This window comes from Trachurus trachurus, assembly GCF_905171665.1.
Source record: "Trachurus trachurus genome assembly, chromosome: 17".
NCBI lineage: Eukaryota > Metazoa > Chordata > Actinopteri > Carangiformes > Carangidae > Trachurus > Trachurus trachurus.
Window position 1 is genome coordinate 18,020,621 of NC_139900.1, and position 144,179 is coordinate 18,164,799.

General features: G+C 42.8%; 2 protein-coding genes across 2 annotated transcripts; both read left to right on the forward strand.

Moving 5' to 3' along the window:
• Positions 1-9,188: 9,188 nt before the first annotated feature.
• Positions 9,189-112,323, forward strand: LOC311000982 (disks large-associated protein 1-like; the record flags this gene model as incomplete). Its single annotated transcript, XM_083991915.1, has 14 exons — positions 9,189-10,619; positions 28,651-28,865; positions 35,884-36,079; positions 43,747-44,029; positions 84,564-84,688; positions 86,780-86,905; positions 87,044-87,202; positions 87,381-87,463; positions 90,087-90,132; positions 92,379-92,630; positions 98,840-98,972; positions 103,580-103,671; positions 105,020-105,172; positions 112,099-112,323. 14 exons carry the CDS (start codon positions 9,189-9,191, stop codon positions 112,321-112,323), a joined length of 3,519 nt encoding a protein of 1,172 aa, XP_083848041.1.
• A 22,829-nt stretch (positions 112,324-135,152) lies between these two features.
• On the forward strand, positions 135,153-136,185 carry ptf1a (pancreas associated transcription factor 1a; the record flags this gene model as incomplete). Its single annotated transcript, XM_083991387.1, has 2 exons — positions 135,153-135,780; positions 135,983-136,185. The coding sequence occupies 2 exons, from the start codon at positions 135,153-135,155 to the stop codon at positions 136,183-136,185; spliced, it is 831 nt and encodes a 276-aa protein (XP_083847513.1).
• Between the last annotated feature and the right edge of the window lie 7,994 nt (positions 136,186-144,179).

Here is a 144,179-nt window from a genome sequence, read left to right on the forward strand (position 1 = left end):
CTTGAAATTCTCAGGTAATATCCATCATAGAGAATAATGGGATGTAGGTTGATTTATATGAGAACGTATTGGGATCACTGAGTCTACATTCAGTCAGGAAAGTGAACTGATAACAATTGGGTTTTGATGACACCAAGATCTTTTTTCTTTTTTTTTTTCCTCATGACATGATCCCTCACCAGCTTCCCACCCGCCAACGCTGACAATTGTGCTGAGAATGTAACTGGAAACACTGTGATCAGTGCTGTTGATTGACGTCTATGTTTAGCTTTTTTTTATGTAAAGCCATTTCACATGAACTAGAATCTGTTCATCACTGGAGGATCTATCCAACCCTTACAATTATAAAAGTGAGAAATGTGCTAACATACCATTCACTACTGCTGAAATGACACAGATAGGTGGTAAAGATTTTTTTTTTTTTTACATAACGTGTGAAGTCACAGCCACCTTGGTGAAGAATATTACATAAACAATAAAAGTAGGACGTCGTGGATTCAGGCAGCCACGGGCTCAACGTGCATTTCTTTAAGGTTCATGAGTTGATTCTGATATCTTGATATCAACATAATTCCTTCACATTTGGCATCAACATTCTCTTTGACGAAAGGATGAACTGATTAGCTGTTGGTGGTCCAAGGTCAAAGATCAATGTCACAGTAACTTCACCAAACATAGTCATAAACTTTATTACTTCATTAGACACTTAGACACACTATACAATGGAAACAGGTGTGTCAAATTAAAATGTAGACAGTGTAAGTGTAAGGCAACACTGTCAACAACAGTGATATGTAAACAAAAGAAGATAAAGTTCAAGTGTCAACCTGGACTCAAAGGAAATTGATCAGATTTTCAAGGTTAAAGCTCAAGGTCAGTGTGGCTAGTTTAAGGCTAGGGGTGCCTGAAATGAGTGTGAGTGGTGGTAGTGCTTCTAGTTTGTAGTGTTAAATCAATATTAGATTTAGTTTGCCCTGCCCTTTAGTTTCATGTCAGCATCCTCTCAACATAAGGGATGCTTGCACCACTGACACCCGTGCACACAGCAGGGCTGTGAGCTGTGTGGAGGTGTTGTGTTCTGATTAAATAGAGCAGAGGAGGACGACAGACAGACAGACAGACAGACAGACAGACAGATCATGTGGCATAGTTCAGTTTCATGTGGAAGGGAAGTCAGACAGGGAAGTTAGTGTCATGACTTTTTCTTGCTTAAACCACATGAACTTCACATGTGATTTTTCACATGTGAACCAATTTTCCACATGTGGTAATATGTTTGACACATGCGTTCTGGGTAACACGTGATCACATGTTGCATGTGGAAAATGGGTTCACATGGGAATTCACATGTGATTCACAAAACCACAGGTTTCCTACAAATAACATGATTCCCATGTGCAAAACTTTTCACATGTGAAAAATCCGGTGAATTACATGTGAAGTTCATGTGGTTTTTCCATGTTTAATTTTCAAATTGCTAGAATTAAAAAATTTTAAAGGTATTTTTTCGCCTTTATTTGATAGAAAACAGGGAGAGAGACTAGGGAATGACATGCGGAAAAGGACTGTTTGTGTGCAGGAGCCGAACCGGCGATCAGCCCCTCAGGCATATGCCAACTCTAACCACGCGACAACCCAGCAAATTTTTATTTTGATATCCCAAATATTCAAGTGAAATTTCTCATGCAGCATTTTAATTTTCAAAAATGAATTAAGGTTACAAATCTTCAGATTCCTTCTTTTAGACCTAAAATGTTAGGAAAATACAGCCCCAAGTTGAATTTGCCCGGAATTGTCCTTTAACTGTGTGTACAATAAACATGTATAGAAAAAGGATATGTATCGGTGGACAGAAATCAACATAGCTTTCTTTAGATAATTAATCTTGTTTACATTATTGTTTTGATACAGCCTCCCCTATATGCTTCCATACTCACCACTGACATGTGCGAAATGTGAACACTCATATTCCAACATGTCATGTGCACATTCTATTAATGCATGCGTGTGTATGTGACCAGTGCCATTGAAACACGCATGACTCATGATGTATTTGATGTAATCGGATGAATATATCTCCTGACAGAAATAAGAAAAAAAATGCGGCAGATATGAGCTTCAGTTATTTGGGTTCTTGTACAGTAATGTCTGACTTTCACTAACACATTATGTGGAGTGAATCACTTCCTCCCTTGATTCAGTCCCGTTTTATTTTTAGACACAGTTTTGTGAGTAGGCTACAGTGTCTTTTCAGTTTCCTGCACATAATCACCCATAAAGCAGACACACTAGTGTTCAGTCACAAGTAACACACATGGTTCATTAACACTAACTCTTCTGGTGAAGTGGACACTGGTCTGGACGGTCCACATCTCTGTGTTAATGCTGTTTATAGTATAGAGTTTCATCAGTGCCTCTGTAGCATCCCATCCCCAGATGTAAAAAAAAAACATTAATATCACCTCATATCACACATTATTTTACATTCGCTGGGCTGAATCTGTTCCCATTCATGAAAAACCTGTTTTAAATATGTTTTTTCTTCAATAACAATCCACTATAAAGCTAATAATAATCTACAGTAAGTAGATATTAAAACATTCACATTTGCCCTGTTCTCAGTCATTAAACACAACATCTGGATAAAAAAACCGCAGTTTAGCAAGCTGTCATACTGAATTTTGACTCACAACTTTATTGCACAACTGGTTAAACACACTGCTGTGTGATACAAACAAAATCAACGGCACACACCAACCCTTTGTCTCTATCAACCAGGTGCTGAATGAACAAAATATATTATGTACTTTCAAATATGAATATGAAACCCTCATATAAAGCTCCTTTTCTTTCCATTTCACATTATAGCACGGTTGTATTGTCACTGCAGTCTATGTTTTCTGATCACACACTGGTGTTAATGGACTACATGAACTGTATTGAACTAGTGGCCGGTACCTGGACTGGATTAGTTGTATGTGGACTTGAATTTCCAACATTTAAACAAGAAAGGCTTCAGTGGACACCACATCTCCTCTAACATAAACAGACACACATCAGCATCTATATAATCAGACAGAGAAACATATCTACTGTGCAATATATGATAAACAGGATAAACACTCAGTTATTAATGCTAACATCAACCAGAGTCACCACCCCAGGACTGTTTCTTGGAGCAGTGCTTGTTGCTTTCATACAAGCCCAGACCAGCAGCACTACAGTAAGTGGGATTGTCACACTGAACCAAACAGGTGAGGTGTGAAAGCACCTGAAGAGATCAGGCAACATGGGTGATGTAACGTCACCTCAATGTCAGAATAACGAACACTGATTCACAGCAAATCTGTAAAACTCTGGATGTTCCTGTGAGATTTTTTTTTTGAGTTTCATGCAAAACAGAGGGAATAGAGCAGGTTTTAACTGGAGAATGCACATTGCATTGAACTAATTCATTAAAATATTGTGTTATGTTTATTCATGAATCACTTAAACATTGTCTAAGCTAGACTGTATTATAGCCTACTCTGATATACAAGCTGTCACTGTTAAAACACACTGATGGACTATTGGTCATTTATTAAACTGTTTTGGCTCGGGGTCCGGCAGAGGACAGAGACTGCTTTGTTGTGGATCACAGTCAAGTAAAGTAACAGAGGTCCTGATGGCTCAGAGTCTATTTCTCTGTGGACTGAGGCGTTGATACTTTCACAGTATTAATATAGCACCTAGAGCTGCTTTATAATCATACTACACATGGGATTCTACCTTTATGGAGCTTTATGACTTTTTTTTATTAATCTGTACTTGTCATTTAGATGAAGATCAGGTCACATTTTATGACCAACTTATGCAGTAAAAGCAGATCATTGGGAGGGCTGACTCTCTTTCTCTCTCCTGCCATGACGCAGACAGGTTTGGTCTGTAGGAAGAAGGAACAGGCTGGGAAACAAGTGCAGCCGAATTCTTTAGTGCTCACTGACGCTTTTATTTCATAGTTTTACGTATAATTTTGCATGTTTTTGTGTAAATTTGATGTTCACATTACATCATTTTAGGCAGTTCATCTATTCATCTTCTCATTAACAGAACAATTTAATAGGTTTTCTATTTTTTCAGTTCAATCAGTTGTACTGTAGAGTTTCATTAGATACACAAATAACAGTGTTAGGAAAGTTCAGTAATTATCATTTATTAAAAAGTCCAAAATGGTCGTGAGTGTTGTATGAACACTACGGCTGTCCCGATTACCATATTCAGAGAATCGATTATTCACGGACATAAAATCGATCATAATCAATTATCATCATCATCATCATCATCATCATCATCATCATCATCATGTGTCTGTGTATTATTAATGTTTAGGTTTATACTATAATAGAGGAATAAAATGTCAGAAAAAGACGATAAATTCACGTAAATTCATGCAAAACCGCTGATATGCGTTCCTTCAGGGGCAGTTCTTCAGCAAGTAGTCTCTGCATTTGTCTCGAAAACAACTCTGTCTTGTAGCGTTCTTGGTGAATGTGCAGGTCCCAACTTGTCCACCAGAGCGTTTTAGAGTTGTTGGATTGTGTATTTGATGAGTTTCATGAGGGAAACCAAGAAATCCCATTAGCCTCCGTAGCGTAGCTCTGAGCAGCTCGCGGCTCTGCTCCACCGTTCTAAAAATAGCTTGCACTGACAATTAAAGGTAACGAGCGTAGCTCTGAGCAGCTCGCGGCTCTGCTCCACCATTCTAAAAATAGCTTGCACTGACAATTAAAGGTAACGAACCTACTGCTATGACTATAGGGGATTATGGAAATGGGCCAATTTGCCAAAATGTTGAACTATCCTGTTAAAATTTGGCACAACCTCTCACCTGTACTCAAATGTGTAGGGAGTGGTGACCTCAGTGAACACAGGTTTGACCTTGTGAACACAACATCTCTCACATATTTGGTACAAACATTCATGCTCAAGGACAAACGGATGGTCATGGTCATGGCTCACAGAGATATAAATAAATCACAGATTCCAGAAGTCACAGATTTGAGAAGGAAATTCATCTCCAAAGTTACAGCAAAAACCAAGAGGCAGACTGGAACACATCACGCAGCAAATAAATCTATCATTGAGTGATCAATTACATCATCAGCACCGGAAAACCCGCTACTGTCCGTTTGTGAGCCCGTAACTCGTGGACATCCAGTGGAAAATGGACAAACAGCACTACAGTACAAGGCTGTACAAAGTGCTTAAATTGGTCACTAGAGTGTTTTGACAGTCATCACTGCTGCATCGGTGCATGTTTCCAGTTAAACATTATACTGTAATGGTGTGACTACCTTCATTTTTGCTGTTAATGCGGTATTTTGCGGTGAGAGGTCGACCACAAACATTATCCCCGCAGAGGCTAATACGTAGCGTTTAATTAAATCACTGTCATTCAGTGTTTGGAGAATATATCTCTGATCTCTCTATCTTTCTGTCATTTCCTTCTCTGCTTAAGTCCTCCTCCCTCCTCAGTTTGTCACCTTAGGAGCTCTCTTATGATGCTTCATGAATAACTTTTATCTTTACAAGGTCCTAGTCTTAACTTTAAGGGGAAAGTCTAAGATTTTTTTTAGAATTACGTCACTAAGAGCTACTTTTAGTGTTAGGATTCTTTGTGAATACAGGCCTTGATACTTTAAGATGTACTCAAGTAATATTCTGAAAGGTCACTTTCTGATAAGATGCTTTCAAGTACTTTGTTTTTACAAACAAGGAACCAGAACCCACAGATTGTGCGTGAGCTCTGTAAGATTCACTCTGATGGAGCTGCAGAAGGAGAGAGGGGCCTCCACTGTGTGTGTGTGTGTGTGTGTGTGTGTGTGTGTGTGTGTGTGTGTGTGTGTGTGTGTGTGTGTGTGTGTGTGTGTGTGTGTGTGTGTGTGTGTGTGTGTATGCGTGTGGCTTCCCCAGCACACTGAGAGTCACTGTAGCTTGTTAGCAGCGCTTCTACCAGTGGAGCTGTCAGGTTGTGTTAAGCAGTTGTGTCATGGGCCAAGTAGGACAGAGGAAACTCTCTCTCTCTCTCTCTCTTACAAACACACACACCTATTCCACTTCACCACCACAAACGCAGGAGTGCAGGGACAAACACACAGGCCTGCGTGCAGCACACACACCACCGCTGTGGCCCTGCATAGCTGTTCATCTGTAATAAAAGTGCCTTGTGAGCAGTCTGATCCCTGGAGCCTTATTCCATAGTCTCCTGTGATGTGAACAGTGTTATATAAAGTCTGAGAGGAGGGGGTGGGGGGGTCGTCTCACAGTACTGTTACCTGCACTAACAGGAGCAGGCTGACTGATGACCACTGAGTGGAGCTGAAGGAGACAGGAAGACTTCTAATCCCCCTCCTCTGGTGTCAGCAGTTGTGTTGACTGTCACCGGGCTGAAACACAGCGGGTTTGGACCGACCTGCCTCCGGAAGCCACTTCTGGTTTTCGCGTTCTAAATTTGTTTTCTAGCGATTTTAGAGATTCAATATTGCCTCGAGCAACAGCTTCGTTGCCATGCAAGCCGCTCCGAGCCTTGTACTGTATTTGTGTGTGTGTGTGTCGTGGGTCACGGTGGCTGAAAGGAGGGATGCACAAACACATGGGCAGATCAAACAGACAGACTGGCATGTGTTTCCTGTTCCGCCTGCAGTCGGCTCAGCTCGACCTGCGGGTCAGAGTCCACCTCCATTCAGCTCTGTGTGCACTGTTGGCCAATAGAAATGCTGATGCTCTGTGGTGTGTTGCAAACATTATTGTGCCGCACTGTGATGGCTTTGCTGAGTATAGACTGGGTAGCCTATATCTTTTGCTTTCTTCGTAGCTGGGGCTAGATATAATGACTTCACCAATGTCTGACCTATATGGTTGGGTGATCTAACTAAAGATTATGTGAAGGTCTATTGGGTAGAAATCCAAATGCTGAATCAGTCTCCACACAGGCTGAGTTGAACTTGTGATCATATGAGTTGTTAGCTGTGCATGTGGTTACCTGGATACAAAGCTTGTCACTTCAAACTCAAATCTTTCCATCCTGTTTTAATTATGTTTGTTCTGATGTTGCTTTGTTTTCTCCACCATAAAAAGAAGTAAAAGATGGAAGTAGCCTCTGTGACGTCACCTACAGGTTTCTGAAGGTGTAGTTTTGAAGCTCAGAGTGAGCTGCTTCATTATTGTCATCTTGCCTGTGACTGATTCCGCCCTTAGCTCCCAGTTAATCCAAATTTAAGCAGAAGTAAGCGATCCGTTCGTTTTGGCTAGTTAGCAGTCCCCGCCCTCGTCCCTACGTCACCACATTCACGCGCATCCCTTGGCTGCACACACAGAGAGGACCACGCCTTTATGCCGTTCTCTCTCCTCATTGGATAAAGGTTGTAGGATACAAGGAAAGTTTTCTCCTCGGCTTACAGCAGAGCAGAGTGACTGACAGACCCGTGTTTCAGACCAAACATGTAAGTGATTGCTGTCGGAAGATATAACTATTTAAGACTTATTTTAACACAAATATTCCGCTTACTTCTGCTTTAAGCAAAGAGGTGGGGTGTGTGGAGCTGAGCCCATGTACTCACAGAAAAGTTTTCATTTACATGTGTTTGGGTCTATCATTAACACCTATACAACGTTTTTGGTCCTTAAAAATGGATATAGGAATGAAAACAGAGTTTTTGGTTGCCCAGGGAGCCGGAACCGGGGAGTGAGCTGGTGCTGGCCAAGACACCAGCAGGCTCTGGGTTCCAGGTAGCATGTTGCTGCTGGAGAAGCCGGTCTGTGGAGCTGATAATTCTTTTTAATTCGGTTAATTCTTATCACATGACATGCATGTGCTTGCTGCATGTGTGCCGCTATAGTGTCGCTTTGGGTTATGAGCGCGCTTCACATGTGCCTACATTGAGAGTAATGGATTTGTGCTCCCAAAAGGTGCTACTCCCTGAAGGGGTCACCCATGCCACTCTTACAACAGAAGGTATGACTGGTAGTCATGGATATAATAAACAAAGATCAGACTGGAAGTATGCCACTTGTATGCTATATGATTGGTCAATGCATTTTATAAAAGTTACAATTATATTGCTGCCTGCTGGTATGGAATGCAATGCATGAGTTTTTATAGCATTTTGGCATTTACAGGCGGAAAGAGATTTTTTAGAAATGTGCTCGTCGTGTGGATGTGATTTTTTTCGGAAATGGCGGAAGAGAAACTCAATATCAAAAGTACCCAGTAAAGGCCTGAGACTTCGGTGCATGTCAATTTGTGGCAAGCATACACTCACCCAGCTGTGACTCAAAGAGGCCACACCCTCAATTATACATTTCTTGAGGCCTTAACAAAATGTGAGCAGAGGGAGTAAATTAACTGTAGAGACCAAACTGTTTCTGTACCAGGCTGTAAACATGTTTATTTCTGTTGTAAAGTTGGACATTTTAACATGAGAGTCTATGGAAAGTGACTCACTGTTGGAGACTCATTCTAGTGGTCGGTAGAGGAACTGCAATTTTTGATTCTTCATGTTCTTTATTTTCCACCCTCAGAGGTTACAATACTATCTTCTGTTTAAAATTCTGTTGTCTTGATTCCATGCTCTGATTACGTTAACACAATAAATTTGTAATTGGCTTTTCTCAACTTCTGTATCGATGCACACTGCTCCAACTCTAACAGACCATCAGACAGCAGTGTGTTAACCATCATACTGTAATACTGTGAGTCTACTGAAAGGAATAACTTGCAGCTGTGATGTCACTTATCCTTCGGCGGGGGATTTTAGAGAGACATCTTCAGAGAGTGATGTTTGGTTGCTTTTCACTGCGAGTACAAAGACGCACAGATGTCTGGTCCCATCAACGCAGCGCCGTGGGGACATGCGCTCTGAGCTCTCGACATCTCCAGCGCTAACATCATGTAATTAAACCCAGTGGGCCGTGTCCCGACGCATTGGAGTTTCCGTCAGTCTCGCGGTTTGACCTGTTTATGTTGGACTTTGTTGCCTTCCTGCATTAACACTTCTCCCCTGTTGCTCCTCTCTCTCCCTGTCTTCCAGAGTCTGCAGCTCTCCTCTCAGGGACAGTCTTCGGCAGCCCTCCGCTGACCACAGGCCCGCCCGCCCGGCATCTCTCATCCATATCATTCCTCTTTCCATCCACCCATCCTTCTCCCTGTCATGAAGGGCCTGTCCAGTAGTCGGAGTCACCATCACGTGGTCTCCTATGAGCCATCGTACGATCCACTGGGTCACCACGTTGACCGCAAGCCATATTTGATCAGTCAGATGGACATGCCTGTGCCCATCCCCATGCCGCATCCAACTGAGCTGTCCTACTACAACGCTCAGCGCACCCCATACCCCTCTGACAGCAACAGCATCGTCCCCTACGGAACCTTCCCTCGGAGGTGCCACTCCACCTCCTCGTCCCACCATCCTGAGGTAAAGGATGAGTGTATGGCCATGGTACCATATGTAGGAGGAGGAGGAGGAGGAGGAGCTGGAGGAGGCTATGGAGGTAAAACGCCCACCCGGGTCCCGGCAAACTTCGGGGACCCGTTTGAGCGTCAGCCGTCCTTTTCCCGAGACGGCTATCACACACTGCAGTACAAACGAGGAGTGCTGGCCCACAGTGGGGGGATGGTGGTGGGGGCCGCCAACAACAACAACAATGACAGCCCGGGGAGAATCCGCCACCTGGTCCACTCGGTCCAGAAACTCTTCACCAAGTCGCACTCACTGGAGGGCCCGCACCACACGCAGTCCTCCAAGGGCGCCAATAACGGGAGCGTTAATGGTGGCGGTGGTGGCGGAGGAGGTGGTGGTGGTGGTTCCAGGGCCAGCCCGGAGGGTGAGACCCCGCCGGTGGGAGGGCGCCACCGGAAGCGCAGCAAGAGCCGCGAGCGCTGTCGATCAGCGGAGCCCAAGCATCGAAGCCACCACCACCACCACCACCAGCTCCACGGCTCAGCGTCTGCTCCGGGCTCCGGCTACTGGAGCTCCGATGACAACCTGGAACGGGAGCTGTGTCTCTACCACCCTCACCACCACCAACCTCCACCCTCGCCCTCGCCCTCCATGTCCCCCTCGCCCATCGCCATGACGATGGGCCGGTACCTTGGCAACAACCCCCCCGACAAGTTCCCTCAGACTCCCCTCCCTAGCATCTCCTCCTCGCAGTCGCAGCAGTACTTCATGATGGACCCTTACGGCACGCTCAACGAGCACGCACACACCCACGCGCACCATGGCCACACGCACCACCACCACCCAGCACTCAAAGTGTCCCGGAGCAACAACGACGTCAAGTACGCGTCGTCCGCGTCGTCGGCGTGTGTGCCGGTTAGTGGTAGCAGCAATAACGGCGGTGGCGGTATCGGTGGAGGAAGCGGCCCCTTGCTGCCGCTGGGCCTTGTGGACGGGCCCCTTGTGAAGAAAGGGGCGTGGTCATCCAGCCTAACGGTGAGCAGGGCCCGAGAGGTCTACACCAACAACAGCAGCCACAACCAGCCACGAGCCGGCGCAGGATCCGGTAACCTAAACCTAGATAGAGCTCTAGTCAAATCTAAGGGCAGTCAGCAGCAGGAGCGCTCATGCCATTTCTTACAGGTAAATAATCCCTCACCGACTCCCATCCAAAACCAGTCGATTCACCCCCTCCCCCCACCTTTGTTGACCCCCTTTTCTCCACGACTTACTTTGCTCACCAATGTTTCCTCTAACTCAGCGGTTTCCAGTCCTGAGACGCTTCAGGTTTTCAGTCCAACCAAACACGTCCCTGAATAGACTCAGACATCGGCTGGACCGAGCCGACCAGTTTTTAGGAGTGAGTAATGAGCTCCAAGACAGGTACAGCACTCAGTAGTTCAGCAGGAATGACGTGGTAGTTTAAGGGTACCCCAATGCCAACAAGTCTTAATGCCCTTGAACTTTTCCACATTTTGTCACATTACCACAAACTTATTTTCAGTCAGACAACTCACAATTAAAATGCTTATTGCAGTTTCATTATGCATTTGGGTTTGGTGTCAAGGCTTCGACCTCATCACTCCCTGAGAATAGGATTTCATTAAAGTATAGAACGAATCACCTTCTTGTTTACAACTACTTCCGGGTAGAAAACCAGCATGAGAACAATAGTGACGGATGAGAGTTTCGCTATATATATCTAATTTTTCATGTCACTATATCGCCGTTTAGACTAATCTGATGTTTGTAAAGTTTATAAAACCAATGATTGGACAAACACTACTATTTATGTGTGCACATTTTTGTAATTAGTCATGGTTATCATAAAATTAGCAGGGCTAACGGTTACCTGTTGAACTTTAATAACTCGGTGACTCAATAAACGGTCCATGAAAAAATATTTTCTCCAGCGGATATCTATATCTATATCATATAGTTACAACATGACTGAGCTAACTGGAGTAGTTTCATGTCGTGTCCGACAACGAGAGGGTTTTAACAGCTGACGTCCTGATGTTAGCTTTGCTACTGCCGTTAGCTTAGCTACCGCCGTTAGCTGTTCCTGTCAGCTGAGCCACTGATGCTTTCTGTTCCCCCAAACTGGCGGGTGCAGAGCATCGCAGTCTCCGCCCACCCTCCAGAGGTGCATTGCTAATGAGCTGCTGGTGTTGTGCAGAAGGAGAGCCCTGGGAAATGGCCCAGGTTTTGTGATTTTGGCTAAAAACGTCATAATCACAATTTAAAGACCACAGAGAGTGTTTTAAAATAACCAAAAAGGGTCGCAGGAGGGGGACTTCAAATAGACCGCCAAATTGTTAGGGTGTGTATGATTGTGTTAGATATGTCATGTGAGTGATGCAGCGCAGCTCAAGTTGGCTGCCTGAACTAGCTCACAGGTTTCGCTTCATTTTATTGGGATTTTATGTAACGGACCAACACAAAGTAGCGCATTATTGTGAAGTGGAACGAAAATTATACATGGTGTTGAAGACTTTTTACAAAAAAAGTGTGGCGTGCATAGCCTATATGTATTCACCCCCCCTGAATCAATAATTCAATACAAGTCTTTTGGGGTGTGTCTCTACCAGCTTTGCACATCTACACACTGCAGTTGAGTCAGATTGGATGGAGAGCGTCTTTGAACAGCAGTTTTCAAGTCTGGCCACAGATTCTCAATAGGATTTAGGTCTGGACTTTGATTGGGCCGCTCTAACACATGGATATGCTTTGATGTAAACCAGTCCATTGTAGCTCTGGCTGTGTTTAGGATGGCTGTCCTGCTGGAAGGTGAACTTCCATCCCAGTCTTTTTCTGCCTCTAGCAGCTTTTCCTCCAGGATTGTCCTGTATTTAGCTCCATCCATCTTCTATCAACTCTGAGCAGCTTCCCTGTCCCTGCTGAAGAAAAGCCTCCCCACAGCCTGATGCTGCCACCACCATGTTTCACACTGGGGATAGTGTATTCAGGTGCAAGTAGGCCAAAAAGTTCAATATGGTCTTTGATTGGTAAAAAATCTTAAACATCATGTATCATTTTCCTTCCACTTCACGATTATGCGCAACTTTGTATTGGTCTATCACATCAAATCTCAATAAAATATGTTTAAATTTGTTGTTCTAACATGACAAAATGTGGAAAAGTACAAGTGGTATGAATACTTTTGCAAGGTGTCATGAAGTAATGACTGCTAACTGCAGTCCAACAGAAACACTCACTTCACCCTGAACCAGGCAGTGATCAGAAACGCAGCCTCTGAGGTTCTTTCAGTGGATAAATGTATTGACGTGTCCTGAAGACTATGGAGTTATTTTTGTCTCATAAATATCTGTAAACGCACAGAAGGTGATCTACAAATGTTCCTTGGTTTGCACACGTGTTTTGCTTTTTTTTTTCACCAATCACACACACACGCATCTCTTTCCGCAATGACGTATTTCTGAGACAATCCTGCCGAGATCCACAAACTCACAGCTGGTGATTCACAAAGGGCCGCTCTCCTCACCAGGAGGGGCAGTGTTGGCAAGTAGCTGAATGAAAACTAACGAAGAAGACTGCTACTGGCTTATAGAGTGCCGAAGCGGAAGCAGGAAGTAACAGCCCCATGGGACCTCAATTCGAAAAAAGGCTCCATAGAAATGAACGAGACTGCAAGATTTATTTCGTGATCCGTTTGAATTGTGCCATGACAAAAAAATATGTCCTCTACCTGTTTAAAACATCACGTTTCATGCCGAGAAATCAGCAGTTTATCGTAAAACGGCAACAGAAGAATGTATTTTGTGTGACGACGCTCTACGGACTACAGATTTGCGTCCCACAAAAAATACGTCACCAACTGACACGGGAAAGGGCGGCATTTGGTGTGTGACGTCACCTACGCGACTTGTAGTCTTTCTGGTTACGGATTCTTCCGAATTTTATTTTACAATAGTTTTACAACAAACTGCTGATTTCTCGGGATGAAACGTGATGTTTTAAACAGGTAGAGGACATATTTTTTTCTCATGGCACAATTCAAACGGATCACGAAATAAATCTTGCAGTCTCGTTCATTTCTATGGAGCCTTTTTTCGAATTGAGGACCCATGGGGCCGTTACTTCCTGCTTCCGCTTCGGCACTCTATCTCGAGAAATTATTTTAATTCCCACTGTTAATGCGTCACTTTATTAAGTTTTAATGTTTTTTCATGCGATAAAGTAACTGTTTAGATCCCCAATATGCGGTTAGTTTATCCAAATGACGCCTGTTTGGAAGTTTGCTCCGCCGTTCGCGGAGCAGTGAAGCTCCATCTGTGGAGCAGCTAAGCTAACTAGGCTACCACCGGACGAGCGGTCTATCACAGAGGCTACAGCCGGGCTGCTGTGGTGGTCGGCCGGCTAACCTCCGCTGTCATCCAGGTCTCCCCCGGCTCGTTTTTTCCCCCGGAATGACGAAGCTGGTTAGCCAGCCCACCGCAGCAGCCCGGCTTCTGTTTAGATCTGATTAGATGTTTAGATGTTAGACTGTTTAGATCCCCAATATGTGGTTATTTTTATCCAAATGACGCCGGAGCAGTGAGGCTCCACCTGTGGAGCAGCTAACTAGGCTACCACCGGACGAGCGGTCTATCACAGAGGCTACAGCCGGGCTGCTGTGGTGGTCGGCCGGCTAAGCCGCGGTCTCCTCCCAGGGGAAAAAACGACCTGCATTGTTAATGTCAACTGACTGACCGTTTCATTGTAAAACATTTATTTATTGATGTAGCGGTGGTGATTGTACATAGCCCATTATAGACTAAATAGTTTTGTTTGTTGATATAGCCTACTACACCACTGAATGAGACAACATTTATCTCCTAAAAATAATTCATCCAGCCGGCGGTAAACCTCTAAAAAACTGCCGGTAGATTGATGGGCTCCTTTTCTCCCCTGGGAGGACGACGCAGATTAGCCGACCGACCACCTCAGCAGCCCGGCTGTTGCTTCTGTGATGATCCGCTCATCCAGAGGCAGCAACCGGGTTGAGGCTTGGTTTCTCCCCTGGAATGACGCCGTGGCTAAAGCCAGGGACACACCGAGCCGACCGTCGGGCGTCTGGCCTCGTCGGACGGCGTCGGCAGCTCGTCTGTTTGGTGTGTTCCTCTCCGTCGGGGAGCCTCGGGTCTTGTCGGATCTCATCGGGGCCGATTGAACATGCTCAGTCGGGACTCGTCGGCCGTCGGGAGAGTAGACTCGTCGGGTACTCTGATTGGCTGTGTGCTAGCTATGGCGATTCTGATTGGCGGGCCTAAGCGAATCAGCGCGGTGTGTGGGAGGGACGGAAGTGACCACAGTAAACAAACGGTGTCCTAGCCTGTGCTACAGTAAAAATGGTATACAAAATAAAAAGAGGAGTAAAGCAATATATTAAGCGGCAATATATATATATTTAAACATCAAAGATGTTCAATCAAACCCGCATAGTTTGAAACAACGTTCAAAACACACACAGCTCACAACTAAGCATATAAAGCCCGCTAGCTTAATGCTAACGTGTAATGTAAAACACCATAGATGGGCTAACAGAAATTAGCATCGGCTATCGCCAATTCGCGGCAACCGAGCCACAGCAGTAAGCTGCTAAAAACTGTTTTAAATCGGCTTTAGCGCTGTTAAAACGTGGCTGGTTAATTTGTTTTGGGGAGATAAATGTTGGTCTCATTGATGACATTAAAGCAGATATCAGTGGAATGTTTTTGTTAATATAAGTCCTAAATAGTCCTATTTTCCGTCAGCAATCACTTACATGAAGTATTTCAGCCTAAACACGAGTCTCTCCGTCACTCTGCTCTGCTGTAACCCGAGGAGAAAATTTTCCTTGTGGGATACAAGTGTTATCCAATGAGGAGAGAGAACGGCATGAAGGGCTGTGTGTGCAGCCAAGGGATGCGCGTGAATGTGGTGACGTAGCACGAGGACCAATTGATGCCTGACAAGGGCGGGGGCTGCTAACTCATGGTGCGTTCAAAGAAACTCGTACTTTGTGTTTTTCCTTCCTGTGAAGTCATACCAGTTCGATCTGGTACGAGTTCACGGGTCGGAAGTTACGAGTGGCCGTTATAGGGAACTTTCACAGACAACAGGATGGTAAAAACACGAGCTACGGGTTACCTGGAACGCTACCAAGTCGTAGTTGTGACTTGAAGCTGTAACTTACGGTTTCAAAAGCCTGCCTTGAACGCAGCATTAGCCGAAACGGCCGTGAAGCTGATATCTGCTTTAACTGTGGCAGTGGCATTAGTTTGTTTGAATGAACAGTGAGCAGGGCTGCCCCTGGTCTGTATTGGTCTGTATTTCTATGGGGGAGTCCTCGCCACTCAATCGCTCTGGTCGGCAGTCGGGGCAGTGTGTTTCACTTTTTCCTTTCTCCCGACGAGAGGCGACAGACTCGTCGGCCAAAGCCGTCGGCGTCGAGACGCGTCGGGAAGCGTCGTGGCGGTGTGTCAGGGGCTTTAGCCGACCGACCACCACAGCAGCCCCGGCTGCTTCCTCTGTAATGATCCGCTCATCCAGAGGCAGCAACCGGTTTACTGAAGTGCTCGTTTTCTCCCCCGAGAAGACGCCGTGGCTTCGCCAGCCGACCACCACAGCAGCTCGGCTGTAGCCTCTGTGATAGACCGCTCGTCCGGTGGTAGCCTAGTAGCTGCTCCACAGGTGGAGCCTCACTGCTCCGGCGTCATTTGGATAAAAATAACCACATATTGGGGATCTAAACAGTCTAACATCTAAACATCCAATCAGATCTAAACAGCAGCCGGGCTGCTGCGGTGGGCTGGCTAACCAGCTTCGTCATTCCGGGGGAAAAAACGAGCCGGGGGAGACCTGGATGACAGCGGAGGTTAGCCGACCACCACAGCAGCCCGGCTGTAGCCTCTGTGATAGACCGCTCGTCCGGTGGTAGCCTAGTTAGCTTAGCTGCTCCACAGATGGAGCTTCACTGCTCCGCGAACGGCGGAGCAAACTTCCAAACAGACGTCATTTGGATAAACTAACCACATATTGGGGATCTAAACAGTTACTTTATCGCATGAAAAAACATTAAAACTTAATAAAGTGACGCATTAACAGTGGGAATTAAAATAATTTCTCGAGATAAGCTAGTAGCAGTCTTCTTCGTTAGTTTTCATTCAGCTACTCGCCAACACTGCCCCTCCTGGTGAGGAGAGCGGCCCTTTGTGAATCACCAGCTGTGAGTTTGTGGATCTGTGTGGATCTCGGCAGGATTGTCTCAGAAATACGTCATTGCGGAAAGAGATGCGTGTGTGTGATTGGTGATCCACAAATGCAGAGTCACACTTCACAAACAGAATTTTCGGTTTTACAAATGGCTTTTTTGTTTTTACAAATGGAAAATTATACATTTACAAATACACAATATATTTACAAATACACATTTATTTGTAAAAACCAAAATACAAGTTACAAATTAGAAATTTGTATTTGTGGATAGCAAAACATGTGTGCAAACCAAGGAACATTTGTAGATCACCCCTTGTGGATAGCAAAACACGTGTGCAAACCAAGGAACATTTGTAGATCACCTTCTGTGCGTTTACAGATATTTATGAGACAAAAATAACTCCATATGAAGACAGGGAGTCAGCAGGATGAGCTAACGGCTTCTCTGCTTTTAAGAGGTCTTAAATTATAACGATGTTCAGGGGCTCTTCTGTGCCACTCAAATTCCACAGTACTGGAACAGTTTAGGCAATCAGGCATTCTGGGAAAAACTCAGCAGCACCTCCTAGTCTTGAGATCACACCCATCTGGTCATGTTAAGATCCACGAGCAGACAGGGCTTACCTCACGTCTGAGCAGGGACGTCCCTGACTTTATCAACTGGGGTCCCTTTCTACCTCAGTCAGTCTGTGTGTTGGTTCATTGTTTAGTTGGAATGAAAACTGCAGATTAACCATGACTGGACATCACTGTCTAAGGCTGGGGACACACTGAATTATCATATACACACAATATGAACGGTACACACAGTCAGCTCACACACAGCTTTCAGATCATATTTATATAAATACCGGTACATAATGATATAATCTACTGTACAGGGTCAGTGGTCACTATTAAATGTATTTAATTCCTTGAGTTTTTTTTGGCGGCTTTTATGTCTTCAATTGATAGGATAGACAGAGAGAGAGCTATACGATGCCCCTTAATTTCCTTTAAAGGGATAGTTCAACATTTTGGCAAACTGGCCCATTGCCATAATCCCTATAGTTTTAGGAGTAGGTTTGTTATCTTTAATTGTTGGTGCAAGCTATTTTTAGAATGGCAGAGCAGAGTCGCAAGCTGCTCAGAGCTGCACTATGGAGGCTAATGGGATTTCTTGGTTTTCCTAATCAAATTCATCAAATACACAATCCAACAACTCCAAAACACTCTGGTGGACAAGATGTGACCTGCACATTCACCACGCTATGAGATAATAATCGAGACAGAGTTGTTTTAGAGGTAAATGCAGAGACTGCTTGCTGAAAAACTGTCCCTGACAGGAATATGCGTCAGCGGTTTTGCATGAATTTACCTCGAAAACAACTCTGTCTCATAACGTTCTGTTATTATCTCATAGCGTGGTGAATGTGCAGGTCACAACTTGTCCACCAGAGCGTTTGGAGTTGTTGGATTGTGTATTTGATGAGTTTGATGAAGAAAACCAAGAAATCCCATGGCCCTCCGTAGCGTAGCTCTGAGCAGCTTGCGGCTCTGCTCCGCCGTTCTAAAAACAGCTTACACTGACAATTAAAGGTAACGAACCTCCTCCCTCTGACTGGCACCAGGTCAGTAAGCATGTGAAGCTGATTCTCATTCACATCAGTAGAGTTATCAGTCAGATGTAGCTAGTGTTATTAGTGGTTGATCAATTTTGCTTCATTGATTAGCCAGCTCATATTTAGAGCCATATTTATTTATCATATTTGTATATTACCTGTCAGCATGCACCACCGCTTCCACAATAAATTCACACTGCTGCTGTTTCACACATGTAAATAGAATCATTGGACCAATGAGTCGGCCCATTGGTCCAGATCAGCCTGGTCCCACTCCACAGCTCCGTCATCACAGCAGGGACAGGTGCACATACAGTGCGTCCACAGCCTTGGAGAGGAACATTGCTCCCTATCACCACCAGTCTATTTACTCTGATCTCCGGAGAACCCACACACCCCCCACCCCCCCACTGCCACCTCCTCCCTCTCCTCCACCACTCCCCCACCCCTACTCACCCACTCCCCCCCCTCCTCTTGCCTTTTCTTCACTCACCACCCCTCCAAACTCACCCCCACGCTTCCTATCAACCCGACCCCACCCCCCCACCACCTCCACCTCCTTTTACCTCCTCTTGGTTTGGAGAGCCTCCCTCTTCCTTCTCCTCTTCCTCCTCTGTCCTCCTTTTGAGTTGAAGAGAGAAGTAAGTGCAGAGCCAGTAGCAGCCTTACTCTCTGAATGCTAGGTGATGACATGAACTCATGAAGAACAACATCCTCTCCTGTTTGTAGACTTCATTTTTAATTTAGTAGTGCTTCCCTTTTCCTGCCTCTCTGCCAGCTCTTGTGCCTCTCCTCAGTCTTTGTGTGTCTCTTGGCTCGTTGTTGTTGTGCCGTGCCGTACCGTGCCGTGTTGTGTTGTGTTGTGTTGTGCTGCCGTTTGAAGTGCTGCTGAAGTGTTGGGGAGGTGTTTAACGACAGAGTACACAGGAAGCAGGGGAGGCTGCGAGTCTGTGGCAGTTAACCAGTGTAATTCAACACAATTAAGATTAGAGGGGGATTTGGGTCCAGATCGTGGATGTGAAATCAGTTGTTTTTGTTTATTCAAGGATGTTCAAAGTTAACCATGTTGTTATCATAGTAGCTAACCATGGCAACAAAGATTCTTGAATATTGCGAAAGCATTTAATTTAACTCAAATTAACACATTTCCTAAACCTAACCAAGCCACAATGGTTATTATGTTATTCATTATGTGGCTCCATTAGTAACCGTGGCAACCTAGAGGGTTAAAAATCCCCCTGTGTGGTTGCTCAGATTGGAGCATTGGTTACACTTCTTCTCATTCTTCTTGTTGCCGGCAGGATTACAAAGAACGTACTGCACTGGGAACAGGACGTCCCATAACTACTGTCATGTTATGGGTGAGCAGCTAGCAGTTAGCACAATGTTAAAGGGATAGTTCAACATTTTGGCAAATTCACCTTCTGTAATAATCCCTATAGTTTTAGGAGTAGGTTCATTCCCTTTAATTGTCGGTGCAAGCTGTTTTTAGATCGGCGGGGCAGAGACGCAAGCTGCTCATCTAACGCAACCGAGGCGAATGATACTTTCACCTTTCCCTCATCAAACTCATCAAATACACAATCCCACAACTCCAAAACACTCTGGTGGACAAGTTGTGACCTGCACATTCACCACACTATGAAATGATAATGTATAGTTATGTAACATAACGATACATGAAGCAAATACTCTTGCGTTTTTGAAATCACTCCGCTCAGCAGCCATGTCTGGAATGTAGTTCCAGTTACGCATTTGCCTCGTAAACCACACCGTTTTGTAATGTTATATTTTTATTTCATTGTGCGGTGAATGTGCAGGTCACAACTTGTCCACCAGAGCGTTTTGGAGTTGTTGAATTGTGTATTTTATGAGTTTGGTGAGGGAAAGGCGAAAGTACCGTTCACCTCTGTTGCATTAGCTGAGCAGCTTGCGTCTCTGCCCCTCAGATCTAAAAACAGCTTGCACTGACAATTAAAGGTAATTAACTTCCTCTAAAACTAAAGAGATTATGGTAATAGGCGAATTTGCCAAAATGTAGAACTATCCCTTTAAGGTTCCACTTAGTAAATATTGAGTAAGTGAGGCTTTGAAATGAGGGAGCAGCACGAGTGTGAGATATCCATTGTGAGATTTATTGATTAGATAATAAAAGAGTCATTCATGTGTCTATTCATGTTTTTAGAGTCAGTTTAACCTGAGCCATCATCACATCACACTCATACAAGGTCAGTAGTGTACAACTGTTAGCTATCTTTAGTGTTGGATCAGTACTGTGTATCAGCTGATGTACTGGCTCAGATTTAGATGTGTGTAGGCTCGTGTGGCCTTAGTTTCCGGGAGTTGCCGTCCCAGTTTGCTGTTGAACTCTGGTCTGCAGGATTTGTCCTCAGTCTGGTTTTCAGTGCTACAAGCTACATGTCAGAGCTGATTATCAACAGAACACACTCAGGCTCTGATTGTGGTCACTTCTGATCATCTCTTAGGAGTCAACTGATGTAGCTCATCTTGTCTTGTTAGAGTTAAATGACCTCCCCAGCACCACTACTGTTGTTGATGTGTTACTTGTACTGTGCTGTGTGGGTAACCTTGTGATTCAGTGTGTGTGTGTGTGTTTAGGGATCCCGTTACACAGTACACATGTATGACACACATCAGAGTTACCGACACAATTGATATTTCTATCATAGACAGATGATTTATCCACTATGTCCCTGTTCACCTGTCACCTTGGTATATTCAGGACAGTGTGGGGTGAGTTAGTATAAGTCCAATACACCTTCAACACACTCAGCGCAGATGTTCCACAGTGAATAACATCTGGAAGCTCTGAGGACGTATACAACCTCAGAAAGTCAGAAAAAAATCAAATTAATTCAGTAAAGATGATTAAAAACAGAATCACTTGAGAGTTGATGACACCTTTATGTCGACCTGCACTAGAGCAAAAATGTTCATCGGGTCCCAAAGGGAACATCAGTGTCTCCTGAGGGTTATTTAAAAAACAGCAGAATCCCCCAGAGAATGTTGTGAAATGTGGATTACAATATATTGTGTCCTCTGAATGACAAAAAAAGTTTTTTAAGCCAATTAATGGTCTTTCAGAGAAAAGCGGTGGTTTCCATGGTAACTTAATAGGCTACATGAGAGGCACAAACAGGATCATGGGCAGTGTGGTGTGTTTCAGGAGTAGACCTGTGTGCAGGAGACACAGATCATTTAGACTGTGTCTGTGTGGCTCCTCTCATCAGCTGTCACACACACAGGAATTCACTCAGTCTGCAAATGAAGTCCTAAAGCTGACAGGGGATCAGCTTTCTATGGGGATAGCCTTATAGTTATAAGACTGAGAGCTAGAACTATACTTTTCTCAAATATTCATATTGTGTCATTAAAGGATAATTACTGGTTTTTACAATCTGGACCTTATTTCTAGCATAAAATACGATCATTTACTCACCCAGATAACTTTGGTGTCATTACAAGTCGTTCTGACGAGGGCAGCGGAATGCAGCCTCTAAATAACACATTATCTGCCGTGAAACTTGTTCATTTCACCAATATTTTGTTATGATAGGCTAGTGCTATTCCCCTCTGAGTCCAGAGTTAGCTGTTATCAACATCCGTGGTCTGTAGGTTGACCTACTGACCTCTGACCTGGATGATGTCATCTCCGACCGCGGTGCGGCTTGTTGCTACCGCTAATGCTACGGTTCGTTTCTGCGTGTTTCCGACTTGTCAGAATAAAATGAGCAGCTGGATGAAGTTCAGCTTCCACAGGCTTCCTCTCCTCAACCTGGACTCACTAAAACTCTGGCTAGTTGAGCTAAAAATGGACCCAAATGCCGAAGTGGAATGATTATTATCAGAATGAGACGACATCATCCAGGTCAGAGGTCAGTAGGTCAACCTACAGACCCCGGATGTTGATAACAGCTAACCCCGGACTCAGAGGGGAATAGCAGTAGCGTATCATAACAAAATATTGGTGAAATGAACGAGTTTTGCGGCGGATAATGTGTTATTTAGAGGCTGCATTCCGCTGCCCTGTAGACTCACATTATATGGATATACGCGGCTCTCGGCTGGATCTAATTTTGTCGGAACGACTTGTAATGACACCAAAGTTATCTGGGTGAGTAAATGATCGTATTTTATGCTAGAAATCCAGATTGTAAAAAACAGTTATTATCCTTTAAGGACAGTGTCACGATGGGACGTTGATCTGTTGAAACACGGTCTGTAACTGCTGCCTCCAGTGGATGTCTCCGTCAAAACAGTAATAAAAGATGCCTTCGGGTAACACTGTGAAACGTTCAGGAGTCCTCCTCTCCATTACAAACACACCGGGAGATTAAAACCAGCAGAAAACACTAAAATAAAACAGTTTGACTTGAAACATCAGTGAGTCACTGATGCTCTTCAGTGGACACAGCTGGACGTCTCCAACAGCTGGAGCTGAGCTCTCTAACATCTACTCAGCTTGTTTCTCTGAGAACTTCACATCCAGACTCATCTGCTCCAAATACAGAGATGAAAAAGTGTGTAAGGCTTAAAACTAGATCAAAGTCAATGTTGAGCTTCTGTGAGACAAACACACTGACGCATGATTATGGAGGTTATGATTTGAGCTGATGGAAGCATTTGGGAAACTCATATAGACAGACACATATAGAACACAGGTCTGATTGTTTTAAATGGTAGATTGATATGTTTATTTCTGTCATTCAACAAAGAGTACAATGCACATATATCTTATAAATGTGATCGAAAAGGTGTAAGCTGAAGCTATGAGCTCACGACGCCTACCCTTCTCACCTATTTTACAATTAGCCGACTTATGATTTCCTCCTCCATTGTGATTTTGCAAAGGCAACAATACCAATCGAATACACAACTCCAGTCAACAATTTGCCCAAGCAACAATCAAACAACATTACCTAATTCCCAGAAACCAAAAACAGTTTGCTTATATTTATCAATTATCTTATTTGATTTGATTTTATCTTATAGACTTTAAAATCTTTGGAATGTCTCATATAATTTCAATTCCTCCTCAAGATTGTTCCATAAATTCACCACATACATCTATTATACATTTACAAATTCTGATAAGGTTTGTGCTATAACTTTCAGTCAGTTTTCATTAGGATGTATGGTCGAGGTAGGTGATGAGACATTTCAATAAATAACAAAAATATAAGAGATGCCTGTGTTTGACTCTCCAGCTAATGAATTACTTAAAGGGATAGTTCAACATTTTAGCAAATTGGGCCATTGTCGTAATCCCTGCAGTCTGAGGAGTAGGTTTGTTACCTTTAATTGTCGGTGCAAGCTATTTTTAGAACGGCGGAGCAGAGCCGTGAGCTGCTCAGAGCTACGCTACGGAGGCTAATGGGATTTCTTGGTTTCCCTCATCAAATACACAATCCAACAACTCCAAAACACTCTGGTGGACAAGTTGTGACCTGCACATTCACCACGCTATGAGCTAATAACGGAACGTTACGAGACAGAGTTGTTTTCGAAGTAAATTTATGCAAAACTGCTAATGCGTGTTCCCGTAAGGTGCAGTTTATTCGGCAAGCAATCTCTGCATTTGCCTCAAAACTCGTAACGTTCCGTTATTATCTGGTGAATGTGCAGGTCACAACTTCGTTTTGGAGTTGTTGGATTGTGTATTTGATGAGTTTGATGAGGGAAACCAAGAAATCCCATCAGCCTCCGTAGCGTAGCTCTGAGCAGCTCGCGGCTCTGCTCCGCCGTTCTAAAAACAGCTTGCACCGACAATTAAAGGTAACGAACCTACTGCTAAAATTTTAGGGATTATGGCAATGGGCCAATTTGCCAACAATGTTCAACTATCCCTTTAAGATTAAAGTTCAATTAAAATGATGCAAAAATCATCCAAAAACTCCAGACAGGTGGGTGTAAATATGTTCTTTCACATGAGCGAGTGTATGATCACCCAAACCCAGGCTGGAGTGAGAGAAGCAGGATGAGAGTGTGACTTATATCAGATCACAGTGTTGTGAACAGTGTGAACATCCAGAGGCAAACGTCTCTTACCCTGTCACATTTCAGCGGCAGTATGTTCATACACCAACAAGTCGTCACACCACATGACTAAAAAGGTCAGAGAGACTGCTCATTGGTTTCTGTTTGACCTCACAGAGAGAGAGAGAGAGAGAGAGATTCATCCCAAACAGAATGTGTGAGCTGATCTGTGATCTGCCATCAGAGCCACTCTTCTTGTTCCACTGTGCTTTTATTATTTAACAATGTTATTACTGAGCATCGTTTCATCTGTTGCCATAGTGATGGTTGTGTCGAGGTGATAACAGGGTTAGACTTTAACATTTGCTTATGGTTCGACTTATTTAAGGTTAAGTTGCACGGTTGTTTGAACTGCTCATAAGACTTTTTAGAAAAAGGAAAAAAAAAAGTTTCTCTGAAGCTCAAAGACCAAGATTTAAAAGCATAAAAAAGTAGGAGGAGAGAGCGAGCATTCATTTTAAACTTCAGAGTGTTCTGTGAAGAGCAGCTTCACGTGGTCGCATCAGGAGGAGAACGACAGCGAAGCCCCCACTCCCCCATCCCTCCCGGTGCCCTCGGCTCTATCTGTTCAATCTGCAAAATGATTATCTCCAGCATCTCGGCAGCACAGACGCAGTACCTGTTATCTCTCACGCTGCCGCCCGAAGCGATCAAACAACCAAGTGTTGCCACGGAAACAATGTACAGGCTGTAATATGAAGCACACACATACACCGTGGGTGCTGTGTGCAGACCTGCTGTATGGATGTCACATGCAGAGTGGCTCATTTCTTAAACATGGTTGTTGTGTATATAATATATAGTTAAAAATGCCTGGTGTCTCCAGAGCTTAGCCTCGGCCCTGACGACAGCCTCAGCAGCTCCACTTGCTCCTCAGATACATCACAGAGTGCCGAGCTGCAGTGGAAGTGAGGCCTGTGCGTGGGTGAGAGCCGCTGCTGATGCTGCTGCAGCTGGTCCTTTCCCCGCATTCGCTTTTTATAGCCAAACTGCTCATTTGTGTCTCCTTGACGTCACACACACACACACACACACACACACACACACACACACACACACACACACACACACACACACACACACACACACACACACACACACACACACACACACATACAGAGAGAAGGAGCGAGACATTTATCCCAGCAGAGCTGTTCCCTCAGTGATTCACATGTAATTAGTCAGAGTAGTGGTGCAGCTCTCCTGCTGTCTGTCTCTGTTATTGTCTGTCAGAGTCTCTCTCTGGCCTCCAGTCTGAAGCTGGAGCTGGGAAACACTCACAGGTTTGACCGGGGTGGCTCCGGCTGGGTGAGCATGCTCATGAGGTGTGGCTAATTAAGATAACGAGCTGGAGATGACCTGTATATCATGCACAGCCTCCTCACACTTCATACGCCTCGTTGTGGAGAGTAAGGGTTCAGGTGAGAAGCCGAGGTGTCTGTGGACTCAGGAGGAGACAGGCAGGGTTTATGGAGATGTCATTTACTGACACAAAGTGAATTGAGTGATTAGCCCATCGTCTCTCTGCCAGTTGGCTCATCACACACAGCTGACAGTGATAGCATTGATAATGCAGATCCTCCAGAGTTCTGATTTTGTCCTTGAAAAAGTTATAACTATCAAAATCAGTTGATCTCAAAGGGGGAATATAATGGAAATAGGCTATCACTTTCTGAAGGCTATTTATATTTAAGTGTTTGTCTTGCTTTCCGGCTGTAAAATGTGAGAATTGACAATACTTTTCAGGCTTCCTAGTTTGAAATCCATGTGGTTTTACAAGCTGTTGTCAGTTGTCATCCAATGATGTCATTAGTTTTCGAATTTGCATATTACCACCCCTACCTGTACCGGTAGAGGGGGCGGGGTGGGGTGAGCAGTGGCTCATTTGCATTTAAAGGGACAGACACTGAAACCAGATGTGATGTTTGATCCTTGGGGTATTTTGACCAAAGCATGTCACAGACATGTCTTTAAGACACCTGGGAACTATTTTAATTTGTGGAAAAGGGGCAGAATATGTCTTCATATACAGGTATTTCCATGTGTAGTGTGATTATAAAGCAGCTCTAGGTTCTTTAATACTGTGAAACTATCAAAGCGTCAGTCCACAGAGAAATGACCACAGCCTGTATTCAGACACTGGGCCTTAAAACCAGCTGTCAGGACTTCCTGTGACTTTGTGAGGTCACAACAAAGAGCAGCTCAGCGTGAGCCTCAGAGCCTCCTCTCTTCTGATTGGTTGACACTGACCTGTTGTTAATAGAGCTCCAGAGAGAAGCCTGAAAGAGGAGATGTAAAAACTACACTACAATAGTTTTATGGTTCTTAAAACCACAAATATACCTTCTTATGGACCAACCCTTTAAATAAAACACAGAAGAATAGGAAAATATGGTTCATGTTATGTATTAGGAAAGATGCAGGACTTATATTAGACATTTCAGGAGCATTTATATAAAATATGTTTTTTTGTGAAGTATATTTTTGGGAGGATTTTTTTTACCTTTAAATTGATAGGATAGTTGAGAGAGACAGGAAATGGGAGGCAGAGAGAGGGGGATTGACATGCAACAAAGGGCCACCAGATTCGGGTTTCGAACCAGGGCCGGCTGAAGTGGGGACTGTATATAGCCTCTGCTACTGCTGATGTCAGACAGAGAGAAAACATGATAATTATCAGGATTTATTCATGTTTTATTTACAGAGTCCTGTCACTTTCTTTATCCGATCTATGTTGTAGTGTATCAAACAGTAATGTTTCCATACCAAGGGGCAGCATTACTTCATGAAACATTTTGACATTATGACCTCAGGCTGTTCATCAGTTACTGTCCAGCCTGCAACTTGACTGACTGCTGAAATGTTCCAAACACAGATGAGTCCTCTCTGACACTGATAGGATGAAGCTGAGAGTCAGAGGCTGTGAAGGGGAATCTGCTTGAGTGACCTCTGGGTTTATACCAGGGGTTCAAATCTGAAAAACAGTTAAAGGGATAGTTCAACATTTTGGCAAATTGACCTATTGCCATAATCCCTATAGTCATAGCAGTAGGTTTGTTACCTTTATTTGTCGGTGCAAGCTATTTTTACAATGGCCGAGCCGAGCAGCGAGCTGCTCAGAGCTATGCTACGGATGCTAATGGGATTTCTTGGTTTCCCTCATCAAACTCATCAAATACACAATCCAACAACTCCAAAACACTCTGGTGGACAAGTTGTGACCTGCACTTTCACCACACTACAGACAGAGTTGTTTTAGAGGTAAATTCATGCAAAACCGCAGATGCGCGTTCCTGTCAGGGACAGTTTTTCAGAAAGCAGTCTCTGCATTTGCCTCGAAAAAAAACTCTGTCAGTTATTATCTCATAGCGTGGTGAATGTGCAGGTCACAACTTGTCCACCAGAGCGTTTTGGAGTTGTTGGATTGTGTATTTGATGAGTTTGATGAGGGAAACCAAGAAATCCCATTAGCCTCCGTAGCGTAGCTCTGAGCAGCTCGCGGCTCTGCTCCGCCGTTCTAAAAATAGCTTGCACCGACAATTAAAGGTAATGAACCTACTGCTATGACTATAGGGATTATGGCAATGGGCCAATTTGCCAAAATGTTAAACTGTCCCTTTAACAGCTAACTAGTCTCACACCGACTACATTTCAATTAGAACTAGTTCTCCTGTTTGAAGTCGTCTGAGCAGCACAGACTCAAGTCCATTCACTCCCACTGTACTGAAGAAGAGACAGAAGCTGTTTTAATTTTTAATAGTTTTCATTCGGGTGAAGTCACTTCTGAAAACTGTGAAATCACAAGGCTGCGTTCTCTTCATGTGACTTTGCTCATGGATTGTTCCTTGTGCAGTTACTGTCAGTAGGACGTCTTGTATGACAAAGCGTAGTAAACACACAAACGCACGCATCCACCGGTCTGGCAGTGTGCTGATGAACCGAGCTGACTCCAGGAGAGCAGATGTGTGAATTAGCCAGAGAGAAATCTCAGACCCGCACACATCCTGCTTCATGCTAATTAGCCGACACTGTCCCTCAGCAGTGTGAGTGGAAAGTGTGTGTGTGTGTGTGTGTGTGTGTGTGTGTGTAAAGAAAAAGTGTGATGATGAAGACACAAACCAGCCATCATTTTTAGTCCAGTCTGTGTTTGTAGATGCTTTACTGTAGATGTTGTGTTGTGGTCCTGCATGTCGGCTCTGTGTTACTCTATGTACCACCAGGACAGTGTAGGTAGCCAGTTTGGTGGCTGGGACTCGGACAGCAGCGGTGCGGGTCCCCCTGACGCCGCGTCTCTGTCCTCTCTGCCCCATCGCCAGGTCCCTCAGGATGAGTGGAGCGGCTTCTCTCCTCTGGGGAAGGAGGACGACATCCCCTGCCGGAGGATGAGGAGCGGCAGCTACGTCAAAGCCATGGCCGAGGACGACAGCGGGGACTCGGACGGGAGTCCCAAACCCTCCCCCAAGATGCAGGCGCGCCGGGCCAGCTACCTGAAAGCCACGCAGCCATCTCTGACGGAGATGACCACTCTACAGTAAGAGCTCACTCACTGTCAATGAAGTGTCTTATTGTTCTTTTAGCAGCATGTTTGTGTTATGGACAGATTGTAGACCAACCTGAGGTCCTACTGCAGCTGATGTGATGTCACAGCCTCCAACAGATGTTACTCTCAGTCTCCCAGAACACTTCCATTGACAATTTGCCATTGTTCCCTAAACAGTGTTGAAAAAGTTCACTTTCTATGAACTAGTTCAAAGTTCAGTTCACAAATTTTAAAATGAACTAGTTCAGTTCATAGTTCATAATTCAAAATTTTGAACTAAGTTCACGGTTCCAAAACTGAACTAGTTCATAGTTCTCAGCCCATATAGAACCACAGGCAGCTACTATTTTAACAGTTTTAACCAGTATTAGTTCCTACTACTTTATTTTCCCCAAAAAGTAGCGATGAAAGTAGTAAAAGTATTATGTCCGTGAAGGTTCTCAATCATCCAGGTCAGAGGCTTCTTCAGTTCAGAACTGAAGAAGCCTCTTGGATGAGGGGTGAAACGCCTTCAAACAAGAGAAGAAGTCCAGTTGCTTTTTTTTTTACTACAACTCCATAAGAAAAAGTAACTATTGCGTTAGTATTTTATAGAATTCTCAAATATGTCAAATTACTTGGACTTCCCTCTCCAACCCCTGTTTATCTTTTACTAACCATCTGGGTCAGTATTCCTCCACACAGACAGGCTCTGTGACGTGCTGTATCACTCCGCCTCTTCCATGCGCTGCTGATCCAAACAGCTGATAGGTGTTGCCAGATTGGGTGGTTTTTCTGCTACATATTAACGCCTGTCTACGGTGTGTTTTAGCTGGGTTTTTGCCCGGAAGGCTCTATGGAAATCTGGAACACTCCTGAACGAAGTCATACTTTGAGAGAGCGCAGTCTTCCCCATGATAGTGGAGCTACTGAACCAGAATAAGGGTGTATTCAGACATGGCTAGTTTGGAGCAGCCCCAAAGATCAGTTTGTTTGGGCAGATGTAAACGATAAAAGAAGATAAAAGAAGCGGGCCGAGATCGCTTAGAAGAGGTGGTTTCGACTCGCTTTCATTTGAGCCCTGGAGCGATTCGTTAGCAGTGAGAATGTAATCAACTCAGCAACCGACACAACTGACTCAAAAAAACAAACAACCTGGCCAACCATGCTGCTGATGTTGCATGGTCGTTGTTTTTCCAGGGAAACCTCCTCCTCCTTCCGGATGAGATTTCTGACCAATGAGAGAACAGCTGGTTTGCGCATGGCATTTCTTTACAACTTTGTGGACCATTTGGCACTGTTACCATGTGAACACAAAGGCCCTAAAATCAAAATGCAACAATTGTATCGTTTTAGCCCGCAAGCCGCAAGTCTGAATACACCTTTAGAGACCATTTAAACGTTTGCAGGTGGTTAGAATTCATTAGCCGATTAGAGTGTGACACCATTAGGTTACAATAGTGAACTTACTATATTAAATTTTTTTGATTTACTGAATCTTTGTTTTCAATTTGTTTTCACACTACATTTACCATGAGCCTCCACGCGCACGGTGAAATTCTTTTGCCAAGAATGTTTTCATTTATCAAGAACAGTCGGAGGTTCGAAGACGATCAGATACCGTCGTAGTTCTGACCATAAACGATGCCAACTAGCGTTCCGGCGGCATTATTCCCACGACTCGCCGGGCAGCGTCCGGGAAACCGAAACTAGGAAATGCTGGGCGAGTTGACCACTAAATAATAATATCAAAATAAAATGATACATAGACCCATTAACAAGTGTGGGTAATGTAGATTCATCCACATCAAGTAAACTCTTTGGGGTCTCTGTAAATTATAATGATTATGTCTTAGTCATTACAATTAATCAAGTAAACTATGGGGTCTCTTTAAATTGTAATGATTATGGCTTAGTCATTACAATTAAAAGAAATAAAGATATTAAATATTTCAGTCTGTGTGTAATGAATCAATATAATATTTGGGTTTCACTACAGTACTTGAATTGAATTACTGAAATAAATTAACATGATATTCTCATTTATTGAGATGCTCTTGTACAGTCATGGCCAAAAATATTGGCACCGCTGCACTTATTTTCAGATAATACCCCATTTCTCTCTGCAAAACATTGCAACCACAATGTGTTAGTTTTCAGAAGTGTATTTCTTTGGTTTGCAATGGAACAACACAAACAACTGAGTAAAAAAGTAAAATTTGACATTTTACACACACAACTTCGAAAAGAAACTGGAGAAAATTATTGCAACTTTTCAAAACTGAAAGAAATCATTGGATTTCAAGCATGTGATGCTCCTTTAATTTGTATTTTAACTCACCTGTGACAATTAACATGTGCTGCCAGTATAGGAATCACACAAATTTTCTCCAGTTCATTTTGGAACTCTGTGTGTAGAATGTCAGATTTTACTTTTCTGCTTTTTTATGTTGTTCCATTGCAAACCAAAGAAAACACTTCTGAATACCAAAGCATTTCAGTTTTCAGGAATAAAAAGAGCATTATCTGGGAAAAAAAAGAAGTGCAGGGGCGCCAATATTTTTGGCCATGACTGTATGTCCCTTAAACACCCCACATTAAGACTATCAGTAATAGACGCTACAATGTACAGATGTTCTCTGAATAGCTCACACGCAGGCAACATAAGACATGAGGATCTAGGTACAGCACACATCAGGAGGTTTGGGAGCAGCAGAACTCTGTATAGTGTCATTATTAAAGCTTTAAGGGGGTTTATACTTATTATTGCACAATGTGCCAATATACAGGCCCTGTTTCCCTTGAGAGCAGACACACTCCACACAGGTTTACCTCTGCGTGTATAGTGTATCTGCAGGTCACATCAAAAATGTTGCGTTACATCTTACACAGTTGTCTTCTTCCAGCTTTCTCTCTTTATCTCCCTGTAGATGAACGTCCCTGAGAAACACACAGCTAATATTCTGAATATCTGTATCATTTAAAATGATGTGAAGAAGAACAAATGTTTGATGGCAGAAGTGATTGTGCATCATCAGAGCTTCTTCTGTGTTGACGTGATTTCCTCCGGGACAGACGTTGGGTTCAGATTGTTACTGAGGAATTCTTCAAACTGACTCTTTAACTGACAAGCTTGATAACCTAATATTACACCCGGTGTAATAACGGCGTCACCCGCGTCTTGGATTTCATCGTGAACGACGTCGTGAACTCTTGTAGTGGCTGCTTGGAGAGCGTGCCACTGACAGAGATGTAATCTTCAGTCTGATCTACAGCAGGAAGCCAGAAATATCACCTTGGTCTAATTAAGCTTTCACAGCTCTCTAAATAGTGAGAGTAATTACAGTGAGTAGTCGAGGGACTCGGGCTGCAGCTCGCTTTCTTTTTTTTTCTGTTGTCTGCTCTTACTGTGTCAAGTCAAGCACACATGTATGGGGCTACCTCCAACACACACACACACACACACACACACACACACACACACACACACACACACACACACACACACACACACACACACACACACACACACACACACACACACACACACACACACACACACACACACACACACACAGCAGAGCTGAAGAGATTTGGTGGCAGCTGCTTCTTATGTAACTGGGCAGTTGGAATAGTTGTATTCAGGTCATATTGGTCTCCAGTTAAGTCAGACCATGTCCTATAAATCAGCCTCACCTGTCATCTGGGTGGTTTGACACTGACGCTGACAGGAGTTGAGTTCAGACACTGGCTCATAACTTCTACATGTGGGAATCACCAGAGGCCCTGCAATACGATATTAGCTGCGTTTCCACTGTGGGAGTTCCTGCTCTTGTTGTTGTATTGTTGGCAGTATAGACACATACAGTACTAGGTTTTAAAAATGTTATTTTGATCGTCGCGTTATCATGGAGTTCTCTGTCTACCATATGTCTTCTACTACTACTTATTCTCTTTTTTCGGTAGATGCTTTATTCTCTTTTTTCAGTAGACCAAACAAGAGAACACAGTTTGACCAATCAGCTGTCGGAAGACTGAGGTCAGTTAATTAAATGAGTCCAGTCTGGTGCGCTGCTGCTTAGTTGGAACGAAAACCTGCAGCCACACGGATTTTTGTGGAATAGTTTGGACATGCCTGCCTTAGTCTGTTCAGATCAATACTTGGTGTCTGTATATCGATACAATATTGTCATGCAAAATGTCGTGATACAATGCTGTATCCATTTTTCCCCTCATCCCGAATAACTTCTGACCAAAGTTAGAATCAGCTCAAAAAAGGGAGACTCAGTCCTGAAAGTAGGAAGAGCTGAATAACATCCATTTACACATTTAATGTGTGAATGAATGAGTCAATGAGAGGGGAAAAGTCAGTGACGTAAGAGTCTTTAGTGGTTCAACCAATCGTGATGGGTGATGGTCCTGAAGGTAGGAAGAGGAGAATGAATTGGAAGACTGGGGGTGGAGGAAGTGGAGGAGGTCACAGTGATTCACCTCCGTATGAAGAGATGGAAGCTGACAGCAGGAGAGAGGAGAGCACGTTTGAATGCATGACAGGGAACCACTTGATTGGCTGCTTGAGACTGTGGAGAGATCTGATTGGTTTCAAAACACTTGAAGTCAGCTGATTACGAGGAGTGGGTGAGAGAGGGAGAAAATGAGACTGTGAATGGAAGAAGAAAAGAGAGCCCTCCAGGTTGGACCTCCATATTCACTTGTTATTTAATCACAGTTTATGTTCATACGAGTCAAAATCTTCAGGTTTAGACTTTGTCTGCTCACAAGAAATACAAAAGGCTGGTCCACCTGTGTTGAGGAGGCAAATAAAGTGTCTTCAATACTGATTGGTCAGCACCTTGGAGAAAGTTCATTTTGGATCTTGACATATCGACCTGTGGTCAGAGTAGAACAGACACACAAATGCCACCTAATTAAATGATGTATCCTAAATAAGAGAGGCTAAGTCGTGTGAGTCAGTGACAAGTTAAACATGTAGAGACAAAAGGAGGAGAAAAGTGGAGGAGAAAATAGAAGGACATAAAAGGAGGACAGGAAGGGGAGGGGACACCTATCGTGTGTGTCACTGAGACCTGGTGGACACTTTGACATACAGATTCTCTTCCCTTATAAAGTTCTTCGACCCCCAGAATGTTGTAATGTCTTTGCTGTTAAATACTTGACCAGCTGAAGTTGGAATGTTCTTGAAATGTTGAACAGGAAGTTCTAAACCTGGTGTTTACCATGCAGTCGGTGTTATTAAACGCACACAAGCTGTGATTAAATCCACACAATCAATAATCACATCCCACATGTATGTGATTGTGCTTTAGCAGGGTATTTAACCAAATGACAGGTCTTATATTAGTCACATGTAGCACAGACTCTGCTGGACTGAAGGGCATTATGATAATGTGACAAAGCCCCTCCCATTGTCTTGGAATCTTAGCAGGAGACCCATGTGTCCCTCTGTCCTCTCCCTCCCAGCCTTTTACTTTTACTTTTACTTTTACACATTCAACACCTCCGCATACACCCCTCATCCAGGCACTGTGTTCATGACTTGACTATCTGATTTCCACATCTCATCATTCATTTGTTTACTATATGGCCCATTTCAGAATTGCAGGTACTTTTCAAGTTTAGACAGACAACAAAAAATAAGAAAGATTTTTTTCCATTAAACCTTTTTCATTCTAGAGAATACTTTAAATTTAACATTGCCATCATTTGCTAAGCTTACACCTGTACCATTTAAAATATTTAATCTGAAAATCAGCGTACTAAGAGTAAAATCTATCAACTCTATTACAGACAAATTGGGTTAAGTATTTATAGTACTCAAATGCAATTTAACTTTAAAACCATGTCTTGTCAGGGTTTTTTATGTGGTTTTATAACAGAGATAACAGACTTGACCAGATCATAGACAGATAAAAAAAAAAAAATTAAATGTTGAAATCACATGAATTACAGAAAATAAATACTATCAATACTAACTATTGATAGAATTTGCACAAAAAACTACTAATTATACTTGATTATTTCATGTTAATTCAAGTTGAATGTGTGAATCATGACCTGAAGACAGTCAATAATTGGTGGGGTGGGAATCATTTAATGAATACGTTTATTTGCGTATAAATTGTGTCTAAATTACACACCTAACATTAGTATTGGTGAACATTCACTATAATTAGCAATAAAATTTAAAACATATCCAAACATATTTTAGGGGAAATTTCTGGGAGACGCGAAATGTATGAAATGACCCATATGCTCTATATAATACATTGTTTTTTTCTCACATTCACTGACGCAGTTTGTTAGAAGAGATAAGATCTGAGGGATCCAGTAAGTGCAACCGAATCCTGTAAGTTTGGATTTGGGTGGGCGGGGCTTGGGGCGTGGCTGAGAGTGATGACTGCTTTATTGTGACATCACAAAGTCACAGGAAGTCCTGACGGCTGGTTTTAAGGCTCAGTTTCTGAATACAGGCTGTGTGCATTTCTCTGTGGACTGAGGCTTTGATACTTCCACAGTGTTAACCTAGAGCTATTATAATCACACTACACATGGACATCTACCTTTTGGAGCTTTAATACAAACATCTACCTTTATACTGTATGGAGCTTTAAATCAACTTCATTCTACTGTTATATTTGTTATATTTCATCAGCCTTTACAAGGTCAAATGTCATTGTTTCTTAAAAATGTTTTGGGAATTAGATTTGAATTTCATGAATGTGAATATAAACTATGTTATATAACATTTGTGCAGATTAAATGCTCCACAGCCACACTGAGGGAACCATCTGCTGCCACCGTGCTCCAGCTACAGACCGAGATGCATCTGCAAGACTGTAGATGTGGCTGATTGTGTGACACAGATTTTGTCACAGCAGAGACTCTTTGTGCACGTTCAGCAGTATTTCCATGTGTAACATGGACAGTCACAGCTCTGACTGACACAGTACTATGAACTGCAGAGATGACCGTGCGTATGACTCTCTCTGTTTCCCCCTCCCTCCGGCAGGATTTCGACAGAGCACTCCCCCAAACTGCAGATCAGGAGCCACAGTTACCTTCGTGCGGTGAGTGAGGTTTCAATCAATAGAAGCCTGGATACCCTGGACCCCAAAACCCTCCTCGACCCCAAATCGCTGCTGTCCTCACCCCAATACCGATCACGCAATGAAAGCTACATGAGGGCCATGAGCACCATCAGTCAGGTTGGTTGCCAACACCGCTGCCTTTGTATGCACAGTCTGCTCCACCCTGTCACAGACACACACACACACAGGCCTGGATGGACATGATGGGGTTTTAAGTCATTTTCATGTGAAATGGAGTTTTGAGCTTCTGGTCCACACCGTACTGAAAAAGCTATATTATTTTAATGCTGTTAGATTTATTTATTTGTATTTGGTCTGATCTGGTTCATGTGGAAGATAAACTGCGCTGAGGCCGGTGGACCAGTTGTATTTTTCTCTTTCACTGTCTGTAAGGGTCAGAGTCATTGTTTCTGACAAAATCACCAAACACATCACCGAAGACACAAACTGAGCTGCGTTTTCAGCTGTATTTACTACAAAATGATCACTCACAGAGAAAAGAAAGATACAGACTATCTCTCTCATTCAGTCTCTCACACAGCTCACAGCCTCTGTCTGAATGCACTATCGTTTAGTCTTAGTCAGACTTTTACCTTGTTTCCACTGTGGGAGTGGGGGATAGGAACTTTATAAGAACCGTCCTCCCACTTGTCTCCACTGCAGACCAGGACCTGTCGGACTCTTGAGTCTTGAACAGTTTTAATCAGGCCATATAGATGCTTTCTAATAACACTGGGTTATAAAAATGCTATTTGATCATTGTGTAATCGCGCGATCACATAGTTCTCTGTCCACTTATACGTCTTTTACTACTACTACGATCATATGTTTATTACTGAGTTATTACAGTATCTCTTTTTTCTAGCCGCATAGACACTTTTTCAATAACGCTGGCTTTTAAAAATGCTGCGTATTCTGGGGCTTTCTCTTAGCGTCACATCCCGCGTTGGGTATGACCAATCAGCACAGAGTAAACCTCAAGCCCCACCCGGGAGTTTTTCATGGGTGTTCTGAGTACCTATCCCAAGGTAGGGACTCATTTAGCTATGTTATATAATTATAACTATATTATTTATAATATATTATTTAGAGCTGTCAAACAATACATTTTTCTAATCGCGATCAATCGGAATTTTTCCATAGTTAACGCGCGATTATTATCTATATTAAAAATATAATATATTGGGGGCTGCTCGTTAAAAACAGCCGTGATACATGCTTTTAAGTCGGAGTCTTCAAACCAGAAACGTTTGTAACAACACCGGAAAAAGTCGCTAGATTTGTCGCTAGTCGCTTTTGACAAAAAAAAGTCGCCAAGAGGGGTTGGAAAGTCGCCAGATTTAGCGAGAAAGTCAGCAACACTGCTCAGAACTCTGGTACATGGATCTATATCCGCTCTCATTCTTCTTCTTCGTCTCGGGAGCTTAGTGGTGGTTGGCAACCAACTTGAAGGTGCCTTACCGCCACCTGCTGGACTGGAGGTCCCACACTCCAGTCCAGTAGAGGAAAAAGTGGGCCGCGATTTAAACGCATTATTTTTTTTATTAATCACATCACGATTAACACGTCAACTATGACAGCCCTAATATTATTATCATATTATTTAGTTGCAGGACATGTAAAATTACCCCGAAGTTCCTGCAGTGAAAAACTCCTAAAGAGGTGAGGCTCAGTGTACTGGAAGTGCTCCTCCTCTTCCCTGCAGTTCTTCAGCAGAGGAAAACCAGCGTGGCACAGCAGACTGCTTGAAACAAGAGGTGTAGCTTTAAGCCGCCACAATCCAGTCATGAACCAGGTTTACACCCAGTCTGTCTGAAAACACACATGTTTCTAAATCTCATCTCTACAGACAGAGCAAAGTTGTCAAGACGTAGCAGCCTGTTATTCCTCAGTCATTAGTGTGCAGCAGTGTGGCACTTCTTACTAAATGTGCATCAGAGTGTCGTGGCGCACTGAGGCAGCGCCAGTGTGTGTTACACTTGACATAAAATGAAACCTGACAACCACTGAAAAATAGTGACAGTGTAAAAATAACCGTCACTAAACAAAGACAGACAAAAAAACATCTGAGGCTTGATCGGTAAACATCATAATACAAAGAAAATCACATTTAAATGAGAGTATTAGATTGACTTTCAGCGCGGAACAAGTTTTTCAGTTCCATTGTTCAGTTTTTCCGCTTCTGGTTTTGTTTTCACTGTTTTGTAATGTTTCTTCATGTGGTGTTAGTGTAGACCACAGTTTAGAGACACCTGTACACCACAGCCTACCACACTGATCTGACACACAGTACAGCCCAGGTCTGAAAAACAGTACTCTGCTCTTTGTTTCGAAAATGGTTTCAAATCCTCTCTGACCCCAGGTCTGTGCACAGAGCAGATCACAGCCATGTCTCCATCCATCACACCACAGGTATTTCCTTCAGGGGCAAGTCTCAGTCCCACTACAGGGACTGTAGCGTGTGTGTGTGTGTGTGTGTGTGTGTGTGTGTGTGTGTTTGTGTAGTTTATTTAGACCCACACACACATACACTGTCCTGCTGCTCTAAATATACACTACATCAACAAAAGCACTAAATGTAGATTAATCCACCGCTGAAAATAGTCGCTAACAAGGCAATTTTGTCTGTAACCAGTTAGAATAACAGATTTCTACCGAAGCTGTAATTAACCCGGAATACTGAAGCTGTAATTAAGCAGTGGGGTTAAGCCACTGGTTAATTAAGGCTTCAGTATCTCACTTTTCCCTGGCTCCGCTCCGGCTCCTGTAGTCCCCTGCTGCAGCCATGACAAAAATATATGTTTCATTAATTCTGTGTGTGTGTTAGGGGTGTACATCCAGTGTACGATTTGGATTTGGATTTGGATTCGGATTCAGGCTTTTAAAAAAAACCTTTGGATTCGTATTTGTATTCGGGAAGAAACCAGAAGTGGGCGCACTGACTTCAGCCGAGCTAGTGCTACGCCGAGCTAGCCGGCTAACTTCCGCTTTAGCTCTCGGCTAACTAGAACGGGAATAAAATAATTTAATGGTGCGGCTCTTCTAGACTTTCCAAACGTAATCAGACTGAATGGATCAAATTCTGGTAGTGAAACGAGTCGTTTCGCGAGGGTTGTGACACTCACAAAAAAATTATCCACCGTTTTATAGCCGCTTCTTTTCCCATTATTGTCTATGAGAAAAATGCTAAGTTGTTGAACGGTGACCCTGGAAGTAGGTTATCGGTGAGCACTTCCTGTCTACTGTAATGCAATGCATGCAGGGAGTTGCTGTTTCTTAGTAATCCTAACATGTACTAGACACAAATGAAAACGGGTTATTCCCGTCGCGGCAGCTGGCAGTGCTGCTGCAAACTTCGGACAGCAAAACTATTCGGGATCAAAGTATGATTTGTGTACTTCCGAATACGTATTTGTGTTTGGGTACACCCCTAGAGTGTGTGTGTGTGTGTGTGTGTGTGTGTGTGTGTGTGTGTGTGTGTGTGTGTGTGTGTGTGTGTGTGTGTGTGTGTGTGTTTGTTTGTGTTCGGAGGTGATCTAATCAGATAAAACCTGTGTTGGCACCACTTTGATTAGTTCCCTGAAAAGCCTCACTGCATCCCCCCGCCACTCCTCCCCCCCGACCTTCATCATCATCACCATCATTACACTGACTGAACCTTTACTAACTGTCTGATTCTCCTTTGCATGTGCAACTAACGTCACTACACACACGAGCACACGCACTTGCAACTTGTCAGTGTTTTTTTTTTTTTTTCTGGAGTTATTCACACATTGTTTTCAGTTTATCCTTCCTCTTGTGTTAGGGTCGCCACTGACTCGTTTTTAGGTTTTACATGCATAAAAGTACCACATATTTGTTTATTGTATGAAGACTTTTTGACTTTGTCAGGAACCTATATAATAATAATATTTAAACAAAATAAAACAAAAATAATTCACAAAATTCTAGAATTATCTGGTTAAAATTATAACATTTGTGGTGTTAGGGTTGGTTTTGACTCGGTTATAACGATAAGAACAATAATGAGAGTTAAAACTGAAATCAGTGCAAAGTGCAAAACCAACCTTTTCATGGATAAGGAAGCCTACCAACGTAACCAAGAGATGAGAAACAAATGGGATGATAAATAATTGTTTTTATTGTGTTTCACAGCTGATTTAAGACTCGAGTCAAAACTGACCCTATAAGAGATGGTAGCAGAAAGCTGACAAGAGGAAGGTTACATTGAAGACAAGGGGTATAGTGACAAAAAAGGCCCAGGGGCCCAAACCAAAAGTATTGAAACCAACATTTTCATGGATAAGGAAGCCTAACAATGTAACCAAGAGAAGAAAAACTAATTGGATGAAAAAAAAATGTATGTAGCAGAAAGCTAACACAAGACAGATTAGAACAAAGCTGCTGGAAACGAGGAGAGTAGAGGGATGAAAAGCGACGCTGCGTTGTTACACAGAGATGTCAACATCTGATTTACATGAAGTCTGAAGAAGAGAAGAGACTCGACACCACTGTCACATCACAGTGTTGTTGTTGTTGCACAGAGCTGAAAAACTACAGCAAACACACTCTTAACACCTCCTTGTTTTCAGACTCACTTTGGCACTCAATTGTGTTTGTGTGTTGAAACCTGTCCAGACCGACTCGCACAGACGCACACGCACCTCTGTAGGATTGTAAACACGCCCTAAGTGCGAGTTCAGTTTTGATTTTAGTTATGTAAAAAATACAGTTTTACCCTCGTGCATCGTGTTGTTTCGCAGCAGCTGCATGAATGATACATGTGGCTCTGTGAGGGGAGGGGCTGTGTGTGGCACGGCAGCTGCAAAGTCATGAATCATTCAAACCTCCTGACGCCGCCGCCGGGTTGGTCCGAGACCCGAAACCGCACACATCCACAAGAACCGGTGTGCTACAGTAGCTGTAAATCAATCGTAATGTCATCATCAAGTACTGACCTGAGATCAGCTGCTGGACATCAGCCAGAGCAGCTACACAAATACATGAATGGCCGAAAAATTTAAAAAAAAAAGTAGATTCTTCCAGATTGTGCATCATGTTCACATCAACCTGCTCACACCAGCTGCTACAATCTGCTTTACACACAAATACCCAAATGTGTTAATTAGACTTGTCTTTTCATTTCTTTTTTTAATTAATTAATAATTAATTAGATTTTCTAATCACTAATTGAACTCACAGGAGAAACCCTCCAAGTGTTAGGTATTTTTTAAGATATGATGACTCTCTATATAACAGAAATTTTTTTCTCAGAAGTCTCAGCTCCACTCATGCCCCTCCCCTTGTCCATTTTTGAATTAGCTGGGAGAGAGGGGCGGAGTCAGACGCTGGTCGGCTCGCCCAGCATTTCCGCCACCACTAATAATAACAAAATAACGATAGAGACAAAACTATATATTTATCGAAAATGGGCCCATTAACAATTGTGGGTAGCGTAGATTCATCCACATTAATATGAGACTTTTTTATTGTCGCGGAATTTTTTTTTCTGCCGATGGAGAAACTCCTCGTTGTCCCTTTAAAACAAATTATCTTCAGAAACCTGTGGGCAGTGTTGGGCAGTAACGCCAGTAAGAGATTTGATTTCTTTTTTAGTGACGGTGTAATGTAACGCGTTATAATTTCAAAAATAGTAAATAGATTACAGTTACAAGTCCAGGTAACTTTATGTTACCATTGCCAGTCCGCTGCTCTCACCCACACCTAGGCACCCTTCCTTGGATACACAGTGTCGGCCCGCTCTGCTGTCCTACTAGAGGTTGTTCTTTTTTTTCTTTTTGTTGTTGTTGTTGTCACAGTTGTTCATGGCTCTGCCACTAACAGCAAGGCCTCTTCTCCACTGACAGCAGCAGGCTCCACCCCCCGGCTGGGAGCAGAACTAATTGATAAGTGATATTCAAAGGCTCTAAACATATTTAAAGGGGACATATTATGGAAATATCACTTTTTGAAGGCTCTTTAACATACAACAACATAGCCTTACGGCCCCCAAAATGCCCCGCAAAAATCTGTAATTTTCAGGCTTCCTAGGTTGAAATCCATGTGGTTTTACGAGCTGTTCTCTCAGTTGTCTTCTAATGATGTAACTAGCTTTCAAATTTGCATAACCTCACCCCTACCTGGTACCAGTGCAAGGGGCGGGGCAAGCAGTGGTTCATTTGCATTTAAAGGGACAGACACTGAAACCAGCCGTTCTGAACAGGGCTGTTTAGAGAGGATGAGAAGAGCTGTGATGTTTGATCCTTGGGGGATTTTGACCACAGCATGTCACAGACATGTCTTTAAGACACCTGGAAACTATTTGTGGAAAAGGGCAGAATATGTCTCCTTTAAAGCAATACTTACCTTTCTGGAACTTTTGCACATTTCTTTGTCTAAGTTAAAATGCTATTAATAATCTGATGATAGATTAAAATATAAGAGAAACCCAACAGGGTTAAAAACTCATTTTTTTCATTCTCATATAATTCTGAGAAAAGTCTGACCAATAATATTATTCGGTCCGATTAATAAGATTTGACGAGCGACCGAACCTACTTAATATGTAATCACTTTGTGCACCCCTCTCCTCTCTCCCCCCTCCCGACCAGGAAGAACGCTTATTGACAGAGCAGTAGCAGGACACAGAGAGCAGAGGAGACTAGAGTCACAACACACTAGAAAGAAGGTTTTTGGAAATAAATAGTTTTTTAAAAGACCAATAACTGCAGCCGCAGCTGGTCGCGGAGTTTCATGTCTGATATTGTAACGTGATCAGCCCCGAGTGATACGTAAACACAGGAAGTCACATCATGTGTATAAAAGATCCAGTGCTAACGGCTAGGGGGCTAGGCTACTGTTAGCTCCCTTAGCTCTGTGAGTTCTCAGCGGTCCGGACCCGGTTGAACTCCGGACCGGCGCGGCTCGACTCGGCTCGGTCTGGATTTATTTTGGCCCTGAACCAGCGCATCAGGTGGCGCTGGTCCGGCCGCCAGCCCGGCTCGTTGAGAACTGTAATCTGTAACAATCACTTCCCCTGCGTCTCCAGTAGCAGTAGGCTAACAACAGTTTATTATAAAACTCATCAGTCATCATCACTGAGTCCGTTTATACGGTTTAAAACTCCGGTGTTGTGTTTGTTTGTGTTGTTCCCGTTTCACTCGCGTTCCTGTTCTGTTTACCGTTGCCATGCCAACGCATGCAGCAGGGAGGGAGGGGGCTCGTGGAGGTGCAGGAGGAGGGAGAGGTGGGTGGGACTTGTGAGGGAGGTGGAGCTGTTGATTTTCAAATGTTTGTGCTCTGCTGAGTGAAATGCCAGATCGGTAAGTATTGCTTTAAGCTCAAAGTTCAGACTGAGACAGACTCCAGATGGGTTGAGCTTGAGCTTTGAACTCAAAAATTCCCTGTTTCTCTAATATTTACAAAGTATAACTCCACATCTAAAACTCATTTTATTCCCTGCAACTCAGCTGAAGCTTTTAATGTTGCTGCTTCACTTGTTTCTGTTTTGTCATGTCTGGGCGGCCATATTGGATGTTGTTTTCTAGGACTGACTGACAGACACTGAAGCTTTCTGCAGCACATGTGACGCTGGTGCTGCAGCTGTGGATCAATGTTAACTGTCGTCGACAGTATTTTCATATTGTTGACTCTGACCTTTCAATGTGCTGTTATGTAATGACTTCAGATCCCTCACTTAACTGTGTTTAAGTCACAGATGTTGACACTCTCCACTGTTGGTCTCCTCTTCTTTCTTCCTCCTCTCCCTCCTCCTCCTCCTCCAGTTGAGTGAGGTGGAGGTGAATGGACAGATTGAGCAGGTGTGTGAGCAGGTCTACAGCGAGATGCAGGCCCAGGCCATGGAGGCTGCCATGGACAGCATGGACACCATGGACACCCTGCCGATGCCGGGGTGCTTCCGGATGCGGAGCCACAGCTACGTGAGGGCCATCGACCAGGGCTGCGCCTCAGAGGAGGAGGGAGAAGGAGGGAGGCCGCTGCTCCTGCTGCCGTCCTCCCCACCTCGCACGTCCGCCACCACCGTCAGGACCATCCAGAGCAGCACAGGTAGGAGCGCACTGCTTCATTTGTAACACCAGGAGGGGGCTGTTCCAGCAGGGTCAGAGTGAGAGAACACACACACACACACACACACACACTACACAAAAAAAACGGCGTCCATGGTGACACTCGGATCCCTGAACCAACTATACAAGCACTGATACTATCAATCACCCCTGCCCTCCCCCTTTTCCCCCCTTCCGTCCAATGCGAGGCTGTGAGCTGCCTGTGTGACTTATGTCACGTGATCAAAACAACTACACGATTCTGATGATGACGTCAAAGGTGAAAGTTCAAGCAAAAGTTAGAGCCTAGGTCAGGACTCGGGGCAGTTAAAAAAATTGTTTATTAACGTAACGTTTTGGTTAATGGTTCAAAATGGTTAAACAATCCAGTTTCCGTAGTGTGTTGTTACTGGTAACGTTATGCTCTCTCTTTTTTTCTCACGCGTGTGTCTACGTGCGGTGCGCCCGCACGCGAGAGAGGCGGCAGGTTGAGAGGCTGACTGGCAGAGTGTTTTGTTTAGTTTTTTGAAATATTGATTGTACATTGTAGGCAACAAAGGGCTAAATTATCAAACAAATACAATAATTATCGTACAACTGGCAACCCTGGCTGTTTGTAATTATGTAGAATTCTTCAAGGTGTAGCTTTACAGGTGTGATAAAAGACACAACACTGACTCAGATTCAGATTCTTTTACTATTCCCAGAAGGGCAATTAATTCCTACAGTCAACACATTTGTAATAAATAGAATAAAAGGAAATAAAAAAAACAACAATAGGTACAGCAGATGACATCCACAGTCAATCATCTTACAGCATCAATCCAACAACAGTGAAGGACGGGATGCAAAGAACCAAGATCAGTCTGGGGTCCACTCAAGCTGAGTGAGACAGATGATGAGTTACTCAGGAAGGAAACAGCTCAGAAACCATCCATCCAGCCGGCCTCCACCTGACGTCTACTTACTAAATATGACTATGGCCACTGGAAGATCGGACCAGAAAAAGCTGCTGAACACATGAACTGTGGGCTCGTGATTTTTGCATGAGGATAGTCTCTTAATATCAGTCATGTTTCAGGAAAATTGAAGCTAGCAGTTAGCGCCTTTCACAGAATAAACCACAACCAACTCAAACTTGGTCAGAAAATGCTTCAGACCTTAATGATGCTTTCTTGTGAAAATATTGTTGCCTATCTGTGGTGGCAGTTTATACTTTATATACAGTAGGGATGGACCAATGTGTTTTTTTGGTTCTTAGGTTCCCTGTAACATCTGACCAGGCACAACAGATACAAATTAGCCTTATTGGCTAACTCTGGCTCTCTTGCAGTTTTTTTTTTTTTAAATTATGTTTCAACATAATTTAGATAGTCAATATCACTATAAGGTGTCTTTGAGACTTCCCCATTTCCAAAAAAAAAAAGCTGAGATTTTCCATGTAACTTCATATTAATTGTATTAAGTAGATGTTATGCTATTAGAAATGCATGATGGTCAAGCTCCCACACTTTTTAGAAATAAACTGAAAGCAAACAAAGTATATGCAAACAGTGAAATATGTCCACCCTGTCATGGACACATTCAAAGTAGAATAAATACATTGTAATTACATAGTGATTATAAAATGTACATTTTTAGAAAGCTTTTTAGTCCCTTTCTCAACACTATATTTTAGTTAATGGGAAAAGTATTTGGATATTAATGAAATTATGGCAAACTCTTTGTTTCTCTATAAAATCTGCGAGAATTGCACTTTCTTTTCTAAATAAAATCTAACAACAAAGATATCTGGTCAAACTTTCAAACAATTCTATTTGGCCCTCTTTTGTTTATAAAAGAATCACACAAAAGGTTTCAATAACTTGTGAAAATAATTTGTTTATTTTAATAAAACATGAAAATGACGGGGTGGACAATGACAGGGTGGACATGGGCATGACAGGGTGGACACTCATAAATGCAATAAATCTAAAAGAAATTATGTAAAAAAAAAAAATGTCAGAGGTCTTTTTCCCATATAGGGGGAAACCAGTTGAACAATTGAATCTTCTTATATTTCTGAGTTTTAGTTTTCTCTTTTGCGAGCTGTTTTTTCAGTTTCCTCTTCGAAACTCCTTCGAATGCTTTCCCCTTGACGCTTTTGCCAGAAACACAATTTGTAATAATATCACCAAAAAAGTCCATATTGTCCACTCTTACTATGTACAGTACAGCATGTACTGTTATAACATGTATAGTAGTGTGTAACATTATCAGCATAAGGCCAAAATTATGCACATGTCCTTCCTGTCATGAACCATCCACCCTGTCATGGGAGGTTTACAGTACTGTACTGTACTGTACTGACAGGGTGGACCATGACAGGGTGGACATTTTAAGCTAATTTTAGCATTAAATGAGCACATGGTGGACCTTCAGTTAGTAACATGATTCAGTTAGCAAGCTGACTGTGTACTTTTTAACAAATATGTTTCAAATTTTTGAAAGGTATTTATATTAATTGATATTTCACTATGACAGAGTGGACATGTTAAGCTTGACAACATCCAACTACACACATAATACGAGAACAATTACGAAATATATGTGTAAATACTTACTTTGCAACTAGCCACTGTGTCAGGCTCCATTGAAGAAAGACAAAATGGTGGTAGTATGTCACTGAAAACATCGTAGGGTTTCTTAAAGGGGCAGTTACCCCAAAATGACAGGGTGGACAGTGATTTCAGGGACACACACAAAATGTTCAATATAATTATGAAAATAGAATATACATGATCAAACTTACTGTTTTTCTCAAATAGGCTGTTGTGGACAATAAAACCATGTAAAAAAAGTTTTAATTTAGTATAATTTAAGCACTTATTACACACACTGTAGTTAGCAGAGCACTGTGTGGGACATGCCAAAATCACGTACATCCAATGCAAGAAAATGGTATAAAATAAAGGGAACATATTTTAAGTGAATTATGATTATACCAATATGTGAGTAAATGTTTGGCCATTTATAATAGGACCTCAGAGTTTCATTATTCTGCTACATTTTCATGACTGAGTGATTCTGATGAGGACACCAAAGGCACTCCATAGTGATATGAATCGAACGCAACTGGACTTGGTATTTGTCTTAGAAGACGTTTCACCTCTCATCCAAGAGGCTTCTTTCTTTCTTTCTTTCTTTCTTTCTTTCTTTCTTTCTTTCTTTCTTTCTTTCTTTCTTTCTTTCTTTCTTTCTTCCACCCATAGAAATATATTCATCTCTCACCCTTTAGCTTTAGCCTTTTTCAACATTTCCTCAGCAGTTTCTTCAGCTAACTCAGCATTGTTTCAACAATTTCTTCAGCTCATTCAGCAATAGCGTTCAGCTGCTTTCAGCATTCACACGCATTTCCTGCTGGAAATGCTTCTTTTTCTAGTTGTTGACAATCGTCCATGCCAATAATCGGTTGACCCCTAATGTACAGGAACACAAAATGTAAAGTGGACGCCAAAACTGCTCAACAGTATGAGCATTTTGAGTTTTGATTATCCGTCTTATCTCATATTGCAGTTTTTATCTTCCATGTTGCCTGCATGCTTGTGTGTTTTGCTGCATCATCATTGGCTGACGGTGCTGTGTTCATGCGGGAGCAGGACTCAAATCTGTGATGTTATAATGAGTCAAAAGAATCAGCTCAACACAGCTGACAATTATCTGGCCTCCATTTCCAGCTGACTTCATTCTGTCTGATGGGTTACATGCTGCCATTCCGACATGCTGCCACTCCGACATATCGCCATTCCGACATTTTACTATTCAGACATGTCACCATTCAGACATACCACCATTCCGACATGCAAACGTCCTGCCATTCCGACAGTTTCGTCCCGCCATTCTGACAAGGCTTTAATTACCATAAGGAAATGTGCCTTACTCCGAGCGGCGGTTAGGTGTATGTGTGTATGTTTTTTTTTTTTTTTTTCATGTTTTAAGACATGTGTACAGATGTGATACAGTCAGTGGAAGCTTAATAAATAAACAAACACAAAGTCTCGCCATGTACAATCACACACTCCGATGTCAGTTTGTAACAATTTCCCTTACAATAAGGATATAAGGGGAACTGACACAACTGCTGCAGGCGGATCTAGGCTCGGCTACTGGTGCGTCCAGGGAAGCAATAATCAAAGTCGCTACTTAGAGTCTCTGTATTTCACTGAACTCAAAACACGCCCATCACAGGCGGCATATAATAAACAATTACACACAGATCAACAGAACCCGAAAGCCCTCCCCCCTCCCGCTGTCCATTAAGTCAGAGTGGGAATGAGTGTGTGTGTGGGTGCGCGAGCGCACTGTCAGTCAGTACGTTTACATGACACTTGAAAAAACCGAATTATTGCCTTAATCCGACTATAACTGGACAACTGAAGTGCATGTAAACACCTTAGTCCGACTGAAATCGGAGTTGAGAACTCCGATTAAGACACCTAGATAATGCGATTGGAATTCGATTTTCTCCGTCATGTAAACACCTTAGTCGGAGTATAACTGGACAATGCATGTGCGCATGCTCCACAACAGTAGAGACGGCACCAAGTGGAGCAGAGAAGCCGCCCGAACCCCGCAAAGAAAAAAAAACCCAACGTCAGCGCAGATTCAATGCATTTCACACAGCGCCACCAGCCAGATTGTTTTATTAGAGAGAGAGAGAGAGAGAGAGAGAGAGAGAGAGAGAGAGAGAGAGAGAGAGAGAGAGAGAGAGAGAGAGAGAGAGAGAGAGAGAGAGAGAGAGAGAGAGAGAGAGAGAGAGAGAGAGAGAGAGAGAGAGAGAGAGATGAAAAAAGGAAGCCCGTATCCTATTCTCAGCGCGCATCCAGCCCAGACTGACGCGTCTGGTCGGGAACTGCAGTTGAGAATTTATTAATAAGCTTAAAGTTGTTTATATTCAGTTTTTTACGAGGTGACAGAAAAGTCAACAGGACGGTGGGCGTATTAACCCGCTGAAACAACAGGTGACGGTGCATGAGGGGGCGGACCCCGTCAGTTATTCGATTTTCTCAGTTGCATGTATATTGAGACAAGACAGAAGTCCGACTTGACGCCAAAATCGAATTTTGAGCATAGCTCGATTAAGCTCTGTATGTAAACGTACTGACTGTCCGTGCCGGCGTGTATGTGTGTGTGCGGGGGTACGCATGCCTCTGTGCGTCTGCAGATCAAATTGTCTATAATTAAACTTGGAGCCAGACCCGGCCAGGCTACAGGAGAGATACAAAATATGCAGGGGTCCAGGACCCCCATGAGAACCACTGATTCTGTTGAACGTACTGTAACCACTGTGATACAATAAAAAACAACATCACTGATCTGATTCACCGGCGTAGCGTTCCCTCTCTCCATTAACTCTCTAGCTCTCTCGACCACAGCTGCAAACTAAGTAGCACAGCGCCAATAATAATAATAATAATAATAATAATAATAATAATAATGCATTTTATAATCGAGATGGGATGTGACAAGGGCGTTGACCAGAGTCAAAGTGCTGTTAGAGGAGAGAGATGGGCAGGCAGGGAGGCGGTGATCATTATTAACCTACACATTTAATGACCTTATGTCGGAATGGCGGGACGTTTCCAAAAAAGGAAAGTACCGCCATTCCGACAATGGAAACAAAAATTGTCGGAGTGGTGGGACGTTTTCAATTAATGGAAGTGCCGCCATTACGACAATTAGACGTCAATGTCGGAGTGGCGGTATGTCGGAATGACCCGCGGATACCTGTCTGATGAGAGTGAGCCGCATTCACTTCACCTGTGTAACTTCAAACATGGCAGCTCTAATGTTTCTGCTGCAAAGTGTTTTCGTCTCACTGTCTGTGTGCATGCATCCCGCTCCTTCTCCTCTGAGTTGTTTCACAGGTTTTTAAGAACAAGAGACGAGACTGAGTCTGACGCTGCAGTCACATGCTGGAAGAGGGCAAACTGTTTACTTCATACTAAATATGCGTGTGTTTGTGTGTGTGTGCAGTGGAAAATGACAACCAGGGTCCTCTTTAAAAAAATAAAAGTAGGTCACTGGTTTAACAGGGATCAGTTGAAAACTCATTTAGTTATTGTCTTATTTTTTAATCTGGATTCTGCAGCTCTGTAGATTACATGAGGACAGAAATGTTCCTGCACAGATCCATGTGGAGTGAAAGTGTGTGTTATCATTTTACAGACTGGCAGTTGTTCCAGATGAATAAGATTCAGAATAAAACTGTTTGCATTGCCAAGAGCAGTAAAGGTCAGTTTACAGCACGAGGAACTTGTCTTGGTGTCAGGTGCAAACATAAAGGTACCAAAAATAGTTAAAGGATAATTACCATTTTTTACAATCTGGACCTTATTTCTATCATAAAATACGATCATTTCCTCACCCAGATAACTTTGGTGTCATTACAAGTCGTTCAGACGAAATTAGCTCCAGCCGAGAGCCGCGTATATCCGTATAATGCGAGTACACTGGGCAGCGGAATGCAGCCTCTAAATAATACATTATCTGCTGCGAAACTCGTTCATTTCACCAATATTTTGTTATGATATGCTAGCTGTTATCAACATCCGGGGTCTGTAGGTTGACCTACTAACCTCTGACCTGGATGATGTCATCTCCGACCGCTGCCCGGCTCATTCTGATAATAATGATTCCACTTCAGCATTCGGGTCCATTTTTAGCGCAACTATCCGGAGCTTTAGTGAGTCCAGGTTGAGGAGAGGAAGCCTGTGGAAGCTGAACTTCGTCCAGCTGCTCATTTTGTTCTGACAAGTCAGAAACACGCAGAAACGAACCGTAGCATTAGCGGTAGCAACAAGCCGCACCGCGGTCGGAGATGACATCATCCAGGTCAGAGGTCAGTAGGTCAACCTACAGACCCCGGATGTTGATAACATGCCACCACGGGCTCAAAGGGGAATAGCACTAGCATATCATAACAAAATATTGGTAAAATGAACGAGTTTCGCAGCAGATAATGTGTTATTTAGAGGCTGCATTGCGCTGCCCCGTGTACTCGCATTATACAGATACGCGGCTCTCGGCCGGATCTAATTTCGTCGCAACTACTTGTAATGACACCAAAGTTATCTGGGTGAGTAAATGATCGTATTTTATGATAGAAATAAGGTCAAGATTGTAAAAAACGGTAATTATCCTTTAAAAGGGAGGGATAAAAATATAATTAAAAATTTAAATAAAATAAAATAGAATGAATTAAAATATTCTAGTGCATATTTCTTTGCATATAGTATGTGCATATCTCATGCACATACTATATGCAAAGAAATATGCATATACTATAAATACACAAATACTATATAAAAGAATAGAATAAAGATATATACAAAACACTACTAAATATTGTGCAAATTGTTGTAGTAGTGCAGAGTGACTACGTGAAAACTATGCAAAAATGTATAGATTATAGAGTGGAGCAGTTTCACACGTAGCTGTTGGGAGCAGGAATCATCTCAGAGTTTGACTGTGCAGTGGAACAATGGAGCAGATATCTCACACAGATAATCCGCCTTCATGTGTGTTGCTCAGAGAGCAGGCCACAGCGGGGCCCTCGGGGGACTGTGAGTGAGGACCGGCTTCATTTCAAAGTGCTCAGCCGGAGATGACCCACATTCACTGCTCCTCTGGGACTTCTTATAGAGTTAAACTAAAGAGGATATACACACACATGCAGATATGCAGAAGCGCCTACGTATACGTTATCCACTCATACAGTAGATGGTCAGCTCCTCTTCCGCATGACTGCCGACTGTGCTGGTGAACGCTGCTGTCGTGTCCACTGGACTGAATCATCACCTCAGGACGTCAACGGCTTCATTTGGCATTTTTAATTGTTGACTCATCTACAGTAGCTACAGTGTGTTACATCAAACACAATCTTATCTAAACTCACAGGGCAATGAGATGAGAGGAAGATGACGTTTGAATAAACAAGATTTTTTTTATGAGTTAGCGAGTTTAAAGACATCCTGAAGCAGCTTAGAGCGCTGTGCAGTTCCGCATGATTACATGTTTACGGTAAAAATAGGAAGCGAGGGAGGGACATGCAGTGGATATTGATTGCCGTCTACGGTAGCAAATCACATTAAATGTACGTTAAAGGGGACATATTATGGAAATTATCACTTTTTGAAGGCTTTTCAACACATAATTAGGTGTTTTCTTGTTTTTCAGCCACCAAAATGTGAGAATTGACAAAAAAATCTGTAATTTTCAGACTCCCCAGGTTGAAATCCATGTGGTTTTACAAAGTATTTCCTCAGTTGTCTTCCAATGATGTCATTAGTTCTCGAATTTGCGTAATACCACCTCTACCTACCAGTAGAAGGGGCGGGGCAAGGCAAGGCAATTTAATTTGTATAGCCCGTTTTTACAAACAGTTTGTCTCAAAGGGCTTTACATGGCATCGTAACAACATCCTCTGTCCTTAGACCCTCACATCGACTGAGGAAAAACTCCATGGAAAACCCTTTTAACAGGGAAAAATCGGAGAAACCTCAGGGTGAGCAACAGAGGAGGGATCCCTCACCCAGGACGGACAGACGTGCAATAGATGTTGTTACATACAGTTTACAGTTTATGTCACAGAATGTGCGAAATATGGAAATGTTAGCAGGAGCAAGCTGTGATTAATTTGCATTTAAAGGGACAGGCACTGAAACCAGCCGTTCTGAACAGGGCTGTTTTGAGAGGATGAAAAGAGCTGTGATGTTTGATCCTTGGGGGATTTTGACCACAGCATGTCACAGACACCTGGGAACTATTTTAATTTGTGGAAAAGGGACATGATATGTCTCCTTTAACCACCACCACCTGAGGGATTGTCTGTTGCTGTGTAAGGCCTTCTCCCCCTCACCTTCACACACACCTCTGTACCTCAGAGGTAAAAGGAGGAGAATAAGAGAACAGTTTTGGACTGAGACTATGCAGACTGTTTGAGTCTAGAGCTGTAGGTAGCAGTTATTTTTTAGCAGGAGAGATGCTCCACAGAGTTAGCACAACGAGCTCATTACAGCTAGCAGGGTGACTAGGTGACAGGATTTACGCAGGATGTATCCAGACAACTTGAATCTCTGGATTTTCTGATCTCCTATATAAAAACAGTGCAGGATGGGTCATCTGAAAAAATGTGGATGTAAAAATACTCCAATAATAACTTTGTGGCATGAATCTGGCAAATCTCAACAGAGAAACAAGCATTTATATGAGAAAAGAGTGGTAAAGTTGGAAAAATACATTTCATTTCATTTTATTTCTTGGGGGCTTTAAAGGGAGTTTATCACAGTGGCTTTAAGAAACTCAGGTAAAGAGACTAATTCATCTCACTTACTGTGAAAATGTGGATTAAAAGCAACAGATCATCCGTAACACATGTACTGAACTATCAAGTGTAGAGTGGTTGTACTATTTATGTCTCAGAAAGATGAAGAAGATTCTGGTGGTCCAAGGTCGCTGTGACCTCACCGAACACATTTTTGACCCATTAGTCCAATTAGTTTTTTTCTTTATGTGATTACTTTCACACCAATTCCAGACTGGCTCACTGCCGTGGTGGAGCCAGAACATGGCTAATGGGTAGGCCTGGAAAAATCAGGATGGGCCTGATTATTTATGGCACTAGAACCGCCATCAACAATCGACAATATGGCACTTTATATCCAACACAATCATGATCTACGAAAAAAAGCACAAGGCTTACTTCAGGCAGTCACACGCAGGAGACAAGGTGATGCGTAAAAAGCCTTTAATAAATCAGGGCATGGATACAAAAGAATGCCAACCGGTTTCGACCGACACGGTCTTCTTCAGTGTGGATCAATCGCCCTGATCCACGCCCTGAAGAAGACCGTGTTGGTCTGTATTTTTTTTCTTTTCTTTTCTTTTTTCATGAATCTCAGTGGTGGGCAGTCAATTTGGGTCGGCCTGTGCCCATCCAGGCCCACCCATAGCTCCGCCCCTGGCTCACTGTATCAAAACACCACCCACAAGCCAAATATGAGCTGAAAATCTCACAATGAAACACTATCAGTACCTGACAATAATGTTTTTTTTTGCAAACTCATACACACACCTGTTGAATCTTTCAAAGCTGCAATAACACATTGATGTCAGGGACTGTCTTTGTGAAACCAGCTCCAGGTGAAAGTGACACCAGGTGTTTTTAATGTAACGATTAGACTCGTGTGCTGGCAGAGTGCCTTCCATCAGAACTAAATGAGCACACCTGGTCTCATCATGTGATTTAAAGACGGGTTTCCTGCTCAAGTTGTCGGCTGAAGCCTCTGATAGGAAGAGAGCAGGGTGACAGCTGTGGTTAATGAGAGAGGACGAAGACAGATCAGCTGCAGAGAAGAAAGGGCCATAGAAGGTATTATAGAGAAAGGGAGAGAGACAGTGGCTGAGACTGAGTCAGAAGTTTCAATAGTAAAATCAACTTGAATGAGGTCAATGTGCATTAAGGAGCAGAGCAGGCTGATGAGCTGTGTAAGCCCAGATAATCACCGCCTCTCTCTGCTTCCTCACACATCCAACTTTCCCATCAGCCCTCTGTGCTCTCAGGGCACTCTTAAAATCAGCCTCTAGAACTTTATTAATATTCACATAAAGTGAAGGAGAGAAGCTGTCATGAGATCTGATGTAGTGAGCCTTTGGAGACTGGCATCGCCCCTATAGCAGAAGATATTACATCATATCATGTCTGAGATTTCTACTTGTTGCCATCAAAACATGTCTCCACAATATAATTCTGCAATATTACATCTTGCACCATGAATTAGCTAAATGTTAATATTGCAAATAGCTAAAGAGCCAGCTAATACAACAATTAGGTAGGTAAAACCTGCACTAGTCAAATTTAACATGATCTGAGCTAGCACATACTGTAGTTACACCACCCTCCGCAGTCTTTAATGTTGGACTTAATCTCTTATTCTGGAACTCCTCCAGTTTTTTCCTTGTAAGGGTTACAGCATTTGCAGCACTAGTGATGTTACTTGAGCAGTACCATTTTTGACATATTTTCACATATTTCCAATGTAAAGCCTCACCTCTTGTCTGAGAAACTGTACGTAAGACCTCCAAGAGAAATTATGAAATGTTGAGGCATTGACTGTTTGTATTTGTGAAGAATCCACCAGGGAAAACCAATATTTTATCATATTTTTCCAAATAGAATACAAGTATAACATGTCTATAGATGTTCCAGGTTCATTGAAATATACTTATTAAGCACATACCGGTATGCTGATATACATTCTGGCCTCTAGAGGCTGCTCTGATAGAGAGGAGCATCAAGAAATTAACCTTTCCAGTGCTTCACAAAGCACCATCACTGCTCTGCTGCACCATTCTCCCTCCTCTTTTTCTGCTATTCAAGCCTGGCAGAGAGTTCACAGCTGTTATCGGCTTATTAGCTGAACAATTACAATTCAAGCCATGCTAGGATGGTACCACTCAAGGAGGGGCAGGATGCATAAGGATAGATACAAGGTGCTGCTGGCAGACAATTTAGGCTGCAACCAGGTAGCTGTTACTGTTATATAATGCAGCTTTGTTGGAATATTTGTTATATGATCAGTCCACTAATGGGCCAGAAATGATAATGGTCCACAAGGAATTCTCCTGACCTTCCTGATTACCTCTCCACTACCGATACAAAAGCAGAAGCTCTGCTGTGGTTCCACCACTACTAATTGGTTTTCCAGGTTGTCAGTCTGTATCTAGAACTTCCACAACATCTTGGCTCAGTCATTCTCGACCACCTTTGGACGTGTCCCATTTTGACCTTGGGACTTCCAGCTGTTTGTATACACTATGCCAGAAACCTGGTTGTATCCTCTGCCTAACATCTTACACCCTGCTTGACTATCTCAAGGGTGTCTTTGCACAGTCTGCAACTGGGGTCGGCAGGTGTCTACCACACCAGGCAGGAGCACCTATTCCTGTTTTTCCATGATCAGTATCTGTGCTGTCCTTCAGTCCAGTCCAGTCTTCTCCATCCACTGGTATTGGTAGGATCAGCCACTCCTTCATGTGCCAGTAAGGGTTTGCTTAGAGTTTTTTTTTTTGTGTGTGTATTTATTTTTATTGCTTTTTTAACTCATTGGCTGCCAGCCATTTTCAGAGCAGAGAGCCCCATACTGCCAGCCGTTTTAGAGCATTTTGAACGATCTTATAAGACCCACAGAATATTGTGTTCTATGACTATATAAACACCGAAACTACCAAGAGAAAGAGTAGACTCTCTTTGTTCAATAGGAAAAAAAAGTTTGTTTCTACCTTTTTCCGTTCTTTTGTAAACAGCAGTAGAACGTAGGCTGGTTTCGCCAAAAACAGCAGTTTTTGACCAAAACACTGAGAAAACAAGCTTTTTGTGGAAAGAAACATGTCAAGCAGAACAGTGACTTTGACGTTGATATTTTTTGCTTTAGTGACACCTCACACATCTGAACAGTGTTCTCCTTCTATAAAACAACAAAAACAACACTGAGAAAGGACTTTTGATGGCAAAATAATAATTTATTTACAAATATCAGTAAAAATGCATTAACTTTTTTGTACGTTTGTAGCTGTCACATGACCTCTGCCCCATGGTCGACCACTGCTCGATCCACCACCTGTAAATTATAGAAATATATAGAATTACCATAAAAATACATCTCTTAGATGTAGTCAAGTGTGATGTGGAGTTTTTTTTTTTTTTAACCTTTCCGATCAAAGCGATCCGCCCTTCTCTAAGCAGTAAAAGTTAGCTCGCTAGCAAGTTAGTTTATTTTATTATTTTTACCATTGATGTATTATATTATTACCTTCATGTCTTTCTGGAGCGTGGGGACGAGTCTCTGCTGCTCCTGGTTGATCCGGACGGAATCGCTCGGGTCACGTCCACCGAGCCGTCAGTTGAGCTGGGCTCTGGTCTGTGGTGACGCACCGTCAGCTGCTGCTCTCACCGGCCGCTCGGCCCGGCTTGATCGCCGGTGTCCAGCGTCGGTGTCCTTTTCAATGATCTCCGTCATTTTCTCACGATCGCGACCCTCTTCCTCTCCGAACTACCGCGACACACACGGTACATAATGTGCCGACGTGCGGAACACATAGGCTCCGTGCATAAGTTTCTTTAGCATATCTCTTGTCATCTCGCTTCTTCTTCTCATAATCAATGCTGATCTCTCATCCAAAGAGGGCACTGCTGCCCCCTACAGGGCCTACAGGGCACCTACACGTCTTTACACTAGTTTACAAGCCTGATATTGATGGACAAGCTCCGCCAGACCGTCCTCCAGCCCTTCCCGTTGAAAAACGCAATTGACGTCTATCGACGTCAATGGCAGTGAACGGTTGTAATTAGATTGACGTCTATAGACGTCAATGGCAGCCAATGAGTTAACAGAAAAATATATACAAATTAACATGAGATGGTGGTGCTAAACAGAACAGTACAGATTTTTTTTTGACAGAGTTTCTTCTTACATGAGACAAACAGGACATATAGCATGTATGGCACAACGGCAGAATAGCACTAATTCAGTTATTAGACATTAAATCGAGAAAAGGTTGCCAGACTTTAAAAAATATTTCCTCTTTGGCAGATATAATGTACCTGATTTTCTCCAAGTGTAATACATTTCCCAGTTCTCTCAACCACATTTCAAATGTAGGAGCACTTTCAGATTTCCAAGACTGTAAAATTAGTTTTCTGGCTAACAATGTTGAAAGGGAAATAGCCTTAGCTTCACAACTACTTTTCACATTATCTGGATTGGCCACCCCAAATAACACGGTGAATGGGTCTGGGTTACATGGATGTTTAAAGGCCTTAGTGAAGAACTCAAACAAGCTGCCCCAAAGTGATTGTAACTTATGACATGACAAAAATAAGTGGGATAGTGTCCCTTCTTCACTTCGACACTTAATACATTGGGATGACACATCTGGAAATATTTTCTGCAATCTGGAGGGAGAATAGTGTAGTCTATGTACTACCTTGAATTGTATCAAATTATGTCTTGCATTGATTGAGCTACCATGAATATTCTTGATACAATTCTCCCATATCTCGTCTGGAATTTCCCTATCCAATTCTCTCCCCCAGGCCTCTTTAAATGAGTTTGACAATGTGTTATTCACGTTCTGTATTATTCCATAAAGTTTAGATATTGCACCTCTTGTATATGGTTTAATTTGAAGAAAAAAAAAACAGTCTAATGCTACGTGCTGAGGTTTACGTTCGTATTGTGGAACATGAGTTCTCACAAAATGTCTCAACTGTAGGTAACGGAAAAAATGGGAAGCTGGGAGCTGGAATGCCTGTTGTAACTGTTGAAAAGAAGCCAAATGGCTCTCAATATAAACATTTCTCAGTGTGATAATACCTTTCTCTCTCCAATTTGAGAAAACTACATCATCCAGTGCAGGTTTAAATGCATGGTTACAGCAAATAGGAGAATCCAAATAAACTTTGGGTGTTTTCAAAGTTGTTATTACCTGCTTCCATATCTTTAAAGAATTATAAATTATCGGGTTATCATTATACAAGTACTTATTAATCTTTACTGGGCTATTAATGAGTGCTGGTAAAGAGGTGCGCTGACAGGAGAGATGTTCAATTCGTAGCCAAGCAGGCAACTCCTCCAGATCATTGCCTGGTTAACACCTCAACCAAAACGAGAAGATATTCAAATGTGCAGCCAAATAATAGGATTTAAATTGAGGCAGACCAAAACCTCCCTCAGACCGACTTTTAATAAGATGTTTTTTCGAGATCCTAGGTATTTTGCCGGACCAAATAAAAGATGATATAATTGAATCCAGCTTTCTGAAGTGATATTGAGGGATACATACTGGGATAGATTGAAAAATATAGAGGAACCTTGGTAAGACCACCATTTTGATGGCGTTAATACGCCCTACCATTGAAATAGGTAAAGTGTTCCAGAATTGTATATTCCTCTCCAACTGATCAATTTTCTCATCCCAGTTATGTCGTAGTAGCTGACTCAGTTTCCTTGTGACCAGGGGCGGAGTGGAGCACCAAAATCTACCGGGAAAATTCTGACCGCACCGGCCCACCATCGGTCCAACCCCCCCCCCACTCACACTCACACTCACACACTCACACACCATTTACATACATATTTCTGTACCGCTCACCGCTCAAACAGAGCTATGAGACATTCCATATGGCAAAATATTTGAGTGCCAGAAAAAAAAAAAAAAAAATTTAATGTGGGTGAAACAACTTAATTGGGGGTATAGGCTAGACACCATTTCCCATATTCTGGTGCATTTTAACACATGTTTACTTTTATCTAGCTAAAATAAAAAAGAAAGAAAGAAATTACAGAAATACTGAATGTGAAAGAGCTGCAATTAGTGCCTCCCAAGCAGATTTAGCCTACTTAACACTGCTGACCATAACATTACATCCAGTCATGTTTACTCCTTTATTTCCCCCTCTCAACTACTCTACTCTGCAAATTGATTTTACTGACAGCGCGCTGCAAACGCCACGGTTTCGGGTCTTGTCCTACTCACCAACATGCTTCGGTGTCCATGGAGAAGACAGAGCAGCTGCTGCTGTGATGTGAGAGGTTCCGGCTCGTAACGGTACCGCGGTCCGCGTACCGCCGCCCCCTGGCCCACTTACAGTAAAGCACGGACTGTGTTGTCTTGTTAAATTAATATACTTATAGATTACGTAACACACGGGCAGGACTGATAAGGTTTGCTGGTTGGCTTCCGTGAGTCGTTCTGTTTTTAGCCGTAGCCGCTAGTTTAATGATAACTTTCACAGTGATAGGCATTTCCCATTTCCCATGAGGCTTTGCACCATTCTACATTAGTTTAAGAACAAACAAACAAATTAAATTGCTGGTTATTTTATGTTTGTGGTCATGAAAGTTCTATAACATCTGAACAGAAATAATTAGATAAAGATAGGAGGCTAAACAAAAATCATTTAGTAGGCTGGATTGATGAGAGTCTGATTCACTACCGCAACCATGAGTGAGATGTAGAGAGACATGAAGGGGTACAAATAATGGTTGGCCTTTGTTAATGGTTAAAGAGGTAGAGCTTGGAGATCATCATGGGGGCATGCGCGATAAATGTTACTTTTAACTCGTGAGCACCACACGGCCACGCAGGGCAGCTTGCGGGCCGGCTCACTTGAGCTTATTGGCCGCCGGCCGACCGGGAAATCTCCCGGTCCTCCCGATGGCCACTCCGCCCCTGCTTGTGACTATAATACCCAGACTTTTGAACTTATCTGATACAATTCTAAACGGAGTCGTCCTAAGGAATGACATATCTACTAAATTTGACAATGGCATTAGTTCGCTTTTCCCCCAATTTATCTTATATCCTGAGAATGAGCCGAATTTATTAATTAACTGCAGCAGGGGAGATATAGAAGCTTTGGGATCAGAAATAAATAATATAACGTCGTCAGCGTAGGCCGAGATCTTATGTTGAGTTCCTAGATGTGTTATAGGGTGGATTTCAGGGCTAGAGCGAATATAGGAGGCTAAAGGTTCCAGGGTAAGGGCAAAGATGAATGGAGACAGAGGATCCCCTTGGCGTGTCCCTCTGTGTAGACGGAAAGGCACAGATTGATTTAGGTTTGTGACTACAGAGGCCATAGGTTCCTTGTATAATATCTTGATCCAATTAATGAAAGAATTGCCAAATCCAAATTTTACCAATACAGACAGCATGTATGGCCATTCTACCTGGTCAAAAGCCTTTTCGGCATCTAGGGATATTATAACCGCATCTTCTGTGTCACGAAGAGGACTATATAATATATTGAAAAGTCTCCTCATATTAAAGTATATATGTCGATTAGGGATAAACCCTGTCTGATCTGGGTGAATGATACTGGAAATATGACTGTTGAGACGGTTAGCTAGAATTTTGCTCAAAAATTTAGTTTCCAATGGGAGAAGAGACACGGGTCTATATGAGGAGACGTTCGTGGGATCCCGGTCCTTTTTCAGCAGTAGAGAAATATTACCCTGATATAATGTGTTAGTTAAGGAGCCCGCTTCTCTAGCGCGATTAAACATACGCAGGATTAAAGGTGCCAGCAGTGAACTGTATGCCTTATAAAATTCTGCCCCAAACCCGTCTGGCCCGGGAGCCTTATTATTTGGGAACTGGACTATTGCTGCCTTAATTTCATCAAGAGTGATCTCGGCATCTAAATCTGCTACAGCATCATGATCAAGTTTGGGTAGATCACACTTTTCCAGGAACTCATTCATCTCATCCTTACTAGTATTATTTTTTGAGCTGTATAGATTACGATAAAAATCTTCAAAACATTTATTTATTTCCTGCTGATCTGTAACAGTCTGACCACTTGTGTTCTTTATTTGGAGTATAGCCTGTGATGCCTGAGAATGTCTCAGTTGCCTAGCCAGCAACCTATGTGGCTTTTCGCCTAACTCAAATAATCTCTGTCTTGAGCTAGTCATTTGAGAGCATACACGTTTAGAAAGTATGGTGTTGTACTCACACTTCAACTTGGTGATCTCACCCAAGGTGTCTGTCGTTGGAGAAGACTGGTAAGACTGCTCTAGCCGGTGTATTTCAGACTCCATGTCTTTCAAAGCTGCATCCTGCTTTTTACTCTTCCATGATGTGTATGAAATAATATGTCCTCTCATGACTGCCTTTAAACTATCCCATAAGACTGAATCATCAACATCACCATTATCATTTGATTCAAGAAAAAATTTGATGTGGTCCTCCATACGTTTATGGAAGACTTCATCTTTCAAAAGGGCAGCATCAAAGCGCCAATTTTTGCAGCCTCTGTTCAAATCTGCCACTTTCAGGGTTAAGGAAACAGGGCTATGATCTGAAATTGATATGGGGTGATAAGTGACATCAACAACCGCAGGGATAAGTTTAGAATCGAGGAAAAAGTAATCAATGCGGGAATAAGATTTATGCACTGGAGAGAAGTAAGAAAACTCTCTGCTAGTAGGAAACAGCAACCTCCATATATCCACAATGTTTAGGTTTTTGAGGACTGTATTTAAACACTTTCCTGATTTTGATTGTTGCAAAGATTTTGAATTTTTTTTTATCTAATTTTACATCGAGAACACAATTCATATCCCCCCCCGACAATGACATTTGTTTGGTCTATATTTGGGATATAGTTGAATACTTCTCTAAAGAACTCTGGACAGTCAAAGTTTGGACCATAAATATTCACAAAAGTCACTGGAATGGAACACAGGCAGCCAGACACTACTAGAAATCGACCATTGGGGTCTGCTATTGTCTTATTCTGAATGAAAGGTATGTTCTTCCTAAACAAAATCGCCACACCTCTGGCCTTAGCTCCAAAGTTAGCCTGATACATCTGGCCCAGCCAGTTTGCACGTAACACCATCTGGACCGAGCGTTTGGCATGAGTCTCTTGTAATAGAATAACGTCAGGGTTTAATGATTTAAGATGAGTAAGAACCTTAGCCCTCTTAACTGGATTACCTAGGCCTTTTACATTCCAGCTTAATATCTTTACTGTGCCATTGTGTGACCTGCTACTGATATTATGTGCCATTCATCACCTCATCAACATGCTTTCTCTCTGTCAACATCCCAACATAACATGTGTACATTATACCACCAACATAAAACATGAAGAGTTTGAACGCCCTGAACAACTTACCCCCCCACCCCTTTAAACTTGACAGGCTTCCCCAACTGAAACCCGATTCAAACTTCCCTGATGTCCTTTGGTGCGTAGGCATCGCTCCTTTCCCTCCCAGGCTCCGCTCGAAAAACTATTGAAAGTACATGTTCATCCCTTATCTGGAGGAAAAAAAAAAAAAAAAAGGCAAAGAGCAGCGTATTTTACGGGCCGATGCAATTATAGTCCAAGCTGGATAAATACAGAATATTTACCCGTGACCATTGATTTAAGAGGAGGAGGCGGATAACTTATCACGGAGAAACTGTTCTGCTTCATTCGGGTTGTTGAAGATCCTGGTAACACCATCCAGTGTCACACGAAATCTGGCCGGGTGAAGAAAGCGGAGGCCGGCCGCCTTGCACGTCTTGCGGACTTCATCAAACACTCTGCGCTGGCCAAGAACCTCCGCCGTCAGATCCGTTAAGATGAAGAGCTTCGTCCCATTGTATTGTAGCGGAGATTTCTGAGCGGCAAGTTTGAGGATGAGCTCCCGGGTCTGGTAGTAGTGGAGTCTGACTATGAACGGCCGTGGGCGAGCTCCCTCCGCCGGCTTCGGACCCAGGGAGCGGTGTGCCCGGTCCACGACCACCGCAGGATTTGAAAAGTGTTCAGCCCCGAGCAGAGCTGGAATAAGCTTGGTGATTAACTCCACAGGTTTCCCCTTCTCTGCTCCTTCAGGAATGCCAATGATTCTGACGTTCTGGCGTCTCGACCGGGATTCAAGGTCCGCTAGTTTCTTACGTTGTTCATTCACACTCTCTTGCAGGTTTTTGCACAAAGTCTCCAGTGTAGTTAGCTTGCCGTCATGTTCATTCACGGCCTCCTCCATGTCACATACCTTCCCTGTCACAGTAGCCAGAGTAGTTTGCAAAGCGCCCATGGTGTCTGAGATGGCCGTGAATTTCATGAGGTCGGCTGTGGATGGATTCGATTCCGAGCACGAGGAAGCTACATCCAAGCTAGCCTCATTTAGCTCGGTGGCTAATTTTTCGCCCGTCTCGCCCGTTTCACCGAGTTCCTCGGTCGTTTTGTAATTTTTCTCCCCTCCTTTGTTGTTCCTTGTCTTCATCATCCTTTTATGCTGAACTTTGGCAAGTTTTAAAGAGTTATCGTAGCGGGAAATTTATATTTAAATAAAAGTCGAGCAGAGCCTCCTCGGAACACAGCTACTCCATATAGCTCGCTGGCCACGCCCCCTGCTTAAGAGTTAATGGGGAGTCACTGTGTGTTCACTAATGCATGCACTGTTTGAGCTGTGATAAATTTTTACTGGTGTACGATGATGGCTTCAGACTGAGGTAGTTAAACCACTGACATTGACCTGGCCTTGATGCTGGTGCTCAGTGGAGCTGGTGGCACTCTGCCAGGCTGGAGATAGATCGGATCTGAGCAGAGAGGCCTGGAAGTAGAGCTACCACAGATGTCACTGTACAAGGTCACAGCCCACACTGAGAGACTCGTACAAGTCAGAAAGAGAAAAAGTTTAACTGCATCATGTAATATTAATGAAATCAGTTTCTCACAAAGATTAGACTGGTCTTGTATGTGAAACAATTCACTCCTCCACGTGTGGGAGTCAGGCTGAAGTTCTCACAGCTCTCATGAGGAGAGAGGATGTGTGTTATTTCTGATAGAGCTCAATTTGCTCTTTTAGCCCACTTATCTCTGCTAGCTCTGTTAGCCCAATTAGATTAACTCGGTAGCTCGTTTAGCACAGTTCCTTCTCTTAGCTGAGTTTCCTCATTTAGCTCACTTAGCTAAGCAATAGCTGTTAGCTCTTGCTCTGTTAGATTTGTTAGAGTGCAATTAGCTCTGGCTACTCATTTAGCACAGTTCCTTCTCTTAACTCAGTTTTCCCATTTAGCTAAAAATTAGCTGAATAATCTCTGTTAGCTCTATCAGTGCTTAGTTAGCTTAGTTAACTTTTTGTCTGTGTTTTTTTTTTTTTTTTTTTTTTTAAATAGGCCTAGGCCTACCTGACAGCCAATAGGGGAGACCAGGGACAGTACAACTTTTTGCATTTTTCTCAATAAATCAGAAACCCTATAATTGTACTAAAAACCTGTGTCAAAAAGTATGAAAGTGGTTTTAACTAATTAACTAAAGTGACTGCAATGTAGTTGTAACACCTGTTGCCCCTTAGAAAAGCCACTCGTGATCTTTTCGTAGTAGCTAGGCTAATGTGAGTGTACTCTTATTTTGGAAATCAAAATATGGTCACCCTATTTTAACGTTGGCGTCTATGTTCCCAATAAGGGTTGCATGACTTCAGATTTTTAAGAGTCGACTCTAATGTTATGAAAGTCGAGTCGACGTCGACTAGTCGCTGATGACGTCATTCATATTTTTCCCATCATAACTAAAATCACAGGAGGAGGTAATGCTTTGCAACAATCTGTAGCCTATTCACTGACTGACAGCTCATGCACAGAAATGAGTCCACAGAACAGCAGCTTTATAAACAACAAGCTGTAAATCAGTTTGTTTTTTTTGTAACATACACTCCTAAGTGCAAAAGATAATACTGTAGCTACTGTCTGTTAAACAATTAGGGAGGAAAACGACTACAGGCCTCGTCACCATCACAGTCCTCCTCAGTCACAGTTTCACTCAGTTTTTGTTTTTCCTGGTTGGTTGTTGCTGTTGTGCGCGACGTAAAGCTGTCGATATGAGTGGAGTTTTTTTTTTTTTAATTGCCGGCAGCCCGGACACACTGCCCGTGGAAGCGCAGCGCCTCACAGGCGCTTGGCAGGTCTCGCAGGCAGCAGCTTCTCCTACTCTCTCCGCGCCAGTCAAACATCGACCCGTCTGTACTCAGCTTTCCACACACACAGGTCTGTCTCTAGCGCTGTATGGATGTGTGTTCTGTGTGCAGACGCAACAAATATTTATAGACGGACAAGCAAACTTATGCTGCCTTTGATTGCACTTGGAACTCGGAAAGATCCGGGTTGGAAATTCCAACTTCAGAGGTAAATGCGTTTCATTGCAACCTCGGAAAACATGGCCGGCCACAGTAAGCTGATGTCTTTCGAGCATCCAAAAGTACTGCTGGGGAAGAACATTAGCTGCTTGGGGGAGAGAGGGAAAGAGAAATGCCACTTCTGCAACATATAGTCTTGAACGCAGCAGCGAGGGGAATCCTGCATGCGTCATAGTGACGCACGATCTCGTTCTATCCAGCTTGACGGCGCTCGTATTGTTTTCATTCAGCTCACTCAGCTGTTGTTTCAAGCCGCTACTCTTGTACTGTCACATGATCAGCGACTAGTCGACATTAAGCTCAAAACGTCATTGTGGAGCAGTGCAACCCCTAGTTCCCAACCAAAAACCCAACCAATGGGACAATTCCACTTCTCACTCAATAGGCAAAAATTTGCAAATTCACAACTCCACTTCCAGGTAGGCTATGGGACCAAAAATTGCTGTTCCCCAGGTCCTTTTGGGGAAAAGCGTTCCCTGGTCACATACAAAGCGGGAAACATAGGGATGACCCCATTTTAACTCAGTTAAATCTTAGCTTCATGACCTCAGTTAGCTCTGTTCTCTGTTAGGCCTACCTGTTTGACTGGTTTGACCTTTGTGTATAATGTTGTTGCTCACTGTCACATTGAAGCCCAAGTGGACTGACTCTGGTGACCTCCTGGATATCATGTAAGTGGGATGTGTGAACATCTCCAGTCATTTCAGCACTCACCTGTGGACAGGTAACAAGCAGCCAGATGAGATGAGGCAGGACCAGAACTGCTGATAGAAAGCAGTTCTGATGGCTGACATGTAACATAACTCGGCTAGTCTGGGAACACCTTAGGATTCCCACAGAGGGATATAATAGGTGGAGAGAAAGGTCAGTGTGTTGTGAAGTGCTCAGTCTGCAGCCACCAGCTCTCCAAACATAATCGTACAGCAGAAAATAGACTGAAGAGTCTCTGTCTGATGTCGAAGCTTTGTTGTGTCATTGTGTGTGAGGAAGTTGCTGCAGGGATAAAACACCAACAATAAACCCACACACAAACCATACCTGATAGAGGGAGCTTAGACTAACTAGTTTTAGAGGCTGCGGATTCTTTTCTATTGGAGTCACATTGGGCCCTTCCACTTCCAGCAACACCGACTCTGTCAAAGCACAGATATCATGTGATTTTGTGTGCTCCACTGATTTGACTTCTCGGGCCCAAAGAAGATCCACTTATACCAACAGGTTTGTTCTGAAGTTTCACGTGTGAGTGATTTAAGGGAATTTGTGACTCAGACCTGTTGTATAACTCACACACTGGTCAATTCACCTGATGTTACAGTTATTATAAAGGTAGATTTGACTCTACATAGCATAAATGTGACCCGTTCCATCAAATTGAGTCGGAAGTCGCAACTTTCTATTTTTAGATAATCAGCTGATAACATGGAAAACCCATAGAAAATATATATATATTTTTTTACCCTAATTTCAAAGCAATGACATTCAAAAACAATCTCCCAAAGTTTCACAGTCCAGATAATTGAGAAAAGGCACGTAAATTATGATTAAAGTTGACTTGCAGCTTAAACCCTCTGAAAATGAGTGTTGCTTCGGTGCAAAACATGAAATATCTCCTGAACCGTTCATGATAGAGACGAGCTGTTAACTGCATCTGAATCGCGGGATTCTCCACTTTCCGACGGTCATTGAATGTTGCCTCTATGACGAGAAGGGACGGGTACAGAAACAGATGCTAAACCGAGTAGCATCGACGCTAACAGAGCGTAGCATCGATGCTAACAGAGCGTAGCATCGGTGCTAAACCAAACGTAGCATCAATGCTAAACCGAATGTACACGCTTGCACATTGTAGCTGCCATCAAAGTCAGTTATACTATTTAAGTTCATTTAAATAATTAATAAATAATTGGTAGTTAAAAATATGAATAATATGTGAATAATTTAAGTTTAAATAAGGGAATATATTTGTGTTAATTTACATGGATGTAATTATGTCTAAAGAGAACTGTTTATTGTAGCGGAACCAATGTTCGCCGGTGTCAGTGCTCTCACGTCGTTTTGTGTTGACGCACTTTTACTTTCACCATGCTTGAGGTGAGCAGCGGTCAATAAGTCCGGTATGAAAGAAGCAGATGAAAGAAGAAGAATAAAGTGTCCTTAACTCCGTTTAGTTAAGAAGGCCAATGAGGTATGTTTATGTATTATCATTGTTTTTATTGTGCTTCGTAACTTGCTCTGTGTTACGTGAATTTAATTGTTTGTTTATGTTTATTTTATTTAGTTCTTACGACATTCGTCGACCTGTGAACTTTTCTTGACAATTCCTCGACTGAAGAGAATAAATGCCTGTGAGAGGAACACCTTGTGTCATGATTGACTGAACGGGAGTTACACACATGTTTTACAAAATGTCAACAAAACATGACAACTTCTGAACTGTTTATGATAGAAACGAGCTGTAAAAAGCATCTGAATTGTGAGATTCTCTGCTTTCCGAGGGTCATTGAATGCTGCCTCTATGACAACAAGGGACCCTATAGGGTGCGTGTAATCACGTGGTACAGGAACAGATGCCAGAGTCACTGGCAAAAACTTTAACTGCTATTTTCTCAGGTTTTAGAACGGAATAAGAGAGTAGGAGATCGTAATTCAAATGGCCACATCTCGAAAACCATCAAATGTATGACTCTGACTAGGGTATCATTTTAAAGCTTATTTTCTAATCTTTCCATTGATACCAAAATCTCAACTTTGAAATTTGGGTCACTGTGACTCATTTTGATGGATCGGGTCACAAATGTGTAAATGTAAAATATAAAACACATTCCCCAAAATGGATCTGAACATACCTGTGAATGCTTTCAATTATATTCCTAATAAAAAGCATTCCAATATGTTGTTGTGAATCATTTCCTTGAAACCAAAAAGCACTCATGAATCTACACTAAGTGTCATTGCATTTTTTACACACATATCTTCACATACCGTCCTATAAAAATCCGCTTGGCTTTTATTTAGAAATGACCATTTATTCTGTCAATAGAAAATGGACCAAAGGATTTCTTTTGCCTGGTGTATTTTTTTTTTTTTTGCCTGGTGTATGAACGGTTGTGAATGGCCTGTCTGACATGCTCAGGCTTTAAAACACACTATAATAAAAGAGAGAAAGAACATACACCACTCACTCTTTGCCTGACTGAGTTGAGGTGAGGGAGGTGAAATTGTAGACTCGATGAAAGAAGCTTCTATGCAAGCTATTGTAAGCTTTTGTCTAAATGTTGAACACACTGACTGATACTGGTGTTCTGTATTAAAGCTGGTTTTCTCAGCCTTTCCTGCATTTGTTACCTGACCATGGCTGTAAGGAAAATGTCGCCTTCATAAATTAAAATAGTTTGGGATAGATTTAAGTGTGCAGACATGGAACATGGAATATTAGACTCCAAGTAAAAACATCCATTATGGCAAGTTTTATCCTGACAGACTATTTCTGTTGACTCTGATTGCCTTGATTATCTAAGTTTGATCACCTCTGCTAAAGTCTCTCTCTTCTTCAGTTTGTCTGTCTCAGTCCCAGGGAAATTCTTGCCTCAACTTTGAACTGTGGACTTTTCTATATTAAAGCACATTCATTGCACGTTCCTGCCTGGTTTGTTGCCTGCATTTGGGTCTGACCATCCTAATATGTCAAATTCTTTTAAATCTGCTTTTTGTCCCCAACTTAGAATTTTCATAGTCAAATCTGATTCGTCCGATTTTGCCACAGTCGACCAATCATTGAATCAAGTTGTTTTTCCCTCATTGATTCATGATCTCATCTGCATCTTTTTCCACTGGAGAGAAAAGAGCTAAAACACCCAGTTGACATAAATCACCATGCATCACTGTCTGGGGATGATGCAGCGTTGAGTGTATGAGTTTGTGCTGTGAATTAACGAGTGCGTACGTCCCATCGTTGTGTGTGCATCATATGTGCATCAGTGCTTGTAGCTGGTTCAAGAGTAGCATGTCATAGCTCCATGGACAGCACTGTTTTTTGTGTATGTGTGTGTGCGACAGAAAGAGAGAAAGGAGTCACTCAGTTTAATCTTGTAAATGAAACTTTTGGCTCAAATTCACTTGAAGGGAAACTACATGAAGTGAGAAGGGAGGGAGAGAGAGAGGTGAGATTGGCGGTTAAAGCAGACTTCTCCAAATCGAATCAACAGGGTCGCTCTCTCCTCGTTAACAGTTTTGAGTAAACTGAAGTGGAGCAACAGCCCAACATGGTCGTTTTAGTTGATAATGCCACCGATGAAGTCTTAAACTCAAGCGATTGACATTAAGTTAGACCAGTGACAGATTAACCTTCCTCTTGTATTAGGGTCACCACTGATCCAATTTTAGGTTTCTAATGCATAAAAGTACCACATAAATTTGTTTGTTGCATCAAGGCTTTTTGACTTTGTCGGGAACCTCTATTTAAATTTTGTTTTTAAATTCTAAAATGCTCTGGGTAAAATTATGACATTTGTGGTGTTAAAACTGAAATCATAAATGCAAAACCAACCTTTTCATAGATAAGAAAGAGAAACAAGTGGGAGGATAAATAATTGTTTTTAAGAATCAGGTCACCAACCCTAACACAAGAGATGGTAGCAGAAAGCTAACAAGAGGAAGGTTAAACAGAAGTCAAGGGGTATAGTGACAAAAAAGGTGCAGGGGCCCATACTAAAAATATTAAAACTAGCATTTTCATGGATAAGGAAGCCTAACAATGTGACCAAGAGAAGAAAAACTAATTGGATAAAAAAAAAAGTTTTTAGTGTATTTTACATCTGATTTAACTCATTGATCTCATTTTTCCTTCCCATGTGTTGAGTGTCAAAAACGTAAATTTATGTTTTTTGCTTTTTTTAAAATTATGAAAATAGACACTTTAACACACGTTTATGTGTAAATTTGGGGACTCTACGACGAGCAGAACTGAAATAGATGACGATCAAAAACTCATGACAGCTCATGATCTGGAAGTTTTTTATCATAACTCAGCTTTTGCAAACGGAGTTCTGCATGTGGATGCAGCGCAGCTGCTCTGCTCTCACCCACGAGGCTGCAGCAGCTCGGAGCAGAAACAGGAAGCTCTCAGCCGACAGTCCCGCCCGGTCTTCATCTGGAGCAACACCGTGTCCTCCCCAAGGTCCTCCCGCGGTAAAATGTGATGGTCTCTGGGCCATAGCAGGCCGCCGGCACCGACCCGTACCACAGAAGAACCGTGACCACCGGTGGGGCCGGTGTTCCCGACCTGCTTTGGCCGAGAGACCATCACATTCCGCAGCGAGAGGCTGGGACACTGCACGGCGCGTCTGTGTTCTTGTTGTTTAGTGCAGTAACAGCAGCTCCTATGTCAGTCGACTTCCTGGAGCAAGAGGCTAAGGATCCTGTGTGATCAGAGGCCCCAGTGAACCTTCATCTTTCTGCTGCGGCATCAGAAAGTGAGTGATAAGCTGCCCTGACCCTGTCCGGAAGCAGCGCGGTTATTCTGCTGAAACACTGGAATCAGGACGAGCCGGCGAGCTGCAGGGAGGGGAGACATGTTTCTGGTGGAGGGAGAGTGACTGAACAGAGACGGGGAGGAGGAAGAATTTAAATGAACAGGGTATAAACCTCCCTCAGTGAGGATTATCCTCATATTCCATGTTTAGCCCTGAGGTTGCCTCAGAGCCAGAGCTCAAAGTTTCCTCAGTATTAGAGGAAGAGAGATGGAGGAGGCTGTAGACAGATGTGGGCAATGACAACTCTGATTTATGTGTAGGGTTTCCAGAGATTACAGCCACCGGCACCGCACTCCTGGAAAACACTTTGGGCCGGATTTACTAAAGGTTTGCGTGTATTAAAACGTGTGCAAACGTGATTGCACGCGCAAACACATGTGGAACCTGATCTACTAACCGGACGCACCGAGGATTGCGTCTCTCACACGGGCAGAATAGCACGTGCGATCCATTTTGCGTGTTTGCCTTGATGCATATGTAAATATGGGCGTTTCAGCCAGAACGTGCAGAATACTGGGAGGAGTAGATGCAAATAGATTTATTTAGCGCGTGCAATGTGATTTACCAAACCAGGAAGAGATTGCGGTGGCTGTTTTTGCGTCTTTATTCACCACGTCTGAAAACCATGTACTAACTGATACAACTTTGCCAAAACGTATGCGTTTATTGATTTGATACCTGTCAGAGCCCCGTGATCTTACATCTCTGCATTTCCTCACGTCTGGGTAATTCTGTAACAGTTTTTCAGCCGTGTTAAAAGTCATTTACGCGCCGTTACGCACGGGGCACGTCTGTCCTGCAGTGCGCTCCTCTCACCTGGCTGCTCAGCTCCGTCTCTCAGTCCTGGTCCCGGACTGAGAGACGTCACCGCTGCCTTCACCCGTCTTTGATCCCTCTGGTCAGTGGTCAGAGCGTTTAGATCCGTGTGTCCCACCTGAGCTCTCTATTAATCCACTGGATCATGGGCGGCACACACACACACATATTACAGGTGTGTGATTGTCGCTGCAGCTGCTGCCTGGAGTTGGGCCCTGTAGCGATTTGTGTTTATTTATCTAAACAGAGCGCGAGAGAGATGAACACACATGCTGTCTTTGTCTGCATCGGATCAAATGTCATTCTGTCCCTTCGTCCGTCCAGCTCTCTGTCCACTCTCGATGGCGGAAACGATTACCATGCGCAAAACCCTCATTTACATATTGCGGTTTGCACGTGTTTTCATTTAGCGGGTTACTCTTAGTAGATCACCTGTTTTGCGTGCACTAACCAAACTTGCAATATTATAGCGGGCGCAAACAATATAGCGCCCGCTATCTGGGATCTTAGTAAATCCAGCCCTTTATATGCAGCTGATTTACAACGGCAGATTGATACTAAAGGAACGTGATGACGACTGGATTATGTTTCTACTAATAAAAATAATAATAAAAAAAGGTGGTGCTGATAGTTTCAATATGATGTTCTAACACAGAGGTCTTCAACAGGGGGTTCGTGACCCCTAGGCATTTACAGAGGTGCTGCAGGGGGGGCATGAAACCTTTGGTTGATTATACAACTTTGTTTTTTTTGTTTCCACATTTATGCTTAGAATAAAAATGTCAATTTGAATAGCTTGTATGCATGATTATCTTATCGAAGACATTGTTGATATTGGCAGTTAACAAAGTCTGTTTATAAATGGCAGTGGCACGACCATGAATATATGAACTTGTGTATTAATTGAATAGCTGAGTGTTGAATCCAGGGTATGTTTATACATAGGCCTAGTTTAATATCATATACAATTTTATAAATATTTAAAGGGACATTGTGTAACTTCTCCTGTTATCTACTCACGAAAATCGATTATTTAGTTCAAAAGTATGTTTTTCATTAAAGCAGAAGTGAGTGGTCCGGTCGTTTTCGCTAATGCTGCGTTCCAGGCAGGCTTTTGAAATCGTAAATTACAGCTTCAAGTCACAACTTACGACTTTGTAGCGTTTCAGGCAACCCACTCGTGTTTTTCCGACCTGTTTTACCGGTGAAAGTGCACTATAACGGCCACTCGTAACTTCCGACCGGTGAACTCGTACCAGATTGAACTGGTACCACTTCACGGTCGGAAAAATACGAATTTCCTTGAACGCACCATAACAGTCACTCGTCCCTACGTCGCCACATTCACGGCGTTCCTTGGCTGCACACACAGCCCTGCATGCCGTTCTCTCTCCTCATTGGATAAAAACTGTAGGATACGATAAATGTTTTCTCTTCGGCTCAGAGCAGAGCAGAGGGACTGAGAGACCCGTGTTTCAGTCCAAACACTCTATGTAAGTGATTGCTGTCGGAAGATATAACTATTTAAGACTTATATTAACACAAATATATCACTCACTTCTGCTTTAATCAGTAGTCAGCCCCATCAACAAACTGAAGTGTTCCTTTCAGCTCTGAATCTGCTGTTCATATCATTCATATCTACATGGAGCGGGTAAGCTCGGCGCTGGCTGCCATGTCGTGTCGCCATGTTTTTAGGTTCAGTGGCAGCGTGACGGTAGGAAACCACGGAAACTCAGCGGAGACGCCGGAGCTGTCGGCTCAGGTCGAGGTGGAGGAATGGAGCGTTACACTGATGCTGCATTCACAACAAACCAGATGTCATTTTAGTCACAGAAGTCGAGAGAAAGCCGGTAAAACGTGGGTCAGGTAAACAATACGACATCGCCATGACAACATATTGTCACATGTATTGTTTTGCCTCATGCTGTGCTGACAGACCACTTGTTTACATAAAGGCTTGTTTATGCCGTTACGTGCAGCGGCTGTCGTCCGTCTGCCGTCTGCCCAATTTCACGTAAATGCAGCATGAAAAATACAACTGAGGTGCTTGCGATATACAACCGCAACACTAGATGGGAGTAATTCCTACACAATGCACCTTTAAAATAGGTGGTCCCTGCTTTATCTTTCCATCAGTTTGGGGGTCCTTGGCCTGAAAAACGTTGAAGACCTGTGTTCTAACATGTTTATTGTTGCAGTAGAGACTCCACTCATGGTGCTCCATCTTTATTAAATTGGTTCATGTTTGTGATGGTTCAGCTCCTGGGTCAGGTTCAGGATCCTGGTCTGGTTCCATACAGAAGGAGCTCACAATTTGTTTACTAAAGTCTCTTACCCCGTTCACACCTGGCATTAACGTGAGTTTTCAGTGATGGGAAAACATACGTGAATGTTTTCAATCAGATAGTGCTTGACCACATGAAAGTACAGGTGTAAACGCACCCAAGACACATTGAGGACGGATTGTGATCCGATCAGCCAGACCCCCTCCGAAGAGGATAATGGAACGTTACCAGACAGAGTTGGTCTAGAGGTAAATGCAGAGACTGCTTGCCGAAAAACTGCCCCCGACGGGGACGTGTATCAGCAGTTTTGCATGAATTTACCTCAAAAACAACTCTGTCTCATAACGTTCCGTTATTATCTCATAGCGTGGTGAATGTGCAGGTCACAACTTGTCCACCAGAGCGTTGTGGAGTTGTTGGATTGTGTATCTGATGTCTTTGATGAGGGAAACCAAGAAATCCCATTAGCCTCCACAGCGTAGCTCTGTGCAGCTCACGGCTCTGCTCCGCCGTTCTAAAAACAGCTTGCACCGACAATTAAAGGTAATGGACCTACTCCTAATGGGCTCTTTGCACAGCTCCACTACTTCCTGAACTTAATGCTGCTCCTTTGTTTCCTGTCTTACATTATTGGACAAACTGATTAATCCAGGTGTGTCTGAGTAGTCACAATGGTCAGACACACCTGGGTTAATCAGTTTGTCCAATAATGTAAGATAAGGAAATAAAGGGGCAGCATTAAATCCAGGAAGTAGTGGAGCTGTGCAAAGAGCCCATAGGGATTATGGCAATGGGCCAATTTGCCAAAATGTTGAACTATCCCTTTAAAAAGTGAAACGTCAATGTCACGATGATTATAATCACAGGTCTCATACTGTAGCTCTATCAGACTATTAGGAAAAGTTACAAACCTGAACCAAAGAGCTGAACCACACATGGTCTGGATGTGAACCTGGTCTGAGGTGTCACAGTTCTGATGTTCTACACCTGCAACCATAACCCACTTTGCAACATCAGTACAACACCGGTAAAGAGATTATATAACAAAAGTCTAGGAGGCGGGGCTGACTACATGGTCTGATGTCACCATCAGCGCATCTCTGCCACATGATTAATTTCTGTCCATGAAATTGTCTCTTCCACATCTAAATGTGCGCCTTCAAACACGCTACTCTGTCCGCTCAGTGGGTTCGTCTTCAGGTTGATGTGATCTGCATCAGAATACATTGTTAAACTGCCACATGTGTTTATATTAAAGGAGCAGGCTGAGGGGGCAGCTACTGTCGGAACAGTTCCTCCATTCTCTGTGAAAACTCTGAGGAACGACTGCGACAAAGCACAACCAATCACCAGAGTTAATAACAGCATGACCCTCGGAGAACAGGACTGATGATGCTGAATGCTGTTATTGTAGCTGTATAAGATTACAGCTCTGAAAGCACCTGAGACCACTTTATTGTTGTTGATGTTTTACTGGTTGAAGATCTGAAGAAAAGTTCAGTCCTGGACTATCTGCAACTTCTTAAATTATGTTCTGTTTTAGTGAATAGAGTGAATAGAATAGAGATCAGTTGAAATCATCCCATTGTCACTTTCTTTTTTGAAGAAGAATGATCAAGCATCTTTAATCAGATCTGTTTCTGAGGACAAGAAGCTTTGAGTGACTCAGCTTCTTCAGTTATTGCTGTTTTACACCCTGAGGTGACACTTGGTGATTCTGTTTCTGTCTGTTTATGGAAAAGTTCAGCTCTTTCAGACAATTGCTTATTTGTGTCTATCCAAGAGTCAGATGGTTGGATAGAGATGATGTTTGTGTGTTCAGCACGGAGCTGGAGCGTTGACGTTGTTAGCGACCCCATTCTGACATCACAAATTTCTGCCGACCCCGTGATCAAGATGCGCCAGCTCAGATATTTTTATATGCTGCATTTTATTTGAAAGTATAGAATACAGTTGTTTAAAGCAGATATCAGTGGAATGTTTTTGTTAATATAAGTCCTAAATAGTCCTATTTTCCGTCAGCAATCACTTACATGAAGTATTTCAGCCTAAACACGAGTCTCTCCGTCACTCTGCTCTGCTGTAACCCGAGGAGAAAATTTTCCTTGTGGGATACAAGTGTTATCCAATGAGGAGAGAGAACGGCATGAAGGGCTGTGTGTGCAGCCAAGGGATGCGCGTGAATGTGGTGACGTAGCACGAGGACCAATTGATGCCTGACAAGGGCGGGGGCTGCTAACTCATGGTGCGTTCAAAGAAACTCGTACTTTGTGTTTTTCCTTCCTGTGAAGTCATACCAGTTCGATCTGGTACGAGTTCACGGGTCGGAAGTTACGAGTGGCCGTTATAGGGAACTTTCACAGACAACAGGATGGTAAAAACACGAGCTACGGGTTACCTGGAACGCTACCAAGTCGTAGTTGTGACTTGAAGCTGTAACTTACGGTTTCAAAAGCCTGCCTTGAACGCAGCATTAGCCGAAACGGCCGTGAAGCTGATATCTGCTTTAAGATTAGGTGTGGTGTTTTAAATAATAATTTAAAAAAGAATAGTAGCCTAATTGGTTAAAAACTTTTTAGCAATTACTAGACATTTCAGGCGACCCCATTTGAATTCCAGGCGACCCCACGTGGGGTCCCGACCCCAAGGTTGAAAAACGCTGGCTCACACATACACTTGGGCTGTGAAACATTAGAGAGACTGACACATGTTTGAATGGTTGTGCTAATGCAGTGATCCTCACTATTTTTTTCACAAGAGCCACATTGGCAGTGCAAAATCAAGGGGAGAGCCACTTTTGCGACAACATACTAAGTCACCTTTGCAAATGTGCATTTCTACATATAAATTGGACATCCCACAAAAAAAGAAATAACACAGCCAATACATTATCATTTAAAGGTGTACAGAAATGGCCGTTTGTCCTGTTTGTCGCGCCGAGTTGTCACGAGCTGCAACACGAGTTTACCCGAGTGAGGAAAACGAATTTGATTGGTCGTTATCGAGCGGGCGGGATATTCAAAGTTTGGGGTGAGCCCAAGCTCCGTGTGTGTGTGCGTGTCTCAGACGTTTGAATGACGGATGACGGATCCAATATCAGTGGCTGGTGAATCGTGTACAGGCTGACGTATAATCCGTGCGCCTGCATTATCCAATGCGAAAAAAAAAATACACACTTTCATCCCGGATTTACTCAAAAATAGAATTTTGCACAAAGTTTGGCCTACAACGTCTGAAAGATGAGTTATCACATTAATTTTATGACCCAAAGTGGGCTCAAATTCAATTTTCTTTTCTGTACACCTTTAAGACCATATTTACCTTAATACTGGGATGAGCGGAAGCTGGGCATGCATGTCCTTGACTTTCTTAATGTGTATTTGTAGTTTGTTGTTGCAATCACAGTGAGGGTTTGTTAGGGTTCATGCCATGCAGAACAAATAAAAATGTGTCTGTCCACTTGTCTTGAAATTTTCTGTGCTCATCTTGTATGCTTCCTATATTACACCTGCTGTTTGCCTGCTCGTCCCCTCTCTGGTGTCTTCGTGCTGATTTTTGTTTTGCTGCTTCCTCAGACTCATTTTCCTCACCCACTCCACTATTCGTTACAACACTGTGTGTCTGTCCGTCTGGTTTTTGAGCTGGTTTCTGTTCCTTTTCTTGTTAAAAACGGCCCATGACGCTGGAGGAGCTAGCGGAGCTAACGTAGCCTAGCTGCCTGCAAGCTTGAGCTGCAGTCAAGTGTTGTAAACAATGCCACATGGCTTGCGGGCTGTGTTGCTAGGTTTGACAGTGCCCCCTTTAGGGATTACCATTAAGGCTTAAAATACTTCCTTTCACCTTCATTATTTGGGTGAAGGCAGGGAGAAGTATAATTCGGATGTTTGCGTTTTTGTAGTCCAGTGTTGTATGTTTATGTAGCACATTTGAAAAAATGTATTGGCTGTGTTACCACATAGGAAGCTACCATGTGAGCCACCAATGGGCTCTTTGCACAACTCCAATACTTCCTGAACTTAGTGCTGCTCCTTCATTTCCTGTCTTACATTATTGGACAACCTGATTAATCCAGGTGTGTCTGACCATTGTGACTACTCAGACACACCTGGATTAATCAGGTTGTCCAATAATGTAAGACAGGAAACAAAGGAGCAGCATTAAGTCCAGGAAGTAGTGGAGCTGTGCAAAGAGCCCATTATAGCTTGACGAGCCGCATGTGGCTCGCGAGCCGTGCAATGAGTAACACTGTGCTAATGCAACCACACTGTCTTTGATACACTTTTTCGTGTTATCTATTGGTCCTCTGTCTTTTTGGACTTTTTCTTGTTGTATTGTTTTGGGGACTACGGATGTAATTTAGCACATGTGCTAAATCCGGTGTATTTACTGTGGGTACTCTAGCACTCACTGTCTATTAATATGCATTGTCCCGACCAAATAAACAAATAAGGTTTCAAGTTTATTTAGCCTCGCCTCCCTCATCACCAGAAGTTGATGGGATTGGTTCCGTTTGTGATGTATGAAACAGTTTGGATCTGTTCCATGAGGTTGTCATGGTGTCGACTGATCATTGATATGACGACATCTTTTATTATATAAAAGCGTCATGTAGAAGTTAGATTTTCGGAGGAGGGATCTTAAATCTCTACACAGTGAAATGACAGTATGTGTCCAACAGTGTGTCCCTTTGTCCTTCAGCACTAGTTTCTGGCTCTAACTATTGGTTTGTGTTTGTCGCTATAAATGCACAATGATACCAAACTTGACATACTTCATGAAGCTGCACATGGTGTGTACTGTACACACAGATGTTTGCAGGGGTTCCTCAGCCTCACTGGGACCTGCCTGGTTTTACATAAAGTTAGTAAAAAGAAAAGTTCCATTGTAACCCCCACTGAAACCAAAAATAGATTTTTTTTTTCACATGGATCACACAGTCTGGCACTGAATCAGACTTCTCCCTCCACACACACAACATCCTGGCTAGCCTTTGACAACAGCTTTCCTTTTTTACCCACAAGGAAATAGACGTGAGCAAGCGAGCGAGTTCCTGCTGCAGTGAGTCCACATGTCCCACGATGCATCGGGAACAAAGCTACCAGAGACACAGACAGACATGGCTCATCGTCTCTGTCATCTGCATCCACTGTACCAGTCAGTCGCTGAGGACGGAGACACGTCAGTGGATGTTACTGAATATTTTCTTTAATAGACAAAGTAACCGCATTGAAACAGGATGATTTAAAGTTCCACTTCCTGTCTAGAGTTTTTATAATTTCTGTTTTCTTTTAATGGTGGCAGTTTAACACATGTCAAACCAAACAGTGTTAGGCCGAACTACTGTATAATCCAGGGGACGACACTGCTTCACAGTTTACGACAGCCTCCAACCTCTCAGAAGCCACAGCTCTTTTAAAGGTTTATGAGGCAAGAAATGCACATGCGTTTTAAGTTTTTTACTGCTAATGGGCGATGAAGCGTTCAAAACCAAAAAGAATGAGACCACTCGCGTATCTCTCTGTTGCCTTGAACAGGCTGTGTGCTGCAAAATGCGCTGCAATTCTGGGTCCGAATTTCCCGCGCAGTCCGCGGATGTGACGTCAAATGACGCTGCATGCGCGTCCTCGACAGCTTCGGCTTTCCACCGCTTGCGACTAGCGGTCGGCGGATGTCTTGCAGCCTGAACAGTTATGTGAGCAGCGAGTAGAGAAATAACGTCACTTTCTTACATTTTAATATTTTTTCATGCGAGAAAGTGACAGTTTAGATTCCCTATCTGTTGTCAGTTTATCCAAATAACGTCTGTAAGTAGGTTTTCTCCGATATTTTTCGGAGTGCAGAGCCACACACGCAGCAGCAGCGGCTCGTCACAGAGGCTGCAGCCGGGGAGCTGAGCTCATCGGCCGGGCAGCAGCTGTCCTCCTCCCAGGGAAGAAAACCAGCCGAGTAACTTCCCCACAGGTTTTAGCATAGACTGTAAAAAGAGTTTTTTAGAGGTTTTCTGCCGGCTGGTTGAATTGTTTTTAGGTGATAAATGCTGGTATTGATGAAATCTAACAGTGGCACTGTGGCAATAGTTCATTTGAATGAAAAGTGAAGCTTCAGGTGTGTGTGAGCAGCGCAGCCTTACGCCAGGAATACACTGTGAACGGCCGCGAAGCGATACGTAAGCGGGGCGGAGTTTTTTAACTGCTACACCGGGCACGGACGCGACGCGACACGGCTTCACTGTTTGTTGTTGCTGGCAGCTGTCAGCTTCACCTTGTCAAGCCTGCAGTAAATGAGTGCACTGTATGCATCTCAACACATTTTCACATCCCCCCTGTTAAAATGGATTGACAGTACCTTTTTCACAGGTAATTTGCTGACTATGTAGGGTTTGCAAGTGCAGACTATATTAAATGGTATCAATTAACTGTTTAACTACACGATCATGGATCCACAATGTAAAAAAAACAAACCCCATAATGTTGCACTGCTACTGGCTTTGCCTCTGGTACATGAGACATTTATTTAAATCACTTTTAAACGTAATATATTCGTTTTATACACAGTTCTCTGTAGTTTTCTACCTGTTGGAGGGCCGCGTAGTACGCGACGAGGAAATAAAATAGACTCTGCGCGAAAAAGAAGAGAAACGCCGCGCGACGGCCGCTGGAGTGCGCGTCGCTCACATGGCCGGTGGAGGAGCTTCCATTGACTGAATGGGCGCGAGCTGCTGCGGCTGTCGCGCGACGTACGTTTCGCGCCGCGGCCGTTCCCAGTGTATTTCAGCCGTTAGGGCTCTGTACGTACAAAAATCACCATATTTAGGCTACTTCAATAAATAAATAAATAGTTTTACAATGAGCCGATTGATTCATCCGCGGTCAGTTTATCCAAACTGTAAGGAAATTCTCCGACGTGTCCGGAGGAGTGCAGAGCCAGTAGAGCAGCCGAGCGGCACCAGCGGCTCACAGAGGCGGCTGCGGCCGGTGTGCTGACCTGATGCCTGGGCGGGCAACCTCCGGGTGTCGCGGTAAATTGAGCACTGTACAATGAGCGCGGCATGGCGCATTTACTGTTTATTAACAGCCAAGCGCAACGTGTGTGTGTGTGTGTGTGTGTGTGTGTCGCGAGAGAGACAGCAGGTAGAGGGGCTGACTGGCAGAGATGAGAGAGTGAAAGCTGTTCTTTTTTTCTGTGAGAGACTGCTGCGGCGGACCCAAACGAAACTGTGGCGGCTGATTAATGTAAAACACTGGTATAGTAACGTTATGCCGTTTCCAATTCAGCCACAGTGTCACTGTCACAGCATCAGCTGCACTGCTGTGGAGAGTTGATGCGCGCTCCCGCACCAGCTTGGCTGATGGCTGCAGTAACCCTGACGGCCGCTACGGCCGTTGTATCGCTAATGAGTTTTATTCCTTGATCTTGCCTCAAGCTCCTTTAAATGCAGGAGTGTTTATTGTGCTTCATCAGGCTGAGATTATGTAACATTATGAAATAATAGAATATGGCTTTTCCTGCAACGTCAATGTCCACAACATTTGGTGTAATAGAGTAAGAATAGTCTACACTCTGAGAGGCGTCAAGGAGTTTTCTTAATTCTAGGCCTCCCTCACACATATTATACAATGTCTTACTGTGAAGCATCTATTGTGACTGATGGTGACCATCTGGAGACTATTTTATCGCCTGTTGCCATGGCAATCAAAGCCTTATAGATAAGGATGTAGAGAAGAAGTATAGAGAAATATGCCCCAGTCCAGTTTCAGAGAGAGATGATGTTCAACAACTTTAGCCTGTTAGCATGCTAACAGCAACAACTCCAAAACGTTCTGTTGGATTGTGTATTTGATGAGTTTGATGAGGGAAACCAAGAAATCCCACTAGCCTCCGTAGCGTAGCTCTGAGCAGCTTGCGGCTCTGCTCCGCTGTTCTAAAAATAGCTTGCGCCGACAATTAAAGGTAACAAACCTACTGCTATAGGGATTATGGTAATGGGCCGATTTACCAAAATGTTGAACTATCCCTTTAATGTGTTATTTTAGAGCCCTGGTTGTTTAGGTTGTAAACTGAAAGGTTTACAGAAAGTCATAGAATCAGGAGGTTATTATGGTTCATCCTGAGGGAAGATGAGCGCGTGCAAACAACAAATCCATCCAGAGAGATCTGAGCCCGGATCAGAAAGGATGACTCACCATCATCTTGTCACTGAAGCAACATCTCTGACGTGTCTGACAGTCTTCAGAGTGCTTCTGTAGAGAGCTTGCTTCTTCCTGGTGATCTCTGGAGGTCAAGGTGCTCCAACATGTGGTCTCCTCTGCAGTGACTGTGTGTGAGACGGAACTGTGTTACTTTGTCACTACAGTACGTGTCTGTGTGTAGCTCCTGTAGCTGCCCTCCTCCCTGCAGAGCATTCGCAGCTAGCTGCATATCTACATAACAAGCTGGTGTACTGTAGCTCTCCCTCAGGCTTCATCTTATTTATGAACACATGAGCATGAATAAATGTCATTTCACGTCTATATTTAGATTTTTTCATAGCCACCAGCTAAGTGCGTAGCATGGCTGCAGATTGTCAAACAATGCGGTTATGGATAAGGGGAAAATGGCTGTTCCACCACAGCATGGGATGAATGAAAGAAAGGGGTGGATGTTCCGTAGGTGGTGTGCATGCTCGGTGACAGCTCCACCGGTGACGCGGCTTTCAAAGCAATGGTAATCCAACAAGGCTTTCACTCATCCACTCTACACAGGGGATTACAGTTGAATTGAAGCAGGGTAATTATCATGAATTTAACTTTCCCTCCTCTCTAATCTCCTCCACTCTGATGTGAAAACTGAGAGCCAATTAAAGGAAATTGAATTCATACAGCTTCAGGAATCAAATTAAAACCTGGAGCTGGCAGGAGGGAAGGGCACATCCTTTGACTTATTATTATTGTCTTATTGGTTGAACGCTGTTGAAGAGTTGATCAGTTTAGGCCTTGTCCATACAGAAACTGAGCTTTCCCTAAACATGTTAGTTCGCAAAAGGTTCTCCATACACAGTGTTGTTTCAAGACATGTCTGCTGGCACACAAAACCACTGAAAACCATTCTAAACACTGTAGTACATATACCAGGCCTGTATGTGGCGCTGTAACATAGAGTGACGTCTAGCATTGTTGCTCAGGTTACAGGCTAGCAGTGTTTGAAAACAAATTAGTTCAGTTCATAGTTCATCATTCAACAGGGCCGTTTACAGGAACCTTAAGGGGCCGAACAGAGTCCCTGTCTGGGGGTAGGTACTCAGATCGGCCTTGAAAAAGTCCCGGTGGGGCTTGAGATTTACTCTGTGCTGATTGGTCAGACTCAAAGCAGGATGTGACGCTAAGAGAAAGCCCTGAAATAAGCGGCATTTTTAAAACCCAACGTTATTAAAAACGCCAGATGGCCGGAAAAAAGCGAGAGCAAGTCAGTAAAAGAGGAGAGTAGCAGTAGGCCTAGTAAAAAAGAAAGAAAAAGTGGAAGCATGCCTTTTGTTTTTGTTTTTTTGATGACACTATGGTGTTTGGTGTTGCCAGATTCTGTGGTTTTTCAGCTACATGTCAAGCCCTGGGTTTCGCCTGGAAGGCTCTATGGAAATCTGGCACACTCTTGAATGAAGTCATACTGTCAGAGAGCGCCGTTCACAAACGGCAGAATGAATGCGTTCACAATAACGTTCATCAAGCGGAAATACAGTATGTTCAGTTCACGTTTGCCCAAAATATGAACAAGTTCATGAGCGATCGTTCATTGATCGTTCCACAAAAGATGTGTTGTAGGCTGGGAAACTGTGTCTTTGGAATGTTAATTTGACCAGGAATTCTTCTACTTTGTTCTTTGTACACAATACAATACACAATTCAATACAATTCACAAAACTACAATACATTCTACTCACACTTCTCCTCCCTTATTCTGCTACTCACACATAATACTCAGAATCCAAATAAACAGGCATTTGTTCAAGAAAACACCCACTGGACACCTACGTCATTCACATGTAGGATCCATCAGGCAATCGAATCGAATCAAATGTGTGACTTCTTTCCCTTATAACTCAAACACTATAACATGGAGAGTGACTGTGACTCTTGTTCCTACAGTATGACACTATAACACACCTTTTTTCTTTTTTCTCTGATTCTTTGTAGTTTCATCTTGCATCACCACTTACAAGAAAACCCCTCCGCCGGTGCCGCCCCGGACCTCCACCTGCTCCACGGCCTCCAAGCCCTACATCTCCATCACAGCCCAGAGCAGCACAGAGTCTGCACAGGTACTGATGCTGTTGTCTGTTGGCCTTTTAGTGTGGTAATAGAACATCACAGCCTCTATCCAGTGGGGTCCAGGGGGAGCCCTGTGGTACCAACCCCTGTAGTTCACGCCTTGATGTTACACTCTCAAGAAATTATAGTCAATGTGTGCGAACCAACCAGTTTTCGGTGTATAGCATCAGTTTTTACACATTCAGCAGCCTCATTGGCTACAGCTGAAATGAACATAGATAAAGAAGATAGCAGCCAAGAAATAAGATAAGATAAGATAAATGAATTGGATTTACGTGTAGACACATTACTGTTGTTATCGGTTTAGATGTCCAAACTGAATGAAAATGCTGCATATATACTGTACACCTAAGTCAGAATAAACTGGCACAAAGAGGGGTAGAATATTTCTTCTCCCAAACTGATCAAAAGTCAAATTATATCATGTAAAGGTGTGTTCACACCGGACCCTTTATTTTTGTCGCTGACGCTCGTATTGCTCAGAAAAAAACGCTCCGTCGCTCAGCTGCATTCGCTCGTCAATTTGGCACAGAGCCACAGACTCGCATTTTCGCTTTGATGACGTCATGCCCACTGCCATGTGTCTCTGTTTACACCAGCACCACCGGGATTACGGCAGCCAATCAGCGCTGAGCGCCGAGCGACAGAGCGAAAAAACGCTCCGTCGCTGTTGCTCCGAGCCCCAGCGTTTTTTCGCCTGGGCGATTAAACGCTCAATCGCTCGTTTGCATTCACTTAACATGTAAACTCGTCGCTCGTTCTAAAAACAAAAGGTCCGGTGTGAACGCAGCTTAACTGCTGAAACAGAATGTTGTCTGGCTGTGTTTTTTCTGCTCATGCTCCGGCTCAACATACAACTACTGTGCTACTTAGTCGATAGATCTCCATCTTTGGTCGGTCACATGAAGTTTTGATCAATCTGCCCTTGAGCTCTCAACGGGCCTGAACATTAAAACCTGACCCAGCCTGACATGCAGGTGTTGAAGCTCGGACTCAACACAGGCCGACTCATTAGCATTAAAGGAGACATATTATGCCACAAATTAAAATAGTTCCCAGGTGTCTTAAAGACATGTCTGTAGCTGCGTTTCCATCAGCGTATTGAGATGCGCATCTAGATGTATCGCATCAGAAAATTATGATGAAAATGCCATAATTCGCAGGGTCATAGTTCCTCCTCGGTAAAAACGAAGCTTATCAACCAGCGCATCCAGTATTTCTCATTAATAGGCGGCCCCGGTTCGAATCCCGCGTCGAGTGGCCCTGTCCTGCGTGTCATTCCCCCCTCTCTGCCTCCCATTTCCTGTCTGTCTCTCAACTCTATCTCCTGTCCATTAAAGGCGAAAAAGCCCCCAAAAGATATACTTAAAAACGGCAATCAATATCCGCTGCATGTCCCTCCCTCGCTTCCTATTTTTACCATAAACACGTAATCATGTGTAACTGCACAAAAAATCTTGTTTATTGAAACGTCATCTTCCTCTCATCTCATTGCCCTGTGTGTTAGATAAGATCGTGTTTGATGTTGTTGAGTCAACAATTAAAAATGCCAAATGAAGCCGTTGACGTCCTGAGGTGATAAGGAGCCTTTTGTCAATTCTCACATTTTGGGGGCCGGGAGGCAAGACAAACATATGTTAAAGAGCCTTCAAAAAGTGATATTTCCATAATATGTTCCCTTTAATTCTCGGCCCGAACCCAGCCCCAAAAAATGAGACAAGTCATTTCATTTTGGCCCAAACCAGTGCGCCTGGTTGGACTGATCGGGCCGGCCTGGCTTTTTGAGAACTCTCTGCGCATGTCACATGGCTGTGAAACGTCCATTCTGAATAAATGCAGACTCACATGTAAACACCAGATCAGAATAGATCATGTCACATGTTCACAGTTGATATTAAATCTTCATTTGGAATGATTTGAATCAGAATGAAAAAAAGTCTGTATGTAAACCTGGCTACTGTTTCAAACCAGTATCATATGACACCTGTATCAGTCATGCCTGCTACATTTCCCTTTGTTTTCATCCTGAATTGATTTCATATGTAACAGCTCATTGTTCCATGTTTTCTGAAACCAACCAGGATGCCTACATGGAGGAGGAGGGACCCAGGGGTGATATGACTATCCAATCAGGGCTCAGTAACTCCACAGAAAGCATTGACAGCATGAAGGCTTTGACGGCGGCTATAGAGGCTGCCAATGCACAGGTCAGTGCGTTTTATTGTTTAATAATGCAGCGTTTGTACTGGAAACAAGTTGGAACTTTCATTATTTATTGTTTATAACTTTCAAAAATCGTGTACTCACACTGTGCTTCACGTCTTGCTCTCTTTGCTCCTGTGCAGGTCCACGGACCAGCCAGTCAGCATGTCAGTAACAGCACCATGACAGTCAGCACCCCCGCCCCCTCAATCCTGAGCAGGGGGCCGGTTCTAGAAGACCACCGGGATGAATACAGAAAAGAAGCACTCAGGAAGGGCAAATGTCTCTCCATAGGCATCCAGGTATTTATGATGATGAGCAGGTGTGGAGGAGTAGACAGAAGTCTGGCTTTGTCTAACGCAGGATGGAGAACCACTACATCTTTGTTTCTGCATAGTCAAAAAATACTAATAAAACACAAAACCTGGCATTTTCATGAATTTATTATTAGTCTTGATTATTAGAGTCTGTCCCCTGCAGGTGGACGGACCGGAGGAGGTTCCAGATCCAGAGGACCCATCCAAGTTCACATCTGTGGGGGTGCAAGTGGAGGACGAAAGAGGGTGAGGAACAAGTCTGAATAATCCTTTTGACTTCTGTTGTGTATCTGATCATTTGCAGTAAATGTGAACAAGGCTGGACAGTCTATTTCCAAGGAAATTGTTATATTTTTACGGGGACATATTATGGAAATATCACTTTCTGAAGGCTCATTTTTTGGAGGGGCTTGGTTCGGGCTGAGAATTAAAGGTGACATTATACATATTATGGCTCTTTAACAGTGTTTGTCTTGAACTTACGATCCCCAAAATGTGAGAATTGACAAAGATTTTCAGGCTCCCTTTTAAAATCTATGTGGTTTTATGAGCTGTTCTCTCAGTTGTCTAGCAATTATGTAATTAGTTTTCAAATTTGCATAACCCCACCCCTACCTGGTACCAGTAGAAGGGGCGGGGCAAGCAGTGGTTCATTTGCATTTAACGGGACGGGCACTTCAACCAGCTGTTCTCAAAAGAGCTGTTTTGAGTGGATGTAAAGAGCTGTGATGTTTGATTCTTGGGGTATTTTGACAGAAGCATGTCACAGACATGTCCTTAAGACACCTAGGAACTATTTTAATTTGTGGAAAAGGGACATGATATGTCTCCTTTAAGTCTGTAATAATCGTCCCGTGTCCATATGAACATTGTGGTCATCATTTAAGTGAAGGGGCAGTCACAGGAGGGGCTAACTTCTCTATTTCTATGAAATGACGACAGTAGTCGGTACTAAATACGTAGCTGCTGAGATGTTGTATTATTACACCTTTTATTACAAACAACAGACCATCACCATCATCTGTGCCATCATGTGATCAGCTGCAGTGAGAACTTACAAAACAGAACCGTTAAAGGCAGTTTGCTAGAAATCACATACACTGTGTTTTTCACGTACTGATATATTCAGTCACTGAAGTTACATATGGCGTGTTTTCCTTCAGACACTGCTTTGAGCAGTTTTGGAGATCTAGCTGAGTCATTTCCGACTGTCGTGTAATTATTTCTCTCTCTGGTCTCAAACAAACACCCACACACTCATCTGCCAAGGTTGTTCTCTGCTATAAATTCTAATAAATGCTGCTGAGTGTTGCAGGCAAAGTGAGGCAGCCCAGACGTCCCTCTCCTCGTCCTCCACCTCCAAACAGCCGATAACATTCCCAAGGCTCGGTGGGGGTGTATGAGATTCACTGACTCCCTAGTGTGCTCTAGGTTTAACTGCAGGGTCTCTCATTTGGGCAACAGTGTGAAGCACATTGGACCTGTTTGCTGAGATTCACAGCCTGAAGACACCAAGTCAACACTCTCCTCTATATGAATCCTTGAATGAGCCCCACATCCACTGAAAACATGTTTGACTATCAGCTTAGAAGTTACGCAACACACGATCAGGTATAACATGTGGTCCACGGACAGGTGAAGTGAATAACACTTCATCATGGCATCTGTTAGTGGGTGGGATATATTAGGCAGCAGGTGAACATGTTGTCCTCAAAATTGATGTGTTTGAAGCAGGAAAAATGGACATGTGTGTCAGGTTTAGCAGATGACTGGACTCAAAATGCAGGGTCAGGTAGATGAATGAAAGATCTTGACTTTAAAGAGCAATTACGTTGTAATTGTAATTGTAATAAGTCCAGTTGCTTTTGTTTTGCTAACCCTCGTCCCGGCCATGTGCATTTGTTTACAAGGACGCAGGCGAGAAAGCTATCAATAGAGTGGTACATAATGTTATATATCACATTTCTGCAGTCTTATCTGCCATAAACAAGAGACTCTGGGTTACAGGGCGCGTTTGTGTGGCGGTGCCGCAGAGACGAGAGCTGGGACACCGGGTCGGAGGCTCTGATCTTGCAAAGTTGGTTTTCGGCCAAGAGACACTAGGTAGAAGGCAGAGAGCCTCCATTCTCTAGAGTGTTTTGGAGTTGTTGGATTGTGTATTTGATGAGTTTGATGAGAGAAACCAAGAAATCCCATTAGCCTCCGTAGCATAGCTCTGAGCTTGGCTCTGCTCTGCCGTTCTAAAAATAGCTTACACCGACAATTGTAACGAACCTACTGCTATGACTATAGGGATTATAGCAATTGCCAATTTGCCAAAATGTTAAACTATCCCTTTAATGTCCCTGACAGGGTTTATAGTCGTATTCGGCAACTTGTTAGCAACCGCCTTTTTCACAACATGTAAAAGCTTCAAAATTCACAAGTAGGGTATTTACTGACGTGTTTTATGTCGTAGAACAAAATCTGAAACTCACTTAAGTTTTTGTTAACCACAGACCTAATTTGGGGTATTTTACTAAAATCCCATTCAAAAAATGTATTGACCTTTAGACAAGGGAACCGGAAGTGCTAAAAGCACTAACAGAGTTCCGGGTTTACTGGCAGAAGTTGTGCCCAACAGAAAATTCATCATGGATGAATAATTGAGGGTCTGTAAACTGCTCCAGCTCCGGTCCCTAATGTGAAAGCTGTTTATCAGAAGCTGTTGTTCCTAACAATGCAGGGCCCAGAGTTACAGGTACACACAAAGCTCTCATTGATATCAGTGGTTACCATGGTCACTGGGAAGTATCATCAGCAGTAATCAGAATGTGATCATAATTGTTTGGTATTTTAGTACTTACAGTGTGTTTTCCCTGGTGGTCAGGTATCGGCGGTTCCAGCGCTCCAACAGTGTGACAGCAGCTGTACAGGTAAGTCTCTACTACTGCTCTGTTGTTAGAGACTTGTTTACTGTAGGTTTGGTTACTTTCTGTCCACTGCTCTGTCTCCATATTGTTTTTTATATGTTTTCAGATTCAGATTCAGGATATACATTTTAAAAAATAAATACAAATTCCCATACAGCTATACAACTCATCATACTGTATGTGGTCTACAGCAGTGAACATACAGGAGATAAGAAACTGACTATTCTTCCTGCCATTTCTGCTTAAGAGTCTAAGAGCTGAAGGAATAAAGGAGTTTGAGCAGTGGTTTGTTTTCCTCACGGGTACGCAACAGCGCCGCCCTGAGGGCTTTGAAAGAACTGAAAGAAAGAGAACGTGGTTAGGTTGGATTATAATGCTTTTCATCTCTGGATAACACAATTCTCCCAGAGTGACTTTAGATCTTTTTACTGAACTCCTATAATCTTTGAGCAGATTTTGATGAGGCTCTTAAGCCTGTTTTTATCCGTCACCGACAACCCACTGAACCAGTTAAAAAGGACTTTGGATGAAACAATAGTAAAAAGTTATATAAAATATATATATTTTTTAAACAGTCAAATAGTTCATAGAAAAATTTAACTGGCAGTCACACATTTCACAACATTATCTTAATCTTTGAGTTAAATATGTTTCAGTATCATCAGAATGTCATCACAGTGTGGGTGTAGTGTTTGTTTCATTCGTTCAGTTCAGGTCTGATATCATGTAATGGAAACATGCATCTACATACAATATCATGTGAGATGTGTCCATGAGGACTTTGCTCCTTAAAGCAGAAGTAAGTGATATATTTGTGTTAATATAAGTCTTAAATAGTTATATCTTCCGACAGCAATCACTTACATAGAGTGTTTGGTCTGAAACACGGGTCTGTCAGTCACTCTGCTCTGCTCTGAGCCGAGGAGAAAACATTTATCGTATCCTACAGTTTTTATCCAATGAGGAGAGAGAACGGCATGCAGGGCTGTGTGTGCAGCCAAGGGACGCGGTGAATGTGGTGACGTAGCGACGAGGACTGTTATGGTGCGTTCAAGGAAACTCGTATTTTTCCGACCGTGAAGTCGTACCAGTTCGATCTGGTACGAGTTCACCGGTCGGAAGTTACGAGTGGCCGTTATAGTGACTTTCACCGGTAAAACAGGTCGGAAAAACACGAGTGGGTTGCCTGGAACGCTACAAAGTCGTAAGTTGTGACTTGAAGCTGTAATTTACGATTTCAAAAGCCTGCCTGGAACGCAGCATTAGCGAAAACGACCGGACCACTTACTTCTGCTTTAAGATGTCGTATATCTAAATATATCCCTTCATTCATAACATTTGGAGAGCTGTGCAGCCTCCACAGAGGTCTGATCACTGCACAGTGAGAATAACCTTCAGTCTAACATAACGTTTCATAAACGCTGCATCCTTATTGTTGAGGTTAACCACAGGATGAGTCTTTTTGTATCAAGCCAAAGTTTTAGCTTTCTCTGAAGATAGAAGTGTCAAGTCACAGTCATGGTGAAGACAAGAAGTCAAGACAAGAAGTTAGTCAGAGATGGAGGTTTAGAATAAATGTGAACTTAAACTAGACCAGGGTCTTAAACCTGAACCAGCTGTGAGCATCTGAATAGAACTTTAAACCAATTTAAGAAACAGGAAGGAGAAGGCTGATGTTGTAGCTGGGTTTTTTTCCCCCTTTTTTGGGTTGTTTGTTTTCACTTCTCTCTCTCTCTTTTCTCTTTCTCTCCCATCTTGCATGTATATTTCTTTGCTTATACGCTTTCTCTTTTTCGTGTTCCAATTGTTCCAGTTCATCCCCATTATTTCCAACACATACGTATCCACACTCATACACACGCACAGACCAACACATACACATACATACTTACACCACAACATCAATTCATATATACTGTATATACAGCACTGTTTGTACCAGTATACTGTAGTATTTGTCTTCTCTAACCCTTTAATAGCTTGTTTTTGTCTTCATATGTTTCCCTTTTTTTTCCACTTGTCTTGTATTTGCATCATTTAATGAAAATAAGTCTCAGATTTAACAAGATTTCCTTATCATGTGATACTGTGTGAAGGGGTCATCTGGTTATCTGGTCTGTTATAGAGTGTATTGAAGAAGGTACAGTCAGGTGAAGGTCCAAACATTCCCCTCAACAGAGAAGGAAAAAGTCACAAAGTCTTTTCACTTGCATCATTGTCATTGGGAATTATTCATGATCCCCGTCCAGGCAGATCTGGACTTGCCCGACTTGATGGACACCCCCCTGGACTCTCCAGACACGGACTTGGAGGTCCTGTCGTCCGGTGCCCTGTCTCGTCAATACTCCCGCGATGCCGCCACCTCCACTGTCAGCATCCAGGGCTCAGGGAACCACTACCACGCCTGTGCCTCCGACGACTATGAGGATGTGGGCTTCGATCCGTCCATTCTCCCCCCTCCCGACCCCTGGATAGACAGCGTGTCGGACGACCCCCTCGATGTCAACTTCAATAGCTCCACTATACTGGAGGTAGGTGGGAGACTTGGTCCATGAAGGCTGAAGGCGGCTACAAAGCCACAGAGACTATTTATCTGGTGCCCTGATGAAGACTATTTATCTATTTCTGTTTCTGCTGAAATAAGCAACATTACAACATTCACCTCATCAGCTGATATCAGGTAGTGATATATTAGTCTGGTTTCCATACGGTCCAGCTTTAAAGCTACAAAAAGCTGCCGTTCCTCTACTGACCACTACAGTGAGTCAGTCTCCAAAGACTCTCATGTTAAACTGTCCAACTTTGAAATAAAGAAAAAAATCCGCACACCATAGGAGCTCCCTTCAGAGGATTTAATAGCGTGATGTTTCGAGCAACAATGCTCTTTTTCAAACTGCTGTGTAGCTGGTACAGACAGGGAACTGCTTAAATACAAAGTGACCCCGCCCAGGAGAGCAATCAACCAAATTGGAGTCAACCATTTTGAAAAGAAGGGGGGTGTGACTTCCACAAAATATCCATATAGAAAAAAATTAATACAAGCAAAAATACATTTTCCATGAGGTAAGTACATGGTGGAGAAAAACATTTTTTGTAGACAAAAGCATCATAGATCTATAGAGTACAAACAATCATCATTCTGTAGAGAATAAATAAACAGGCAGAGTTGTTGTATTATGTAGTAGGGACACAGCAACCTAACTACAATAAAGAGGCGCCACTGTCTATAAATTCAAGAATCAAATGACCACATAAGGTGGATATACCGGTATATAGAAGTATACAGTGGCGCCGCCAGGATTCAATTTCAATGTACGCACACAAGAAACGGCAAATAGGCTACAATAATTTTTTTTCCGGGCGACCCCCCTCATGGGAGGAGGTCGCACACCATGCAGGCTCTACAAACACTGGTGTGCTTATCATGCCACGTAGCAATGGGACTTGTGGCTCATTAATATACTGCACAACTGAAAATATTGATGTGACCCCGCAGTAATGTTGTTGTTATGATGTGTGATTTCTGACTGACTGTGAATGTGTACGGGCAGGTAGGGTATGGTTGGATGAGAAACTGAGGGGCCGGAGTGAGTGTGAGGAAGACCTGTGTGTGTGTGTGTGAGTGAGGAGGAGCAGAGGAAGAAGTGAGAGCTGTCAGATAAGTTTGTGTTATGTTGTTGTAGTTACGTCGGTTCGGACGCTACAATATCAATAACAACGCTTGCTTAACATGGACATCGGACGCGAAATAGCCGCGGAACGGAGCCAGTTTCCTTTCGGTGCCGTTAACAGATTGTGCCAGATGCGCCAGAGCGCGAACCTCTGTGCCTGGAAAAGGCTCAACTGTCTTTTTGACATTTCTATACTGGACCGGGCGTAATCATCACATAGCCGTAGTGTAAATAGGCGCCAGAAATCAAAAAGAGACAGATGACATGACGTAAACGACAATCACTGGCTTTTACGTTAGGCTTCCAGTGATTGGTTTAACAATCAATGAACTCAGCACGTTTAGCCTGTTACAAACAACAAGCGTCTTTATCACACCCCCTCAAAATAAACAAAATTGCTTCTTCTTTTTTTCACCTATGAAAAAAATTGTACGCACAGTGCGTACAGGATTCCGGCTGGCAGCGCCACTGCATACACATAGATACCAGTAGTAAAAAAAGTGAGGTATACCAATATTACAAATACATTTACACGTATACTGGTAGTAAAAGAACATCCCACGACAATGATCATAGAAAATAGAAAGAACAGGATACATATATATATTTTTACCTACAGTCAATAAGAGAGAAGGAACATTACAGGCAGGGTCTAATATCAAAATCTTCGTTGAGCCCCCTAGGAGATAAAGTGTCCAGAGTATGAATCCAATACAGTTCTTGTTTAAGCAACAGAGTGTTGATATCCCCCCCTCTGCGCGGTTTTTTAATTGTCTCAATCCCTACAAGTGGATATGTTGTGTTTAGCCTCTGCAAAATGAACAGCAACTGGGTTTGTGGCAACGTGATTTCTAATGTTGCTCCGATGTTCAGATATTCGTGTCTTCAGAGGTCGGGTGGTTTTTCCTATAAACTGTCCAACTTTAGAATCATAGTCAGAAAGCTTTATTTATCCCCAAAAGACAATTCAGTCCCTACAGTCACCAACTTCACATGCACAAACACACATAGATTCTCTATTAGAGGAGCACAATAAGTGACATAAGGGATTAGGGTCACAGCCACGAGAAAGAAAATTAAAATACATAAAAAATAACTAGAGTAAAACCTAATTAAAAGGAATAAAAACAGCTTGGTAAGTAAGTTTGCATTTTACAGCCTGGTACAAAAACAGTTTTAGTTTCTAGTTTTCAGTTTTCTTCCTTTTACGTTCTGTTAATAATTACATTTATGTGTAATTGGTTTCTGTTTTTGGCTCCCCCTCTTAAAGGGGAACTATGTAAATCTGGTCTCTTTTCCACTGTTTTATTAACCCTCCTCCCGGCAATGTGCATTTGTTTTTAATGAAACTGGTTAGAAAGCTATCCATGGAGCAGTGGATAGAGTTATATATGATATACCATGTTACCATGTGTATATTTGTGTAGTCTTATCTGTCATAAACAAGAGATTGCGGGTTACGGGGCGCGTTTGTGTTGCAGTGCTGCAGAGAAGTGAGCTGGGACACCGGAGCAGAGGCTCTGATCTTGGTTTGGTTTTTAGCCAAGAGACATTACTGTCGGTGGAAGGCAGAGAGCCTCCATTCTCACTCGTAACAGTAATTTAACATTTATTTAACCCTCACAATTACTCCAAAGCTGTTTAATTAATGTAGAAATGTAGCAAAACTAAGCTAAAAATCTTGCAAAAGTCCTCATTAACCTATTTTTGGATTAGCTGGAAGTTAGGGGCGGAGTCAGGCGGCAAAAATACGCTGATTAATTGTCCCTCATTGACAACAGTGTACTGCCTGTGTCTTGGTGCAGTGTGATGCGCTGGTGTTTCTCAGTGGGGGGGAGCAGAGACCTTTCAACTGCAGATATTATACTTAAAGGTAAATTGTGTAGGAATTACTCCCATCTAGCGTTATATATTGCAAGCAACTCAATCATATTTTTCATGCTGCATTCACGTGAAATTGGGCAGACGGCAGACGGACGACAGCCGCAGCACGTAACGGCATAAACAAGCTGAACGTAAAAACATGGCGACACGACATGGCAGCCAGCACCGAGCTTACCCGCTCCATGTAGATATGAATGATATGAACGGCAAATTCAGAGCTTACCGGAACACTTCAGTTTGTTGATGGGGGTGATTACTGATTAATGAAAAATATACTTTTGAACCAAATAATCGATTTTCGTGAATAGATAACAGGAGAAGTTACACAATGTCCCTTTAATGGCCATTTGTAGCTCATACAACCCCACTTCAAAGAAGCTGAACTATTCCTTTAAGCTTCAAAACTGCTCTTCAGAAACCTGTGAGTGATGGCACAGGGGTTACGCCCACATTATATTTATACAGTCTGTGTGAACCTCATGAAAGTTCATAGAGTACATGTGTCTGGAAGAATCTATATTCTACAAACAAGACACTTAAGATTCAGATTCAGATTCAGAATCTTAAGTGTCTTGTTTGTAGAATATAGATTCTAAGCTGACAGGTGTCAATGTGGCCTCTGCTGCTCTATTATCATCATACAATAAAGGCTGGCACAATGAAACGCATCTGAAGCACTTACTCTCCACTTCTCCTTTAACCAATCTTCTTCACTCATTGAAAATGTGTAGTACTTTGTACCCGCATCAAGGTCTCCTACTGCATTGAAGCTTCAGCAACGTCTCTCTCTCTCTCACTTAGATATAAATGCAGATATGAAGCCGACAAACGTGTCACATGTTGCTTGTTTCAGTCTGATCGTGAGGAGCGTTTTGAACATCAGTATAATTGGTGTAAGGCTGTCTGCTCCGCTCCGTTTGCGGGGAAGTGTCATCAACAGGAAAGAGAAGAGCCTGAAGTCTGCAGACAACAACAGAAACAGACTGTCAGCTGTGTCGGCAGCCCAAACAATTAGTCAACATTAATACAGCTGTTGTGTGATCAGAGGAGAGCTGCACTGTGACAGAAACAAAGAGGGACTGAAGAACATGTCTGTCAGGAAGAGTGGTCTGTGACTCATGAGGGGAATAAATCAATGTGCATGTGACGTTGATTTAAGAGAGAAGGTCACAGATGTTAACTAGTGTGAGGAAGGTTTTTCACCTTGATCCAGATACTCAGCACAACAAACCCCTCCACAACTGGCAGAATACGACACTGCAAAATATGCGGGTAAAATTATTTCTTATAATAATAATCATCATAATGATACATTTTATTTGTAAGCACTTTTCTAGATGGTCAAAGACACTTTACATACGAAGATACAAACCATAAATTTACTTTTATTTTTCTTCTCATTCAAAATTTCAGAAAATGTTTCAAAAGATTTCCTCCGCTCCCACATCCTTCCTCAATTCTTGGTTCTTATCTCTCTCCCGTATTTCTAGAATCATCGTTGTTACTAATTTTTGTTGTTGTTGTTGTTATTATTGCTGTCACAACTGTTATTTTTTTTAATACTGTCATTATTATGACCAAGATTATTATTACTATTCACCAATTTCCTTTTTCATCACTATTATGATTACCATAATATATTATAACTGAGTTACACACGCGCACACACACGTGCACCTTATTTCACATTTTATGTATACATCAATGTAAACCACCAATGTATTTTCACTGTGTTGTATGTCAAATTTTTCACAATAAAGAAAAAAAAGAAAAATCTAAATCAAAAACAAAATTAATGGAACTCTAAAACAGCATTAAAACAGTAATGGACACACATAATTATACATTAAAAGCTGACTTAAAAAGATGGGTTTCGTCCTGGAAAGACATTACTATCCAATCGGAGTACCGGCTCTCCCCGCCACAGAAACAAACACTTTTTCCTTGTTGTGATGATTTCTTTACAAAAATAAACGGTGGAGCAGTGCAGTGGTAATGTCCAAAATATCTCTTTTTTTTGTTTTTTTAAAGTATTTTGGGGGGCTTTTAATGCCTTTAATTGATAGCACAGTCGAGACAGAGACAGGAAATGGGGAGGCAGAGAGGGGGAATGACATACAGGAAAGGGCCGTCCGATGCGGGATTTGAACCGGGGCCGCCTGCAGTGAGGACTATAGCCTCAACGTGGGGTGGCAGCTCTACCAAGTGAGCTAAACGCCACCCCATGTCCAAAATACAGTATCTCTGACCGTTTATTTTTGTAAAGAAATAATCACAACAAGGAAAAAGTGTTTGTTTCTGTTTCTTTGCTCCCTCCAACACTGGGTGACCATCAGGAAAACGATTTAGGGGTCAAAAATGACCGGAATTATCCTTTAATGGGCATCTGTAGCTCATACAACCCCAATTCAAAAAAGCTCAACTATCCCTTTAAGGTGAAAGAAGAAGAAGGTGGTACTGCTGATGTCAAAGGTTGCAGATGTGTGTTTGTTACATATTCTTCTACGTTTATGACTTTTCCTTTGTTTACATTATCAATCAAGTTTATTTCTAAAGCACATTTAAAGGGATAGTTCACCCAAAATTGAAATTTCACTCATTATCTACTCCCCCTTGGCTGGGAGAAGTTTCAGAGTTATCTGTGGCTTCTCTGAGTTACAGGGGGTCTCGGCGTAGCAGTGCATGTCCATATGACGGTTGCAAATGGATACCAACTGTCTTTGTAACAAAAAGACACACCAAAAAACATCCAAATACCTCCATGCTGCTCGTATGTAATCCGTCTTGTATTGAAGCCCCAAAATAGACTTATTTAATTTTTTTCGGGACAATTTCGCATTTCAGGGCTTCAATACAAGACGGACATTACATACAAGCAGCATGGAGGTTTTGGTGTTTCTTTTTGTTACGAAGACAGTTGGTATCCATTTACAACCGTTATATGGACATGCACTGCTACGCCGAGACCCCCTGTAACTCAGAGAAGCCACGGATAACTCTGAAACTTCTCCCAGCCCTTAGTCGACATGAGGGTGAGTAGATAATGAGTGCAATTTGAATTTTGGGTGAACTATCCCTTTAAAAAAAAAAAAGTGAATGTACGATCCACCTGTGCAGGTTGAGCGTCCTTACCTGTGTGTGTGTTTGAATGGCAGGTGGTGCAGCGCTCGGTGTGTCAGAGAGACGGACGCTGGTTCCTGAAGCTGCTGCAGGCCGAGACCGACCGCATGGAGGGCTGGTGTCGGCAGATGGAGCTGGACCAGCGGGAGAACGACCTGCCCGAAGACAGTACGTGTCCGTGTGTGTGTGTCCTCGTCCTGTCTTCATCACTACACACAAGTCAAGTGTCTGTGTTACTGTGGGAGAAAGTCACTGTTTCAGTGCTGCTGGTAATTTGATGGCGGTACAGTGGAAGGAAACAAGCAGCTCATGCCAGGTGTGCTGGAGTGGAAAACTAGCACACCCTCCTCTCATGCACAGCTAAATTTCTATTCATCATATGAGGGAAATCTAAAACATTGAAGTTAAATAATGACAGAACATAGACCAACCTCTCCTAAATACTATGTAATATTGTAGTGTTTATTACATGTATATTATTACAACAACATAGGCTATACAGTGGCAAGAAAAAGTATGTGAACCCTTTGGAATTTCTTACTTTTCTGCATTAATTGGTCACAAGTATAAACAAATACACACACAAACAATTATAATATTTCATGTCTTTATTGAAGATATCCATTAAACATTCATAGTGCAGGTGGAAAAAGTAAGTGAACCCTTGGATTTAATAAGTGGTTGAAGCTCCTTTGGCAGCAATGACCTCAACCAAACGTTTCCTGTAGCTGCAGATCAGAACTGCACAACACTCAGGATGAATTCTGGACCATTGGTCCTCACAGAACTGCTTCAGCTCAGCCATGTTATTATAGGATGTCTGGTGTTAATGGTTCTCAGGAGGTCATTCCATAGCATCCCTATTGGATTCAGGTCTGGGCTCTGACTGGATTTTCTTTTTTTGAAGCCACTCTAGATTATCTAGTAGATTTACTTCAATGTTTAGTGTTGTTGTCGTGCTGCATCAACTAACTTCTACTGAGTTCCAGCTGGTGGAGCCACCCTGACATTATCCTGTAGGAAGCCTGGAGAAACTTTGGAAGTCGTTTTCCCCTCGATGAGGTCAAACTGTCCAGGCCCTGAGGCATACGTCCATACGTCCAAAAAATGAATAAATAAATAATTGCAAAAAATTAAATCCTGGTTTCATCAGTCCACAAAACATTTTCCCATTAGTGTTGTGGAGTGGTAAACTTCAGGCCTGCAATGGAAAGCAAAGTAATTAATGCAGAAACCTATAGAAATCCCAAAGGGTTCAACTGTATGCAACTAAACTGCAGCAGCAGATGCTGGTGCCTCCGGGCTGACTCAGACCTAAGACCAACGTTACCATGGTAACAATCAATGACCAGTCACCCAACAACATCTCCTAAAGTAACATGTCCTTGTAACCGTTTCTGATTTCTTCCAAAAAACACAAACATCCTCTGCCGGAGTAAGTGGAGCTCAGTGGTTACATCTGTCACCATGGAGACAAAGTCTGTGTTTGTGAAACCAGCTCCTGACCTCTGCTCTCTGGTCTCTGGAGTCCAGGTCTTTGTCCTAGAGAGACTTCTGCTGCTTCAGTCTGTCCCCCCTCCTCCTCTGTTCATCAGAGTAGAAAATGAAGAGGATGTCTTAAATGTTTGATGAGGAGCAGGAGAATTATTATTTCAGTTCCCTCCACTGTCTCTACAAGTCAGTATTTTATTAGCAACTGGTTCGCAGTGACACAACACTGGAAATTATGGGCTGGATTATATAAAGAGTTACCAGAATTAAAAGTGAAGAAGTCCATTATGAAAACTAATCACACAGTCAGGTGCTCCTAGTGCTCCCAAAGCTTTTCTTTCCGCTCTGCTGCCTGGCTTTGATCTGATCTTTTCCTCCAGGCATCGGCTTCTGCATGATGCATTACTTATTATTATTATTATTATTATAGATGTGAGAATGACTTTACAGATGAACTGTTGCAGTCTGAGGGTTTGTGTATGACAAGCAGCTCAGTAATGAGTCCTGTGTCCCAGCCATCAGGACAGACGGCTCAGGACCGGAGACTTGTCCACCAACAGTCACATAGAATATGAGCTCCATCATGTTACCAGCCGTCCTGAGCTCATGACTGATAACTAACCTGTGTCTCTGTCTAACATCTGTCTTTGCGTCTCTGCCCAACCTGTGTATCTCTGTGTCTCTGTCTAACATCTGTCTCTGCCTAACCTCTGTCTTTGTGTCTCTGTCCAACCTGTGTGTCTTTGTGTCTCTGTCTCTGTCTAACCTCTGTGTCTCTGCCTAACCTGTGTGTCTTTGTGTCTCTGTCTTACCTCTGTGTCTCTGTCTCTAGCTAACCCATGTCTCTATCCAACCTGTGTGTCTCTGTCTCTCTGTCTAACCTGTGTGTCTTTGTGTCTCTGCCTTACCTCTGTCTCTGTCTAACCTCTGTGTCTCTGCCTAACCTGTGTGTCTCTGTCTCTCTGTCTAACCTGTGTGTCTTTGTGTCTCTGCCTTACCTCTGTCTCTGTCTAACCTCTGTGTCTCTGCCTAACCTGTGTGTCAATTCAATTTCACAAGCTTTATTGGCATGACTGTCATTACAATATTGCCAAAGCATTACAAAAATGGTAAAATAACACATACAACATAAATAAATAAACAGATAATATAATAATACAGATGATACTAATGAACAAACAGTGTAGATATCATTTAGCAGGTAAAACTCAACAGGAGCAGCAGCAGCTGCTCATATAGAGGAGCTCATGTTAAGCAGCTCTTCTCTCTTTTTGTGACAGGCACAAATATATTTTGCTGCTTCTAAAGCAGTGGCTCTTTGTTCTCCTAACAAATGACAGAATTTGTTCTGGTCTGAGAGTTGGGTGAAGTTGGGTGTTGTTAGTGTGATGTTAGTGTATGTCTGTGTCCTGATGTGTGTGTATGCGTCACAGTGCAGCAGGAAGTGCTGCTCTGTCTCCACCTGTCTATGTGGACAGAGCTGACAGAGGCGCTGGTCTCTGGGCAGCCAGGTCTGTCTGTGGCGGCCGCTCTCTAAAGCCAGGCTGTGGCCGCTGAGTCTGTACATAGTCAAGGTTTTCCTCAGTCTGGGGTCAGTTACTGAACTCAGGTAATCTGCCATGGAGTATTCTCTGTTTAGGGCCAAATAGCATTGCAGTTTGCTTTGGGTTTTGGTTGTACATGTCCAATAGTTGATGTAATTGTCTTTTTGTTTTTCTATAATTTGGTGGGGCCGGATTGTGTGAGGGTGGTCTTGGTGCTCGGTGCTGGTGGAGCTGAGCCTGTGGACCAGCTGGCTGAGGGGACTCCTGTCTTTGCTCTCCTCTTGGCACTGCAGGGCTTTGTAGTGGTAGGAGTTGGGGTCGCTGGCTTTGAGGTGTTGGTAGAATTTTATTGCTCTTTTTTGGATCCGAATTAAAAGGGGAAATTGGCCTAATTCAGCTCTGCATCCATTATTGGGGGTGTTCCTATGGACTTTGAGAAAGCTTTTGCAAATCTCGGTATGCAGGCTTTCGATCGGGTGTTTGTCCCATTTCTCAAAGTCTTGAGTTACAAGAGGACCCCACACTTCACTTCCATATAGTATAATAGGTTCAATTACCGATTTAAATATTTTCATCCAGACTCTAACAGGGATATCAATGCATGAGGATTTTTTAATGGACCAGAAAGCTCTTCTGCCCTTGTCTCGCAGATCGTTAATGGCCAGATTGAAATTTCCTGTGGCTGTAATGTTTAATCCGAGGTATGTGTAGCTGTGTGTGTGTTGTATGTCTGTAGAGTCCAGGAGGAACCTGTGTTGGTCTTTCTGACACTTGGGTCGTTTCTGGAAGACCATGACTCTGGTTTTGTCCAGGTTAATGGTCAGGGCCCAGGTCTGACAGAACTTTTGCAGATGATCTAATTGCTTTTGTAAAGCCTCCTTAGATGGAGCGAGCAGGATTAGATCATCTGCAAAGAGTAGACACTTGACTTCAGTGTCAGAGAGGGTGAGACCAGGGATGTCTGACTCTACCAGGGATTTGGCCAAATCATCAATATAAATATTGAAGAGGGTGGGGCTGAGACTGCAGCCCTGCTTCACCCCTCTACTTTGGGGGAAGAAGTCGGTTTCCATGATTCCAATTTTTACAGCGCATTGATTATTTATGTACATTGTCTTGATTATGTCATAGGTTTTTCCCCCAATACCTTTTTCTAGTAGTTTCAGAAACAGACCATGATGCCAAATTGAGTCGAATGCTTTCTTGAAATCTACAAAACAAGAGAAGATTTTGTTTTTGTTGTGGTGGACGTGTTTCTGGATGAGGGTGTGGAGGGTGTAGATGTGGTCAGTGGTTCTGTGTTGTGGAGTGAATCCAATCTGACTCTTGCTCAGGACATTATGTTCACTGAGGAAGTGTCTCTGTCTCTCTGTCTAACCTGTGTGTCTTTGTGTCTCTGTCTTACCTCTGTCTCTGTCTAACCTCTGTGTCTCTGTCTCTATCTAACCCGTGTCTCTGTCTAACATCTGTCTTTGCGTCTCTGCCTAACCTGTGTCTTTGTGTCTCTGTCCAACCTGTGTGTCTTTGTGTCTCTGTCTAACCTCTGTGTCTCTGTCTAACCCGTGTCTCTGTCTAACCTGTGTCTCTATCTAACCTGTGTCTCTGTCTAACCTCTGTGTCTCTGTCTCTATCTAACCCGTGTCTCTGTCTAACCCCTGTGTCTCTGTCTCTGTCTAACCTCTGTGTCTCTGTCTAACCTGTGTCTCTATCTAACCTGTGTCTCTGTGTCTCTGTCCACAGTCCTGGGGAAGATGAGGAGTGCTGTAGGAAGTGCTCAGCTTCTGATGTCCCAGAAGTTCCAGCAGTTCAGGGAGCTGTGCGAGGAGAACCTGGTGAGTGTGAAACATCTTCACCTTTATATTCATGCAATCTTTTTTTTTCCTGTTTGCTCTCGTTCTTGTCGCATCACATACCTGTTTCCTCACCACCATTACTTGTCTTCTCTGGATCCTCAGGATGTATCTGTCAGTTTGTGGCCCTTTCATATGAAACAAATACCATACTGTTTAAACCGTACTGTTAAAACACATTTATTTATTTGATCCTCATTAGCTGCTGACTTCACAGCAGCTACTCCTCCTGGGGTCTTACCAAAACCCTCAACGGTTGCATAATGTCAAACCAGAGCTGCAGGTATTTAATATAACATTTATCAAAAATATAAAAGTACTTGTATATAAAATGTATCACAATGTGTAATTATGTGGATTTCTTTTTTTTAAACTACATTTTACAGATTTGTACTAAATTAGAGGTGAGCCAGTGGGCGGAGCCTGTGTCTTTATAAAGAAGGACTTGTGGTTTAACTGGAGGAACTCACATGCAACCTTGGAATCATCTTTGACATCAGCAGGACCACCTTCTTCTTCTTTCACCTTAAAGGGATAGTTGAGCTTTTTTGAATTGGGGTTGTATGAGCTACAGATGCCCATTAAAGGAGAATTCCGGCCAACTATCCCTTTAACCGGCCAGTCTGCAGGTATTTCTTATTATAAGAGGCAGTACAGCGCTACACCTACGACATGTGGTCGACCCGTTATTGTCTGGGCTGTTAGTGAACGAGGGCAGGTCTGTTCCGTTTACCTCTTCCACTCCTCCTCCGCCCACTTTCCCTCCGCTCTCCAACTGGCCTCCGTGTAACGTATTACCAAGGGCTGAAGGCGAGTGAGCCCATCACTCACTATCCATTTGCTGCTTTACTATTGGTTACATTCTCATTTTCAGAAAATATAAAGCAATATTGAGTCAACAATCAAAAACTTCAGCTTGTTGTATTATTATTAACATGATAATAGTTTCGTCAAAGGAGCAGGTCTGATCTCTTTCCTCTGAAGACAGACGACACGTTTCCTCAGGCTGCTCTCTCACAGATGATTGGATTCTGTTTCTGTAAACGCTGCAGGACTGAGTTTCCCTCTGTTGCTCTGGAGCCTCCACATATGATGTTATAAAACCTCTCCAGCTGTCTGAAGGTGGTAAAACACTGAGCAGTAATAAGAACGATTTGAGCCTCTCTAACACAAGACGTGCCTTGCCATGCTGTATCACCGTTTTCATCTTTGCAGCAGATTTTTATTTAATTTATTTTGCTGCGCTGCAAATAAACCTGTTGTCTAAATATCACTTTCTTTTTTTTCTCCTCACTGGATCTGATGCATGAAACTTCTCCTCCTGTCACAGAACCCCAACGCCCACCCCCGCCCCGTGGCCTCAGACCTGGCCGGGTTTTGGGACATGCTGCAGCTGTCGATCGAGAACATAAGCCTGAAGTTCGACGAGCTCCACCAGCTCAGAGCCAACAACTGGAGACCCCTGGACCCCCCTGAGAGAAAGGTACACACACATCAGCTGCAGGTGCTGCAGCACCAGGCCACCCAAGGGGCAACACCAGCTTTAAAGGGATAGTTCACCCAAAATTCAAATTTCACTCATTATGTACTCACCCACATGTCAACTAAGGGCTGGGAGAAGACAAGACATTACATACGAGCAGCATGGAGGTATTTGGACGTTTTTTGGTGTGTCTTTTTGTTACGAAGACAGTTGGTATCCATTTGCAACCGTTATATGGACATGCACTGCTACGCCGAGACCCCCTGTAACTCAGAGAAGCCACGGATAACTCTGAAACTTCTCCCAGCCCTTAGTCTACATGAGGGTGAGTAGATAATGAGTGAAATTTCAATTTTGGGTGAACTATCCCTTTAATCTGAGCCGCTATAGTTCCTTCACGCCAAGGACAACATGAACCAGACTCATCAATCTGTCTGTAAAGGCTGATAAAACCCAATCAGGGAGCAGCTGTGGGTGTCTACACTGTCAGTTTCCCTACCTCCAGACAAAAACACAACCCCATGGAGTTTTCAAAATAAAACAGGTCAGCAGAGTTTAGGAAAGGTGAGGTGAGCAGAGGTAGGAATGCTGCAGAAGATATGATTTTTTAAAAAGCCAAATGTAGTGGTGTGGATGGAGCCTAAAGCTGAACAATCTGAGCACACGGTTTACAAAGCAGGATCACCGGTAGAACTAGAGCTGCAGTGAACGGCCTCTTTCAACTGATCTTTAAAGCTGTTCAGAAAAGAAAAATGAATTTGATAGATGAATGATTACACTAATGTTAAGACCCATAATGGGATCAGACGATGTAGCCCAAACTTTGTGCAAAATTCAATTTTCGAGTAAATCCGGGGTGAAAGTAGGGTTGTTGTTTTTTTCACATTGGATAATACAGGTGCGTGAATTATGCATCACGTTGCTCACGATTCATCAGCCAATGATATCAGGATCCGTCATCCGTCAATCAAATGTCTGAAAAAACCAGGAAGCTTTAGTAGTAGCAGATCCCTGCGGTCCATCACTTAGCCTAGCTAGCTAAGTTATCAAGCTATAACGTAGCAAGCCTACTAGCTAACAGTTAGCTAAACACGCTCGCACACACAATCACACACACACACACACACACCGAGCTGGACAACATTCAATCAAATTCCTTGGAAGCACTGTGTGTCCTGCCCACTCGATAACGCCCAATCAAATTTGTTTTCCTTACTCATGGAAACTCAGCAGAAAGGTCATAGCGAAACTTTGTTTATCTTCCTACGTCGTTCCTCCAGGCACTCCCTCCACTTTGGTTGCCTTTGACCTAAGTGGAGTGTTTTTCGAGTTGGAGATGATTGATGTGGAACAACAAATAACAATAACAAATGCCTTTATCGCAAATGGTAATTTGGAAACAAAGTAGAAGATATTTGTGGAGATGGTCTGTACGACCACTGAACAACTCCGCTACCAACACTTTAAAAATGGCAGCATTGCACGAAGGGGAAACCGGGAAAAGCTAAATGCCACTACAGAATGTGGTCTTCGGGTTCCTCATCTGGGCAATCTGGTTCATATTCCCTGAGAGGCCCATGTAAACAGTGAGTTCCTCTTCACATTAATCTGATGACATAATAATCTCATGTCTGAACAAGGGCCCTTTAACCCGTTATCCAGCAAGTAACCACATTCAGTAACTAATAAAGTAAGTTATTTAGATTTAAGCTAAGTACTTAGGTTTAAGTATTTTTTATTTATCAATAACTGTTCCTTTAATTTTATCCATGTGTTTTAAAAATGTTTTATATATATATATGAAGAGTTCTTTTCCAAAACGCTATAAATCCATTTTAATAGTTTTCCAGAAAATGACATTTTTTACCTAGACCCACCCATTTTGTTAATATTCAATTTATCCTGTTAAAATGATTGTTGGCTCAGTCTGGACATGTTGAACAATGATTATTAAATCAAACAACAATATTGTTGATTAAAAACTCAAAGTTTATTTTATTTTTTCTCAAAACGCTATAAATCCACATTTAAAAAAACAAAAATTGATGGTTTCTGTCTTGAAAAACCAACCAACATGACATGAGAACATCACTGAGGTGCTGCGTGTCTCTCTCTCTCTGTGTGTGTGTGTGTGTGTGTGTGTGTGTGTGTGTGTGTGTGTGTGTGCGTGCGCGCACGTCGGGGGGAGGGAGGGGGGCGGTAATGATGTCTGTCTCTTTACATGTTAAACAAAGAGAACTATGGACTATGAAAGTTTTAATGGTCAAAATACAGACGCTATCATGATGTGAGCACATGTTGCTGTAAACAAAACGACGTCTTTGCTGTAAAAAAAAAAAAAAAAAATCGATTGTTGATTCGGAGGACACGCGGCGTTACAGGCGGGGGCGGGGCTCGTACGGTATGCGGGGGCTGTGGGGGTATACTTAACGGCACAGTGTCCACCACATAAACAGATACAGTAATTAACACAGAACCCAGAAACTACTGAATGAATGACTGAAAACAGACCTGGGTTCAGAGCACCGCCATGTTGGACTGCATGGAGCGCTGCTCATAGAATTCTGAGGAGAGGGAGGAGATGTCGCGTTTTGGCTAAAAATAGATTTGGCGCTTATCGCGGTTTGGAGGGAAACTGCATCTTGCGGTGCCTTTTAAACAGGGAAATGTAGCGATTTGACGTGATACGTTGATGGAGCAGTGTAATAGGCTCAGTACACAGCAAAATGGCGTGACAAACTCATTTTTTTTAAATTTGGCGTTTATCGCGTTTTGGAAAAGAGCTCTTCATATATATACACATATTATTACAAGGGCCCTTTAACCCTTTATCCAGCAAGTAACCACATTCAGTAACTAATAAAGTAAGTTTTTTAGATTTAAGCTAAGTACTTAGGTTTAAGTATTTTTTATTTATCAATAACTGTTCCTTTAACTTTATACATGTGTTTTAAAACATGCTTTATACACACATTTTACCCTTGAAGGGTGAAGAACCATATGATAACTTAATTGATTTGCAGCAGGAAAAATAATAATAAAAGGAGTTAAAGTAAAAGTCTGCTCTAATATCCTCCAATAATGATCCAAATATGTGTCAAAGGTTAATGTCACTCAGTCTCTCTACATACAGCATGTGAGCTCGTATTATTTTATTTAACCTTTATGCAAGCAATTAAGAACAATTTATTTCATTTGTATTAATGAAACATTGATCTCAGTCTCGTGCTGTCCCTCATTACTGTACATGTCCTCTGTTGGCTCTCTAATCATTTAGAGCAGAATCAGTGAGTGCATCAGAGTGTCGGCTGCTGTCACTCTCACAGTGCCCACGTCTGCAGACCAGCCACTTAGAACATAGCTGCAGATAGACTGAGTGAGGCCATGCTGTAATCACAGAGACACACACTGTAATCACTGCCAGCTCCTCAGCCTGATGCAGGTGGATGACGCCAGTTGATGACATCTCCCCGCTTCCCTGCGTTTCTTTGTATCTCTGTGTTGTTGATAGATTATGACCACACACACACACACTCTTAAGACTCTACCTAGACTTTATTACACAGTATGACAAGTATGTTGCTGTCAGTATGCATGGGCTTTCATGGTCTGTGTACATTCAGACATTTTTCGAAACAATTGAAGATTGAAAAAAAGTAATATTTATTTCCAAATAGAGGTTAGAAAAACCATAGACAGCATTCAGCTATTTGCTCTGCTATTCAAATTTCCACTTAGGTGGACAATAAAGTTAATCAATTATATTCTATTCAGAGGAAAGAGAGTCATCAGAAACTCATTTCACCCATGTTTAAGACAGTAAATGCACACCTAAAGGGATATTTCAACATTTTGGCAAATTCACAGGAGTAGATTCATTACCTTTAATTGTTGACGCATGTTGCTTTTAGATCGGTGGGGGAGAGATGGAGGAGCATGTTATTTCCATGTTTCCCTCATCAAACGCCTCAAATACACAATCCAACAATTTCAAAACGCTGTGGTGGACAAGTTGTGACCTGCACATTCACCACAGAACGTTACGAGACGGAGTTGTTTTCAAGGAAAATGTGTAGCCGTAACTACATTTCAGACGTGTTACATAATTATACGTTACTATTTCATAGCATGGTGAATGTGCAGGTCACAACTTGTCCACAAGAGTGTTTTGGAGTTGTTGGATTGTGTATTTAGTTTGATGAGTGGAAATACCGTGCAGCTTGCGTCTCTGCCCTGCTGATCTAAAAACAGCTTGCACCGACAATTAAAGGTAATGAACCTACTCCTATGACTATAGGGATTATGGCAATAGGCGAATTTGCCAAAATGTTGAAATATCCATTTAAGATCCCCACTCTTTCAGCCAATCAAATGCTTGCATGCCTTACTCCAGAAACGATTCCACAAAGGGCCGTGATGTGGCTGCAGGTGTTCTTTCCAACTGAGCAGCAGAACACCAGACTTGACTCATTTAATCAACCGATTCAGACAGTTGATTGGTCAAACCATGTGCTCTTGGTGGAAACAAAAATCTGCAGCCACACGGCCGTTTGCGGAATAGTTTGGGACATGCCTGTCTTAGTCTGTTGTCGTTTGGGGAAGACACATCAGAGATATCTAATGACTTCAGTCAGGTTCTCTCATGCTGCGGTGTGCGTGTGTCTCTCAGGTGTCGTCTGCCTGCTCTGTTGCTCTCAGCAGCGTGTGTTGTGATTTTGCTTCGTTGTGAATACTGACTCTGACGGCTTCCTCATCTGCTCTCATTGTTGTCTTTTTTTCTTTCTTGTGCTTTTTTGTGTTGACAGTGAAGGCGCTTGCAAACAGCCATGCATCAGTCAGCATAACTGCAATGCCAACACCACAGGGCCTTGACACCTCTGGGCCGCCGTAGATCCATCAATCCTGTTTTTCCATCCATCCGTGTCCACGCTTCCCTCCCTTCCCCTTTCCTTACCTTATTTCCCTCCTTTCTTCCTTGCTTCCTTCCTCCTCTTCATCTGCCGGCTGCAGCCACTTCACCATGTGTGTTTTTTCTTTTTTGTTCTTTTTTGTTTGATGTGACGATAGGTGGACGCTCCTGGAGCTCACTGTTTACACACGACATAAGAAACACACTCACTGGCACAGCAACACACTAGAGTGAAGAGGCACATAAATCCACCAGCAGGGAAGAAATGGGTGTGATGAGTAAGTCTCACTATTTCACTGAGCAGACTGTGATGTCAGAGTCAGCAGGAAAGGTCAAATCAAAGCTGCTGCTTCACCAGGAAACAGAACAAGCTCCAGTCTACAGGTGCTTCACCTGTTCAACCTGGAAACACAGTTGAGGGAGGATGTTAAAGCTTTGTCATTTAAAAACACCAACAGCATTTCTGTAGCAATAATTCTAACAACACTGGAAAATATTAACATTTTCTGGCAGTTTCAGGTCCAATAAACGATTAAATCATTTAAATCTAATTTTATTTTGATATCTAGTGGTTTGAGGACCTGTAAATGGTGTGCTCACCTTGTTTAAGCATATATCTGGTTTGTTACAACATGGGTCTAATATTCATAGATTTGTCAGTTATAACAAGTGCAATTACCTCAGATTAGCCCAAATTTTCAAGTCAGAAATCCCAGGTCGTCCAGGTCTTCATGTCTTTAAGACACACCTGAGGACAGACCCCTGTGTCCTGTGGACTCAAAATCCTGATTGAACATATTTGAATCATCTACATTTGGACGTAGTTGGATATAAGATTCTTGATGGGCTAACACATCTGGATCAATACATGATGAAGAGCTCTATGGGAGACATGCACTGTGAAAATAAGAGCCAGTAAACCCAGTCTATCTCTTAACCTTCCTCTTGTGTTAGAGTCGCCACTGACCCGTTTTTCTTTTAGGTTTTAAATGCATAAAAGTACCACATAAATTAGTTTATTGCATCAAGACTTTTTGACTTTGTCAGGAACCTCTATTTAAACAAAATAAAACAAAAAAAAAAATGTTTCACAAAATTCTAAAATGCTCTGGTTAAAATTATGACATTTGTGTTGTTCCGGTCGGTTTTGACCTAGTTATAATGATAAGAACAATAATGAAAACTGAAATCATAGTGCAAAACCAACCTTTTCATGGATCAGGAAGCCTAACAACGTAACCAAGAGGTGATAAATAATTGTTTTTAGTGTGTTTTACAGCTGATTTAAGACTCAGGTCAGAATCGACTAACACAAGAGATGGAAGAAAGCTGACAAGAGGAAGGTTACATTGAAGTCAAGGGGTATACTGACAAAAAAGGCCCAGAGGCCCACACCAAAAAATATTAAAACTAACATTTCATGGATTAGGAAGCCTAAGAATGTAACCAAGAGATGAAAAACAAATTGGATGAAAACAATGTTTTTAGTGTGGTTTGCAGCTGATTTAAGACTCGGGTCAAAACTGACACTAACACAAGAGATGGTAGCAGAAAGCTAACACAAGACAAAGATTAAAAATATCTGCAGCACAGGGAGCTATGTCCATGTACAGTTAATGAAAGAATACAGATTGTGCCACAAGATAGACTTGCATGCAATTGAGTATGTGCATGCATCAGGGCAAAACAGAGTGGTGTCACACACAAACACTAATGTAGCTGTCCCCATGTAGATAGATCGTTGTACAGCCAGGGATAGTTTGTAAATCAGCACATGAAGAAACTCACCACATCAAACCAACAGCCAAAGCTGCATTAAAGACAGTGGGAAACACACACACACACACACACACACACACACACACACACACACACACACACACACACACACACACACACACACACACACACACACACACACACACACACACACACACACACGTCTGTGTCTTTCCTGAAATGTTCTGCCCCTCCCCTTCCTCCTCCTCCTCCTCCTCCCCCCTCCTCCTCCCACCAGGAGAGGCGGCTCCCACCTCCAGTGCCAAAAAAGCCACCCAAGGGCCCCCACCACCACCCGCCCCTGGCCAGGGACCGCTCCCTGGAGAGCTCGGAGAAGCAGCGGCAGGAGGCCAGGAAGCGCCTGATGGCTGCCAAGAGGGCCGCGTCGGTACGACAGAACTCAGCCACAGAGAGCGCCGACAGCATCGAGATCTACATCCCCGAGGCCCAGACCAGGCTATGAGGACACTGCCAGGGACACACACACGGGGGAGGGGGAGGGGGGGGGGGGGGGGGGGGGGGGGGGGGGGGCTGACACAAAGAACACACAGAACACACACACGTACACAGACAACAGCACACAAACACTAACATGTACGGTTGTCCACACCGAGGCATAGGGGTGTAACATCAACAGATGCACTGAGCTTCGATCTTTAATTGGTGAAGGTGGAACTTAATTTTTATTAATTGGTTTATTCAGACACGTGGTTGAAATAATATTTTATTTTGTCTGCATTTAAACTGAACTAACATTAGTGCACCAGCAGGCTCTTCTGCTGTCTTCTCTGGGTCCTGGTCTCTGTGTTATACAGGGGCAGCTGGTGCTTGAGGTTCTTGAAGATGTATCCTCAGAACTTCATGAAAGTCCAGCACTGGACTGGATGAAAAACACAGAGGTTCACCCCTCCACTGATACACTCAGTATATCTGTGTTACACCTCTATTAAGCTATGTGCATCTCTAAGACCCACATGATCCTGTACGAGCTGTCCAAACCTATGATACAGTGTTGTGACATCACAAAGTTACAGGAAGTCCTGACGGCTGGTGTTAAGGCTCAGTTTCTGAATACAGGCTGTGTGTATTTCTCTGTGGACTGAGGCTTTGAAACTTTGACAGTATTCCTATAGAACCTAGAGCTGATTTATAATTTAAGAACAAATGGAAATCTACCTTTAGAGTATATGTGTGGTGGCCTGGGAAAACGGCGCTTGCACATGTTTTACAAAACATCAACAACATATTATAACTTCCGAACCATTTATGTTAAAGACATAACATAAAAATAAGTACTTTCTGTTTTGTTTTCTTAGAATATTTATTCACCACGATGTAGTAGGGAGTTCAAAGTACCAGAATCACACAAATACTTTTCCACCTATTTTGGCTATTTGCCACAATAGAACGTCAGTGACTTCCGATGGGTTTTCCCAGGCTGCCACACACATGGGACATTTAAATGTCTATTGAAGTGAGGTGAGAAAGATGGAGGAGTTAGTGGACTGTGATTTGGTTGGTCAAGTTCAGTTAACTCTAACTTTCTTACAATAAGCTCTCCAAAAGAGACAGACAGAATATGGTTCAGAAGTGTGTCCAGGTGTGTGTAGGTTTCCCTCTCCACACGTTCTTTCACTATGTGTGTGAGGTGGCTGTGCGTAACAGGTCTGGTTCAGATCCTCCAGGACCTGCTCTGATTTTGTGGGTGTGTTACATAAATATGAACATGTACAGAGGTGATGGACAATCTTACACGCACACACACACACACACACACACTCACTCTTAAACCCGTGTCACGGTCGACACAGACTGAGCCGATCAGTACTCACAGGTAACTCCTTCAGGTTGTCGTGGCTGTATGAACACTGCGGGCGGCCGGAACGTGGAAACAGAGGAGGACGCCATGATCACTGTTCTCTGTCATCTTCTTCTTCATCACCACTCGACGTCGGTTTCTTCAAGGAGCTGAAGGGCATCACGTGACGAGCCGCCGGAGAAAAGAACCTAAAGGAAAATTCTGTTGTTTCGCAGTGCGGAAGTCTTCTCACGCCGTCCCCCAGCTGTTGACGAGCAAAACAACAAAAACAGCGGTTTCAGTTGAAAAGACGCAGAATTTTCTTTTACGCTTTTGTATCACAGAAAGCCATTAAGTGAATGATGAAGTGCTGACAGTGTCACAGACTCCATGTCAGGTGGGACAGCAACAAATGAGGCCTAATAATGAAGTGGTTTGGTGTCTGTGTAACAGCCACCTGTGCACAGGTGACGATTTCTCCCTCTTTTAGTTTGACCTTTAAATCCCTTCTTCTTCTTCTTCTACTTCTACTTCTTCTTCTTCTTCTTCTTGGGTGATTTGTCTATTACAGGGTACAATTACACACAAGCAATATTTGGTGGAGTTGGAGGAAGTGCTCAGTGGTTTACTGTGTAAAGACCCTATAATCAATGAGAGGGAATCAGACTGTGTCAGAGAAGCAGTGTAGGATCAGTCATATAAAATCTGCTCAAGTCGTGCAATTTAAATAATGACCTGATCTTTCTGATGGGACCGTGTCCAGGTGCAGTTTTTTGTTTTTTTGTTTTTTTCATTTTAGGCTGAAGCTGCTCCAACTCTCAATACGTCAGTCAGTCAGAGCAGGACTAAGCTCTCAGTCTGGTTTATCTTGTTGCTGAGTTTGTGTGAGGTGTGTTCAGCTGACCACAGAATGATGTGGACTGTTCTTTGAGCCTATTAAAAAATCCTAATATTCATTAATTTATAATGTAATATTTCAAGAATTAGAGATAAAACATTTTGAGAGGAAAAAATGTAATTTTTAGAAATATTACATTTACTTATAAAATTAAAGGGGCTACGCGGAGTTTCAGAAAGCGAAGTGTTTTCACACTGCATTTCCCATGAGCCTCTGCGCACACGGTGAAATTCTTGGACCAGACGAAAGCGAAAGCATTTGCCAAGAATGTTTTCATTTATCAAGAACAAAAGTCGGAGGTTCGAAGACGATCAGATACCGTCGTAGTTCCGACCGCGTTATTCCCAGCGTCCGGGAAACTGAAGCTAGGAAATGCTGGGCGAGTTGACCACTAAATAATAGACAAAACGATATATTTATCGAAAACGGACCCATTAACAAGTGTGGGTAACGTAGATTCATCCACATTAATATGAGACTCTTGGATAACCTTCCTTGGGGGCTCTTCTGCTGTGACCCTACGTCATAGTGTTGTGACGAGACCTGTCCCACCTACTACAAATCCGGCCTTCTCTTACGTGTTCTTGGAGGATACACCACACCTATCCTTTGTGGCCTCCCATATCCCAAGATTCTTTGCGCGCTGTTAATTATTAGCTACCTAGCATGCTAGCCATCAGAATGTTGAGCCGGCTCCGCGCTGCAGCCGTGGTAGCAAGACTGACACCAGGGTGATAGATGACATGAATAAAATCGCCGCTGCATTGGTTTTCTTACCGTCAGTATTGCAATTCAGTTCAAACAAATCAGTAAGTAAATCAAAGCACATTTGTTCTTGAAATTTCACAGAATCTTTATCTGTGCTTTTATTTTGGTGGTAAAACGAGCAAGCCTGGTGTTATTTCCCTGTTTCTGCGGTCAGCTGTTCTCACCTCTCACAATGTGGTGTCACAGCCTTGATTCTGTTTCTATAAATCAAATAGGATTATAAATCACGCTCTGGATCCCTCCTGTCATTTCCTCTGCTGGAAATCGCTGACATAAAGGGATAGTTCAACATTTTGGCTATGAGATAATAACAGAACATTACAAGACAGAGTTGTTTTCGAGGTAAATTCATGCAAAACCGCTGATGCGCGTTGCCTTCAGGGACAGTTTTTCATCAAGCAGTCTCTGCATTTGCCTCGAAAACAACTCTGTCTGGTAACATTCCGTTATTATCTCATAGTGTGGTGAATGTGCAGGTCACAACTTGTCCACCAGAGCGTTTTGGAGTTGTTGGATTGTGGATTTGATGAGTTTGATGAGGGAAACCAAGAAATCCCATGAATCTCGTCTCTCTGCCACAACTTAATGCAATAGTGAATTGCTGGAGTAGAAGTGATTACAAAGCACATCAGACCTTTTTTTCTTTTTTTTTTTGACTGAGTCTGGATTCATGGCGCTCTGACACAGAGACGTCTCCTGCAGAGGCTTCACTTGCTTGACCCACCACAACACATTCCAGACGCATCTGGCTCTGGTGCTCCACAGCCGCTCCACACCTGGCGTCAGGGAAACATCTCTGTGGTCAGGACGATCTTCTCATTGTGATCTGATATTATTTCTATACTGCTCCTGATCACACGTCTCTGACCGCCTCCTATATAACTGCCACTCATCGTCTCTGCAGAGCCACAGTCTGGAGATCAGAGGGAGGTTTCACAGGATTCTACTGATGACGATGATGATGATGATGACGATGATGTGTTGTTGATGAAAGTATATTGTATTTATTTTCCTCTTTTTGTAAAGGTTAGATGTGTGTGCGAGTGTGTGTGTGCGTGGGTGTAATTTTGTACAGGATCTGATTACCTCTGTGTTTAAATGATGATGACAGTGACAATGACAGTGAGCCATATTCAATGTGAATTACCCTTCTTATCAAGAGGAAAGGGCCATACAGACGCTTTTTTTTTTACCATTTACAGTCTTTAGTGTTGAGTAGCAAGCTTACTGTGTGTGCGGATGCGGATGCGAGTGTGGGTGTGTGTGTATGTGTTTGGGAGGAACAGAGGAGCAGGAACAACATGAACATGCGAACCAGGAAACAGTTGGTTGTGTTCATGGTCAAAGTGGAATTTGGCCTCTGAAGCTCGGACGAAAACACGATGTCAGAGCAGAGCCCCCGGTTCCTGGTGGTGGCTTTAAAGTCATGGTGTCAAAAGTGACTAAAGTGACTTGTACCTCTGTGTTTTTTATCCTGTGGAAGGTCAGGGTTGCCAATATTCAGATTTTTTTTTTTTTTTTTTTTTTGTATCACATTTCCACCTTATCATAGTAGCCCTGAGAGGTCACTCCACTGGAACTTGAGTAGGAAAATGAAAAAATAGCACAAACAAAAGACCAGTGATGGGAATAACAGTATTAGGCCTATAAAATAACGCTACTTTTTCCAGTAACGAGTAATCAAAAAAGTTACTGTTTCCCCCGTTATAACGCCGTTACTGTTACTGATAATGAAATGTGCCGTTACTAACACCCGTTAGTGTGTGCGTTATTTACACATTTTTTTCGGTCCATCCACTGGTCATAAAAAAAGCCGTTTATCTGGAACTAACCAACTCATTCACTCACTCACTAAACAATTCACGTATTCCTTTGCACAGGCAGGCCAGGAGGTTAAAGGATAATTACAGTTTTTTGCATTCTGGACCTTATTTCTAGTATAACATACGATCATTTACTCACCCAGATAACTTTGGTGTCATTACAAGTCGTTCCGACGAAATTAGCTCCAGCCGAGAGCCGCGTATATCCGTATAATGCAAGTCTACAGGGCAGCGGAATGCAGCCAAATAACACATTATCTGCCGCAAAACTCGTTAATTTCACCAATATTTTGTTATATGTTAGTGCTATTCCCCTCTGAGTCCAGGGTTAGCTGTTATCAACATCCGGGGTCTGTAGGTTGACCTACTGACCTCTGACCTGGATGATGTCATCTCCGACTTGTTACTTTTATAATGTAGTAATTCAGTTACTAACTCAGTTACATTTTGCGGAAAGTAATTACTTTTTTAAAAGTAATGTGCCCAACACTGGAAGAGAGGCAAAAATAAAAAAATAAATTACAAAACTCAGACTTGATCAATACTTTTAACTTGAGATGTCTTGCAGCATTGTGTCCCAGCAGGTTTGTTTTGTTTGCAGCTCTTATGAGGGTGTTGTGTGTTTTCTTAATGTTGTGCTCTCAGGGACACCATAGGAAAAACATAAAAACCACAATTGAAAGTAAAAATCCTGACAAGTAATTGTAGAATTTAGTTTGCTTTGAATAGGAAAAAAGGGAAAAGGTGCCATAATTACATGACCAGGTAAAAAAAAATAAAAGTTTAAAAACATGAAATACAGAAATACAGCACAATATACAAATTATTTGTCAAATGTATTAATCTATGATAACTACATTTTAGTGTCAGTCCCCAGATTACTGCTTGAAAATATTAATTTCATTCATGCATAATTTTAAACATCAGATTTGCCTTTGCAAATATAGTAAAATGTGACTTGAGTTATGTATGTGATGTAACTGTGTACTATTTATTTATCCAAAGTCATCGTCAAATGAAGAAAACTGACATAAATTAAAATATAATTTGGAAATAAATCCTGAATTTAGTTAAATCCTATGAAAATCAATGAGAATTCCCTTATTTGTTTATTTAATTTGGTTTTCTCTTATTAGTTATTACTGCATATACTGTATTATTCACATCTTCAAAATAAATCTCAGGCAATAATTTTTATTTTTAAAATTTGGCAGAGTCCTTCTGTTTTATGATAGTGAAGCATGATGATGATTGTTATTATGTAAGTTGATATTTTACTTCATTGATTTTCAAACATGAACATTGTTATCTTCAAATATAAAATAATGATGTGGAAGTGAAATTTGAATTGTACCTGATGATTTGGTTTGGGCAACCTTGGACTTCCATAGCACCACCGTGGATGTAAAAGCCCTGTAACTCCAGCCAGTGGTGTGTGTGCGCGTGCGTGAGAGCCGGCTTTGTGTGCTTCTTTTTCCCTCAGGACGCGATGGGAAACGTAGTCTATAAAATCAGGGTCTCCCAGACATGGTGGTCTGTTATTTAAACTGTGTGTGTGTGTGTGTGTGTGTGTGTGTGTGTGTGTGTGTGTGTGTGTGTGTGTGTGTGTGTGTGTGTGTGTGTGTGTGTGTGAGAGAGAGAGAGAGAGAGAGAGAGTCTATATGTTTAAAGTTTGTATGCGTTTCACATGTATATATGACCATAATGGAAGACGCACTGTGTGTGTGTGAGGTCTCTTTAAAGTGCTTCCTGAGTCCTTGTTTTCTATGTCGGGCCTTTCCTCAGTATGGTCTAGTAGCCTCATAGACTCATCCTGTATGAACTCACCACCTGTACCTGCGACCAACCTCTTGTGTTTGTACAGACGATGGTTGAGCGTGTTTCATGACGCATGCAGACACTATATTAGTACTTATGAACCTATATCTAAGTTGAAAACATGTATTTGGTTTTATTTAAGCTCTTATTTATTGATTTTTTAAACTATGAGATTCTGTTGAAGTGGTCTGTCATGCTCTTCTGATCTTCTGTTGTATTGTAAAGAGATGATTATATGTCCATAACTATTGATGAACCCATAATAAAATTATCTATCAACTCTTTCTTCTATGTCTGCTATATGTCTACAGCATGAGCAGAGCCAGCTCAACACCATAACTCCACTTCCATTGTGTTTCTGTGATGAGAAATTATTATTATCAAAAATTATCAAAAGTGTGGTACAGTATTGGTACTGCTAAAATTACTGTGCTGTGCTCCCCACATTCTAGAATTTACTCTATAATTCCATTGGAGTAAAACCAAGGCAAAGTACCGTATCTGAAGCTAATACCAAGCCAAAGTGCAGTATCTGAACCAAAACCAAGGTAAAAGTGCAGTATCTGCCATAAAACGGTCAAAATTGGTCAGAAAGACAAACTACAAAATACATTTAATTCAGTCCACCTTTCAATTCTAAACTTGGTTATTCATAATTGGATGCTTAAACCTGACAATGAAAAACACAAAAAGCAGTTTTTCTCAGTTTGGCATTTTTACAGATACTGCACTTTGCCTTTGTAGGGCAGTATTATTATGTACTTTTCCCTGACTATGAGAGTGGTAAGCTCCTCTTCCCTGCAGCCTCTAGGGGGTGCTATGGGGGGGTTAATGGGACAAGTTGCAGTGAAAATGAATGTGTTCTCTGTGACCACATGGTGGCGTTGGTGCACTAAGGATTAAATAACCAGCATCTGCAGGATTATACCAATTATGTCTGTCCTCCCAAGGGAACTTCACTAGAGTGTGTGTCTCTAATAAAATAAGTTTATCTGTACGGCCCATTTTCACAAACAGTTTATATCAAGGGGCTTTACACAGCATTGAGTGTCTGCTGAATCAGAGACAGACTGTTTCATACTTTTAGTAACTCATGCGCTGAACGTGTTACTGCTTTAAAATCACATTAAACTTTAAGCTCTTATTTATGTTTTGACCAACTATAGGACCATTTTACTGTTTTATTGCTGTTGTGTTTGTTTTAACTACAGTATATGTACACTTGTTAAATGTTTTATAAATATTCTATTATCATTGATTAACCCTGAGTAAATGGAGTCAGCAATTCAGATTAATTCAGAGTGTTAGAGGAGTTACTCGCCTTGGTTTGTGGTGCAGCAGAGTAAAGTGGTCAGAGCTGCAGAGACGTTTGTCGTATTTCCTCAATTAATTACTTTATTGTAACAGGAGTGATGTTTCATTTCTGCTATTTGTGAGATGCTTGTGACAGTTAGATAACAGCTGTTGCAATGTAGGTGTTAATTGCTCCATTGGGGGGTGTACACATGCAGAGCATTGTTTGACCAACAGATGGTGCTATTGGAACATGTAGGATAAAAGGAAGATTTATTGTAACTGTGGTACCTGACAAAATTCAGTCTTGCACCCTCTAGCAGCAGCTGATCAGTCAGCACTGAAAATGTATTGAATAAGATAAAAATAATAATACAATTCCGCTGCTATATTAAAGTGCACAAGATAAAGTGTTTTTTGTAGAAGTCTTTTGGTTGATAAAAGCCACATTAATATTATGAATCATGTGTAAAATATTATGCTTCCACAGTAGAACTGATTGATGCTGAGAGCAGGGGCGTAACCAGGCATTTTTGATAGGGGTGGCCCAAGTGGGACACTGACTTATGGTGGGGTCAGAGATGTTCACAAGTCTTTTTTTGCAAGTCCAAGTCAAGTCTCAAGTCTTTGGTCACGAGTCCGAGTCAAGTCTCAAGTCTTTGAGGGGTGAGACTTCATCAAGTCTCAAGTCTTTGGTCACGAGTCCAAGTCAAGTCTCAAGTCTCTAAAAAATAAAAGTCTCCTGTCTCTTCTGGTTGTAATGACCCTTTATCATCTGCTGCTATCCGGTCCACTAAGGATACTGCACAGCTATATCTAAGAGATTCAAAGCATTTATTGTAGGTTATTATCACTCCTTTATCTATACAGTATTGATTAGTTGTTAATAGCCTATATGATCACTTTAAACAGGATACGAAGAAGAATGAAGAAAACACACAATGAAAGCTTTCCTTTAAAGGAAACTGTATTCTGAGTCAAGAAAGAATCAAGGCTGCTCTGCCCCTCTGCACTGGCCTTTTCTCTTTTATTTGCTTTGTTGAATTCAGAAAACCCAGATGAACAACATGGAAAATTATTTAGACTGTTAATTATATAGGTCATAAGATCTGGATGGTATAGCTCACATCTTTATGTGCAGCAAAACCTTTCTGGAACCGCATGTTTCTGAGAGAAGAACTGGTTGTTATTATTTTTTTAATTAGCTCCGTCAACTCATGGGGGCGTGTCGACGCGTGCAGACTTCCATACTGGCCTTCAGTCATATTTCGCAGCAAAAACATAAATAAACAGGAGGATTTAGCCTACAGTAGCCTGATATGTGCCAGTTATGCAGCAGCTCGTCCCCGTGAAGGAAGGTCTGACAACAAACGGACGTTGTACCTCACATGTAGGCTACGGACGGTGCCGCTATTAAAAAAAAAAAAAAGCCGGTTCACAGTCACCTGTCACTCACCCGCAGCAGCTGACTGCGCTGTCAGAGGAGCTCTGCTGCTCCTCTCTCTTTAGACACTGGTGTTTGGCTGCACTCTGTAGGAGTTCAGTATGAAGATCTAACCTCCATCTGAAAAACGTTACCGGCCATGTGGCGCTGCTCCGCTAGTGGTGTGTTAACGGCAAAAAAAAAAAAAAAAAGATTGTCGGTCGTCCTGTCAGGAGGGAGGCACGAGCCAAAAAAAATAAAGATTGTTCACGAGTCTCAAAACACGAGTCCAAGTCGAGTCTGAAGTCTTTAGGGCACGAGTCCAAGTCAAGTCTGAAGTCTCTGTGGGTGCGACTTAAGTGCGACTCGAGTTCGAGTCGCAAACTCGAGTCCCCATCTCTGGGTGGGGTGGCATGAAGCGTGAGCACGTGCACACACAAACACACAGGTTTTGGCCATAACCATTTTGTCTGCAAAACCCATATGTACTTAAATTACTAACACTGCAAGAAAAACTAGACAGGGAAATACAGAAAATACAAAATACAAGAGTGGCAACATACAATTGTGATAGAAAACCTCAATGAGAAAAGAATTACTTGACAAAAGCCAGTATAAACAATGTATAAAATGCCTCCAACTGGGCATATAGAACATTATATTTTGGGTTGGCACCTGGGGTGGCCAATCAGATTTCAGGGGTGGCCCGTGCCACCCAAGGCCACTCTCTGAATACGCCACTGGCTGAGAGAAGGAGAGGGTAAAAAAAAAAATCATATGGACTTTAGATTAGATTCAAATCTCTCAGCACTGAGGTCAGAGTGAAGCTGGTTGTACTGGACTCATTCCTCCTCATCACACTGCTCTTTGAGGATCCTTCATAACCACCATCCAGGAGACGGAGCACAAAATCCACTGTCCTGGTGGGCCTTGAGAATATATAAAATATACACAGTCCAGGGTTTATTTGAAGTTAAAGCAGAAGTAAGCGGAATGTTTGTGTTAATATAAGTCTTAAATAGTTATATCTTCCGACGGCAATCACTTAGAGTGTTTGGTCTGAAACACGGGTCTGTCAGTCACTCTGCTCTGCTGTAAGCCGAGGAGAAAACTTTCCTTGTATCCTACAACATTTATCCAATGAGGAGAGTGAATGGCAAAAAGGGGCGGTCCTCTCTGTGTATGCAGCCAAGGGATGCGCGTGAATGTTATGACGTGGGCTGGGACTGCTAACTCCATCGTCTGACAAGAAGTTAGCCAAAATGACCGGATCGCTTACCTGCTTTAATGTAAATTATTCTATATCATTGTGACACAGCTCAGGCTCCTGCTTTAACCCTTTGGTTCCTGTCTTACCTTCTTTAACTGTGTTTCACAGCATCAGCAGGTGGTTCACTGTTTTCTCTGAGCTGTTCCTCCTCACTGTGCGATCTGATGTTCTGAACTAACAACAGCAGATCGACAGTGTGTTTGACTGTGATTCATCTGCTGCTGATTCAGCATTTGATTCCCAGACTATCAGACTTCTGATGGACCAAAGATGGTTCCTACATTACCCAAGATGCTGCTTGATCACCAGACACTGGGTTGTGTTATTTTAGTAACACCACCTGCAGCAGAGATACACCTGCTGCCTTCAAACCCCACCCACTGTCATGCAGGTGACACTACCCAAGGACATTTATAAGACTATAGAGCTGTGTTCGAAATTGCCCCCTATCACGGATGTAGTGCACTATATAGTGTGTTCGCCATTTTGTATTGTTGTTCGAATTCTCCGTGATTAATTTCATCAACTATATAGGCTAGTGGACGACAAAACACCCACAATGCAAAATTGAGTGAACAAACAATGTACACTACTTTCTACTCCCGTATCCCACAATGCAATGCGGTCGTGTTTTGCCAGAGAAGATGAGCAAGCTAATTAGCATGTTAACTATGATTTATTTAGGTTATTTACCAATAAACTCAGTCCTGAGATGTATTTGCCTTCGCTCCGTTTGCCTCGCCCCATGAGCAGGAGTTGGGCAGCAGCATCCAAACAATAACAGGCAGCATCAATCTAACAAAGAAACTGTAGTAGAATATTTAGCAAATACGAGTTTACGAGCTAAGCTAATGGCCACAGTTCACACGCAAGCTGTTACAGCGGGACACACAACAGTAGTTGACCAAACCAAACTTCCAATAGCCTATTTCAACAGTTTATTGTCCGGGTAACACAACCACACAGAATTATGTTCCCGCAAGTGTCCGGTTTTTCATATTTCATTGTATGTGTCCGGTTTGTTTGCACGATTCTCGGCGCGTCTGGTTACATTACATCTGCTGACACAACCACGTCGTCGTTCCCTACATCGTGTTGTAGTTAACTATATCATATACATGATGTAGGCCATAGGGAGTGAGTAAATGAGTGGATGATTTCGAACACAGCTTAGGTTTACTAGTGCATGGTGCCCAACACCTGGAAACACCTGTAGACTGTCAGAGCAGCCCTTAAATCTACAGTCCAAGTATTCCACTTCTGACAGAGAGTGCACCTCACAGTGAGAAGGGTCCAGAATCTAGACCAGGTCTCACCCACCAGTAAAGAAAATCACAGGAACAAAGTGACACACTTGCAAAGTACAATCAAGGACCCTCCATCCCAGTCAATGATCTCTACAGTCCTGTCAAGGACTCCTGTGCTCAGTCCAAGATCTATAGCACCCACTCGAGTCCCAGTGAAGGACCACCAGAACCCTGTGCCCGACACCTGGGAGCCCGTCAAGGACTCTGGAATCGAAGCCCACGGATCCCCCCCCAAAAAAACCCCACTGTTGACAATAGTCCTTCAAGTGCGCACACATTTGCATGCAGGACTTTCCCCCAGACCCTGACCCTGGTCTCTCTGACAGACAAGCAGACAAAACAGTTCAGTGGAGGAGTTCCTGCAGGACGCCTCCAAAAATCTCTGCTAATCTGCTTCAATCCTCCTGCAGCCATCAACAGCCCCCGGGCAGAGCTGGACTCTCTCCAGCCTCCTCCACATATTAGCCCGGCTCTTTAGTCTGGAACCACCAGATTAACGCCCAAATCAATTACAGCCAGCAGCAGATGAGTCAATTACCCCGCCGCACTGACCCCAGCCCCTCCTCTGCCCAGCCAGCACCGTCAAGGACTTCTGAGGATTATAATACAGGCTCCAGTGGTGTTGAGGGGAAAGGAGATGGGAGGGGTGTGTTTGGGTGTTGTGATGACATGTGTTTACTTAGAGGTTAAAGGTCCAGTGTGTAAAATGGGGGGGGAAAACTTGATAACTAGCCGTCAGATTCTAGATCGCAGCACTCACTCACTCGCATTCACCCCTCCTGTTGGCAAAGTGACGGTGGCCTCTGAGGAGAAAAAAACTTGTTTACCATGACTGGGAGTATTTCAGGAGCATGGAGCGATGAGGTGAAGATAAATAAACTATTTTACAATATGTCTGCTCTTTCCTCCTCCTTCTTCTTTCCTTCCTCCTTCTTCTTTCTTGGTTTATTTATGAACGTGAAACTCGCAAAACACGCTCTTTGGTTGGCTGGATTTTCCGTTCATGCTGCTGTACAAACATGGCGGTGCAAGATGGCGACAATCTCTAAAGCAAGCCTTGTTATATGTAGATAAAAGAAGAATTATAAGGCTACAAAAACCAAACAAATTTTACTTTATAGCGATTATAAACTTATACAAATATATTCATGGTTAGTATATTCAGATTTTGCCAATAAACCTTGACAATTTTTACACACTGGACCTTTAAAGAGGCCGAAGAGTGAGTTTGGATGACAACAGCATCTGGACCTGTGAGGGTGGGTGGCCAAAAGGCGTTGTCTGACTGAGGTCATGTGGTCGTGAATGCACTTCCTCCACATCTCTGTTTGCATTTGAGATTCAAGATAACTTTATTGTCATCGTACTGGTGAGACAATACAACGGAATTTAGTTAGGCAACAATCCATCCAAGACATTCATCATTTCAAAATCCCTGACTGTCTGTATAAGCAACTCCACACTCAGCACTGATACTCACTCATATCCCACCAGACATGCAATTCACATTTAGATTCCGAATTACTTAAATGGACAACGAGCAGTTTCTATTTGGTTATAAAAAAAAGTCTCACGTTAATGTGGATGAATCTACGCTACCCACACTTGTTAATGGGCCCATTTTCGATAAATATATCGTTTTGTCTCTATCGTTATTTTGTTATTATTAGTGGTGGCGGAAATGCTGGTCGAGTCGACCAGCTTTCTTTACTTTCAGTTTCGTGGCGAGTCATGAGAATAACGCCGCCGAATCGCTGTTTATGGTCGGAACTACGACGGTATGTGATCGTCTTCCAACCTCTGACTTTAATTCTTGATGAATGAAAACATGAGTCTGTCTCGTGCCGGTCAAAGAATTTCATGGTGTGCGCGGAGGCTCATAAATGCAGTGTGAAAACGCTTCGCTTTTCCAACTCCTTGTTGTCCCTTTAATTGATCCCCTGAGGGAAAATTTTCTTAGTTACAAACTCCTGAATAATAAGAGAAATCAACAGAAAGTGTCATATACAGAGACAAATAAAATACCATCACTAAAATAAAGTCAGGATATGAACAGAATAAAATAAGATAAAATAGAATAAGAATAAATAAAACTATAATAATAATAATTCACATATGTACATGTAATTAGCATTTATAGGCAACAAACAAGCAGTGCTCTACAGAGCTATTGTAGTATGGAACTCCCTTCTTGGTCACATTTCTAAAACCCAGAGTTTCCAAAAACAGGTGAAGAAAGAGCTCATGGCTGCTCATACGAGATTGTAGTGTACCTAACTATTTTATTTCTTTGCTAGTGGTACTTGTTTTGCTTTTGTTTTTTTGTGTGTTTCTTTTTTTTTTTTTTTTTAAGTATATTTTTTGGCTTTTTTGCCTTTATTTGATAGCACAGTGAGATAGACAGGAAAGGGGGAGGCAGAGAGAGGGGGAATGACATGCAGGAAAGGTCTGCCCGACGAGGGACTCGAACCGGAGACACCTGCGTTGAGGACTGCAGCCTCTATATGGGGCGGCCGCTTTAACACGGAGCACATGGGCCAGCCTTCTCTCCCCACGTGTATCAATGAGCCTGTGGCCGCTTCACCACTGTTCCTTCCTTGGACCAACTTTTGATAGATAGATAGATCCTGACCACTGCAGACCGGGAACAGCCCACAAGAGCTGCAGCTGCAGCACATGAGAGACCCAGTCGTCCTTGGAGAACTGGATCAGAACATCATCTGAACATTTTTCCTCATTCTAACATCAACTTTTAGGACAACATGTTCACCTGCTGCCGGATATATCCCACCCAATAACAGGTGCTATAAGGAAGTGGTATTCAATGTTATTTACTTCACCTGTCAGTGGTCACAATGTTATGACTGATTGGTGTAAGATAGTTAATAAAGTTAAAGCAGAAGTAAGCGATATATTTGTGTTAATATAAGTCTTAAATAGTTATATCTTCCGACAGCAATCACTTACATAGAGTGTTTGGACCGAAACACGGGTCTGTCAGTCACTCTGCTCTGCTCTGAGCCGAGGAGAAAACTTTTCTCGTATCCTACAGTTTTTATCCAATGAGGAGAGAGAACGGCATGCAGGGCTGTGTGTGCAGCCAAGGGATGCGCGTGAATGTGGTGACATAGGGACGAGGACTGTTATGGTGCGTTCAAGGCAGCCCGTAACTCGTGTTTTTCCGACCTGTGAAGTCGTACCAGTTCGATCTGGTACGAGTTCACGGGTCGGAAGTTACGAGTGGCCGTTATAGTGACTTTCACAGGTAAAACAGGTCGGAAAAACACGAGTGGGTTGCCTGGAACGCTACAAAATCGTAAGTTGTGACTTGAAGCTGTAATTTACGGTTTCAAAAGCCTGCCTGGAACGCAGCATTAGCCAAAACGACCGGATCGCTTACTTCTGCTTTAAATTAAAGACTGAAGACATTCTTTCTTTGATCCAGGTTCTGTGTTCCACACAAAACTAAACTCAATCACTATATCCTTCAAACCAATAAATAACACTACCATTACCCAGGGGGCAAAGCAAAAAAACGGACACGGAGCGTTGTAAAAGGTTTGACACCAGAAATGATATCTAGGAACTTCAAGGATTAAAACCTGGGTGGACAACCCGGTCAACTAGCTGCTGGAAAGATACAGGGGGCTAAAACCCCTTTCTGGGGTCATTTTGCTGGCGAAATGATGTAAATGCAAATATTTAGGTACTACAATGACATAAATAGTCATACAACTATACAATTTGGCAGAGAGTATCTTGACACATAGGGGGAGGCATGAAAAAAAGATTCTGGGGTTTGTTGCAACTCAATTTTAAGATATCTCCCTCAACATCCCAAAAAAGACCAAAAAAAGTACTGTTCGCCTGACAAATTCTCATGAAAATTATTATTTTTCAGCACTTTATGGAGAATATCTATGCTTAACATGTATATAGAAAACTTCCTTAATTCATAAGCTTCCATTTGAAACCAAGATAGCCTTTCTATCTCAAAAGCCCCACTTGCTGTGGCCAATGGTCTTCTCTATCTATCTGTTCACTTTGGGGAGACCAGAAATAGAATGGTTTCTGATCATGCCAGTTCAACATGTAGTTTTTCACAATAGGTGTTGCATTGTTTGGAGACAGCCTGTAGCTTTCCAGTAGCTAGTGGAAAGCCTATCTTGGACTCAAATGGAAGCTTATGAATTAAGGAAATTTTCTATATATATGTTAAGCATATATATTCACCATAAAGTGCTGAACAATAATAATTTTCATGAGAATTTGTCAGGCGAACAGTACTTTTTTTGGTCTTTTTTGGGATGTTGAGGGAGATATCTTAAAATTGAGTTGCAACAAACCCCAGAATCTTTTTTTCATGCCTCCCCCTATGTGTCAAGATACTCTCTGCCAAATTGTATAGTTGTATGACTATTTATGCCATTGTAGTACCTAAATATTTGCATTTACATCATTTCGCCAGCAAAATGACCCCAGAAAGGGGTTTTGGCCCCCTGTAGCTTTCCAGCAGCTAGTTGACCGGGTTGTCCACCCAGGTTTTAATCCTTGAAGTTCCTAGATATCATTTCTGGTGTCAAACCTTTTACAACGCTCCGTGTCCGTTTTTCAAAAAACTGTGATTTTGCCCCCTGGGTACATGTAGAAATTATATTTTCAAAGGTTTATAAGAGAATTTGAGTAACTGAGGTAAAGATAACAACACGCACTACATTTATACTGTATCTGTTGGAAAGTGCATAATGCATTTTGTCTGTCAAGTTAGAGATGGTTGGATTTAATGTAAACAACATTATGTTTTTACTACCACTTATATTTATATTTATATCTATTGTCTTATATTTTGTCATATTTTTGCACTATGGTTTGGGTATCCTAAACTAATTTTATTGTTTACAATGACAATAAAGCATTCTATTCTATTCTATTCTATTCTATTCTATTCTATTCTATTCTATTCTATCTATTCTATTCTATTCTATTCTATTCTATTCTATTCTATGTTTAATGTTCTTCACAGCAAGTATGAGTTGATGCCTTCAGAAAAAGGGTACAGGGTACCAAACTGCAAGTTAAATAGATATCAACTGTCCTTCATACTGTACCTACCTCCATTAAATTATTAAATTGTGCAAGATGTGTGTGTGAGTGAGAAATGTATAAGGGGATTGTGCAATAAAAACCAACTATATTCTCCTAATGGAAACAATAAAAGCAACTAAATGTAAAACAACAATTAATTGCGACCTGCTGGGACAATGATGTCGTGACATGGACGAACAGACTCATTATCCTCCACAGAGTGTGTTCATGTGTGTGTGTGTGTGTGTGTGTGTGTGTGTGTGTGTGTGTGTGTGTGTGTGTGTGTGTGTGTCAGCCTGCACAGTGAGCTCCCTCCCAATGTCCCTGCTCTGCCTGGGCCTGCATGCATGTGGCGGGATTCCCAGGCCTCCCTGGTTCTACGGCAGCAAGTTGCTACACTGACATCCTGTGACCTGCTTTCACCACTGTTTGAATGCATGCACGTGTGTGTGTATGTCTGTGTGAGACATGGTGCATGTATATGTGTGTGTGTATACGCACATACAAAGATTAACAGGTGGGTAGAGAAGATGGTGGTGAGCTCCTCTGGAGGTTATGTTACGTCCAGCATCAGTCTCCTATTGGCAGAACATGATCAATAATTATATCTAATTCATTTATGTACCTAGAAAAGCTAATTTAATACGACAACACACCAGGACACAGCTTTTTTCATTTCTTTTCCACTAATTTGTCTATTATATTTAATTGACAGTGATGATCTGCCCCTTCACAGTTTAATCTCATTATCTTATTTGCACAGACTGCTCACTTGACTTTTGCTCTCTGACCTTAAGGACCTTGTCTGGACACCACTGTCTGTTATTGTCCATGTTGGTGCTGTGTGTCTTTAATGTGTGTTTTCTATATGTGTATTTTATTTTGTAAATCAATTTGCCTTTCTGTTCAGGATGAGATTCTGCTGTAACATCTCAACATGTGGAATATATGATAGAATTATTATTATTATTATTTTTTTTTTTGGTAACACTTTACAATAAGGGTCCCTTAATTAACGTTAGTTAGTACATTATTAAGCATCAATTAACTGTTTACAGATATATTACCAATCATTATTAATTATTTAGGATTAGGAAACACATTAATTAATGTAGCCTATTAGTAAGCAGTTAATTATTGTTTACTACTCAAAGTTAGTTAATAAATTATGAAGTAATAATAGAAGTTGAATAATCATATATTAATGCTTAATAATGTACTAAGGGACCCTTATTGTAAAGTGAAAACGACGTGTCATGTTTTATAAAATGTCCAGTATTTGAACTTTACATGTGATAGATTCACATTTTAACATCTGTAATGGAGCTTCCAAAGCTCCTCAACTCCACATGAGCAACAAACGACCTTGATGACTAAAATAAACAGTGTAACATCAGCTAATTGTAGCTTCTCCCTTCAAGTGACCAACAAGCAAAGGTTATGTTGAAGCAGAAGATGCCTCTAATCAGGTTGTTAAATTACTGTTCAGTAAATCCCTTTAATTTGTTGTATAGTCACCCAGATGGATAATCCCCCTGTGAGAGATTACAGGGATTACCACTGAGTGGAGGATTAGCTGCAGCTCTAATTCCATACACTGTCTGCTTTCCTTCACTTTCTGGAGTTCCTCTTCCTCCTCCTCCTCCTCCTGACAGGAGAGCTGCTCATAGGCACTACGGCAGCAGAGCAGAGGAAACTACAGACCTGCAGCATGATGACAGGCAGATTTTAGGTGCACTGAGGCTGTGTTCACTTTTTATTTTTTATTAGATGAAAATGAAGGAAACAGTTCAGCAAATATATATTAAATATATCAAATGAATAGGCCTATATAATGACAGGTTTCTGTCTTAAAAACTTTTATTTAGAAATTAATTAGAATATAATATATTATTATATAATATTATAATTAGGAATAATGAATGCCTCCTACATTGCATATTCATTTATGCATATTGAATGTTTGAATGAGGTGAATGTCAAATATCAACAGGCAATTATCTCTATTTAACACTGTAATGAATGAGTGAATGAGTGAAAGTGGCACCTGAACATGAACTGTCATACCTGTCTTGAAAGACTTTACAGCTCTTTCATTATGGATGTCAGTAATTATATCTTATTAATCTATAATAATTCATCCTTTATTTTAATTTCATGCTTTTAATGTGAAACTATAGGTGTAAGATGATTACATTTAGACCTATATCATTATTATTATTATTCATAATTATAATGATGATGATGATAAAAACAACAACAATGCTCATAATAATAATGCTAATGCTAATAATAATAATAATTTAAACTGGGTCTATCAACAATGTCATCATGGGAAGATAAATGTGTTTTTTTGCGTGCATGTGTGTGTGTATGGTGAGTTTGTGTGCAGACCCCCCCTCCACTCATCATACACCACCACCACCCTGTCGTGCACCGTGACCGGTGTGTTGGGGGCTGTTGAATGCAGCGTCCAGCCTGCTGCATGCTGCAGACCGGGGGCTGCATGGGAACCGAAACACTTGGTGCGCTCGCGCAGGTCGGCCCGTTCAGATAGACAGCACGTTCATCAATGAGGCGGCGTGGAGCGCGCGGTCACGGCGCGTTAAAAACCTGCACGGTTCGAATTATCATCTGGTTTTTCAGCAAAGTGAGGGAGGGAGGGCGCACACACACACACACTGTTGCCTTAGTGATAAAGTTTTAACAGACTGACGGAGCAGGAACAATAAAGTCCTGCAGGACACAAAGATGTGGTCATGTTGATATTGTGAGAGAAAGTGTGTCATTTAAATTGCAATGTGACAAAGAGGAGGCTTTAAAACCAGGAGAGGAGAGAGGCTGATGTAGACTAAACACTGAAGGCTACTCGTTCTATCTGAGGTGAACTTTCATTTAAATCATGGCACATGATGCACACTATGTTATGATTAATTAGAGAGGATGACAAGGCTGTTATGAGTGTGTATTTAACTGCAACACATTTCAGATGCAGTATGGTTCCATGAATGATAATTATATTATAAGCAGTTAGTTATCTGCATATTCAGTGAATTATAAAATGTGATTAATGTGTATAGACTGCGTATTGTAAGGCTTATGCATCAAAGGAGGAAGGAATTATTATTATTATTATTATTATTATTATTATTATTGTTGTTGTTGTTATATATGATGATTTTAAACAGTACAAAAACTATAGGTTAACATTATAAGCTATGTTTAATTTATATATTTATATGTAGGTTAGGTTATTACTGTAAAACTACACATATAGGCACAGACTAGCAATTTATTTTATTAATTTGTTTTTTTGGGTTTTTTTTTTTTACTTCCGGGAAAGTGGTCTATGACTAAAATAAACTAAAAAAGCTTCGAGATAAAGACTATTGTAACATTTCTGCAAAAACCAGATAACATTTTATTCAGTTATATCATAAATACATTTTATAATTTTAGTTTTAGTTTTTTTTTCTCCAGGATAATATAAATAATGATTTGAGTGAATGTCACTTTATAATCTAACCGTCCTGGTTGAGTTCATGGCTTCATGATGATGATAAGTCACAGTCCTGTATGTGCAGCAGCCTGTGGTGTTACTGATGGCTTGACTGTGTGTGAGGGGGCCGCGGTCCTACAGCAGCAGCAGCAGCAGCAGCAGCAGGGTCCTGTCAGGGTTTGGTGTTGTGTTGTTGATGCGTTCAGCACCTGTGCGTGTATTGTGTGTGCCGGCTACAGCTTCATTATGTCGGACAGCAACACAACCCTCATTTATAACGCGACGTGTTGCATTGAGTGGCGATGGGGACGCAAGTGGTCTTCTTCCCACGGCCGCGGCCCGTGTTGCAGCTTTCTGCCTCTCCACCCATAGGGTGCGCGCACACGCGGGTCGCCCTGCAAAAAGCTCCACTTTGTGCAGAACAAAGTGACCCCCCCCCCCACACACACACACACACCACCACCACCACCACCACCTTCCTCGCTCAATGGGCTGAATAGATGCGTACTTACAGAGGCAGACCGGTGGGCAGGCTCCTCTCGGTGTAGTACCGGGGAGCGTTAATTTGTAGCTGGAGGTGTCAGAGAGGCGCGCGCCCCGGGGCCCACCACTGTGCTTTTATCCGTCAACCAGCTCTCCCAGTCACAACCCGCACTGGCTGGCACAAGTGGCGCATCGACCACTCTACTGGTGCGTGTATTTACGGCGGCGGCGCAGCCCACTTACTGCGGAATAAATGAGCGAGGTGTCTCTAGTCTCCACTGAGCTGAGCCTTGTCTCAATACAGGTCACCCTGCCTCACTGTGTACACTGTCTGATGATGACAACACAACCTGCTCCTGTTCCACCTGCCTGACGCTGGAGGAGGCCGCGATTTGTATAAACTTTCACTTTTACTCACTTTGACTGTTAGAGTAAAATTAATAACTAATGTAACAAACACAATAATTAAATAAGAATTAGTTGGCTTATTACAATAATAATAGTTGTTTTTGTTATTATGATGTTTATTATGATGATGATTATTACTATTGCTATTGCTGTTATTGTTTCAGTACTGATAAAACGCATATTATATAGCAATATCTAGATAGACAGACATAGCTATTATAAAACACATATAATAGAGGCAATTCTTAAAGGTCAACATCGCGTGACTTTGTATCTGTTTGCACTTACTGTGTGGGGAGAAAAAAAAGGAAAAAAACAATGTACATGATGTAGACATATATATATATATTGTACTTTTTCAATGAAAAAGTTGATCTCAAAAAAAGGTCAACATCGCATCAAAAAGAAAAAAAATCTAGGTCATGTCCTCACCCGGTGGTTCACCTGCATAGTCTGAACACACACACACACACACACACACACACACACACACACACACACACACACACACACACACACACACACACACACACACACACACACACACTGAGCTCTGCAAGGTAGAGCTTATGATAGATAGATAGATAGATAGATAGATAGATAGATAGATAGATAGATAGATAGATAGATAGATAGATAGATAGATAGATAGATAGATAGATACTTTATTGATCCCATGGGAATTCATTTTCTCCGCTACACAACATCCCACTTAGTGCATAAAGTGCATATAACAAGAAAGATAACAATAAATACTCATAGAAAGATAGCAGCCAATAAATATTATAAAAGATGCTTCTCGTGTGTGCATTGGCAGCAGTGAATTGCTGCTTCATCTCCTCCTCAGCAAGTTTTATTTCCAACAACAGCCTCTTATTTAGCTGCGAGGTCCTGGTGGCTCGTTTTCATCATGACAGTCTGCAGTGTAAACCTGTAGCAGGCGGCTACACGGTGAGTCAACAGGTCTAAAGATACTGTCTTGATATAGATACTAGAGATTAGACATAGGGTTCCGTCAGGTCAGGTGCAGCCATCAGTGGAGATGTGTGCAGGTGTGTATAAATGTCTAAAAGTGTGGTTGTGGAGCGGGGTCTGGTCTGGTGTCAGCAGAGCGGAGTTGAGATGTCAGCTCTGCCCGGACAGTGGAGACAAGAGGGGGGGTGGGGGAAGGGAAGGGGAGGGGGCGTGGCCTTCTGGAGGGGATTATCTCGAGGTGCGCCGCGCGGACCGAGCTGTGATTGGTTGGCCCTCCTGGCAAACGGCACGCGACTATGGATGTCGCTATAAAGACGCCTCGCGTGCCGGTTCTCAACCCAAAAACTAAAGTGTTGCGAACACCGGAGCGACAATAAGGAGCTTCATAAAGAAGAAGAACAACCAGCTCATTGTTTTGCCGCGGACAACGGCGCGAGACAAGAGATGGACGCTGTGCTGGACCCGTTCTCCGGACTGGACTCTTTCTCCTCCCCTCCCTACTTCGACGATGACGAGTTTTTCACCGACCAGTCGTCGAGGGACGGACACTTGGACACCGACGACTTTCTGGACGACGACGTGGACTTCCTCGCCAGTCACTTCCAAGACTACTACAAGGACGGAGACATCAGCCGCGCGGAGCACGACGCCGACTATGACATCGGCGACCTGTCCTTCTCCTCCTCGTCCTCCACCTTCTCCTACGGCTGCGCGGACAGCACCACCCCGGACCTGTCCCCGCACCACCGCCACCACCACCACGGAGGAGGAGCGCTGCTGAAGCGGAGGAGGCGGATGAGGTCCGACATGGAGATGCAGCAGCTGCGACAGGCGGCTAACGTGCGCGAGCGGCGGCGGATGCAGTCCATCAACGACGCCTTCGAGGGACTGCGGTCCCACATCCCCACGCTGCCCTACGAGAAGAGACTGTCCAAGGTGGACACGCTGCGTCTGGCCATCGGCTACATCAACTTCCTGGCCGAGCTCGTGCAGTCCGACCTGCCCATCAGGAACTCCAGCAGCGAGATGCACGCGCAGCCCAAGAAGGTCATCATTTGTCACAGAGGAACAAGTAGGTCCACTTCAGATCATTCCGCTACATGATTGATGTAGAGATAGATAGATAGATAGATAGATAGATAGATATATAGATAGATAGATAGATAGATAGATAGTAAAAAAAAATAATACAAATAAACAAATGAGAGTGCTTCTGATGAAGATGATGAAAAAACAGAAATATTAATGTTCTCCTCTTCCTCCTCCCTCCCCAGGATCTCCCTCTCCCAGTGACCCGGACTACGGCCTGCCCCCGCTGGCCGGACACTCTCTGTCCTGGTCGGATGAGAAGCAGCTCCGGGAGCAGAACATCATCCGCACCGCCAAGGTCTGGACCCCGGAGGACCCCCGAAAACTGCACAACAAACCGGGCCTCACGGACATTGAAAACGAGCCTCCCTTCGGCCTCGTGGCCTGATGATGATGATGATGATGATGAACACAGAGTCCATGTAGTAGACTCGACCTGTATACGACGCACAAGTGTGGAAGACCGCGATGCGGATCCCGTGTGTGTGTGTGTGTGTGTGTTTCGTGTGCACTTAAAAGGCGCGCGCTGTAAAACTGTGACCACCAAGTGATCTGACTCGTTGTAAATAGTTTTATCATGTTGATAATTTTATTTTTTTGTAATTCAGGCAACTGGCAATCATGTATTTATTTTTTTTCCCACGAGTGATAATATATGTTTTAATTTAACTGCAATGAACCAGAGAAGACATATTTTTATATTGTTGTACAATGATTTATATTTATATAGAATCTGTTAATAAAAACATCTGAAACTTCATGTTCGCTTTGCATGTGTTTTTAATCTATTAATTTATAAAAACGATTTATAAATATTAGGCCACACTTAATCATTTTATTATTATTTTACTATGACTAACAATTTAAAACCTTACTTACTTACATACTTATATGCAGATATCATTCACTTCCATTCAATTCAGTAAACTTTAATCAAATGGGCCAGAGAGCAGGAATGTTTTTTAAAAAAAAACGCACAGGAGAAACATCAGTACAAAGAAAAGACAAAATTAGAGCAACATGAGAAATAAATCAGCAATAATATACTCTGAATCAGGATCTTGACGTTGGGAGAATAGAGCGAAGTTAACTCTCTGACGGCTGAGTAAACTGACGAAGGCCACGCGCTGTGACTGAAAGCTCCTGCTGTTTTTTTATGGGGAAACACGCGTGAAAGTTCCCCCCCCCCCAATCAAAACACAATATCAGCTTTAACTTGTCTATTTCTTGTTATTGACTAAATTAAACGGGTTTATTCGAGACCATCAGCAGGGTTACTGAGGGTTACAGAGTTACTGTCATGAAGAAATTAGATCAGAACCTGTAACTCTCGAATAGTCCTCTAATAAATAAAATGCCCAATCAGTAGACTACTGATTAAGGCTTCGCAATGACGTGGTCAGGGCCGTTGCAAGGAATTCTGGGTCCCCTTAAAGAATACTATAGTTGGCCCCTACCCCCTAACCTTTCCAGTTCTTTTTTTTTTCTTAGACTAGGTATGTATTATCATTTTTTATTTTTGTTTTGACGCTAATGCAGCATTTCTATGAGTATTAGTCAGGGTTTTATGCAGAATAATTCAGTCATACAAAGATTAGACAACTGGGGTTTTTTTGTGGGCCCTACTGGGCGCTGGGCCCCTAGAATTATCATCTTTCTCCCCTATACAACAGCCCTGGACGTGGTGAGCTGTTACCTACAGCAGGGAGCGGCCTCTGGACTGATGATGACTGAGAGAGAGAGAGAGAGAGAGAGAGAGAGAGAGAGAGAGAGAGAGAGAGAGAGAGGGGGGGGGGGGGGGGGGGGGGAGCTGACAGTTAACTCGGACTAATCACGCCTGAAAATTGTGACATAAATATGCAAATTAGATGCTAATGAGGAGCCAGTGTACAAACTCAACAAGCCAGCAGCTGAAGGTGTGGGTCTGCCGCGCCGGGCCCGGGTCTGGGCCTGGGCCTGCAGCAGGGTGGTGGGAGGCTGCTGAATGCTGCTCTGTGTTGCCAGGTGCTGCAGGGACACATTTTCCCGTGGTAGCGACGTCCCTCCAGCATGTGTCCCTGTCCCAATCGACCTCCTCCTCTCCTCTCCCCCCCCGCCCGCCCCCCAACGACACCGACACTCCGCCGGGTATATGAACCGCACATGGTGGAGCCCGGAGCTGCAAACAGCAACAAGCAGCAGCGACGGAAAGAGGCCGGAGGAGAGGATGGATTAAAAAAAAGATAAAGATGCAGCATCACAGGTGGGTTTCCTCTGGTGTGTGTGTGAGTGTCTGACTCTGATCACATCATGCATCTCAGCGGTTTCATTACACACACACACACACACACACACACACACACACACACACACACACACACACACACACACACACACACACACACACACACACACACACACACACACACACATTGCGGGCTATTCTCCGGTTCAACTTTAGGTTCAGGGAGTTCTGCTCCTCTCTCTCTCTCTCCTCCTCTTCTCCCCTTGTCTCTCTCTCTCCCCCATTCTCCTCCTCTCTCTCCTCTTCTCCCTGTCTGTCTCTCTTTCTCTCTCCCTCTTCTCCTCCTCTATCTGCCCCCCCTCTCTCCCCCATTCTCCTCCTCTCTCTCCTCTTCTCCCTCTCTCTCTCTCTCCCTCTCTCCTCCTCCTCCTCCCCCCTCTTTCTCTCTCCCTCTCTCCTCATCTTCTCCCTCTCTCTCTCCGTCTCTGCTCCTGCACTCTCTCTCCCTCTCCTCTCTCTGCCTCTCTCCCTCCACGTCCTCTCTGAATCCGCTTCTCATTACCCGCGCGTCAGGAGCATGTAATCCCATTACAGCCATTAGAAAGTCAAATGTTAGCCAGTCAATGCTGCGCAGCTTCATCTCTTTGGCAGCAGGGCCGCTCCTCTTGTGGGCCGGGGGTTAAAAACAGTGGTAGCTTTGTGGAGTCTCTCGCACCTTCTTCAACCTTTTGTGTGGTTTGATAGTTTTTTTTTTGTTTTTTTTTAGAGCGCCGCCCGCTCCGCGCCTCTCCACGGCCTTTGGTGCGGTCGCAGCCAAGCGGAAGGGACAGGCTGAAATATTCCCGGCTATCTTGTCACTGGGCTCCGGCCTTGGCACGGCTTAAAAGGACTCGAGCATTTTACTGTGTGACAGGTTTTATTTCCTCCAGCCCCTCAGCAGGACCAGACATTATGGGACACGTCAAGGGCTAATTTGGTTGAAAAAAGGCCTGATTCACCACAGACAGACTCTCATACCTACAGCTACTGCTCTGTGTCTGTGTGTGTGGAGGCTGCGAGTGTGGAGACATGTATTTTAATTCTTACATTACTATCTGCGAGAATTAAATCTGATTCTAGTAAAAATAACTATATAAATACAGAAAAATCTATTTGGGTTACGTAAACTCGTTGTTTGAGACCTCAGTCAGATCAACATTTTCCCACAGTGGCTGCAGCTTCATGGTTTAATGTTCATCAATCTGTGTTTGTTCAGCTCAGAGAGAACAGTTCACACAGATAATTTACTCTGCTTCTGTATGAACAGTGTTTTCATTCTGTGAGCGCAGCTTTATGTTTACAGTGCGAGCTGCTGCCAGTCCGCCACTGGTCAGCTGTTGCACATTCAAAGACTAAAATTATTTTTTAAAAGTCAATTAAATTGATATAACAGCAGGAGATGTTATAACTGTAATTGCCCATCAGTCACCGAGGCCTAATTATGTATTTTTAACACTGGTATTTGTTACAGTGAGCTGCAGAATACTTGAAATCTCCTATTTCTGATGAATTATTGTGATACTGATATTCTTCTTATTAGTTTTTCCTCTGCACCGCATCGTTTTTTTCTTTAAAGATTCTTCATCACGCAGATTAAGTGACAGAGGATAAATAAAAGAATATTAATACAGCGCTGCAAAGTGGATCATAATAGCATTTGTTAAAGTAAATGTAGTTAACTGTAGTGTAAAGTCCTGGACTGGTCGGCAATATAATTGTATACTGTATGTGACGTCATTATCACTGCATCATCGGTGAGTCAGCAACTTGTTGCTGTTGGAGCTGGTTTAATAAACTGTTGTGTACACATCTGAGAGGTCATGGAATGATGGGGAAAGAGGAAAAAATGATTCATCTGATGTTTGATTACTGATCAGATATTGGGCCATTTATTAAAATGAAAAGTGAGTTCAGAGGTAAATCTGCTCATAAATGCCCAAATTTGTGTGCTTTAGCTTTTACAGTAAAACTGTAATTAATAACTGACAGCTAGTTGGGAACCGGTTCATTCCCAGACTTCTTCCAGCTCTGTGAGTGTTGAACGTCGTCTCAGGTCTTGCAGCCGTCGGCACTTTTACGCACCGATGTGAATCGGTTTGGATCCGTGATTGACTTACGAGAAACTTAAGGAGAAGATGACTTTGGCTGGAGAAAACAGGAGAATGTGTGAGGATGCAATGAACAGCTCTGTCTGATTCAGGTTTCCCATCTAAACTATAGTGAAATAAACCCAGTCCAGAATCTGGTCCATTTACAGAATTACTGTTAGATGCTATTTGCACATCTGGGCCAAATTCTGGTGCAAATGCACAAAATATTCCAGCTGTCGATCAATACCGGAGGGTAAACAGTCAGGCTCTGTCCAGATGTGGACGCACTGACCAGAGGTTGCACTTTGCTCCGTTTAAATCTCACTGCACATGAATTATTGATGTCCAGATTATCAGTCTTTCTGTGCAGCCCGGTATGAGTGTGTGTGTGTGTGTGTGTGTGTGTGTGTGTGTGTGTGTGTGTGTGTGTGTGTGTGTGTGTGTGTGTGTGTGTGTGTGTGTGTGTGTGTGTGTGTGTGTGTGTGTGATCCCTGGTGCACATGAACTCTCAGCCCCGCCGGCTGACCCGAGGCCGCAGAGATCCGCTGGTAACCAACAGGTGTCTGCGCCCACAGAGGAGGAAGCAGAGGGGGGGGAGGAACCTTCCAATCTAAATTACATCTTTATGAGCGCTTCCTTGTCCCCGCTGGAACAGATCGGTCTGCACCGTGTTCTCCGGGAGATGCACCTGGTCGCTCAAACGTTGTCTCTTTTCATGTCCGCGCGCCTGCCTGAGTCCCTGGACAGCAGCTGCCTGAGAGTAAGCAAAGAGAGGCCCTTGCAGTGTCTTCGAGACGGGGTTGGCACCGTGTTCCACGTCTTTAATGCTCCATCAGCCCTTTGTCCAGGACACAATATGGCAACTGTAAAGCATGACGTTTTGTAATAATAAAACACATTTTCAATGATGTGACACCCGGGCTGAAAGAGCAGCGCGGGCCAGCCAGGCTAAAACACGTCCCTGGGTTTGTTTTGTGCGCCCCCAGCCAATTAACAGCGAGCTCTTTTCGCCGCGCCTTGATAAGCCAATTAAATTTATGTCTTCTATTTTTTTTTTTCAAGGAGAGAAAAGGAGGTGGATTTGGTGTTCTCTCCTTCTCTGGAACGGCGATTTTGTAGCCATCACCTGGCGCTTTCTCCACAAGAGAGCAAACTGTCCCGGGTGCCCCCGGAACCATACGGCTCTCATCACCCCCCCCCCCCCCCCCCTCCCCGCCACCAGCACCATTGTTTTCCTGCGTTGATCACTCATTACCGGGATTTAACAAATCCGCTGTCTGCTGCGTTTTGTGTCATATTTTCATCCGCAAGATTAAGCAGATGCTGCGATTGTAACAACCCAAAGTGTAGGGGCTACTCAAGGCTGAAAGAGAGACGAGCACTCGGTGGCGAGCAAGGGAGAGAAAAGAGCTTTGGGCACATCTTCAGAGGAATAAAACATTTAGGAGCCATAAACAGACTTCAACCTGCTCTATTTCAGCCTTTGTGTTGTTTGTGAATAATTAATGTTAATAGGGACAGGTTTGTATACTTTGAATGCGGGACCACAGGTGCGGAGTGACAGGATGAATAACCGGCCCTGATTTTTGCCAAAGCTCGAGGGCTCTTGTCCGGGGTCTCCAAGCTGATGGAAAATATTGTCATGTCTTTGATTCGCAGCATTACTTTCACCGAGAACAAAGCCGGGTGATGAAAAGCTTATGTTGGAGTGAAACGGGCGATGACGGTGGCCGCTTCAGACTCCTGAAAGAAAGAGAAAGGGGCCGAGTCAATGGCAAAGCGCGCTTCTGGTTTTGTGCGCAAGTGCTCCATCTAACTCAAATAAAGGAGCCTTTCCAACTTTTAAAGGAACACTTTTTACCTTTGAAAAAAGCTGCACGGCTGTAGCCATTAAGCATATGGTACTAAGGCTGGTCCTTTGTCCCCGCGGAGCCCTTGAGATACTAACTTGTGTTCTTTCCGGGATATTTAACTTCTCAAAAGCTCCAACTTTGCGCCGGCAGCAAGTGGCTCCGGGGCGCACGAGCAGCCTCCCCCATTGGGAGCGTCTGGGCGGCTGCGTAACAGGAATCAGACGGTAAATTAGCAGAGGAGGGTTTTGTTTCTTTGTGTGGCGCTCCATTGTAAAGTTTAGGGGGGTTACTTTATGTTTTAACCTTGGAAAAAGATGCGTCTAGTAGACTTTCCCCCCCAAAAAACCACTGTTTGTGGTTTGTTGTTGTTGCGCACGGATTTCCATGGTTAAGCATGGGTAGACCGAGCCTGAAGTTTTTTGCGCATCGACTCAGTTTAAAACCCTCATGATATTTGAGAATAAGAGAAACGCAGGGGCTCAGGTGTGACCGTGCAGCCTCCTCCTCGGCTCCGGATCGACCGTGTGGTCTCAGTGAGGACTCCCAAGCTGTAGTGCCTGAATGGAAAGGGACTTTCAGTGAAAGAGAGGGGGGTGGGCGGCGCAAAGAAAGTGTCATATTAAAAGTTTCACCCAGGTACAGTCTTATAAAAACAACCTCCCGCTATTATCTCTGAATTCGGCCGCAGTGCGTTCATGCGTAAAAGCTGTTTCCACTGTAGCCGCGTTGCGTAATGATGCGTCTGCAGCGCGCCGGTTAAACGGACGTGCACATGGCTAAATCGCAGTCTCCATGAGCGCACGAGAGACATGTGAGGTCCCGTATGGACAGAGGGGACCAGGTCTTTGTACAGTGCATGTCTGTATGAAGGGACGGTGGAAGACGGAGATTAATGGTTTCTATTCAATTCACTTCAGTTCCATTCTTGTCAAGAAAAAATATGACCAAAGCGTCACAATATAATTATTTAACTTTATGTCTTTGTGATTCTTGACGTCATAGACTTATACGTTTATGATACATAAACTTAAACTTATATGAATCCAAACAGTTCAGTGAGCTCAACAAGTAAGGGGGGAGAGAGAGGTTTTTGTCTGATCTGGGACCAGACACAACAGGTGGCGTCACAGTGAGCTGCAATCGCTCAGTCTGGTTAGGTTTTTTTTTCTTTTCTTTTTCTTTTTTATTGCAGCACTAAGAATTTCCGTTAACTCTTATCATCTCCTGCCAAAAGTTAAATTACTTCCAAGATTTTTTATTATTATTGTAATTTATCTTATCTTATACTTAATTACAGTATTATCATTATTATTTAAGTGGAATTGTTCTCAAAATTAAAAGATAAAATATGATCTCAATCGGGAACAGTTACCACCCTGGCCTCAGTAACAGCGGAATGCTACCGTGTGTGTGTGTGTGTGTGTGTGTGTGTGTGTGTGCGCGCGCGTGTGTGCGCGCGCGTCGGAGCCAGCTGGCCGCCTCTGCCCTTGTGAAAACCCCCCTGGTGGACGGAACACGGCGGCCTGACCTCCGCGCCGAAAGGAACGGGAGATGCGCCTTTGACTGAATTAGCCACAAAGACGTCTCGCTATGATCATTGTCGCGGCTGAAAGCCGGGTGGATATGAGAGGCATTGTGCACAGCTTTTGCGTGCCCCCGTCATGAAATATTACAGTCTATTCAGCAGGAAGCGGCGCTGAAAGGAAATGGAAATGAAGCAGACTGAGCTGGTGTCAGTGGGCGCGACTGCAAGGGAGAACAACAACACTGTACACAAACAAACAAATAAACACACACAAACACTGGCCGCCTCTGTCACACCATGATCTGCTATAGGCCTCCAAACACTCAACACGTGACTGTTGTGTAGAGGAGCTCCACCTTGACAAATGATCGATTTTTTTTTTTTTTTTTTTTAAGTCTTTAAAAAAATCCTTGAATAACTCCACAAAGTGATAAATTACTAATATGCTAATTTCAGTCACGGCCGTTTGTACGTGTGCGTCACCATCCATCTCAGCTCTCTGCGCCGCTGATCCCCGTCGTGCGCTAGAGGATCAGCCCGTTCAGACCGGGGCTCCTTTGTCTGCTCCAACACTGACTTTACCCTCCAGGGAGAAGAAAGTTTTTTTTTTTTTTTTTAATCTTTACCCCCCTCCACACCCCGCAGCCCCCC